The 144,179-nt window shown below is 35.6% G+C and overlaps 9 protein-coding genes and 1 non-coding gene across 18 annotated transcripts in view; 4 read left to right on the forward strand and 6 right to left on the reverse strand.

The window, feature by feature from the left end:
- The first annotated feature begins 2,945 nt into the window (after positions 1-2,945).
- On the forward strand, positions 2,946-3,017 carry trnat-cgu (transfer RNA threonine (anticodon CGU)). The gene has a single exon. It is a non-coding gene; the product is annotated as a tRNA-Thr (tRNA).
- Positions 3,018-36,873: 33,856 nt separating this feature from the next.
- pla2g10 (phospholipase A2 group X) lies at positions 36,874-42,631 on the reverse strand. Its single transcript, XM_067376000.1, has 4 exons — positions 42,478-42,631; positions 39,657-39,825; positions 39,009-39,115; positions 36,874-37,023 (listed from the first exon to the last, which is right to left on the reverse strand). Exons 1-4 carry the CDS (start codon positions 42,512-42,514, stop codon positions 36,875-36,877), a joined length of 462 nt encoding a protein of 153 aa, XP_067232101.1. The 5' UTR covers positions 42,515-42,631; the 3' UTR covers position 36,874.
- A 2,423-nt stretch (positions 42,632-45,054) lies between these two features.
- zc3h7a (zinc finger CCCH-type containing 7A) lies at positions 45,055-68,319 on the forward strand. 5 transcript variants are annotated; one of them, XR_010894646.1, is made up of 24 exons: positions 45,055-45,185; positions 45,762-45,877; positions 47,513-47,619; positions 47,951-47,990; positions 48,077-48,274; positions 50,245-50,403; positions 50,485-50,565; positions 50,756-50,809; positions 50,891-50,930; positions 51,781-52,088; positions 52,180-52,423; positions 54,566-54,597; positions 54,682-54,853; positions 54,955-55,113; positions 55,196-55,401; positions 55,722-55,822; positions 58,055-58,236; positions 58,323-58,393; positions 58,539-58,675; positions 60,212-60,317; positions 60,450-60,558; positions 61,614-61,656; positions 64,175-64,308; positions 66,819-66,957. XR_010894646.1 is itself a non-coding variant. In XM_067382470.1 (24 exons), the coding sequence occupies exons 1-24, from the start codon at positions 45,125-45,127 to the stop codon at positions 67,257-67,259; spliced, it is 3,171 nt and encodes a 1,056-aa protein (XP_067238571.1). In that variant the 5' UTR covers positions 45,055-45,124; the 3' UTR covers positions 67,260-68,319. The 5 variants fall into 5 exon arrangements, 4 of the variants coding, with proteins under 4 accessions (XP_067238571.1, XP_067238572.1, XP_067238573.1 ...); XM_067382470.1 differs by lacking the exon at positions 61,614-61,656 and adding an exon at positions 67,070-68,319 and having other exon boundaries at positions 66,819-66,982; XM_067382471.1 differs by lacking the exon at positions 61,614-61,656 and adding an exon at positions 67,070-68,319 and having other exon boundaries at positions 51,784-52,088; positions 66,819-66,982.
- A 476-nt stretch (positions 68,320-68,795) lies between these two features.
- snn (stannin) lies at positions 68,796-80,766 on the reverse strand. Of its 2 annotated transcripts, none has more exons than XM_067382479.1 (2): positions 80,353-80,766; positions 68,796-71,343 (listed from the first exon to the last, which is right to left on the reverse strand). In XM_067382479.1, exon 2 carries the CDS (start codon positions 71,243-71,245, stop codon positions 70,982-70,984), a length of 264 nt encoding a protein of 87 aa, XP_067238580.1. In that variant the 5' UTR covers positions 71,246-71,343; positions 80,353-80,766; the 3' UTR covers positions 68,796-70,981. The 2 variants fall into 2 exon arrangements, with proteins under 2 accessions (XP_067238580.1, XP_067238579.1); XM_067382478.1 differs by lacking the exon at positions 80,353-80,766 and adding an exon at positions 77,182-77,412 and having other exon boundaries at positions 68,797-71,343.
- litaf (lipopolysaccharide-induced TNF factor) lies at positions 79,478-85,385 on the forward strand. 2 transcript variants are annotated; one of them, XM_067382475.1, is made up of 4 exons: positions 79,478-79,759; positions 79,981-80,214; positions 84,704-84,860; positions 84,958-85,385. In XM_067382475.1, the coding sequence occupies exons 2-4, from the start codon at positions 79,992-79,994 to the stop codon at positions 85,064-85,066; spliced, it is 489 nt and encodes a 162-aa protein (XP_067238576.1). In that variant the 5' UTR covers positions 79,478-79,759; positions 79,981-79,991; the 3' UTR covers positions 85,067-85,385. The 2 variants fall into 2 exon arrangements, with proteins under 2 accessions (XP_067238576.1, XP_067238575.1); XM_067382474.1 differs by having other exon boundaries at positions 79,480-79,759; positions 79,978-80,214; positions 84,958-85,384.
- Positions 85,386-85,519: 134 nt separating this feature from the next.
- Positions 85,520-88,151, reverse strand: rmi2 (RecQ mediated genome instability 2). The gene is made up of 2 exons (XM_067382476.1): positions 87,831-88,151; positions 85,520-85,676 (listed from the first exon to the last, which is right to left on the reverse strand). The coding sequence occupies exons 1-2, from the start codon at positions 88,126-88,128 to the stop codon at positions 85,525-85,527; spliced, it is 450 nt and encodes a 149-aa protein (XP_067238577.1). The 5' UTR covers positions 88,129-88,151; the 3' UTR covers positions 85,520-85,524.
- A 1,289-nt stretch (positions 88,152-89,440) lies between these two features.
- On the reverse strand, positions 89,441-95,818 carry LOC137012648 (mesothelin-like protein). The gene is made up of 16 exons (XM_067376012.1): positions 95,689-95,818; positions 95,442-95,594; positions 95,299-95,348; positions 95,068-95,200; positions 94,887-94,969; positions 94,644-94,773; positions 94,019-94,209; positions 93,841-93,931; positions 93,497-93,620; positions 92,531-92,712; positions 92,289-92,444; positions 92,061-92,194; positions 90,939-91,084; positions 90,688-90,782; positions 90,342-90,567; positions 89,441-89,935 (listed from the first exon to the last, which is right to left on the reverse strand). Exons 2-16 carry the CDS (start codon positions 95,559-95,561, stop codon positions 89,856-89,858), a joined length of 1,941 nt encoding a protein of 646 aa, XP_067232113.1. The 5' UTR covers positions 95,562-95,594; positions 95,689-95,818; the 3' UTR covers positions 89,441-89,855.
- A 705-nt stretch (positions 95,819-96,523) lies between these two features.
- On the reverse strand, positions 96,524-113,910 carry LOC137004653 (uncharacterized). Its single transcript, XM_067365187.1, has 45 exons — positions 113,864-113,910; positions 113,729-113,754; positions 113,486-113,507; positions 113,349-113,383; positions 113,116-113,241; positions 112,811-113,017; positions 111,193-111,366; positions 111,010-111,084; positions 110,420-110,634; positions 109,921-109,990; positions 109,558-109,680; positions 109,269-109,471; positions 108,776-108,879; positions 106,971-107,089; positions 106,686-106,859; positions 104,591-104,622; positions 104,400-104,497; positions 104,263-104,285; positions 104,131-104,152; positions 104,018-104,042; positions 103,836-103,932; positions 103,613-103,753; positions 103,162-103,373; positions 102,971-103,074; positions 101,957-102,075; positions 101,672-101,845; positions 101,521-101,552; positions 101,330-101,427; positions 101,193-101,215; positions 101,059-101,080; positions 100,946-100,970; positions 100,762-100,858; positions 100,539-100,679; positions 100,076-100,287; positions 99,849-99,985; positions 99,469-99,587; positions 99,221-99,376; positions 98,915-99,120; positions 98,725-98,810; positions 98,347-98,477; positions 98,138-98,263; positions 97,813-98,003; positions 97,640-97,731; positions 96,779-96,909; positions 96,524-96,652 (listed from the first exon to the last, which is right to left on the reverse strand). Exons 1-45 carry the CDS (start codon positions 113,898-113,900, stop codon positions 96,524-96,526), a joined length of 4,911 nt encoding a protein of 1,636 aa, XP_067221288.1. The 5' UTR covers positions 113,901-113,910.
- Positions 113,911-126,372: 12,462 nt separating this feature from the next.
- Positions 126,373-132,909, reverse strand: ubfd1 (ubiquitin family domain containing 1). The gene is made up of 7 exons (XM_067376024.1): positions 132,821-132,909; positions 131,723-132,004; positions 130,809-131,017; positions 128,413-128,478; positions 127,993-128,098; positions 127,832-127,914; positions 126,373-126,700 (listed from the first exon to the last, which is right to left on the reverse strand). The coding sequence occupies exons 1-7, from the start codon at positions 132,834-132,836 to the stop codon at positions 126,590-126,592; spliced, it is 873 nt and encodes a 290-aa protein (XP_067232125.1). The 5' UTR covers positions 132,837-132,909; the 3' UTR covers positions 126,373-126,589.
- A 2,950-nt stretch (positions 132,910-135,859) lies between these two features.
- Positions 135,860-144,179, forward strand: part of LOC137017808 (UNC93-like protein MFSD11) — a 16,000-nt gene continuing 7,680 nt past the window's right edge. For 2 of the 3 annotated variants that reach the window (XM_067382480.1, XM_067382482.1), the window contains exons 1-6: positions 135,860-136,104; positions 136,588-136,729; positions 137,735-137,790; positions 139,787-139,894; positions 139,983-140,062; positions 142,748-142,844. In XM_067382480.1, coding sequence (XP_067238581.1) covers positions 136,640-136,729; positions 137,735-137,790; positions 139,787-139,894; positions 139,983-140,062; positions 142,748-142,844 — 431 coding nt within the window. In that variant the 5' untranslated portion in view covers positions 135,860-136,104; positions 136,588-136,639. Of the gene's footprint in view, positions 136,105-136,583; positions 136,730-137,734; positions 137,791-139,786; positions 139,895-139,982; positions 140,063-142,747; positions 142,845-144,179 lie in introns of all 3 variants that reach the window. The other variant, XM_067382481.1, reaches the window with a different exon arrangement.

Consider the following 144,179-nt stretch of genomic DNA (forward strand, 5'->3'; position numbering starts at 1 on the left):
TTATTTAATTATATTTAATTATTTAATTAATTATATTTAATTATATCCAGTTATAATATTTATCTATCTATCTATCTATCTATCTATCTATCTATCTATCTATCTATCTATCTATCTATCTATCTATCTATCTATCTATCTATATATATATATATATATATATCTATATATATATATATATATATATATATATAAATATATATATAATATATAACATTTGGGATCGGTAAGATTTTTAATGTTTTTAAAAGAAGTTTCGTCTGCTCACCAAGGGTGCATTTACTTAATTAAAAATGCAGTAAAAACAGTAATATTTTGAAATATTATTACAATTTAAAATAACTTTTGCTCTGATTTAAAATATTTTAAAATGTAAAAAATGTAAATGTAAATTGTAAAATATATTCAAATATATTCAAATAGAAAACAGTTATTAAATTGTAATAATTTTTCACAATATTACTGTTTTTACTGTATTTTTAATTAAATAAATTAAGCCTTGGTGAGACATTAAAAATCTTACCGATCCCAAACTTTTGAGTGGTAGTGTATATACACAAACCAAAAATTATTCAGACATTTTTTTATATTTTTGATATATTTTTACTAGTTGGTGCAGGACTCTGTAGGACAACAATCTTTTGTTCAAATGTTCAAATTTAGGTTTGACTGTGTGTGTGTGTGTGTGTGTGTGTGTGTGTGTGTGTGTGTGTGTACTTGTTTTTGTGAAATATCAGGACACAAATGTGTATAATGACATGGGTATGACATAGGTATTACAAAAAGAGGTGAAATATGAGGACATTCAGCATGTCCCCACTTTTCAAAAGGCTTATAAATCACACAGAATGAGTTTTTGTGAGAAAGTAAAAGTGTGCACAGTTTCCTGTGAGGGTTAGGTTTAGGGGTAGGGGTAGTGTAGGGGGATAGAAAATACGGTTTGTACAGTATAAAAACCATTACGCCTATGGAATGTCCCCACATTTCACAAAAACAAGTATGTGTGTGTGTGTGTGTGTGTGTGTGTGTGTGTGTGTGTGTGTGTGTGTGTGTGTGTGTGTGTGTACAGTACAGTCCAAAAGTTTGGGATCGGCAAGATTTTTAATGTTTTTAAAAGAAGTTTCATCTGCTCACCAAGGCTACATTTATTTAATTACAAATACAGTAAAAACAGTAATATTGTGAAATATTATTACAATTTAAAATGACTGTTTTCTATTTGAATATATTTCACAAAGTAATTTATTCCTGTGATGCAAAGCTGAATTTTCAGCATCATTACTCCAGTCTTCAGTGTCACATGATCCTTCAGAAATCATTCTAATATGATGATCTGCTGCTCAAGAAACATTTATTGTGTACAATTGTACAAAATATTTGTGTACAATATTTTTTTTCAGGATTATTTGATTAATAGAAAGTTAAAAAGAACAGTGTTTATCTGAAATCTAAACTTTTGTAACATTATAAATGTCTTTACTGCCACTTTTGATTGGATTGATTTAATGCATCCTTGCTGAATAAAAGTATTCATTTCTTTAATTTCTTTTCAAAAAAATAAAAATAAAAATTCTTACTGACCCCAAACATTAGAACGGTAGTGTATAATGCTACAGAAGCTTTGTATTTCAGATAAATGTTCTTTTGAACTTTCTATTCATCAAGGAATCCTGAAAAAAAAAAAGTACACAACTGTTTTCAACATTGCAAATAATCATAAATGTTTATTGAGCAGCAAATCAGCATATTAGAATGATTTCTGAAGGATCATGTGACACTGAAGACTGGAGTAATGATGCTGTAATGATTCAGCTTTGCATCACAGGAATAAATTACTTTGTCAAATATATTTAAATAGAAAACAGTTATTTTAAATTGTAATAATTTTTCACAATATTACTGTTTTTTACTGTATTTTTAATTAAATAAATGTAGCCTTGGTGAGCAGACGAAACTTCTTTTAAAAACATTAAAAATCTTAGTGGTTCCAAACTTTTGGACTGTATATATATATATATATATATATATATATATATATATATATATATATATATATATATATATATATATATATATATATATATATTTATATATTTATAATCTTTTCATGATCACGATCAGGTTTAGACAGGAGCTCCACGGTCTCAGTTTTATATCATGGGCATGGCGTTCATGCCAGTGCATCTTCAAACTCTTGATATTACAAGTAAGCCACGATTCAACAGCCTCCCCTGGTGGATGCACCGAATCAGATGTAACGAGAATGATTCCAAAAGCATCGTAAGCCTAAATTGATCGTTTACAATTGCCACCAATGGAGCTACGATCAATTTAGGCTTAGGATGCTTTTGGAAACACTATCCTGGATGAGCTTCTAGCTTTTGGAAGTCTGATTCATTTGTTCACTCGGTTCAAAACAGCGATTTACTGAAACACTCGACTCATCTATCAACAGTGTTCCCAAAAGTAAGTGTTAAATACTGCCTCTGTGCATACTTTGTATACTTACATGTGTCAAAAAAGTTTGTTGTATAACTATAATTTCAATGTCACAGAGCAGTTTTGTGTAAAGTTACTCTCAAACAAAGAGACGCTTTGCAAAATGATCGGAAATTACAATTTTATGTTAAACACGGACACATTAATAGACACAAAGTCACAAAGAAAGCGTTCAAATAGTCTAAAAAAGCATAACATTTAAATACATTTTTATCTGGATGCTCATACTCCAAATTTAAATGAGGAAGTAAAATCAAAGACCCATTGTTCTCATAAAATCTGAACAGCCATGTAAAGAGTTATGTGTTTTTACTGGAGAAAAAAAATAAAATACACAGACACTAAACGCTGTTTGCGATGCAGTATCTTCTGAGGAAACAATCTCAATCGGAACATGAGGTCCATATACGGACACGAAATATGGAAAACAATGGCTTTAGAGCGCAGGCGCGGTGGCCAAGTGGTAAGGCGTCGGTCTCGTAAACCGAAGATCGCGGGTTCGAACCCCGTCCGTGCCTTTTAAGTCCATTACAGTCCAACATAAACTCATAGTATATGGGCTTGGTGAACAAAACATATCAAAATGTTGTAAATCCCTGGTGGTTTACTCAAGATCTTGGGAACGAAACACTCAGAAAGTGGCATAAAGAGAAGCCTAATTGTCTATCAACTCTACTGTAGACCTATAGGCTACAGAGTTCAGCTCCAACCCTAATCAAACGCATCTAGCCTGGACTCCTAACCAAGGTCTTTTCGGGTAGATGGATGGAGCAGGTTCCTTCTCAATATTTGCTGACATCCTTAAAGATGAAGTTACGCAGTGTACAAACAAACAGCGCCACTTCTGGATTGTTTGCAGATCTTGTTTAGTTTTAGAGCTGAAAATAAAATGTGGTGGACTGAAAAAACTTTCCTAAATTCCAGAGGTTTATATTTCCAATTCCAACATTATCAGTGGATTGGAACAAACTAATATAACTAATACAAACTAATATATGATAATTAGCCAAGTCTGGTCATTAATGGCCTCAGGCAGCTATAGTAAGATCTGAGGGACCACACACAATGACCCAAAAATAAAAAGCACTGTTATGAAATCTGATCAATGCCTGCTCTTATAATGTGGTTTATTAAACAATGAAAGTACATCTTGTAGCTCTGTTATGTTCAATATTCTTTTATTTATTTATTTTTTACTTTTATGTTATTTATAGGTCTTAGGCATGTGTTATTCAACAACCTGTAACACATCAGACAAATTTAAATGCTAAATAAATAAAAATTGTTTAACCCTCTGGCCCTCTTTGTTTAGGAGACACACTTGCCTTCTTTATAATATATTTTTGTTCAATAATATTTTTTGATTATTATATAAAATTTTATGAGGGTTTTTTATGATACTATGCAATATGTATTATTTTTTTATTAGCTATTTTTCCCAATTGAAAATAATACTTTTTTTTCTATTTTTTTATTATTATTATTCAATTAAAGCAGAATTCCATGTTTAAATAGAGATATGGCATTTAAAGGAACACTCCACTTTTTTTGAAAATAGGCTCATTTTCCAACTCCCCTAGAGTTAAACAGTTGAGTTTTACCGTTTTCGAATCCATTCAGCCGATCTCCGGTTCTGGCGGTACCACTTTTAGCATAGCTTAGCATAGTTCATTGAATCTGATTAGACCGTTAGCATCGCGCTTAAAAATGACCAAAGAGTTTTGATATTTTTCCTATTTAAAACTTGACTCTTCTGTAGTTAAATCGTGTACTAAGACCGACGGAAAATAAAAAGTTGTGATTTTCTAGGCTGATATGGCTAAGAACTATACTCTCATTCCGGCGTAATAATCAAGGAACTTTGCTGCCGTTCCATGGCTGCAGCAGTGCAATGATATTACGCAGCACCCGTGAGCCCCTGCTTGCACAGGGAACGTGCCTTGCAACCATGGAGACGTTTGTGAGAGACACTGCGTAATATCATTGCACTGCTGCAGCCATGATACGGCAGCAAAGTTCCTTGATTATTACGCCTGAATGAGAGTATAGTTCCTAGCCATATCAGCCTAGAAAATCGCAACTTTTCATTTTCTGTCGGTCTTAGTACACGATTTAACTACAGAAGAGTCAAGTTTTAAATAGGAAAAATATCAAAACTCTTTGGTCATTTTTAAGCGCGATGCTAACGTTATAATCAGATTCAATGAACTATGTTATAAGCTATGCTAAAAGTGGTACCGCCAGAACCGGAGATCGGCTGAATGGATTCGAAAACGGTAAAACTCAACTGTTTAACTCTAGGGGAGTTGGAAAATTAGCCTATTTTCAAAAAAAGTGGAGTGTTCCTTTAAAATCCATTTTTTTGAAGGTAGATTAATGCCATCTGGTGGGGGTAAAAAAAGAAAAACTTATGTAATGCCATGGTGTAACCACTAGATTCCTATACTAACCACATATACTTATTTTTATTAAGTTGTGGATTTGGATTTATACTCAGACATTCTGAAAGACTACTTTTTGTCAAGGTTTAGATTTGTTTTGGTTTTCAAGTGTCAGTTTTTGCATTCATTTGAACTACAATCAAACCTGAACACAGAGGAAGACATTTTGTTACACATTACATTAAATTCAATAATAACATAACAAAAATGAACAGGTATGTTTTATTACAGATTAATAAATCTGGGTCTGATCTGATTTCAACCTTTTATTTGAGTCTTTTGTCTCAATTTTACCATATTGTTACCGCCACACTGGTTCAATTGAAACTTCGCCTGGAGTTTGATTGACAGGCGATCTAACCAATCATAACGCCAAATCCGCCATTTTGTCCGACAAAGCAGTCAGGGGAGTTAGTAGATTAATGTCGGTGGACTTGAACTTGAAAAATGGTGTGTATTTACGTCTTTGTTTGAAACAATATTCCTTCTCATGTTCATTCATGTTTATTTGATGCTATGAATTAACTAGTAGCAAGAGATGATCAGTTCACGAGCCGCTTCAGCTGAGGCAATCTGTGGCTGAATTATTGATTTTATTTCACACATTTGCTTAAACTTGCTCTGTCTTATAGTCGTTCTAGTTATATGTGGGGGGTTGGGGGTGTCTATTTTGCACTCTTGGCATTTTAGAGTGTCACCCCTTTATTGCTGCACAGTGGCTGAATTGTAGTTTGTACCAACAAAAGATTCTCTGAGTTTCTGTATTTTTTCATATTTCCCATTCATTTCCTATGTTGGTCATTTTTGACTGCAAAGAAGGTAAGTGTGACTATTTTTTTTACCCTCAAAGGGTTACTTCCCAAAAATAAAAATGTCATTAATTACTCACCCTCATGTCGTTCTACACCCGTAATACCTTCATTCATCTTCAGAACACAAATTAAGATATTGTTGATGAAATCTGATGGTTCATTGAGGCCTCTATTTAGAGCAAAGCCATTCAAACTCACAAGATCCATTAAGCTACTAAAAACATATATAAATCAGTTCATGTGAGTTCAGTGGTTCTATCTTAATATTATAAAGCGATAAAAATACTTTTTGTGCACCAAAAAAACTAAATAACGACTTTTCAACAGTATCCAGTGATGGGCGATTTCAAAACACTGCTTCAGAGCTTTACGAATCGAATCAGTGAATCGAAGCACCAAAGTCACGTAATTTCAGCAGTTTAGCCGTTTGATAAGAGATCCGAACCACTGATTCGAAACAAAAGATTCATAAAGTTCAGAAGTTCATGAAGCAGTGTTTTAAAATCGGCCCATATAGATATTGTTGAAAAGTCGTTATTTTGTTTGTTTTTTGGTGCACAAAAAGTATTCTCGTCGCTTTATAATATTAAGATAGAACCACTGAACTCACATGAACTGATTTAAATATGTTTTTATGGACCCCGAGAGTTTGAATGGCTCTCAATGCAGGCCTCACTGAGTCATCAGATTTCATCAACAATATCTTAATTTGTGTTCTGAAGATGAACAAAGGTCTTACGGGTGTAGAACGACATGAGTGTGTGTAAATAATGACATCATTTTCATTTTTTCTGGTGAACTAACCCTTTAACATGTCCTTGATTTTTGTGTGTGTGTGTGTTCATATTGCTAATGCGACAAAAGTCACCAAGTGTCATCTCCTTCCGATGAAGCTACTATTTTTAACATTTCAAAATATAAAATGTTTCGTTCAAAAAGAGGGCCAGAGGGTTAAAATATTATAAACAGCATAATTCTCGTTAATATGAACAAGAATGGTCATCACCGCAACTTGTCTGAGGAACCCGGAAGCGCGGTTGAGCTGTTGCGTGACGCCACTGAAATGTAATCACTGTCACAATCTCGGCAACAGAGGGCGGCAGAGAGCAACAAATCAGTGCTGCAATCCTACAGGTTTGATTGCAGATTAATAAATCATACATTTCCGTGTATTTAAAGACGCTCGTTTGACGTGACCTCGCGGTCAAAAAAGACACTTTAACGTTACATGGAAGGAAGCTCTGACGAATACTCAGCTGACAAAACAGTGAGAAGAAGTTAACTCGGTCAAAGCGACTCAGGGGTTTCTAAGAACGTCCCTTCCTTGTTTCTATATTTGGAAATGACTTCTAGGAAAATAGAAACTGCCATTTCCATATCCAGTTCCACGTGTTTGACTTCACTCCTTTTAAAGCAAAAGAAAAGCATCGGGCAGCATGAGACTCGCATGTGAGAGATTTTACATACTGCCACCCATTGATGATCATTAATAGACTCGAGCATGTCAGCGAGGAATTCAGCGCACAATTGGCGTGTGTTGCTGAAAATGGCATCTCCCCCTGCACGGCCCCTGCTTACCTAGTAGCGTGACCATGAAGCAATGCACGAGCAGAGAGATCTTAACATGCACAGAGTCAGTCTGCTCCTCGAGACGCTTGCTCATCTCACCAGCAGGAGCACGTATAGCGCACGCACTTAAAGAAACAATATCTGATTCAAATCAGCCAGATGTTTCTTTCAATCCCTCGGTGCTTTGTTCGTTCGAGGTAAGTTTCAAGCGATATTACATCGATATGCGTTTGCGCGCGTTTTCAGTGGCAGGTGTGTTCGGAATTGGGGCATCGCGCAGAATACTTATTAATTCCATTGATGATGTCATAATAGACATTCTGCTAACCGTTACAATGGGAATTCGCGTTTGAATTCGAAAGGGACAGATAGAGATTGTGTGCGTGATTATTATGTGTCTTTCAAAGCAACAGCGTGACATTATTGCTGCATATCGCTGCTTTTCGCGGATGTTGCTTCCCGACAGAGGCAGACAGATTGTGTCTGAGAGAGTACCTGAACTCTCTAGGGAGTCGAAAACACTGTCTGGGACTCAATTGACGCCCAGTTGTCTCCTAACAAAAAGCTCTTAATAGGTCGGAGAGGGGTTTTAAAAGCTTTTTAATGTCTTCCTCAAACCATATGCTTGAAAAGAACTGAAGTGCATGCGATAGCCCTTGTAGCCTCTGTAATTTTTGCATATGTGTAACATTTTCACTTGGAGACATGGCTGAAGAAGGTCACTTGCTTGTTATTTTTGATTATATGTCTTAGAAACAAGCCTGAAAATATCAAATTAATAACCATGTATGGCATTTGTCATATTCGATACATGTTAAGTGCTTCTCACAAAACATATTGTTTAAAAGCAGCTTCACTGGAAAAGCATGTTTCATTGTTACAATCAGGAAGTATTCTGCCATCAGTCAGATATGAGTAAGTAATGTCCATATGACAATAACTAATACAAGTTATGTGGTTTTTGTCATATCAACCTGCTCAGAAGCTAGTTGTAAATTATAGAGCAAATTAATGCTTTAGTCTTTGATTAATTGTGGTGTTTAAGTTATTAGCTGTTGATGTTTGTATATATATATATATATATATATATATATATATATATATATATATATATATATATATATATATATATATATATAGGCCAACATGTATATATGAAAATGCTTTGTGATTTCAGTGACGGGACTTTGGGGGCAAGATGAGTATTGATCTCAATCCAACTGGCCCGCAAAGTCCCGCTTCTGGGATGCACTCTCACAGCGTGGCAAGAGTAAATATGCTTGTTAAACCTAAAGTGGTTATTTCTCCTTCAACTGTATCAATCACAGGTTCCCTAAATATTGACATTACATCTTGTTGACATGTTTGTGGCTGATGATAGTGAGCAGTGCTGGGTAGATACTGATTCCAAATTACATGACAAGAACTGTAGTTCGTAACGTAATCCATTATATTACACATTAAGGTAATAATCATTCAATATATCACTTATCATATTGATTTAAATAGGATAATCTTGTACCATACTGATATAAAAAAGAGAAAGAAAATACCATTCTTTGATATCAATAACATGAAGTGCATTAAATATTACATTACATCACAGACTGGGGTTTGTGATGGAGGTGCAAGGGTTTGTGAGTTTAATGAAAAGCTATTAAGAAATTAAATCATAACGTTTTAAAATAAATCATACATTTTATTATTATTATTATTATTATTTACTTAATTGTATTATTGACCTACCTTTTTAACTTAAAATCTCACTGGGTACTTCAAGTAAATATCTTAGGTCAAATAATGACGTGATTTTGTTATTTTTAATGTGTTTGAAAGACAAAAGCCTTCCAAAGACAGTAATACATGGTTAAATGACTCACTGAGTGATAATGCAAATAATAATAAGGGCCAGATTTACTAACAGCTTGCACCAGCGCAAACCCTCTTATTGGCGTTAAAAAACTACTGGTGGGATTTACTAAAGACAAGCAATGCAAAATTAGCACTGAAAAGGTGTTGAGAGGGTTGTTTTTGAGGCTGACCTTATTGCATATGCATGTGTAGCAGTTTTCCTTTCAGACGCAAAATGTATGGGAGGAGAGTCTTTAAATGAATCACGTAACGCGATTTACTAATGTTTGCGCTCGTCAATTTACTGGTATTTACCCCATTAATTAACGCCCCAAAAAAGCATGTCTTAACCCACTTTGCAAGATCAAAAAGCATAAAAGATCCGCACATGAAAATTAGGCCAAAAAGCTCAAAATAATTTGTTGTCCAGAGGCCACAGAAAGTGCTAAACGTTTTCGGGATCAAACCTTCATCAGTGCCATTACTTTTTAACCCATTTTGCGACACCGCGGAGAACAGAAAGTGTGTGGTAGAAGAAAGAAAATATTTCCCGTATTCGTATTCATTTCTTTGGAATGCCAGAGTAAGACGTTATCTGTATATTACATGTAACAAGTTGCGCCTGTGTCGACCCGCACCAGAGGAGCATCAGCTCTGCTTATTTGCGACCCAACGCTTATTTGCGCTGCTCTTAGTAGATTGCGTTGGTCATTATGTAAATGATTTGACTGCGTCTGTGATCTTTAATTTGCGCGTTAGCAATAGATCACGCGCAAAACTTGCCACTCCTATTGGTGCATTTGTGGAATTCACTCTAATTTGCCCTGTTTAGTAAATCTGGCCCTTAATGTTCATCAGGAGCTGATTACATATGCAATGTTGAGAAAACACTTGATTTCTGTAAATCCAGTGATCAAATGCTGCGTGGGTCTCAGTTTTCAGTGATAGTCACATGACAAGTGGCTGGTCTGTGTGTGCGATTCCACAAACCTGGAAGAGCTTCTGAACATATATAAGCAGTAGACTTTTGTAGAAAGGAAAATATAAAAGAAGTAGAACGGAGAATCAATGAATTATGTATAATTTACTGCCACTGTGAGAATAAGGTAATCATGTAATCAATAAAAAGTAACTGTAGTCTTATTATGAGTACTTAAAAAGAAAGTTCTCCCAAAAATGAAAATTACTCCATGATTTATTCACCCTCAAGCCATCCTAGTATATGACTTTCTTCTTTCAGACAAATACAATCTGAGTTATATTAAATAATGTCCTGGCTCTCAAAGCTTTATAATGGCAGTGAATAGAGATTTTGAAGCCCAAAAAAGTGCATCCATCCTGCATAAAAGATATCCACACAGCTCCAGGGGATTAATAAAGGCCTTCTGAAGCGAAGCAATGTGTTTGTGTAAGAAAAATATCCATATTTAACACTTTATAAAGTAAAATAATTAGCTTTCGACAGATGGCCGTATGCATTGATTTACAGTGAAAGAGTGAAATCTGACCTGACACATGATGTACTGGTGAACATGGAAGCAGAGAGGATAGAGCAAAACAAAACACCGGTCACGAATTAAAAGTCTAAAATGAGAATTTTTAAGAGAAATTTTGATATAAGAAAAGAGGAGCTTGAGTTTGTTGCACAGTCCTATTTGTTTGAACCACGAGAGATGTCTAAGCTTACTCCTACATCCTGCGTCAGGGGTTACTCTTTTGGCAACGTGTACCTGCCGGAAGCCAGTTATTTAAGTTTTTAAAGTTTTAAAAATGGAAATATTTCTTAGACAAATGCATCTCTTCTCTTTAGAAGTTATTAACCCGCGTGGATATCTTTTATGATGGATGGATACACTTTTTTGGGTTTCATCTCTGTTCACTACCATTTTAAAGCTTGGAAGAGCAAGGACATTATTTAATATAACTCCGATTGTATTCGTCTCAAAGAAGAAGGTCATATACACCTAGGATGGCTTGAGGGTGAGTAAATTGTTTTGGAATCTGATTACGTAATCCAGATTACATGTAATCAGTTACTACCCAACACTGATAGTGAGGCAAATGGTTTTATTGCATAAAAGTTCTGTGTAAACGTGTGTTGCAAATGCATATGATTTGAAATTGCACTTAATGCCGCAGGGAGAATGAGGGGCTTTTGGGGGCACTTGTGTTTCAGTTTCACCATCATAATGCCCCTAAAAATCCTTATTGCTCTTGCACTGATCACCATTTATAAATGAGATGTTTACATGCATATGTTGTGAACGCATAGTCTGCTTTTGTTGCGGGTGAATTTTGATTTTGGCATAAAAAGAGTTGTGTATTCCAAACAACTGATGGCAACAGAACATGTCTGCCTACTCTTATGTATGATACATTAAATGGAAATGGCTAATGCCGCCTCTTCCATTCATTTGGGAATATCACATATTATGTTTGGTGCTCAATTATGTAGTGCTGCACCGAAGGCCTGCACTAAACGCCTTAAGCATCTGCTGCATCTACTCAAGCGTTCTGTCATTCAGCCGATGGTGGCAACAATCTGGTTTCAATCTCATTTCAGTCTCCAATTTATGTCATGCACAGTTTGATCTTCTTGCTGAAACATATAGAACGGGCCCGTCCCCTGAGGGTCGCTCAAACAGACAGAACAGACAAGAACCAAAGGAATTTCCAAAGTCTGCGTAAAGCTCTGTGGAAATCATTTGTCTGTCATTGCGAAGAATGCTGGTCATAAATGGCTAGGAGTTTGACACTCTGCAGCAGTCATTCTTGTCAATCATGATTTAATTAGGAGATGCTGCCCAGAGCTATTTCTGACAAAAATGAACGAACGATGGGAGTAAATGCTGCTATGTGCTTCATGTAAACAATATGGGCATTTATATGACAAGGAGCAACAACTCAGACATTTTCATGTCAAATCAAAAGAGTGATCGTCAAAAACAGTTGAAAAAAGCAAAAGCGGCTCCCTTTACTGATCTTTTAGTGCACTCCAAAACATATCATGCCATGTTATTATAAGAACAAGGGGTCTATTGCTAGTTGAGGGAACAGGATGTGATTCCAAGAATGTGAAGAGTCTAATGCCACATGTGAGTAGGGGATAGTTTTGTTACGCCTTGCCAAACTGCAATACTTGGGAATATTAAGTAGTAAACTTTCACATACTCTGTGTCTATTTTTAGACATCTTTATTACAATTAAATGCTCTATGGTCCATAATCACTATATAGTAACATTACATTTGCAGGCGATTTGCCTTGCGAGCCTTTAAAATCTCTGGGCACAAGTCCTGCTGGAATTAGCTGTGGTGCTTTCTCTGTTCTGTGGCTCTGTTACGGCTCAACTCGTGGTAATAGGAGAAAGGGAGAGTTTCAGATGGGAAAGTAATTATTGACACCCCACAGAGCCAACAGTTCATCCTTCCTCACTGAACTCACTTCACATGTTAAAGTTGCGGTGTCTGTCACCGTAATAGACTTCAGTGGCACACATTTCTGTATGTTAACGTCTATTGATGTAAGATAGAAAGCAAATAGTGAGATCAACAAATGACTTTCAGAGCATACTATAGAAATAAAAATTCCAAAAGTTTTTGTATGCTGAAATAGCAAAACCATTTTGGGTTCCCCAAAGAACCTTTTAGTGATAAAAACATATTTTTTTTTCTTTGTGGGATATTTTAATAATCTAAAGAATCTTTTTTTTATCTCATGGATGTTAAAGATTCTTCATGTCACCATAAATGCCAATAAAGAAATATATAGCTATATATATATATATACAGTGTTCAGTGTAAATGAGTACACCCCCTTTGAAAAGTAACATTTTAAACAATATCTCAATGAACACAAAAACAATTTCCAAAATGTTGATACGACTAAGTTTAATATAACATCTGTTTAACTAACATGTAAGTAAGGTTAATATAACTTAGAGAACAAAATTTTCATTTTTACTCAAATTAGGGTGATGCAAAAATGAGTACACCCCACTGAAAGTCTCTGGAGCAAAGCTAAATTTTAGACTACAAATGTCTAATTTAACAAGAATTCAACCTCAGGTGAGTCTAGTTATTCATTACACAGGTGTCCAGCAGACAGCTGACTATAAAAGGGTGTTAAAACCGCTTCCCATTTCATGCTGTCAGCAATGGCTCCACATGGAAGAGAAATGTCACAAGACCTGAGAAAGAAAATAATTTCTTTACACCAGAAAGGTGAAGGCTACAAGAAGATACTTATCAGTCAGAATACTGTAGCAAAAGTGGTATGAAAATGTAAAAAAGATGAGACTGCAATCATCTCACAGAGACGTCCAGGTCGCTTAAGGAAGTAAACACCTCAACAGGAGCGTCTTCTGATGAGAAGGGTTGAAGAAAATCGGCATGCAAGTTCACTGCAGTTATCTAAAGAAGTAGAAAGCCAAACTGGGGTGACTATTTCCCGTGACACAATACGACGTACACTGTAGAGGAATGGCATGCATGGGTGCTGTCCACGAAAGAAGCCTCTCCTAAAGCCCAGGCACAAAAAAGCCTGCCTAGAGTTTGCCAGGGCCCATGCTGACAAAGATGAAGACTGCTGGGACTCTATACTCTGGAGTGATGAGACCAAGATGAATGTTTTTGGAACTGATGGCTTCAAAACTGTATGGCATCGCAAAGGTGAGGAATACAAAGAAAAATGCATGGTGCCTACAGTGAAAAATGGTGGTGTCAGTGTCCTTATGTGGGGCTGCATGAGTGCTGCTGGTGTCGGGGAGCTGCATTTCATTGAGGGCATCATGAATTCACAGATGTACTGCTCTGTACTGAAAGAGAAGATGCTACCAGCACTTCATGCCCTTGGTCGTTGTGCACTTTTCCAACATGACAATGATCCTAAACACACATCTAAGGCCACTGTTGGATTTCTGAAGAAGAACAGGGTGAAATTGATTCAGTTTCTCCTGATCTGAACTCAATCGAACACCTATGAGGAATTCTGAAGAGACAAGTTGAGCATCACTCTCCATCCAGCATCCAGTCTCTAAAAGAGCTCATTCTTGAAGAATGGAAAAAGACAGATGTTGCAAAATGTCGCCAACTTGTTCATTCCATGCCTAGAAGACTTGGCGCTGTCATTAAAAATCACGAAGGCCATACAAAGTACTAGATGTAGTAGTTTTTGTTGTGGGGTGTACTCATTTTTGCATCACCCTAATTTGAGTAAAACTGAAAAATGTTAAGTTATATTATTAACCTTACTTTCATGTTATGAGTTAAACAGATGTTATATTAAACGTAGTCTTGTCAACATTTTGGAAACTGTTTTTGTGTTCATTGAGATATTGTTTAAAATGTTACTTTTCAAAGGGGGTGTACTCATTTACGCTGAACACTGTAAATAGTGTTAAACTAATCTGTCAAAGATCATAAAAACTTGAAACCTCTCTTAAACAGTGTTTCATTCCTTGCAGAGTCACTTGCTCATTGTTTCTTTTGACGTCATTAAAGCCTCTGAATCAGATTTAAAGAATGCACTGGAGAGCCATTTGTGCTGAGTTGGCAGTTCACATTAACAGTCTTGCATGAAATGGTTTGGATTGTCAAAAACCCCATGTAGAATCTTGCCCTGACAAAAAGAGCCTTCTTAAAATGGAGAATCTGTCAAAATTCCTGCAAATACAGTATGTGTTCCCCCCTCCCCCTCCATGTTTACACTTTTTACTGTACACAAATAGAAGTTTAGCTTGTTAGCAGTGAAGTCAGTGTTTCTGCATGGATCTGTCACCACTGCCAGCTTCAATTATTTGATAAAAGATGAAAAGCCCATTATATCTAATTATCAACTAAGCCATTATATTAGCTTAATTTTAAAAGACTGTAACTCATTAAAAGATCTTATCATTCGCTCAAACAAGTGAACCTCTTGAGAAGTGTTGGGTTGGAGAATAATGTGAGAACTCACAGCTTGTGCCTGTTATTCCATGATTTTTATTATGCTCATTACTTTGGAAACAGGCAGCATAAAGTGTTCCTCTCTTCTGTAATGCGTCTCTCACCCTTTTCTTTGGGGTAAAGCAGCAGGGTTACACCAAAAAAAGAGTTATGTTTTGTAAACATCACTAATTTCAGCACTATAGGGGGGTTTAATTTAATGGATTAATAATTATTGCATGTGATAGACTATACAGAACGGATGTAATTTTGAAATGTATGAAAATGATGTCATTCTAAACTAGGTTAACAGAATTTCAGACGTTGAGAGGTTTGAACAAAATGAACTGAATCCATTGGGAAATAAACTTTTCTAGAAACGATGCATTGAGAATGCAATTATTACAGTTTAAGAACAACCAAATCATCAGTATGGCTCACAATAGGACTGTAAAACATTTTTTTATACAGTTCATACAATGCATTGGATAGATCAGTAGCCATAATTAGAGAAGTAATTCATTCAAAAAATAATAAAATAAAATAAAAAACAGTAAGAAATGCAGATAGGTATATCTTAAACGTCAAGACATAACTATGCAATAATTCTTCAGCTGGTGCACCAACTGGTTTGTAGAAATACCATCCCTCGCAATGATTCTCACAGGTCTCAGCAGGGTAAGATATAGAAAAAGGACACGTGACAAGTTGCCCTTGCGCAACGCAAGAGGAATATGATTACCGTTTCTTGCCCCAGAGTTATATTTAGAAATCAACAGAAAGTTTGAACAGAAAACAGGGTGCATGTTATCAGAGAGAGTGAGATGTCCCCTTGGGGTATATCGAGCTATGAGAGTATATCTATGTCTTAGACTGATCAGTCCACAGATTAAGCCTTTCTATTTCACTTTGATGTTATTTCACTGATTATTCAGAATATTGCTAACTGGTATAATGTGTTATTTGTCTGTTTTCTCTTTTCTTAGACATCCTTCAACTAAAGGTAGTTTCTTATGATTGTTTAAAAATGTGCTATTTATATTACACAGAGGATATATATATATATATATATATATATATATATATATATATATATATATATATATATATATATATATATATATATATATATCCTCTGTGTAATATAAATAGCACATTTTTAAACAATCATAAAAAACTACCTTTTTTGTTTACTGATGGCATTATAAAAATGATCTTTTCACTGTAGGCTAGTCATGATTCATTTATTCTGTTATCAAAAGTGATTCAGCTGGTCATGTGATCTCAATCAAGTCCCCATGAGACAGTCTGCTCGACATAAAATAAAATTGCTTTTATTTGGCTACTGATAAGATTGATTGGCTACTGAACAGTTATCGGTTTTGAGGTATAACCTGGTTTGAAAAAGTCACGTTTTCAAAACCACTAGAATTTTCTGTTATACTGATACTTTCAAAGGCCAGTCATCAAAATCAGTGCCCATGCCCCTAAACTGAACTTTTAAATTATTAAATTGATTAAATTATTAAATTACTAAGAGTAAAATGGGTAATGATACCAACTTAACATTATTTTTTAAAGTCATTTTAACATTCAATATGCCTTAATTGCAACTATAATTAAGTTATATTTTTGTTTACACATGGTTAAAATATGTTAACTATAGTGGTAACCATGGAAATCTACAAATACTATAGTTGAACTACGGTCACTGTAGTAAAACCATGGTTCATTTTCATAAGGGACTGCCAGTGACAGGCTGTTGCACCCATAAAATGCAACCTTTTTATTCTGACAGTGTATGATTTATATTAACATTAGTTACAGAATAGAACATGATCAGTATAGACTTAAAAGGTTAGTTCACCCAAAATTGAAATCATGTCATTAATTACTCACCCTCATGTTGTTCCACACCCGTAAGACCTTAATTCATTTTCAGAACACAAATTAAGATATTTTTGATGAAATCCAAGATTTTTTTTATCATCAATAGAAAGCAACAGAAAAGTAGTAAAAATCATCATTAAAATAGTCGATGTGGCTTCAGTGGTTCATCCCTAATGTTATGAAGCGACGAGAATACTGTTTGCGCACAAAAACCAAACAAAAAAAATGATTTATTCAACAAATTCGTCTCTCCCCTGTCATTCCCCTACAGTATTTTCGTTGCAGCGCTTCCAGGTTCTGCGTCAGAATGCCGGCTCAGTATTGGCCACTCTGTTCACGTGAGCAGCACGACACATGCGTGTGATACTGACGCAGGAGCCGAACAATAATAAGCCAGCATTCAGACATAAACACGGAAGCACTGAACTGTGTTCACTGCATCAACTGCATGCGAGTCTGGCAGGGTAGAGAAGAAATTGTTAAATAAAGTTGTCATTTTTGTTTTGTTTTTGCACACAAAAAATATTCTCGTCTCGTCGAACCACTGTAGTCACATGAACTGTTTTAACAATGCCTTTAGTACTTTTCTGGACCTTGAATAATGGTAATTACGTTGCTTTTTATGGGGGATATAAAAACAAAACAAAACTTGGATTTCATCAAAAAAATATCTTAATTTGTGTTCCAAAGCTGAACGAAGGTCTTACAGGTGTGGAGCAACATGAGGGTGAGTAAATAATGACAGAAATGTCATTTTTGGGTGAACTAACCCTTTAACATTAAGTTTAAATAAATTAGGGTGACCATATGTGCCATTTTCCCAGGACACGTCCTGTCCAGTTGCATAAAATGTAGTTTTGGTTTTGTTTTCATATTTGTGGAAGGTAATGATTAAAAGAATATTTTACCAATAGCGTGCATTATACATAATCGACCAATCGTGGCTTGCGAGAAGGCTGGATCTACAGAGAACGGTCAAAGCATTGCAAATACGACAACATTTTAATGCATTGCATGAAGACTGTCAATAAGAACAGTGGCTTGCACAGACCTCCGTGTAGAAATCGCGTTCAGGGGGGCACATCGATATGACCACTTTAACGATTAAAGAGGCAAGGGCTCAAGCCATCTTAGGCAATTTAGAAATCCTGGATAGGGCTCGTCCTGGGAAAATGGCACATATGGTCACCCTAAAATAAATGTAATTGCACAAAATAGCTAGGCTACAATTTCAGTTTGTTTATTGTGAAAATACTCAAACACATGTTTTCCTGTCCTATGATAAGCATTGTTCTGGGCTGCGTTTCTTAAAAGCATCAATGGCTTCTTAAGATACTTTTGGGAAACGCATCCCAGTTTGAATGCAGTGTCAGCAGTGAGTGAACGCTTTTTGTGATTGATTGGTCGGCCTTGATGAGCAGGAAAATACCCCTATCCTAGACAATTATTCGCTAACATAGGTTGTTCGTCCAGTTCAACATATATTGTAGGCAATGCATTTGATTTCATGTTAAATGAACAAAATCACTGGTAAGTCGATACTTGAGTGTCGATAAGCCCAGCGTAACATGACCCCTTCCCCTCTGGTTAAGTGAGAGCAGTCAGTCACCTGTGTAGGATGGCCTAACCAGGTGAACCCCTGGAACTTTTTTCCCCTGTCGAAAAAAACAAAGTCCGCCGTATGGAAATTTTTCGGGTATCGACAACACTCAGACGGCCACGGCTTGGATGAGGAAGGACATTCAAATTGTAAATGTGTTTAAGAAAAGTGGCTGCTAAAGAGGCAATACGTCAAATTAGTGTTGCCAAAAATGTTGACATTTATCAATACTGAAATATCTCAAACTGTACCAGTATAACTTCTGCAGTATCGTAACACAGTTACCAGCTCTCTGATGGCGTACTGATGCAATGGATTCGAAAACGGTAAAACTCAACTGTTTAACTCTAGGGGAGTTGGAAAATGCAGCTTATTTTCAAAAAAAAGTGGAGTGTTCCTTTAAAATTAATCTAAAATGAAATTAAAATGTTCATTTATTAAACATATTAATAAATGTTAATTTTCAAGATAATTTTGGGTTCATCTTAAGTAAGCAATACTGTAATTTTTAAACAATAGTTGAGTTAAATAAAACTACCCAGCAGGTTGGGCAAACATTTAACCCAACAGTTGGGTTAAAACAACCCAATCACTGGGTTTGTCCATTTTCAACCCAACTTGGGTTGTTTTTAACCCAGCATTTTTAAGAGTGTAAATACAGTAAGTTTTGGACTGTAAAATGGTTCAGAGAAAAAAAAACATGTTGTGTAACATTATATTGTATCCGTCCATATTAAACTCTTAAACTGACAGCACACTTCTTTCTATCATGTTAATCAAAGAACAAAAGACAAAGAGAAAATCACTGTTCTTTTGTAACTTTAATTGTAAGTATTAATCTGTATTTAATTTTTACAATGAAAACGATCCAGTGTTATTTTACATTTCATTACATTAATTTCTGTATTTCTTACCTGGTTAGACCCACCTGAAAACTTAAAGCCATGTTTATTTCTTTTGTCTTTTTATTTTATTGTATTTATTTGTTCTATCATTTGTAATTTGTTTATTTTAGAATTCAGTTATTTTATTTACTATTCAGTTTTTTTATTAGTACTGTTCTAAATATTCTATATGGTGCTTAAAAATAAAATATATTGTGTTCGATAGAAAACAAAAGTTTTTGTTTTTTGTTTTTTACCCAGATGTTTAAAATAACTTTAAAAAAAATAAATAAATAAATTTAGAGCTGTAGAGAAACTGCACTAAATTTAATACCATAAATACAGGAAAATTTAGAAAAGTCTACATTTTAAACACGGAACACAATTTACGGATAAGCTAAAATTAATATCTTGAGGTGTTAAAACTTAAATAAGAAGAATATTGTAAGAATGTGCAAAACTTTCGATTCATTTGCTGTTTAAATAACTAGAAGAATAAAAAAGCGCAATAAATGGTAAAAATATTTGTGCTACAAACCCGTGTGTTTATGATTATGATAATGAATTAAAGCAATATAATAACAAGTATCAGTTTGTGATATAAAGCGGTATAATAGTTTTTGTACAGGTAAATTAACTGGAAGGGGATGAGACCGGAAGCCTTGATGTTACAAATGGCCGCGGCCGCTTTTATGTAAAAAATAAAGGTGGATTCAGAGAATTAGAATTAGAAAAATGTTTGGCCTGATAAAACTTTATAGTTAAGATTCGAAAGGGTCGTTCTCTGTTCTCAGCCCCCAGCGAATACCGAACACACGTCTTTATTGCTGAAATATTGTCAAGAAAAATTTGGCGTTCAATAGCCATTCATTACACTTCCACTACTTCATCAATAAAAGCTTTGCTACTGAAAAGCTTCATGATTTTGGAAATAGCGATGCTGCCATCTCAACACTGAGAAATGTAACAAAAGTAATAGCTTTGCTACTGTTAGCGACACTGCTGGCCATCACTGCATATTGACACATCTTTTCTGTTTTACTGTCTAGTTTGTTGGACAATGTTGTTAATGGCAAGCCCAAAAGCAGATAGTTTGCCACCACAACAGAGATAACATGACCATTAACAGTACGAAGAAAAGGGTTTACAAAATAATTATCTTTTACCAAACAAGCTATTAAAGTTGCCTTGCCATCTGATGAGCATTTAAAAGAGATTACAGACTTGACAATGCTGGTTTTGTTGTTTTTATTTGCCAGTGGGCTCAGTAATGGATCATGCTCTTTGGCTGCTTATACTGTCTGTGGTTATCACGAGCCCATCACACACTGGCTACATGCTCCTGTGATACAGCAAATTGTCTTCTCACTGCTGCTGCAAACATCTTATTTCTCTACAGTCAATGGCAGGAGTTTTTATTCACAATGGATCATTGTTGCAATGTAAATATTACAGGTTCAGGACAACGTACAGCATTTGTGGCATAATGTTGATTACCACAAAAATTCATTTCCACTTGTTCCTCCTTTTCTTTAAAATGTTTAAAATGTTTTTTGTTAGTTTCAGCAGTTATCATTTTCACATCCTGCACCATGTTGTTTAAAAAACAAATGCATTTGCGGCCATCTGTTCGCCTATGGGTGTGCTGTATGGGGTCAGATTCCCGCCAATTGTATTGCAGTCACGGATCAAAAAATAATAAACGTGAATCACAAAATTAAAAACACATGTAAAAATATATAGCACAAACTTAAAAAAAATAATGCAAAATGATCGGAATGGCAAAGAACATGGTCACGGATCAAAATATAATAATCGTAAATCGAAAAATCAAAAGCACATTTAAAAAAATAACAAGCATGAATCAAAACTTTAAACACATTAAAAATGATATTGCACAAATCTTAAACTTGTGTTTATGCGTTCTTAAAAGTTGTTTTCCTTGCTTTTATTACTCTTTTCTTTCTGCTCTCTTTACATTTTCTGCTTATATTTTGCTCTTTTGTGCGCTTGTGCAGTTTTTCTCTTTGCTCTTCTTTCTACGTTCTGCTCTTGCTTTTCCAAATGTTGCAGTTCGAGTTTCATGTAAATTAGGCTGGGCGTAAGCGCCACCATTGGTCTAGATTGACAGCTCCTCCTCTAGCCAATCAATCGAAGGGAGGGAGATGACATCACTTCAATGCGACTCATGGCTACTGATGCTCACACTCATACAGGAGAAGATAACCATCACAGCTGGCAATTTCCGAGCTGTGGTAAACTCTTTCTGTTGCAGGACACTGTTATAATGCATATATATACATTATAACATATGTACATATGTACCTTCATACATATGTACCTGCAACTCGACCTGTCACCGGTATATAGGCTACTTCTACCTGGACAATCTTTTATTGTTAAATTTACCATCCTAACGACAACCTGTCACAGTTGTGCCTGTCTGACGATCTATCATTGTTATATTAATCTTTAATGCACCTATCACTGGACTTGGCACCGTGAAACGCAGCGTCCACCATGCAGCAGCCTCACAACATCACTCTTATGTGTGCCTGGCTCGTCTATACCTGTTATGTTACTGTTAGATATTTTTAGTATTCATACAATAATATTAATAATAATATGCTTGCTTGTTGTCTCTCGGGCTTAAATATCAATTTAAGATTCAAACTCTTGATACAAAACATAGCCTACCTTTTGTGAGTTCTTGTTTTTAATGTTGATAATATTATATGAGCAAGAATGCAAATCCAAATATCCACACAACAGTTCAACAAACAAAGGGGTAATATTAAGTGTTATTCTTCACAGTATTGTCAGTATTTGCTCTATTTTGCAACGAAAACAACAGCAGGATTACAACACAGCAGTGCTTCGAGAACGAATCTGCAACTTTGAATGAATTGTTCGTGAAAGTCATGATTCATTCATAAATACAGCCACTTGCTTCTTTGAATGAATGACTCGATGACTCAGGCATTAAGACAGTGACTTACCGCCATCTACTGGCGGTTTTAGTATTTAAAATAATCACTTTTCACGTTTTTAGCATTGCATATTTCTCTATTGAACATTTTTTTTTTATTTAAAACATTATTATTGTTGTAAAGGTATTCATAAAGATCAAAAACTGCACTAGAAAGTCAATTTAGGGGGCAAATATTGTCCCTTAATGGAAAATTTACAATCTAAGTGGAAGAGAGGGGGTACGCAGAAGGATGGTAAGTGTCTCAGGGGGTACTCCACTCTGAAAAGTTTGGGAACCACTGGTTTAGATCATTGTATGTTGCTCGTAATAGTAAACTGTGCATATTTTGTCATGTATTGTTTTCCTGTAAACAGATTTATAGATTTTGTCTTCCATGTACAGTATGTCATTGACACGGGTGTTGGTTTATGAATTTGATCACATTTTAACACTGAGATTATAAAATTATAAAGTTAAGCAATAGCCTTCACATCAGTGTTTTCCCCAATATTAGAGCAATTGCAAATGTTTATTGAGCTGTTGTATAAATCAATATAGCTATTATATAAGTTAATTTTGAATGTGTTTTTGCACTATTTTAATGAAAGGAGTATCAAACAAAGTCACAGCAGAACAGCTTCGCTCGTCTCTGAGCAACACAGCAGTGTTTCATTAATGAATTCCTGATTTGAACGAGAAGTTTGAATGAACTCTCCGCCACCTACATATCTGTATCTGTAATTTTGTTTTTATTTAAAACATTAATCTTATAGTATTGTGCAATTATGTAGTTATGTAATTAAACACAATAAATGTGTGAATAAATCACTGCATATCAAATCCACCTGGTTTCTATCTTCTCTGTAACACTATCGTAGTCAATGCAGAGATGATACATTCAGTCTTAGAATTAATTTACCTATGATCGTTTAACAACAATTAAGAAATATATTAGATACAGTAGCCTTAGCATATTAGCACCATGAGTCAAGTAATATTTTAACACCAAATACCATATATTATGAACATAAAGATTAACAATCATAAGTAGACTGCACAATAAAAAGAGTATCTCAAAAAGAGGAATTATTTGTCCATAGTTCAGATAACTTTACAGATTGAAAGTCCGTGTAAAGTTTCAGATTAAACTGTTATCTTCTCCTGTATGAGTGTGAGCATCAGTAGCCATGAGTCGCATTGAAGTGATGTCATCTCCCTCCCTTCGATTGATTGGCTAGAGGAGGAGCTGTCAATCTAGAACTAGTGGACCAATGGTGGCGCTTAAGCCCAGCCTAATTTACATGAAACTCGAACTGCAACATTTGGAAAAGCAAGAGCAGAACGTAGAAAGAAGAGCAAAGAGAAAAACTGCACAAGCGCACAAAAGAGTAAAATATAAGCAGAAAATGTAAAGAGAGCAGAAAGAAAAGAGTAATAAAAGCAAGGAAAACAACTTTTAAGAACGCATAAACACAAGTTTAAGATTTGTGCAATATCATTTTTAATGTGTTTAAAGTTTTGATTCATGCTTGTTATTTTTTTAAATGTGCTTTTGATTTTTCGATTTACGCTTATTATATTTTGATCCGTGACCATGTTCTTTGCCATTCCGATCATTTTGCATTATTTTTTTTAAGTTTGTGCTATATATTTTTACATGTGTTATACATGTGGTATTATTTTTTGATCCGTGACCGCAATACTATTGGCGGGAATCTGATCCCATAGTGCTGGTCTGAAAACGAGGTGTGTTCAGGTGCATTGTTGGCATGTTGCTATTTTGAGGCAACTGACTGCGCCATTGACTTTAGACCAGGTTTCAGTTGGTCAATGGCGCAGTTGTTTTCAATGTTTGTTTTGTTATTTAAACACTGTAAAAAAATCCCGTTGTTTCTACGGAAAAATACCGGCAGCTGTGGTTACCAGAACAATACTGTAAAAATGACATCAAACCGTAAACATACTTACGGAGTTACATGTGAATTTTACATTTTAAATATGTATATTTAACATTGGATTTCAGTACACTGTAAAAAAAAAATCCCAGTAAAATTTACGGTAAAATAACATATTTCATTAACTGATATAATGTTAATTTACCAACCTAGTGAAGTACTAATATCTGTTTTGTATCTTTATAATACACTGACAGTCACCAAACACAGTGGTGATAAGAGTCACATGATGAATCAAAGTTCATCACAAGCAGATTTTCCACAAGCTGAGGAGGACAACACTAACATATAGAAGGAGCACACAGTGTCATTCACACACACACACACACACACACTAAACACCATCATGGTAACATGCATGAAATTTAAAAAAATGCAATAAACATTAATTTAACAACATTACATGTAACATAAAACCCTAATGTACATAACTGATTAGAAAAAAATGAGAAAAACTAAGAAGAAACAGAGTTATTTCAACAAAAATATATCAAATGTGAAGTGTCACCCAGGGAATTGTGGGAATGTCAATTTATGGTTTTTCACTGTAAATTTTACAATGAATTGTTATTTTTCACTTCCAAAAACTGGGAATTTAACGGTATTTTACCATAAAATTACATTAAATGTACCGTTAGATCTATTACAGTTATTCACCGTATATAGTACGGAAACTTTCTGTAAACCAATTAACAGTTTTTCACCGCAGCATTTTTACAGTCTTTTACTGTTAAAATCACGGTAATTTTTTTACAGCGTTAGTAATATGCGCCTATATGCCGGTGAACAATGCGCGTACACTCTGCTTGTAACACACAACAACATGCAGCAGCTCAAAACATGACAAATATTAAAAATAAAAGGATTAACAATGTAAAAGATTATTATTGTGTGCATAAAGATAAAAATGCTTTGGTGGAATCCAGTTTGTCCCGTAGATGGTCTGCTCACACACTTTAACCTTGCACACGAGCAGATCTGTTTCCTCGCTAGAGAAGCATTCAGTTTTCACTTGCAAATTCCGCCATGGTGCGAGCGCAGCTAGCTTTTAAAGGGAATGGGAGATGAGATTCTGATTGGTTTATTGCACGTTACGCCCAAAACACACCCATTACTCATTAAGAGAATAGGGACAACCCCTTTAGACCAAGCGTCAGGCACACTGACCATTTTTCCCATCGTTAAACTAGCAAAAGTGGATTCACAAGGAAAACTTGCAGCTTAAACTTGCTTATTTCTCTGGATTTAAACATTCTTGGAAACATTTGGGATAATGTAAGTACACAAGTCAACAAAATAGATAACATTGTTCTAGTGGTTTTGGGGTATTTTAATCAAAAAATCGTACATATTGTGCCTTTTAAGTTTAGGAATGGGGTAGGAGGATTAGTTCACTTTGAAATGAAAATTAGCCCAAACTTTACTCACCCTCAAGCCATAGGTGTGTATGACTTTCTTCTTTCTGATGAACATAATTGCAGAAATATTAATAAATATTATGACACATCTAAGCTTTATAATGGCAGTGGTAGGGTTCAATGAGTATGAGCTAAACAAATTGCTTCCATCCACATCCATCCATCATAAATATGTGCTCCACATGGCTCCGGAGTGTTAATAAAGGCCTTCTAAAGGGAAACAATTTGTTTGTGTAAAATAAATATCCATATTTAACAAGTTATGAAGTCAAATATTGAGCTTCCACCAGACCGCCTTCCGTATACAAGTAGAAAGAAAGTGTAAACTGGTGTTGTGGCAATTACACTTTTTCCATAAGTTTAATAGGGAAGGCACATGTAGCGTAAGCTTTGTGAACTGCAAGAGGTTTACACTTTCTTTGTACGTTGAATACGGAAGGCGGTCTGGCAGAAGCTCGATATTCGACTTCATAACTTGTTTAAATATAGATAATTTTTTACACAAATGCATCGCTTCACTTCAGAAGGCCTTTATTAGCCCCCCGGAGCCGTGGCATGTAGAGCACATATTTATGATGAATGGATGTGGATGGAAGCAATTTGTTTAGCTCATACTCATTGAACCCTATCACTGCCATTATAAAGCCTGGATGCATCAGGATATTTATTAATATTTCTCAGATTGTGTTCATCAGAAAGAAGAAAGCCATTTACACCTAGGATGGCTTGAGGGTGAGTAAAGGTTGGGCTAATTTTCATTTCAAAGTGAACTAATCCTTTAAGGGATGTGGAATATGGTCATGCAGAATAAAGCATTAATTTGTGCTTTATAAATACTTATAAACAGCCAATATGGAAGCTAATAAGAAACTAGTTAAAAGTGAGAATTGTTCCCCATACTAAAGTGTTGCCAAAAAATGTACAGTGGGTACGGAAAGTATTCAGACCCCCTTAAATTTTTCACTCTTTGTTATATTGCAGCCATTTGCTAAAATCATTTAAGTTCATTTTTTTTCCTCATTAATGTACACACAGCACCCCATATTGACAGAAAAACACAGAATTGTTGACATTTTTGCAGATTTATTAAAAAAGAAAAACTGAAATATCACATGGTCCTAAGTATTCAGACCCTTTGCTCAGTATTTAGTAGAAGCACCCTTTTGATCTAATACAGCCATGAGTCTTTTTGGGAAAGATGCAACAAGTTTTTCACACTTGGATTTGGGGATCCTCTGCCATTCCTCCTTGCAGATCCTCTCCAGTTCTCTAAGGTTGGATGGTAAATGTTGGTGGACGGCCATTTTTAGGTCTCTCCAGAGATGCTCAATTGGGTTTAAGTCAGGGCTCTGGCTGGGCCATTCAAGAATAGTCACGGAGTTGTTGTGAAGCCACTCCTTCCAAAAAGTTCTATCTTGGTCTCATCAGACCAGAGAATCTTATTTCTCACCATCTTGGCAACTCCATGCAGGCTTTCATGTGTCTTGCACTGAGGAGAGGCTTCCGTCGGGCCACTCTGCCATAAAGCCCCGACTGGTGGAGGGCTGCAGTGATGGTTGACTTTCTACAACTTTCTCCCATCTCCTGACTGCATCTCTGGAGCTCAGCCACAGTGATCTTTGGGTTCTTCTTTACCTCTCTCACCAAAGCTCTTCTCCCCCGATAGCTCAGTTTGGCCGGACGGCCAGCTCTAGGAAGGGTTCTGGTCATCCCAAACGTCTTCCATTTAAGGATTATGGAGGCCACTGTGCTCTTAGGAACCTTAAGTGCAGCAGAAATGTTTTTGTAACCTTGGCCAGATCTGTGCCTTGCCACAATTCTGTCTCTGAGCTCTTCAGGCAGTTCCTTTGACCTCATGATTCTCATTTGCTCTGACATGCACTGTGAGCTGTAAGGTCTTATATAGACAGGTGTGTGGCTTTCCTAATCAAGTCCATTCAGTATAATCAAACACAGCTGGACTCAAATGAAGGTGTAGAACCATCTCAAGGATGATCAGAAGAAATGGACAGCACCTGAATTAAATATATGAGTGTCACAGCAAAGGGTCTGAATACTTTCTTTTTTAATAAATCTGCAAAAATGTCAACAATTCTGTGTTTTTCTGTCAATATGGGGTGCTGTGTGTACATTAATGAGGAAAAAAATGAACTTAAATGATTTTAGCAAATGGCTGCAATATAACAAAGAGTGAAAAATTTAAAGGGGTCTGAATACTTTCCGTACCCACTGTATAGTGGAAGTGAATGGAGCCAATCCACAAACATTAAGATCCTGTTTTAATATAAAAGCCACAAGACATGAACAATAGAGTGGAAAAAATAGCTTATTAATTTAAAGTTTTATCAAATTTTATCAAATCTTTATTGAGCAGATTCTTAAAAGACAATATATGCATAACATGCATGGAAAACATCTCAACCTGCTGTTTTTTTTTTTTTTACAACCATTATCAATACACAGTTTTAATACATAGTTTTAACAGAAGAATTAAAGAAAGTGCTTTTATAAAAAGTATAACCTTAACATTTACTGGGTCATTTGCTGCTTTTAAATTCTCAAAAGATCGGCTTCCATTGTAAGTGCCTCCATTTAGTGCCTTTTTTTTTTTTAAAGAAAATGAGGTATGAGATGAAATTATCAAAAATGTTGTTGGTTGAGCTTAACTTGTATTATTCCTTTTAGAGACATTTCAAAATGCACCTCCAGATATTACATAAAGAGGCACATGTCAACTACAGTACAAGTGAAGTTATCTACGGAGAGGTGTTTTGATTCCCTTTATCTATTAAAGAGATCGGAGGGGGTGAGGAAAATGCTGACTGGCTCTATTGTCGACGATTGCCTTGCAAAGACTTAAATTTTATGATCCATGCATCCTGCAGGGGTATTACCGCGTGGCAAACCATTAGTCTGCATTCTTTGTATCTGTAATGCTCCTGTTGTGTGGGAGAGGAGCGTAGCCGTGCTGTCATGAGTCATGGGGTCAGAGAGAAGCAAGAGAGAGACACACACACATTAGACAAAGCTGTAGCGAGCGGTCCAAGCAGTTCAGCTCTTAACTACAACCACATGCCACCCCCTCACAGCCAAACCAAATGAATGAATGTCTATTTTGGAAAAAAAAAAGCTGAGCCCAGCTTCATACATTAAGGTGGCTGGCAGTCATCTGATATTCATTTGCTAGCATGTTTGTCTCTTCGCTGCCATTTTTCTTGTCTGCGTTCGCAGCGAGGAGCTGTTGGAAGTCTTTGGGTTTCAGGGGAATCTCGCTGCGATGATTCCCGAGTGGTAGTCCTTGAAGATTTACTTCCTGTGTGCTCTTGTGGCTGCTGCGTCTTGGGCCTTTTTCAAGGGGAAATGAGAAAGGAAGCCAGTGCACATGGCTTTTATTTCTGAGTCACATCCTCAGTGTTTCAGTCCACCAAATGGATTTATAGGTTCGAAGTGAAGGACAAGATGCGCATAAATTACATGACAGTGTGTGCAACATCTGTAAAGACAGAGGGCAGTTATGGATCAGTTGTAGCGCTTCCCTGTCTTTCATTTACATGTTTATATGACAAAGCCTTTTTAGACTGAAACAGATGAGACAGGTTAAGACTTGAGTCTCTGCTCCCAGAGAAACAGACAGTTATTTAAAAAAAAAAGATTTACTGTATGCTACAAGTCCAGACATTAGCCTCATCAGTCAAATCAAACTAAAGAATCAATCACAGATTCATGTCATTTTCACATATCTATCTATCTATCTATCTATCTATCTATCTATCTATCTATCTATCTATCTATCTATCTATCTATCTATCTGTCTGTCTGTCTGTCTGTCTGTCTGTCTGTCTGTCTGTCTGTCTGTCTGTCTGTCTGTCTGTCTGTCTGTCTGTCTGTCTGTCTGTCTGTCTGTCTGTCTGTCTGTCTCTGTCTGTCTGTCTATCTATCTAATCTTTTTAGTGTTTTTGTGGAGAATTTGTTTCCAAAAGCAGCAGCCAAGTCATTTCTGGCAAAGAGGCAACAATTAATTGAATTAAACAAAAATCTAGAATTGGCCTCTCTGAACTAGCAGTAGCATGTTGCCAACATGTACTCCAAGCAATACACCCAAATATGTTAGGTCGTTTGTCACTTCCCTGAAATACTAAAGTTTACTAAAGTTACGCCCCTATCGACAACAGGGCATTTTCATTTTAATCAGTTATCACTTTCAATTTATCAATTATCAATTGGTAGAGCATTGCAATATACAACAACATGTGATCATGCGATCGTGGGTTCAATCCCAGGGAACGCATGTGCTCTACAAATGTATATGCAGTATAAATCACTAAGGGTAGGTTTAGGGTTGGGGTAGGTGTAGTCTGATCAACAGAACCAACCATACTAACAGTTTTGCGATTTAAACAAAATGGATGGAAAACCCATGAAAAAAAATATATCATACTTGAAATGTTGACTTTACTGGCTACTTGCAAATAATCAAAGAAAAAGATTGGAAAATGATAACAAAAGTCATGAGAGGTCAGCTGATACACACACCATCTATACTCATAGGGTTGTTGCTGGGACCAAAAAAAGCTAAAGGTTCTTTCCTTGCGGCGGTTGCCAGGTGGGAAACAGTTAGAGGAGCTCCATATGCTAGCTGTAGCTGTGTTCTCCAGAGACTTCAATTAGAGCCATCCCTCAGGGTGTGAAAGCCACACCAATACGCTGCTGTTACACCAATTAAGCCCTGGTCAACCGTATCTTGTGATCATTATGCATTTTACACAGCCAAAAGTCAAGTTTAAAGCCATTTTCTGGAAGGATATGAGGAATTATGTTTTTTTTAAGAGTATACTAATGCCAAGCTCCAAATAAACCCACTGATACAACTAGAGACGTTCGAGTGCAGGTAATTAATCCTTGAGTGAAATTATATGGCTTGCTATTATGAAGGTGATCATCTAGGCTGGATTACATGAGAACTCAATTTTACAGTACTTTTTGAAGAGAAGCAATTACACCCCTGGTGAAACTGTAGTAATATTACAGCGTTTCTTTAACATTAAGTTGGTCACCACTCATGTTGTGTATACTGGATGTTTCTAAATGTTTCATTTATTTACTGTTGAAAGACTTTATTACTAACAAAATCTTTGTTTAATGTGATCTCTAGATTCCTTTAAATGTTCAGAAGAAGCCACCGGAGACCTTCCTGTTCTCCTTTCCCAGCAGCTACTTGCAGCTTAAAGGGTCCAATTGTGCTATTTCTTCCTAGTTTTCTAGTTAACCGTCAATTGAGTCCAGGTGAATGGGACAATTGCACAATTGTACTAAGAATTTATGATCATGTTTGCATATGTTGCCTTTCCCATGTGTTGTTCTGGGATGAATACTACTTTTTCGATACTTTCTTGACATTATTCAACATGTCCATAATGTTAATGTGTTTATTTTGTGTGAACTTTAGAGTAATTGCCTTCATTCACTACTCTTCAAAAGATTTTTTTTAAGAATTTAATACATTTATTTAGCAAGGATGCATTAAGGTTCAGTGAGGCCTCCATTGAGAGCAATGCCATTCAAACTCTCAAGGTCCATAAAAACATATTTGAAACAGTTCACGTGATTTCAGCAGTTTAGCCATTTGATAGGAGATCCCAATCGCTAATTCGAAACAAAAGATTCATAATGCTCAGAAGTTCATGAAGCAGTGTTTTGAAATTGGCCCATCACTAGATATTGTTGAAAAGTCGTTATTTTGGGTTTTTTTGGCGCACAAAAAGTATTCTTGTCGCTTTATAATATTAATATTGAACCACTGTAATCACATGAACTGATTTAAATATGTTTTTAGTACCTTTATGGACCTTGAGAGAGGAAATGTCATTGCTGGCTATGGAGGCGTCACAGAGCCATCGGATTTCATCAAAAATATCTTAATTTGTGTTCTGAAGATGAACGAAGGTCTTACGAGTGTGGAACGATATGAGGGTGAGTAATTAATGACATTATTTTCATTTTTTGGGTGAACTAACCCTTTAAATTGATCAAAGGTGACAGTAAAGAGATTTATTATACATCACAAAAGATTTCTATATCAAATAAATGCTGTTCTTTTGAACTTTGATACTTTGAAGTATCCTGGGGGAAAATGTATTATGGCTTACACTAAAATATTAAGCAGCACACCTATTTTTGACATTGGTAATAATAAGAAATGTTTCTTGAGCATCAAATCATCATATTAGAATGATTTCTGAAGGATCATGTGACACTGAAGACTGGAGACATTTATTTTAAACAAAATCTTACTGACCCCAAACTTTTGAATGGCACATTCACTATATACACCTTGGGACCAGTGCTGAAAAGAACAGCTGAGTGAAATTACTTTTTTATCAAACCTTGATATCTGCATTTAATACAATGACATTAAAGAGTATTTAAGTGTCCCAAGAATGCTCTCAAGTGTCTAAACACATTTTGAGGCCACTGTATTTGGAGATTTTTGTGTAAATATTGTGTCAGACTGCAACACTGATTGACAAATATGTGGAAAAGTAAAGGTATCATGGTTCAAGCATGTTTACCCCTTAGCTTTCTGTCATTATTATCTTCACCCAGCCTGTCCATATAGGGTGAATTCAGGTTGATTGGGAAACTTTTCCCAAATCATCTCAATGGCAAAACATGTCCCAATCACCCTGAATTCACCTTACAATACAAAAGTTGAAGTTACAATTATTTGTTTTTCAGCTTCCAGCAGCCAGAATGATGCACTTCATGGTGATAGATAAAAATCCCATGCTCAAGAACAAGTAAGAGCATTGTCTACAATTTCAAGATGCTCTCAGAGGAAGTAAACAAGCTGACATGTAGACGTGAAATTAAAACCCCTCTTCTTTCCCCCCTTCCATGTGACTGCAAGAGGCATATGACTTCCATAACTTCATCGCTCATTAACCACTGATGGCAGGACACAATTGAGTGAGTGTTTGTGGAACTTGCCCCACATATTCAGGTCTCAGTCCTCGGTCTCTGGCTGTTGGGCAGATCTTCTCCTGTTTCAGATAGCTTCGCCCTGCCTGACAACAGACCGTGAGGAACTTCACATGAGAGTCCTGTGTAAGGAACTATGGGATACAAAGGCAAGTTATGTCCATGTAAATCCCTTAACAAGCACCACAACAAACAAAAGACAGATTAGCATGATTTACCATGCTGCTATTATTAAATTACCTCATCTACACATGAGCCAACAATTGAGTTACTTTTATAGATGTGTACAGACAGTGGAATAGCTAGGAAAAAGCACTGGGTATTCTTTGTTCATTAATATGTTTTGTATAGAAGGCTTTGTTAGGTCATGAACGGATCGAGTAGCCTATTGTTTAGACCAAAATTCATAGCCTATGAGTCAGAGGTATCTTTAAAAACCAATATTACCTATTAGCATTAAGCGCATGCATGATAAACGACTTTAGGCTAGTCATAGTCCGGGCTTGACTGGAATCTCATTTAAAAAGCACTGCATTTTTTATATAATATAATTAAAATATTGATGGTGTATATTTTATAATGACGCTGATAACGATTAAACAATAAAGAGAAAACGACCAAAATCATATTGTTGTCTGTGGTTTGTGTGTAAATAAAAACTGATGCTATAATGCCACCTAGTGGTAAGCTTCATGCAACCAATGACCATCAGTCCGTTGTCGTATTAAGGCCTGTGATTCCCTCCACTGCTCTAGTTTCATTCAGCTCATACATTCACATAAAGGCAACAAGCTCTATTAATGAACTTGATGTCATTTCTGTGTAATGCTGAGAATGAGAGCGAGGATAAGCATTAGACCTAGAGAAAGGACACACACCATTTATGAAGAGACTTTTCAAGGACACAGGGTGGGGGAGCTAGATTTCCTTTTTGGCCTAGAAAAGAAAACACAAGCTTTGCCAGTTTCAGAATTCTCATCATTCCCTGGATATTAACACATTCATTTTAGGCTAAAAAAATTGCACACCAGACCAGCTATGGTCATATTCGAAGCTCCACCATGATCCATTCATCTTGTTCTGTATGTATGCTGGATCACTGCAATAACTCTTTAATGTTATATAGAAGTTCTCTTAGACGTAAACTGTGTATTAAAGCTAAATATGTTCCTTTTTCTAGGACTTACAATGTAATGAACATGTTCAGGACAAGTATATTAAGTTATATTTAAAAAATAAAGTCAGAGGTTCAGAACAACATTCAAAAGCCACATGACTTTTCCAGTTGTTCGTGATTCACTAAATAATAAGTCACAATTTGGACCTAATAAAGAGCTTGGCAAAACTAAAAATGTATATTCATTATGAAATGCACATAAAGATTTTATTAATTTACTATTAATTGACTTTTCCAGGTTTAGAAATCATACTTACCACTTCATTTATGCAGTTTTGTTTTTCAAGAAATCCAGGTTCTTCAAAGAAAAAACAAATGTTGTTGAGCAGGTGAATTAAAATAAGAAATATCCAGAAATATATATCGCTTTTTGTTTTGGCTAATGATTGTTTTGTCCATTTTAAATCATCTTAAGCCCCCTTTGGTAGTTTGCTGAGGCCCTCTAGTGGGCCCCAGTCTATTAAAAAAAAAAAAAAAACTGCACAAATAAAGGATTAGTTCACTTTCAGATTAAAATTTCCTGATAATTTACTCACCCCCATGTCATCCAAGATGTTCATGTCTTTCTTTCTTCAGTCGAAAAGAAATTAAGGTTTTTGATGAAAACATTCCAGGATTTTTCTCCATATAGTGGACTTCAATGGGCACCAAACAATTGAAGGTCAAAATTAGTTTACAGTGATCCCAGACGAGAAATAAGGGTCTTATCTAGAGAAACCAAAATTTTTTAAAATTTTATACGTTTTAATCATAAATGCTCATCTTGAACTAGCTCTCTTCTTCTTCTTCTTCTTCTTCTTCTTCTTCTTCTTCTTCTCTATTTGAATTCCAGCAGTGTAGACACTGCTAAGTGTATTACTGCCCTCCACAGGTCAAAGTTTGAACTAAATTATTATATACAATATACTAGTGCAAGTATATAACAATTAGTACAAACTTTTACCTGTGGAGGGCAGAAATACACTTAACAGTGTCTACACCGCTGGAATTCAAATAGAGAAGAAGGAGAGAGCTAGTTCAAGATGAGCATTTATGGTTAAAACATAAAAAAAAAAAAAAAATAAAAATATATATATATATATATATATATATATATATATATATATATATATATATATATATATATATATATATTTTTTTTTTTTTTTTTTTTTTTTTTTTTTTTGAAAATGAGTGATGGTTTCTCTAGATAAGACCCTTATTTCTCGTCTGGGATTGCTGTAAACTTTCATTTTGACCTTCAAACATTTGGGCTCCATTGAAGTCCACTATAAGGAGAAAAATCCTGGAATGTTTTCATCAGAAACCTTAATTTCTTTTCGACTGAAGAAAGAAAGACATGAACATCTTGGATGACATGGGGGTGAGTAAATTATCAGGAAATTTTAATTTGAAAGTGAACTAATCCTTTAATATAACATGTTAAATACAGTATCGACAAGGTCTAGTTGCAACATGTTGATATTTTAATAATTTAATATAATTTTTTTTTTGCATGTTACATTTCCTTTTTTTGATGTGTCATGAGTTTTGTTTTATAGTTGTTTTGATGTTGAATTTTGCTTTTAAAAAAAAAAAAGAAAAAAAAAAGCCATATGTAAGAATTTCCATGTATTAATCGCTTTTGTTATTGCCGATGTGTGAACAGCTTGTAACAAAACTTAAATATGAGACCTTCCTCGACTTCCTAGGTTGTCTATGAAAGCATGTAGACTGATTTTTATGTGGACTCGGAATGTTTTTGCCGGGAAAATCGCATGTGTGCACGAGTGCGAGCACTGGGGGGCAGACCGAGCATTCAGTCACCATTTTAATCAAATTTTAGCTTTTCTATAGTAGGCTAGTAGCCTAAACCTTCATACTCACACTCCGTCTAACTCCATAGGCCTATATTGTAATATTTAAGTGATTTTTACTATGACTGCTACGGAGAGTAACGTGCACGTAACCAGATACTGCGATGCTGAGTTTCTTTTTCTGCGCTCACAGTCTGTTTTAAGACTTATGCGGTCATCCACCAAAAAAAAAAAGTTTTAAAAAAAGAAAAGAAAATTCATCATGTAACAACTTCTTACTCAAATGAGATTGGAGAGATACTGGGTTTATTAATTTATGTACAAAATAATTCAAAATGAATAGCCTGCATTATAAGCATATTTACTTTCGAGTTGCAAATATCATTTATTTGTAGCATCTTTCAGTCGCTGGTAGCTACTATATAGTAGCCTCCGCAGGCTACGACCATAAACACACAAACACACCTCTTCTCTAGCTTGCTTCCCAATCCAGTTGTCAAATAAACCTGGCATTGTGGATTGCAAATATTGTTGGCTCCTTGACGTCTTGTTCCTTAAAGTCGCTTTGAATAAAAGTGTCTACAAAATGCATGTAAAAGTGAATGTCAAATTCAATTGCATTGCCCCAGATGCAATCAACTGCTTCCGTCTGTAAAGGTGTGAACCAAAGGGTCCATAAAATCAGAACATCAAAGGGACAGTGTTTCCCAGGAAGTGCTAAACCTGTATGTCTTGTGTATTGAACCTGTTTTGTGTATTGTGGCATCTGTATGAGGAAGTCCTACAGTGCGGTAACTATTGTCTGTGACACATTTGTCTAAACTGACTTTAACAAACATATCCTGAGAAATAACTAGCTTGACAAGCCCCGTCACCTATACAGACCAAAATGGTGAAGTGCCATTCAGAAAACACTCTGTAATTTGGCTATATCGAAAGGATGAGCAAAATTGTGATTATTTTGCAAATATTTTAATTCATTCACTTATGAAAGTCAACTATGTAAATATAAAATACATAATAAAGTGGAAATCCTTTAAACAATATAAATTCAAACTAAACATACAATACAAGCTCTACAAGATTTGATTACCAAATTTTGTCCTGACGTTAGTAAATGTTGCAGGTAGGATGAACACATCCACAGAGGAAATCCGGCCACAGAGCGTACTTTTGGATGAACGGCGCCTTTCTGAGGCATCTGGCTGCTTCCCTGTCACATCGGCAGAGGATTTTCGCACATCTGTCATTAAGCGCGTCTGCGTTGAAGACACATAAATGTAAATTGTTGGCTGTGTAAAATGAGTAGTATGCATATAGAGTGAAGGAAACCATATTTTAACCATATATTAAAACCATCACTTTATGGCTCTTAAACAATATACTATAAATCTCATGAGTATTGCACATTATGGTGTTTACTACAAGGACAAGATCTTAAAATATCCCGTGGTTTGGTTAAGAACAGCCTGTCTGTTATAATACACACCCTGTATTACTACTACTTCCTCAAGCTGAAGGAAAATATCAAACAAAAAACATTTTTTCCACCCAGTTTCCTCTTTACTGACTTGTTCTGTTTCTCATTTAGATCTCAGGCTGTTATAATGTAAATAGTGATCTAAAAGAGTGTAAATACACTCTAAAAATAATGCTGGCTCAAAAAAAATTAACGCAACACTTTGCATCATTTTGAGTTATGACAACTTTGAGCGAATTTATGTTCCACCAACAAGCTACATTGAGTTAGAGGAACTTAAAAATTTGTGTTTACACTACAAATCATTAAGTTGATTATTCAAAAAAATTAAGTCACTCCAACTACCTGATTTGTAGCCCTGGAACCAATTATCTTATCTATTTCAAATAAACAGCTATCATAGCACATGCCAACACAACTTATTTAGCATGTATATTTAATTAAACAAGTAAGATATTACTTGTCACTGGCATTAGTGAAGTCACTGCTTATAATGGTGAGCACAAAACCACAAAAACATTACAGAAACTCCATTACAGAAACACTAACAGGTCTTTGCCTTCACTAAAAAAACATAAAATAACACTTAATTTAAATATTTATTCACCTTATCCAGTCCAATGCAAAGCATGTTGGGAACTAGAAATCCACTGCCTAATATACAAAGTTATCAAGACAATATAATTACGTTACTACAACTTAAAGGATTAGTTTACTTCAGAATTCAGTTTTCCTGATAATTTACTCATCCCCATGTCATCCAAGATGTTCATGTCTTTCTTCAGTTGAAAAGAAATGAAGGTTTTTGATGAAAACATTCCAGGATTTTTCTCCTTATAGTGGACTTCAATGGAGCCCAAACGATTGAAGGTCAAAATTACAGTTTCAGTGCAGCTTCAAAGGGCTTTAAATGATACCAGACGAGGAATATGGGTCTTGACTAGTGAAACAATTGATCATTTTCTAAAAAAAATAAAATTTATACACTTTTTAACCACAAATGCTCATCTTGCACTAGTTCTGTGATGTGTCACACATTATGTAATTATGTTGGAAAGGTGACGAAGGTTTCCCCTCCAACTTCAAAATCGTCCGACATTGTTGTTTTACCTTTTTTTGTAAAGCCCATTTGACTTAGTCTTTACACGTTCGCTTTGTAAACACCTGCTCAGTACTTCTACGTCACGTGTGACCTTTCCAACGTGATTATGTAATGTGTGGAGCATCGCAGAGCTAGTGCAAGACGAGCATTTGTGGTTAAAAAATATATCATTTTTTATTTTTTTATAGAAAATGACCAATCAATGTGCTAGATAAGACACTTATTCCTCATCTGGGATTGTGTAGAGCCCTCTCAAGCTGCGTTTAAATTGCAATTTGGACCTTCAATCCATTGGTAGCCGTTGAAGTCCACCATATGGAGAAAAATCCTGCAATGTTTAATTCCTTTTCGACTGAAGAAAGAAACACATTAACATCTTGAATGACATGGGGGTGAGTAAATTATCAGGAAATTTTAAATTTTAAAAGTGAACTAATCCTTTAATTTTCAAAAAGATTTGAGTTTAAATTACAAACGATGTTAAGTTGATGTAATGTTCAACATTATTATGTCAACATAACTCAACAAAATAATGTTTGCAACTTAAAAGGTGTAATTAAAACAATCATTTTTTAACTTACAACCATGCATTTAAGCTGTGGTAGCAGGTCCCCTGAATGACTTTTTAGAGTGTATGCTGTTTAAGAAAAGTCACATCATACCACAGTCAGCCTGATTGTCGTCGCATGTCCACTGATATCCGTCCGTTTTTGTTTGACAGCCCGCGAATTCTGCATCCCCATAACAGCAGTCATGCTTGTGACAACACCTAGAGAGGAACACATGCCCTTGAGATCATCTTTAATGAAACGGCACAGAGGACCGAGCCCAGTTCTGTCTGGTTTTGAATTGTTTCTTCATTATGTAACATATAATTCATGTAGACTTGCAGAAATACAATATGATCTCATACACGAAGGGCCGCTGCGTATGTCGGCCAGAAAAGCTGCTGACTCTGTAAGATTAGAATGAGCAATTCAACTGTGGAATGTGGTGCAATAATATCAGCAGGTTTGTTTATTCTTTTTCATCTCACTGTCTGCTTCCGAAGAGCTCTTTCACACAGGACCAGCGGTCTCTGAATCCTAAACTGAGGTTAAGGGAAACAGTTATTTTGTGTGTGGGAGAACTGGGAGTATTCCTTTTCCAGATGCCTGAGGGAATGCAACAGAAATGGACACACTGTGACCAAGATGCATGGAAAAGAATGGGCAAATCGAACCACTGAAAAGAGAAGTGCTTGCAATCACAGCTTGTTTGTTGCTGGCGTTACACAGAACAGCGATGATATTTGTAGCAAGGTGTCTTACCAGTCCGCTCTGTCTCTGGGCCACCCTTGACCCCCAAGACCGCAGTAACATCCGTACATCACATAAGATAAAGCTGTTCGTCCCGTGCTACACTTGATAACCCCAGCTAGTTCCAGCAGACCCCTTTTACTCCTTGAAGACCTCTGTGGCTGCAGGGAGGCCATACTGACTAAAAAGAGTAAGATGGTGAATTTAGCCTGGCAGGTATTCATTATAATGTAACCAATTTTAGATCCCCTCATGTGTTTTACATTTATTCATTTAGCAACTTTCCACATATAGTAATTTATAGTAAATACTATAGTGTTTTTGAACCATACTATAGTAAAGTACTTGAATTAATTTGTTGTGGTTTCATAGTTATTGTGTTTATATAACACCTATAGTAATATAAACAAATTACTTTACCCAGAACTGTACTTAGTTTTCTACAACTATAGGGTATATTACACTACAATGAATACACTACAGTTTACTGTAGTAAAAACTATAGTATACTACAGTATTTATTAGTTTATCAGTTCACTACCGTTAATACTACAGTATGCTGTAGCACTCATTAACAAAGTGTTGTAAATACTACAATATACAGTATGCTACAATTTACCATAGTATGGTTCAGAAACACTAGTATTTACTTTAAATTACTATAGTATTTGTATTATGCTGTATCCTTATAACATATATTGCCATATTCTCACATACAATGCTATGTTGTTGTTATCAATGTTGGGTAAGTTACTAATTAAGTAATTAATTACATGTTGCTAATTACATCTTCAATAGTGTAATTAGATTGTACAAATTACTCTTTCCAAAAAGTATTATTACTAATTGCTTTCTATAAACCTTGACAAGTTAATAAATAATAAAACGATAGACATGAAATGGCTCTTTTAATTCTTTCAAATGAGTAATATAAAACTACAAATTATTCTGGTCACACTTTAGATTAGTGTCCAATTCTCACTATAAACTACAACTTTTGCCTCAATAAATTCATAATTTGCTGCTTATTAATATTTAGTAAAGTTGTTGTTAAATTTAAGTAGTGTGTATTAAGGATGTATAATATGGTAATGTAGAAAAAGGCATTAATATGTGCTTTATAAGAACTGAACAGCCAATATCCCATTTATGCTATTCATGCTAATAGTTAATAGTGAGAATTGGATACTAAAGTGTTACCATTATTATTATTAAATCAGTATTTAAAGTGAGAAGGATACATAAAAACATGCATTTTAACATTAGACTTTAAATTTTAATGTTAAATCTACTATTGTATTTTATGTAATTGTTTTACAATCTATATACAGTATTTAGTTCAGTTATATCAGAATTATGTACTTTACTTTTTCAAGGGAAAAGTAGTTAAATTACAGTAACTAATTACCGTAACGGATTACATGCAATCTGGATTATGTAATCAGATTCCAAAAATCAAGTACTTGTAATTAGAGTAAACTACTTTTTAAAATACTCGTAATCAGACTACTGTTACTTTTTTATGAATTACATGATTACATATTATTGACACAATGACAGTAAGTTGTTCTTAATTCATTCATTCTCCCAATTTTTCATTTTTTAACGTTTATATTTTGCAGTTTATATATGTTTGTGATTCTTTGAGTTTTTCCAGCGGTGAGGGGGAGGGGTGAGGAATTACCAGATTATTTGTTTTTGTAATGTTGCTGTTTTCTAAATGTACTTAATTTTAAGTAAATATGTTTTAAAATCATAAGATGTGATTTTGTTTTTGTTTTCAGTGTTACTTTCAGCAAACACTGTTGTTAGTATTTTGAACTGTCCATACATTGCACTTTATAAATAATCTGTTGAGGCTCTTGTTGGTGAATAGAATATATTTTTTGGAATATATTTTTTCTTTGTATCTGTCAAAATAGTACAAGTTTATCCTACAATATATGTGACATCAAATAAGGGTTAGCAATAATCTAAATGTAATCCAAAAGTAGTCAGATTACATTACCAAAAATTTGTAATCTAAGAGATTATATTACCGATTAAAAATTTTGTCATGTAATTTGTAATCAGTAACAGTTACAATTCATAAATAATCTACCCAGCTCTGCTAATTACTTACTAACTAGTTACACCCAGCACTGGTTGTTATGATACCATATCCAAAATATTTTAAACTGATTGTAATTTATTGTAAACAAACTACTGTAAGTCTCACTGTAAAACTTTAAATGCATGTACTTCTATTGTCCAAAGTTTCCCAAGGAAAGAATAGGGCCATTTTTCACCAACGTAGTGTCAGATTCCACCGATTAAGTGTTAGATTCCAGTTGTGTGGGATTTCTTAAGAGTCAAAATGACCAGTGTTTCGTTCTTTGTCAAAAGAATATTTTTTTATAAGATCTGCTTAAACAACTTTGGTAGTTTAATTAACATTCAGTTTTTTATTTTACTTAGTTTTGCGCACTCTGCATAAATAAGTAAATATTAAACTTATTCATACTTTGCATCTTCAAAGACATTTTACAGTTTTTTTCCCCTAATTTCAAAATCTACTTTGAGCAGCTAAATGCATTTTAAAAATAATAAAAATTATTTCTTTTAATAAATGCATTTGCTCAGTCATATTATTTTTAATAATATGTAAAAAAATAAAAAGTATCTAGGCTATATATATATATATATATATATATATATATTATATATACACAGAAACACACTACAGGTGTCCAGTCCAGTGCCGCCCTAATCCCACTTCTTTAATTAGCTAAGTGACTAAATGTAGCTTATATAAGAAGAAAGCAGAGTGAGAATGAGATGTGAGCAGCCTCACCTGTAAAGAGCAGGAATGTGTGATACAGCGCAGTCATTGTGCTCACTCACAGGTAATAGTGCAGTCTCTGTTCAGCTTCGGATAAACAGACTTCCTCAGTGTTGCTGGGCTTATTTTAGATGCCGAGTAATCTCAGGACATCACTCCTACTGTAGTAATCCTCGCACTCTCTCACTGCTGGAGGCTGCTGTTCCCTCCCTCAGGGTTAAAATTAAGTCGAAAGTTGAAGTCTGAGAATGCTGAATAATGTGCCCCCTCTGATAACTGTTTGGGTGTTCAGCTCGGGACCGCCCTATGATGGCTGCTGGTTGGGTTTTCCATACAAACAGCTTGAGCTGGATGACCTGCCAACTGGGAAGTAGTCAAGATCGAACACGCCAGCAGCTATTTCTCTCCTCCTGCATCTGTAAATGATCTATTCATAAGCTCGAAGTAGAACTGAAAATCTGAAAACTGCAAACCTGAACTGAAATGGGACATTCTGATTGGTCAGTGACAGTTACACTACATAATAACAGACTTGAGGCTATTTCCCTACATAAACTGTGCTTGTGTTCTGTCCTTTCAGTCGCCATGCCCTCTTTCTGATCACAAAATCATTTAAATCCAATTAAATAATTTAAGCTCAATTCAAACTGCATGTCCTTGCATTTTTTTTTTTAAGTAGACAAATATATTAGCGCTTGTCAAAGGCAATTGAATCTCTTTATTATTAGATTCTGGGCTTGTTTTCTTTCTTTCGTTGTAAATATTATTCCTATTTCCTACTTGGCGCTGCTCATTTTAACATATTGAGAATTTATTTGGTATTTTTTATTTGTTAACTTTGTGCAAAGACAGATTCAAACCCACTTTATTTTTCAAGTTAGTAAGTAAGTTGTCAGTAAGTAAGTACTGTAAGTTGTCAGCGATAAATGTGGTCCGGTAAATAACTGGGCAAAAATACATCAAAATGTATTTTAAAATAAAGTACCAAATATAAAAATCCAGATTCTTTTCCACCGGCTGTAGATGTGAAAACAACACATCCCATGATTCCACAAAAACAAGGATAAGCGACCTCTAGTGGCGAAAATGTACATATTGTAGCTTTAACAGATCAAATATTCACATATCCCTGTGATCTCCCAGATGAAGGTTATTTTTAAAGTAACCCACAGTTTAATGTTTAACAGTTTGCAAATGAATCATAATTGTATCGTAATTTCGTTATTTGGTGTTTGGTAATGAAGGGCCTACTTTGCATCAGCAACACTGACTCAATGACAAACAAGTAATTCATAAGAAAACAACTGATGGCGCCTGTATTCATAACACTAATTAATAATTTGATTGTTAATCATAAATATAGGGGGCTGCTGCTCGGTATAATAGTTTTCAAGAACATTGTGTAAGTTGGTAAACTATTTAGCCTAGGCTACCAAAACGAACACCAAAAGTTAAAATCTGTTCTGAACTCAACAAGTATGGGCAAACTACTGAGTAGTTTTTATCTCGGAAAGTAGATAATAAGCATGTGAAGGCGGCATTGAAGGATTAGTTCACTTTCAAATTAACATTTCCTGATAAATTACTCACCCCCGTGTCATCCAAGATGTTCATGTTCTTCTTTCTTCAGTCAAAAAGAAATGAAGGTTTTTGATGAAAACATTCCAGGATTATTCTCCTTATAGTGGACTTCAATGGGCACCAAACGGTTGAAGGTCAAAATTAGTTTCACTGCAGCTTCAAAATCTTCTACACGATCCCAGACGAGGAATAAAGGTCTTATCTAGAGAAACGATCACTTATTTTCTAATATATATACATTTTAACAATAAATGCTCATCTTGAACTAGCTCTCTTCTTCTTCTTCTTCTTCTTCTTCTCTATTTGAATTCCAGAAGTGTAGACGCTGTTAAGTGTATTACTGCCCTCCACAGGTCAAAGTTTGAACTAAATTGTCATATACAATATACTAGTGCAAGTATATAACAATTAGTTAAACTTTGACCTGTGGAGGGCAGTAATACACTTAACAGTGTCTACACTGCTGGAATTCAAATAGAAGAAGAAGAAGAAGAAGAAGAAGAAGAAGAAGAAGAAGAAGAGAGCTAGTTCAAGATGAGCATTTATGGTTAAAACTTATACGTTTTTTATTTATTTTTTTTTAGAAAATGTGTGATGGTTTCTCTAGATAAGACCCTTATTCCTCGTCTGGTATCATTTAAAGCCCTTTGAAGCTGCAATGAAACTATAATTTTGAGGCCATTAAAACCATTTGGGCTCCATTGAAATCCACTATAAGGAGAAAAATCCTGGAATGTTTTCATCAAAAACCTTAATTTCTTTTTGACTGAAGAGAGAAAGACATGAACATCTTGGATGACATGGGGGTGAGTAAATTATCAGGAAATTTTAATTTGAAAGTGAACTAATCCTTTAATTGCAGATTAAATATTATTTTGCTAGTCTGCATGTCATCAGTTCAGTAGGCTATAGCTAGCTAGATGTTTGGAAGTGAACGCTTGAGGAGATCATTCACGCCGGCTGTTTTCGAGTGTGTCCAAAAGGGGGCGCTGTAACCATCTTCAACTACTAACTGAAAAAGTGAACAAGACGTCACTAAGATCACGTTGCCCAAAGAAGAGGCAGGATTGACGAACACATGAAAACATTAGTGGCCGTATGGATCAGTCTCTTTCCTGCTGATAATTTGTCTGCTCAAGGTGAGTGTTTTTTCAGCAGTAATAACTAGATGTTTCCGCCCACATTCATAAGCCCGGGCGGCCTCTGATAGTCGAGTGAGTGGGCAGAGGTGCGCGGTAAAATGCTATCATGCTAGTTTTACCTAGCGACTGTTCACACAAGAGTTTGCATGACCAGCCGTTTGGCTAAGCACACAAGATCTACGTGTTCCTGACTTCACGGAAAAACAGGTCAGAGCTTCCGGTGCCAGATTTACAGCAAAAATACCCAGTGGAGTTTTCAGTTTGTGAAAATATTTGGTCATACGATGGGTGTGTTTCAATAACGAGTGAGCTGCCTACCTAGACAGTTACTGTCGGACGTCGAAGCGCGCTCGAGAAGCGTTATGGACCCTGGTGTAGTTAGGCAGCTCACTTGGCTTCGAGACTTTGTAAATGCGCCTTTTTATGAACCATGTGAGAAGTTTAGATTTGATTAAATCAAGCAATATCAGACGCCGCTTTTCTGTGAATTTCCCTGGTCCGCCTCCAAGTGGCCTAAGGTTGAAGAAGTATTATGTTTTATAGCGAATTCCTTACTGTTTTTTTCTCGGACAGGCGTGTCCAAATGTGGTCCTGGAGGTCCACTGTCCTGCAGAGTTTGGCTCAAACTTGCCTCATCACACCTGGTGGAAGTTTCTAGTAGGGGCTGCACGATATATCGATATACCGCGGTATGCATATCGCAACGGCTTTCTGAACGATTTTTTTTTCTTGCTTAATGTTACATTAAAGTTAAAATGACTGTCAGATTTGTGACATTACTTTTTATGTAAGGCTAAAACACTGCTGTTCGCTTTCAGAAGTTGTGGTGATGCTTTGTTTCCCCAGAAAGAATGTAAAAAACATGTCATATAATTTTAAAATATATTTAAATTGATTTTACACACTTTACCTGCATTATTGCATCGCATATCGAATTAAAGTTATTGAATTTTTCTTCAATATTGTGCAGTCCTAGTTTCTAGTATGCCTAGTAAGATCTTGATTAGCTGGTTCAGGTGTGTTTAATTGGGGTTGGAGCTTGTGCCGCATTCCAGGCAACCCGTAACCTGTGTTTTTCCAACCCTCTAGACCAGGGATGGACAACTCCGGTCCTGAAAGCCAGTGTCCTGCAGAGTTTATCTCCATCCCTGATTAAAAACTCACTTGCCTATAACTTTCTACTAATCCTAAAGACCTTAATTAGCTGGTTCAGGTGTGTTTGATTAGGGTTGGAGCTAAACTCTGCTGGACACTGGCCCTCCAGGACCGGAGTTGTCCATCCCTGCTCTAGACCAACTTGTACTAGATCGATGTACTCCCAGTTCCGCGCTTTGACGGTGCATAGCCTGCAAAACAACAATGGCAGCTAGTTTTCAGTCCATTGAGTGCAAGAATAAATTAATACCAAATACATTTCCAAATATACAAATAACACAAAATAAAAGGTATAACAGCTTGCGCTGTTTTTTTTCCTCCTCCGTTTCCCTCAAATAAGCAAGGAGTAAGCACCTTTGGCGATAGAAATGATGGTAAATGAGCATAAGCCCCATACAGTCCGTCATGCTGGTTTGTTTACATTTAGCTACCACAATTCTTTGCACTCAGGCAGTTTGGTGTGACTTGCCTGGAACGCTACAAAGTCGTGAGTCGTGATTTGAAGTCGTGACTCAAAAAGCTGCCTGGTACGCAGCATAACTTTGCAGGACAGTGGCCTTCGACGAGCAGGATTGGAGTAGAGTGTTTTGAATGAATTCGTTTGCAAAACCGCACTGAACGATTCATTTCCAAACCCGACCGAGTTGCTTTCGAGTCAACTGTCGCCAAATCTTTAAACTGTTAATTATATCTGTCTTGTAGGCCAAGGACTGATGAATGAGCTGATAATGAGAACATTTTAGTAATAGTCATGATATATAAATTATTTTTAGAATTTGTATTGTAAATGCATTATAATTGTTTCTAAATTGACTTTTTTTTTTTTTTTAAGAGCTTAAATACTGTTTAACTTACAATCGAAAAAAAAAAAAAACATTAACCGGCAACGTGTTGTGAATATCTATTGGAAAATACACATTAATACTTCTAAAATACCTTTTTAGAGCTTGTTGTATGTAGTTGTTTGAAACGAACCATTCTAAAGAATCACTTTGCACAAAAAGTCAGGCATCGCTAATGTGCTGGATGAGAAAGCATTGTTGGCTCTTAACAGAGAGCAGAACAGAAATACTTTTCCATTAATGTACTTCATGTAAAGCCAATGCATGATGCTAATAAAAATCTGCCTTAAATCAACGTATCTGTCTTGCCTCTGTATATAAATGTAGGTGTTGACCCATAGTCAAGTCCTACACACATATGGGAAGATGTCAGGCACATGCCAGGACCGAAGTAGCCGGTGGCAGGACATTCAGAAAGGCCTACAATTCATTCAGTAAGTGTTCTGCTTTTAACTATTAGTATAAACCTGTGAACATCAGTGAGTTTGATCACAACGAAGAAGACTTCAGTTTGTGTTATAGAGGAAAAGCAAGAGAAATAGTTTGAGACTGACTTCATCCTCTGATGTTTATTTCTGTCCTATGAAAAGAATTTGGTTGCAGTTCAAACACTTGATGGAATGCAAATTACACACAACTTTGTCACCTAACCTTCACTGATTCACAATGACATGTTTTTTTCTCAGCAAATCTGTCATTGCTCATGTTCATTGCACCTGTGTTTTAATAGTCTCAATGTTTTCTTTACCTTCCACTTAATTGTAGATCTACCCTGCCTTTTCCTGGCTCTCAGGAGCAGTATGAGGTATGCGTGTCTCACTCTCAATCAGTCCAGCACAGATTGCAGTTGTGGCTTTGATGGTAATATTATGCATCGATTAATTCCTCTAGGTCTTCATTCAGAGTTTGGTGAGGAATCTGTTTGGCGAAGGAAATGATGTGTTCCTTGAAGGCGAATGGGCACGATCTGTTGAGTTATACACAGAGGCCTTAAACATAGCAGAGTATGCCGAATCCGAGGACATCATCATCCCTCAAGAAATAAGGGAGAAGCTTCATGCGAACCGTGCTGCGTCCTACTTGAACATTGTAAGAATACACGTTCACTTGCATGTATACAGATATGCAACTTTTATTATGAAAGGATGCATTAAATTGTTCAAAAGTGACAGTAGCCATTTATGAAGTTACTAAATATTTTAACGTTTAATTATAATTATTAAAATAAATTATTTAATAATAATTTAACTTTTTTAAACTTTCTATTCATGAAAGGATCATGGGGAAAAAGCAGCACAACTGTTTTCAAAATTGATAATAATAAGAAATGTTTCTTGAGCATCAAATCATCATATTAGAATGATTTCTGAAGGATCATGTGACACTGAAGACTGGAATAATGATGCTAAAAATTCAGTTTTTTAACACATTGATAAATTCCATTTTAAAATATATTCAAATAGAACACAATATTTCACAATATTAGTTGTTTTGCTCTATTTTTGATCAAATGAATGCATTATTGCTGAGCATGAGAGACTTCAAAAATATTAAAAATTATATACTTCATTATAGTTACAATTTCTTTTTGTTTAAATTAGTAATCATGATTCTCCCATGATTCTGAATAGACAACTAAACAAAATATCATGTAATTTACTAGAGATTCTGACAAAATGTTAATTGGTCTATTTAAAAATTATTAATTTGAATGAATTATTTAGAAAACAGTATGTTTGAATGAATAATTCAATGACTTGCTGATTAAGACTTGACTTGTTTCATTACTTGATGAATCAGCGTTTTTGAATGAATGATGCAATGACATACTAGGGTTGGGTACCGTTCACATTTTAACCATTACTGGTACCAGTATCGATACCTGAAATTTGGTGCCGGTACCAATTGTACCTTTTTTCGGTACTTTACTCTTTGTGTAATAACAAAAACATTTATTTCAGTGAAAAAATAAGTCAACATCTATTTCAACATTTTTTTATTTATTTAGAAATTTTACACACTAGACGACAATAAATGGTCATGTGTGCGCTGAAGTGTGCATGAGAACGCGTTACAGCGGAGAATTCAAATAAATTTGTTTCTTGTGCTGTTCTACACCTCTGCTGTTCAGCGTTCGGACACGTGCCGTTAGTGTATTTTTCCTCAGCACATAAGTGTTTCATTTTCCCCACAATGCTGTCAGAGCTGGAGTTTGACTTACAACACATGGAAACGCTCGCATCGCAGATCATGGATCATATACAGCTTGTTTTGTTAAATGTAACCACACTTCAGAACGTTTAGCCATTGCCCCGAGTGTTGTGTTTGAACAAGTTGCAGGGGTGACGTCGCATGGTCTCCCTCTTTCTCTAATGTACCTCTCGCACCCAGACGAGTTCTCAGTTAATGAAATTTGGCATCGTAATGGCACCGTTCAATGTAATGTGAATCGTTACTCGATAGTATTGGCGTAATTCCCTTAAAAGTGTCGTGTTCAGTACCAAACCCTATGACATACCTTTTTTTTGCGGTCAGTTGTGTGTAATGACATAATTGTAACAATGTAATTGATACATTCTTTATTTAATGCATCAATTTACTCTATTTTGTTCACTACCTAAGACATCAGTGTTTATATCCGAACTATAAACTTTTATTCTAGTACTTTTGTGATAATTTGAATGTTTATAACAAATAATGATACTGTGTGTTTGTTAACACTGTTTGTGAAGCTAATCATGACACCTGCTCTCTCTGGCTCAGCAGCAGCACCAACACAGATTGGAATGTCCACTGTGTTCGTACTTGTCACAGGTCTAATAGAAATGGCCGAATTTTCATTTAGGAATAAGATCGCATGGCTGTTTGAATCGAGATTGTGATCTTTTAATGATTTTATAACGCAGCTCTATTTCATTAGTATATAATAGCAAAATGTTTTGAACGGTAGTATACAAAGTGTATTTCCATTAGTGTTCGACATCTGTGTATGTTGCATAGGTAATTGTCCCAGATGGGTTTTTTAATTCACTGTAATGTGTTTGTGGTTATTGATGCAGGGACTGCACGATCAAGCCCTAGAGGACTCTGAAAAAGCTCTTCAACTCAATGAAAGCAACTACAAAGCACTTTACCGGAAAGCTCGGTGTCTGAAAGAGATGGGAAGACATCAAGAGGCGTACGAGGCGGTTGCTAAATGCTCCTTGGCAGTGCCTCAGGTCAGAGCACTTTACATTGAGGTTTTAATTATCAAGTAGTTTTTGCATTACTTGGTTCTTCATGTTTCATTTGTTTTGCAGGACACTCGTGTGATTGAAATGACCCAGGAGCTTGCCAAAATGTTGGGATTGAAAATCCGTAAGGCTTATGTGAGAAACAAGGTAAAAAAAGATTTTGATTGCGGGAAGGAAAAAAAAAACATACCAAAAAAATCTGAGGTGTGTCTACTTTCTAGATAAAGAATTTAATTGGTTAGAATTGTGGCAGAAAAATTAAAGCGCATAATCTGTAATTATTTGGTCCTGACCAGTTTTTTTTTTTGTTTGTTTGTTTCTTTTGTTTTGAAATCAGCCTGCCTTAAATGTTTTGCCTGGTGCAAGTTTATCAGGTGCGGTTAATGATAAGGTAAGATGCTATATGAGTATGTGTGTGTGCTTAAAATTATCAATTTCAGCAACCATACTGAGCTACTTTATTTCCTAACAGCATTCTCAAAGCTCTGCATCTGTGGAGGATATTGAAATGGGTAAGTCTGTGTATTTCATATTACCGTTAAAAAGACTGGGGTCAGTAAGATGATTTTAACATGTACATTTAATTAGTTGTGGAAAAATAACAAGATTAAAATTATTTAACAGAATCTTACATTTCATAAAGTTAATTGGTGAGAAACATGACTTTCAAAATTGATTGGATAAACAAATATAATAAAATATATAATAAAAAAGGCCTCCTACTTCCTTTTATCACACATGCACATTTTCCAGTTCATCGACATCCCATAATTATCACCAACATCCCATAATAGTTGTGCCCACCTGACGTGTGTAAATATTTTTATTTGTAAATATCTTATTTAACTCCCTAAACTGACCTTTACTGCAGAAAGAGTCATTATTCCCAAGTTGCTTCTCACAGAAACAAATTTTCTCATAATTAAAAAGTTGTGTAAGTATTATGTAAAGAAATATATGTAACTCATTTAAGATAAACAAAATTGATCGTCAAAGCAACAACATTGATAGAATACACAAAATAAAATAATATTTCTCTTGCACAATACAGTAGATGTGTTTGACTTAAAGTGGCTTAAGCTTCTTTTGTAAAGCTACTTTTTGTAATACCCTTTTGATGCTTTTCTCATTTAACACAACAATGACTTGTCTTTTGGGGGTAATTTCTCAAACAAATTTGATGTGTGATTAATTTGCGATTATATTACAAATGAATTGCGGTACACCCCTTGATAAGCTTAAGAGACTTACTTCAAAAACCCAGAACAGAAGTGTAAATAATTAATTTATGCATTTTAAGTTTATTCAATAAATGTATGAATCTGTTGCAGTCAGCTCATTATGGCTTCCTTGTCTCCATAGAAGTGGGCCAGTCTATGCAGGGTATGGATAGCCCAGTACCAGTCAGCATGCCAGTATGTTCTACTGTAAGTGAGATGGAAGAAGTAGAGTCTAAGCCTCTCGTCAGTGTCATCTCACCTCCGGCAGCCCCTGTTGAGACCCATCACCCAGAGCCTGTTCCCATGCCATTACATATGCCTCTGGTTAATGGAACCAGGCCCAATGACTCTTACGTAGTACAAGACAACCACTTGGACTATGATACAGATATTATTGGGGATGATCTGGATGAGCTGTTGGACAGAGCAAGTCCTTCTAATTCTTCTTTGGTAAGCTAGAGGACTGCATTTTTTTGCTCGAACCACAAGTTTTGAGTGCAAGCGAGTAGTCATGTTGATGATTCTGTTTCTCCCCACCCAGGATATTCCTACAGTGGACGGACCTATTCCTTTACCGACCAGTATTGCCGTCAGTAGTTCGATACAGAGTCCTTTGCTCATGCCTTCTCACCTGAGCCATCCGTTTTTCAGTATGGCTCCACAGTGCACAATAAATTTGCCCGCACCGTACCACAAGCCAATTTCATCGTATCCTCTTGGTCTGGATACATTTTCCTCAGCACTGGATTCATTGGATAGTTTGTCGATTTCAGATTCTCAGACAGGTGTGTTGCTCTGTTATTTCAAAATTGTGGGGTGGCGGGGGGTGAAGGGTCCAAAATTGCACTCGCCTGCAAATGCTGAGTGAATTAAGATAATTTACCAGCTTTAATTATTTATTACTAGCAATTAAACCGTAAACTCACTTTAGAGTGCTGCAGGAATGAGTCCTAAAACCAAGGAATGAGTTAGCATTTTTGCACTTCTGGATCCATTGTCAAAATATTGTCATGGCTTATTCTACAACATAAAGTACATTAGTAATACCTCATTTGTAATTTTAGTAAGCTTTTACTTGATAATGGCAGTTGCTAGCAAGTGTATAAACTAGGGATGCTCATTTCGGTTAACTTTCTCGACCGACAACCGACGCTCGTTATCCGATTATTAACCGTTAACTGATAAGATTAAAATGTTGTATAGCGTATATGATGATAATATGACATATATATGACATTAAATAAAAAAATACAATTGACGAGTGTCTGTGTCTTCCACGGGTTTATTTTAACATGCAAACAGCAGCATAGAACAGATAAACAACAGAACCTGGATTCACATTATCAAATTCGCACCTGCATAATTTAAATAAAAAGGCATAAAATAAATAGGCCTACACTAAATATTTTTCACTTAAATGTTTAACAAATTAAGATGACAAAAAAAAAAAAAAAAAACACGGTGAATCGATTGAAGCTTTGAACAACCGGTATTTTAGACATTTTTTCCGTCAAATAAAAATAGCAGGCCTACCTCAAGGATTGTTATTTGTTATGACCACGGACGGTGTACGGTGTCCATTAACTACAAATCCTCACGAAAACTTCAGTCAAGCCAGCTCGCGCGTCAATCTGAGAGACCAGCCTCTTACCTTAAAGTGTCAAATTTCTTGGTTTCTGAATGGACGGTTTTGCTTGATTGACAAACGCTAACGTTCGGCCACGATTTATATACCATCGACCTGTCCTAAAACGTTAGCACGCTGTGATCGATTGCTTGGAGATCGCGTGTTTCTCTGTTCGAGAGCGCATTTCCTCTTCTTCACATCTGCGACAAAACAGTTGATTATTTATGAAGGAAAGCTCACAGAAACGTGAAAATGGTCTCATTTGAAAGAAAATATCCTAAGCTAAAAGATGATATATTGTGACTGATTGAAGCAGCCCTTATCAAAAGTGCGGGGGGGTCGATTTCTGTCTTTTCAAAAGTGCGGGGTCGTCTTGACCCCCCTGTCCCCCGTGCCTATCGAAATGGTCAGTACTTCTTTTCGCTCGCTTCATTTTGCTTGTTGCTTAGCGAAATATGTCTGGCACGTGTGAAACGCCCCGCGAGTTAACAAATAAGCATATATGTAACTATATATAGCATATTTTTCTTTAACCATGCAGCAAAAAAACAAAAAAAAAAACAAACAAACAAACAAACAAAACAAAAAAAACGTTTAACTGATAGTATTAATCGGTTAAAATTCTTACTTTCGGTTAACGGTTAAACGGTCAATGTGAGCATCCCTAGTATAAACAAGTGGGACTGCAGAGGTTGTCGGACAGTAAACATCATTATGCTGAGCTGATGAACTCATCTACTCGCTAGTCTGCTTTTACAGCCTTGTTGTGGTTATGATCACGCTCAAACAATTCCCACTCAAACTTTCAAATTATTGACTTGAGATTGAAAGAGTTTCGGTCATGTGACCGTGGTGTAGTTCATTTATACTGTGAAGTTGTTAATTTGTGACGATTATCATGATGCAACAAACGTGCAAGAATCAAGCTTTTGTTTGGTCACAGACCTTATTTTCTGTAATGATCAAAAAGCCAGTGGAAAAATTCAATTGACGGTCACATCTGGGTTGACCTACAAAAATACGTCATCACTGCAGCACTCCATGACAGTGCATTGAGCACATTTCCTGGTTTATTTGTGATAAACACTGTGGGTTATTGTGTCGCAATGTATTTATTGCAGATCCTAGCAGTAAAGTGCCTAAAGTTAACCCCTATTTTGGGGTCCTGACAAGTGTTAATTTTGGACCCTGCTGTCAGTGTCTGTTGAAAAACTAGAGTTGGTTTTGTTTTGTTTTTGTTTACTTATAATTTCTGATTTCCATTTCCTTTTTGTTTTGTTTTTTTATCATTATGGACCAGATAAAGCCTTTAGCCAGCAACATTTTATGTCGGTAAGAGTTAATTTACTTCTGTATTCTCCTGAATATTCAGCTCTTTGGTTCTCTTTGGTTAATCTCCGTTATTTGCTCTTTCAGCTGGGCAATAGCAACATGACAGTGCCAACCATTCCACCCATTGGGATGGGTTTCAGTACATCCGATGGGGCATTTGTGCAGGATTATCCGCAGCAGCTAGACCTTGCCAAGAACCCACTTGCTGATACACATGATTTTAAACAGGCCTGTTCCTCATGCTACATTAAAACTGGTAAGCATCAGTCATGCAGGAAGTGTTACTAGGCAGTGTTTGCAGTGCACAAACCTTTAAATATGCAAACAGTGACGTTTTGCATTTACGATTATTCACAGGACCTGGAGTGCTGGATTACACTTACCATCCAGAGGACCACAAATGCAAAAAAGATTTGCTTTTGGGTCGAACCAAACATGCAGAACTTCCAACATGGAAGCTTATTCGCCCGAGACCCACTAAAAACCAGTACATGGGGCCTTATTATATTTGCAAAGGTGCTTGCATTGTTCTCCTTTATGGCCTATTCTTGACATTTTGCGTATTATATACTAAAAATCCTCAAATTGTGCTTTTTAGATGTGGCTTTGGGACAAGAATGTCGGTATCTTGGCCACTGTACCTTTGCTTATTGCCAAGAAGAAATTGATGTGTGGACGCTAGAACGCAAAGGCTTCATCTGCAGGGACAATCTGTGTGATCCTTACGGATATAGACCTAAGATCAATTTGACCGTGGCCAAAATCCTACAGGAGCACCATGGGATATTTATGTTCCTCTGTGAGGTAAAGTATGTTTGCATAGCTTGCTTGTTGTAGCTGGAATTAGTGAATAATCCATGATACACTTGAAAGTCAGCTGACCAAATGTAATTATTTTTTATGTTTATAGGTTTGACCTTTTTTCTTGTTGGAGATATTTTTTTTTAAGCAGCTGACTGTCTTTTAACACGCCCTCTCATTTCATCATTGAACTGGAATGACTGTTTTTTTAAAAAAAAAACGTTTTCAGTTTGTGTTTGTTGTTTCGTCATTGCTGAAATTTGCATTGGTTTAATGTTTGAAGGAGCTGTACAAATGCCTAACATGTGTGACTTGGTCTGTAGGTGTGCTTTGATCACAAACCCAGAATAATCAGCAAAACCAATAAGGACAACCCTGGTCTATGCTCTCACCCAGTGACAAAGCATGCGTTTGAGGAAAAGAAGTAAGCTTCTCTTCTTGTGAAGACATGTTCAGAATCTAAAAGTGCAGATTCATGCTTTGCTGTGAATGCAGTTGGTCTGAATTAATGAATGCATCTGAATATTTTTTTTGATGAAAATTTAAGCAACATTCTGTTGCTTAACATCTTTTTTTTTTATTTAAGTTTCTTAAACTGTGACTGCAGGTCAGCTTCACACCCACACCTTGCCATGAGTGTGTTATGACAAATATATCTTAATCGTCTATGATTTAAACATCAATAGAGTTGTGAAGTTTCATTAATTTTTGCAATCTTTCTCAGTGAATCAGCTTGAATCACAGATTTATCATAACTCAGAAAACCTAGTGTTGTTTCACATGCTTTAACTGTAAAATTGGGTCTTTAACTGTAAAATTCCCCTACAAAATAAATTGATATATTTATTTTGTAGGGGAATTTTACAAAATAAATTGTACTCTTAACAGAGTCCACTAACTACATCATTACATCAGGTTAACGGATTCTGATTGGCTAAGAAAAATAGACAAAATCAGTAATTTTCCACACATGGACTGATAGACAGAAATGTATCTCCATCCATCATGTTTCTGATGCTCGGACCCTGGAAAGGTCCCAAGTAGAATGCCAGTTGTCCATCAGTACCAATACAGGACCTGCACACACAACACTAGTGCTCATTCACAGATACACAGGATTCAAAGCTTCTTCAAGGTTGAAGTTGGCCTGAGCTTTAACTATAAACAGGAAAGATTCCCAAAACATACTGATAAGTTGTACTTTTCCCTCAGTGAGAGGCACAGACAATATTCGTCATATTCTCTAGTATTTGAAGATGAAAAGGAAGAAGTCATTGAAGAAGTCATTAATCAAGTAATTTAATATTTATAAGGATAAATGTTGATTTAATAATTTGATAGATCACTCAAAAGAGATAAATATACACTAAAATATCAACTATTAAAATAATTATAGTAGAAATAACAAATACTTAATTGTTTTTTTTTCTTTATCAATAGTTTTTTTAAATATTTATTTAGCATTTACAAACCTACTTTGATTATTAAGTAGATGGTGGCTTTTCACTGATTTAAAGGGAAATTTAATCCAAAAATGCAAATTATCCCATGATTTACTCACCCTCAAGCCTTCCTAGGTGTATATGACTATCTTCTTTCAGATGAACACAATCCGAGATTTAAAATATATCCTGGCTCTTCCAAGCTTTATAATGGTAGTGAACAGGGGGAGGGGGGAGGGGGGGGGGTGTGATTTTGAAGCCCAAAGAAATTAATCCATCCATCATAAAAATAATCCACATGGCTCCAGGGGTTTAATAAAGGCCTTCTGAAACAAAGCTATGGGTTTTTTGTAAGAAAAATATCTGCATTTAAAACTTTATTAACTATAATAACTAGCTTCCAGCAGACTGCCTACGGATTTGTGGTGGAAGCCTTGACCTGACGCAAGACGTAATGATGAATGAGGAAGTGAAGAGGATAGTGCAAAACAAAACACCGGTCATGAATTAGAAGTCTAAAATGAGAAATTTTGATATAAGAGAATAGGAGCTTGAATTTGTTGCCCAGCCCTGTTTGTTTGAACCAGGAGAGTCATCTAAGCTTATGATACTCCTACATCCTGTGTCATGGATTGCTTCAGGGGGTTACTCATTTGCTGCAAGTCGGCTTGCGCAGTATGCATACTGTTGTGTGGTGGAAGCTAGTTATATTAGTTTATAAAGTTTTAAAAATACATATTTTTATTTTGTTAACTCCCTGGAAATGTATGGATTATATTTATGATGGATGGATGCATTATTTTTTACTTAACGCCCCCCTTTCACAACCATTATAAACCTTGGAGGACTAAGGATATTTTTAAATGTATCTCAGATTGTTTGTCTGAAAGAAGATAGTCAAATACACATAGGATGGCTTGAGGGTGAGTAAATCATGGGATAATTTACATTTTTGGGTGAACTAACTCTTCAAGACATTTCTGAGCAAATACATAATTATCAAGACAAATACAGTTTAGTGGTCATTATACAAATCATATGACCCAAAGATGCTGCAGTTGACCAATCAAAATGAAGCATTCCAGAGAGCCATGATGTGAATGCGTTTTCATTTTTGTAGTCTATATTTCCCAGCCCTAGGTGAGATCTTTTATTACTTGTATAATATTGACACTCATAACACGTGTTTTTTTTTTTTTTTTTTTTGTCGTCAGGTGCCTTGTACACTATTTAAGGGACAAAACCGTCAGGTACTCCAAAATCCGTCCATACATCCCTCTTTGCCAGATGGATCTGTGCAGGCATGAGGTGCGATATGGCTGCCAGCGTGAGGATTCCTGCTTTTACGCCCACAGCCTCATCGAGCTCAAAGTGTGGATGATGCAGAGTAAACAAGGTGAGCTGCTGTTCAGGTCTCGTGAATTATCAGATATCAAAGATGATGGGAAACGCTAACTGTTGTATTGTTCTGATCTATTTCAGGTATCACACATGAAGGTATTGTTCAGGAGTCACAGAAATATTGGAATATGGATGCTGCAGTTCAAGCCCAGGTAGAATTTATACATGCGTTCTAATAGAACAGCCTTTGCCAAATCACGTGTGGTTTAAAGGGGTCATATTATGCTTTTTTACTTTCTTTAGTGTGTAATGTTTCTGTGAGAGATTTCTCATGTCTGTCTTGTGGCAATTCCATAGGAGCTCCCACCAGCCTTGCGTAGATTTGGGCCAGTTAACCTGAAGATGCAGTTTGTATGTGCTCAGTGTTGGAGGAATGGCCAAGTCAGCGAGCCGGACAAAAACAAGAAGTACTGCAGTGCCAAGGCCAGGCATCCGTGAGTCCTCCTCATACATTCATCCAAAAATGGAAATTCTGTCATCACGCACAACTTTCTTTTGTGGAACACAAAAAAAGAAATGTTTAATGTACTACTCTTTTCCATATAATGAAAGTGAACAGAACAACGTGAATCCCCATACACTTTCATTTCATGTGAAAAAATAGATTGTACATTCTTTAACACATTTCCTGTTTCAATGAAGAAATAGTCATACAAGTTCACCCAAAAATGAAAATTCACCCTCAAGTTATTCCAAACCTGTATGAATTTCTTTCTTCTGCTAAACACAAAAGAAGATATTTTGAAGAATATGGGGTAACCAAACAGTTGATGGACCCCACTGACTTCCATAGTATGGAGAAAAAAAAAATACTATGAAAGTCATTTTTGCATGAATAACTTTCTTTAAGTGCAGGTAAATTGACCAGATTTTGAGTGAACTACCTTTAACCTTCCCTCTAACTGCAGTTTTAAGTTTAAAGCAGTCCTATTATGTTTTTTTTACATTTTCAGCTTTTAGTGTGTAATGTTGCTGTTTGAGTATGAAAAAGGTCTGCAAAATTACAAAGCTCAAAGTCAATCGATTCGGTAGTAAATGCTGCTCCATCTGAAAGCACTGCAAGTTTGAATCGCTTATAACGTGCATTTGAAAAATCAACATGCATCAGGCATCTTTCCAAACTTGAGAAAGGTTTATGAACCTCTTGTCCAACAAAAGAAAAAATTTAATAACATGTTTTTACTCTAAACTCACTTCATAAAATCATTTGAGTGTTTGATAACTTCCTTCTGTGAGATGAAGTGCACAAAATAAGACATACAACGTATTTCATATTGTTCTATACAGTGAATAAAGGCAATGTTGATTAGCATTGAATTATAAATATAATTTATCATGAAAATACCTGAGAAGGCGTGAAGAACTCTGATAAACCATAAGTTTATTAGTCATATTTAAACAAAGCGTTTCCATCTTTTATTCAGCTACAGCAATAGTATGATGACCATAGGGGTTTCCTGGACTGACGTGTATTAACGTGTCTACAGGGCGTATTTGGCGTTTCTGCGCGAGAGCGCCCTCTGGCTTTCAGATGGAGCAGCATTTACTACTGATCACAGAGCTGTGTTTCACTGAGTAGCTGCGCTTAAAAAAGCCTTTGCCAAATCTCGTGTGGTTTAATTTCGATTAATTGTGCAGCTGTACACCAAAGGGAGTTAATCTTTCTATCAGTAAGCACTGTTTCTGAACTTCCTCAAACACCTCGATCAAAAAAAGTTTTGAGTTCCAACTAATCACAACACACTGGAGGGGCTTCTTAGAGACAGGAACTAAAAAGAGAGTTTCTGACTGGGAAGAGAGGTGATGCAAAAATGTAAAATGAGAAATGTGTTTTTTAAACATTCAAGCATGAAAACATATTCTAGTAGAGCCTAAAAACAAAATCAAGACTGAAAAGGGGCATAAGTTCATCCTTAATATTCTGCCTGAGTCTGATAATAAATCCTGTCTTGTCACTTTCTGTTGACTAGTTGGTCTAAAGAGAGACGAGTGGTTCTGGTTAGTTCTATTGAACGGAAAAAGTGGACTACAGTTCGACCTCTCCCAACAAAAAAGCCTGTTCCTGCTCAGTTTGAAGTAAGTGTTGCATTGTTTGTTTGTTTTTTCATGCTGAAAATATGTTCTACAATTTTTCTACAATATGAACAGAAATTGATGGTTCATTAATTCTGTCACTGTCTCTTGAATAATTGTTATTCCTGCATTTAGATTTGCTTGCATGTGGCAGCAGGCAAAAAGTGTCAGTACATTGGAAACTGCACATTTGCTCACAGCACAGAAGAAAGAGATCTATGGACCTTCATGAAAGATAACAATAGTAAGTTTTGTTGTGTGTTTGAGTGGTAAAGTTGCATGATAATCATTTAGGGACACATATATAGAAATTATTTTTATTTTAGTTTGGCTTCGTTGGTCATTTACTTTCGGATGATGACAACCAATACAGTGAGTGGTAGTGTTGCACAATATACCGGTACTAGAATGGTATCATGATACCCTTCTATTAAAAATGGTATGATTCCACATTTTATTAGAACAGGTACTTTAAGAATGACAGCATTCTAAAAAGGCCCATATTCCTTAATTTGCGTCTAAAGCCACATTTCCACGGCATGAACATTCCCCAGGAACTAGGGACTTTATGGTGGTACTCGGTGTGTTTCAACTGCAGGGAACAGGTTTTGAATGTTAAAGTTCCAGGTAAAATTTTCCCACCTTAGAAAGTCCCTGCTCGTGAGGTAGTACTAGTTCAAAGTTCAGGAACTTTTGGGGGTGGGACTTGAGCACTGAACAAGTTGATTGGTTGAGTTCACATAGCATTTTGATTGGTTGACTCCACACCGCATTTTATTTCAACCACCATTTTTAGAAGTCATTCTAAGTCATAGAAGTCATCAACAAAAGAAAATAGAAAATCACCCACTTCTTGATATACTATATTTAATACATTTACACATTTATCACATTAAGAATCAGTGTATAGAGTGGAGTGCTTTTTACATTTATTTCTTGATTTTTATATAGACCTACTGAAAAATGTAAAGCACTATTTAATTTTGTATCTTTCTTATTGTATTTTGTTCCTGTTATTTGTAATTTGAATCTTTGCTTATTTTTAATAACAAAGATAAAATAAAATTAAATAACTGTAGTGTGATATAAAATTATATATTTATATAATATATATATAAAATATTTATATATTACTCATGACCAAAATTTAATTTCCCACTACCCACCCTTATTCCAACCTGTTCAGAATTGTGAAAGGTTAGTGAGTGTGATTGATAACATGATTGATAATGTGATAATTGCAAATATCACTGTAAGGACGTTCACACTGTGGCATGTAATTATTTTTTTTAAATAAAGGAGAGGGAATGGTCAAAAAGCAGGGCAGGAACATGCTGGTCAAGTGAGTTTTTATTTTCTTAAGAATTTTAAGTTGTGTCATATTATTCAGTTACTTTTTCTGTGTTTTAGTTTTTTGCAGTGGTGCCGATTCAGTATTGGTATCGAGATATTTTAGACGGGTATCAAATCGAAGTCATAATGTGACAACGCTAGGGACTGGTATTATGTACCATTTGTTTGTCTTAAAGCGGGGGTTCTCAACTCTGGCCCTCGAGATCCACTTTCATGCAAATTATTTGTTCCAACAAAACGTGAGTTTGATCCAGGTTGGAGCAAAACTCTGCATGAGTTGAGAACACCTGTTTTAAAGGTACACTATGTAACTTTTGGCCCTATATCGGTTAAAAAAATGAAACTGCTTGTATTTTGTGTAAGAACATTAATTTGGGTGTGTTTCGGCTCTGCATGACTCTGCAGATTAATATACGATTATCCTGCTGCTAATACACCACTCACTAAGCAGACTAAGCTTAAGAGATATAACCAGTTTGGATGGAAAGGATTTCAAGCTGACGAGCTGAAGACATAACTGTAGCTTTAGCATTATGTGGCAGGTAGAAGTGCCAATATTCGATAATACGATATATCACGCTAATGAATATGCACGATATTGTTATTGTGGCCACTTCAAAATACCGCAAATTATTATTTATTGCGAATTATTCACATTTTTATTATACATTTTAAGAATACTTTGCCCATCAACCGTATAAAATGCACAACACCACTGTATGCTGCATCAAAGGGACACGCGCTCAGATGTAAACAAGCATGGGAAGCACATGGTGGAACTAGTGAAGACTTGTTGAATGAAGGCAAAGTGCACGTTCACTCTCTGACAGCAGCTGATGGGACAGCAGAAATGCAGCGGTTACCCCGGAAACCCAGTAACAAAGCAGCTGCGCTACTGAACAGTATTTAAAATGCTTCAAACAGCCATTCAGTTTTTTGTATTCAGTGTTGTTCATCACAGCACCAAAGACTTAAAGACTTCATTTTAATTTTGGAAATAAATAGCCTATTTTTTAATAAATGTTTAAGGTTTGAAAATAAATGGCCTACTAATGTTAAATGAGACCTTATTGTAAAGTGTTAAACCTGTTGTTCTTTAGAATTCTTTTGCAACATTTTGTTTGAAACATTTACTTTTATAATTTGTGTATTGCGTTATTGTATTTAAATGTTCAGAGTTCTTTTTATTATAAGAAAGTTCTTAAACGTGTTATTCTGACAACACTTTTTTTTGCAATTTATTTCAATATCAATTTGTATACCATGATAAAAGCTTCAGCAATTATCGCAACATGAACATTTGATATCGTCACATGCCTAGTGACAAGTAGCCGTGTAATAAGCGTGATTTATTCTGTGAAAACAACCAGCTGGATCTACATTATCCCTTACTTATTCACCTGTTTAGTAATAAAAAAAAAAAATCTCCATCGCTTTTACAACAATTCAAATTTCTCAGTTACACCATCTCCAAAAAACCAAGCTGATGTTGATTCACACCTTCTCTTGGACTCTTCTGTTCTGCATGTTTATTGTTTTTTGAGTGATTCTCCAGAGGTTTCATGATTTTAGCAGCTCCAAGTCAATCTTTCTCACTCGTTGTGACAACTGACAGCATACATGCGTCAAAGTACCCGGAGCAACTTTTCTCTATTTACAGATATGATAAGACACACACGGACAAGTGACATATGTACACAATTTCTTGTGAAAACTAAAATATAAACACTTATAATAGGCTTACCATAGTGAATCAAACATATATTTTGGAAGAAGGATTGATGATGTATTGGCTCATTATATATTGACAAGTTCTGTTAATTTTGAACAAAAAAAGGTTACATAGTCAACATTTAAAGTAATATCTAATCAAAATAACTTCCTCTCAAATAACTTACCTCTTCTGCAGATGTCAGCCAGGCCAAACAATATTAGTAATTAGCCAGTTAGTTATATAATTAAACATAGGTTTGCATACAGTCTTCATTAATTTGATCAAAAGTACTGTAAAACAGTAATATTAATACAAATATTACAATTTAAAATAAGTTTTCTATTTGAATATATTTATAAGATGTAATTTATTCCTGTGACGTCAAAGCTGAATTTTCAGCATCATTACTGAAGTCTTCAGAGTCACATGATCCTTCAGAAATCATTCTATGATATGATGATTTGATGCACAAGAAACTTTTCTAATTATCAATGTTGCAAACCGTTGTGCTTAATATTTGTATGAAATGACATTTACATAAAATAGAAATGTCTTGTAACATACAAATTATTTTTTTCAAACTTTAACCCTTGAATGCATCCTTGCTGAATATAAGTATTAATTTCTTTCAGAAAAGAAAAAAAAAACAGACATCCTACTGACCCCTAACTTTTGAATTGTGCTCTTAATATGATTGTAAAGTGAATAGATTGACTTGTATTATCACCCAGTTTGACAGATACTGTTGTGACAGATTTATCATGCGTCACTTATAATGATGGTGTGTATGCAGTTGCAGACATGGAGCAGCTGTATGAAATGTGGCTGCAGTCTCAGAAGCCGGGCTGGAGCGAGGAGAGCACCAACATTGCAACTCGAGAGAATGGCAAACAGATTCACATGCCCACAGACTACGCTGAGGAAGTGGTAGGGAAACTTGAACAGCCTTCATATTTCCAAACATTATCACACAACTGTTTGACACAACCTTGATCTCTCTTAGTGTCCTTGATTTTGTAAAGAAAAGCAAGGGAAATGACAAAACACTGACTGTCAAGGATGCTGCATACACTCAGGGCTCTATTATACTCATGTTTGCACATCTTTCTCTGCCCTCTCTCTCTCTCTCTCTGTTTTCACCTTCTTGGACAACAGTTTGCCATGTCAGGTCAAAAATAGTTTTTTTAAAAGTTTTTGAAATGCATCTCGACCTCTGCAATCTCTTCCAGTCTATTGTGCTCCTCTAGCTGTTTTTTGAGCACTAAACACGTCATGTATCATTTATTAGGTAAGGTATAGTGAATGAATATTAATTGCGTTCTATTGCTTGGTAACCTTATAAGAGCCTTGTAACTTAATAAATATTCATGAATCAACTGATTAGCACACACACACACACAAACTTGATAGCATCTGTATTGCAGTTTACTGGCCAAATGTCACAACGCAATTAATATTCATGAGCAAATCCTTTACCAAAGTAGCACTGCTGTATGTTACAGCATACAGACTTTAAGGGATAGTTCACCCAAAAATGTAAATTATCCCATGATTTACTCACCCTCAAGCCATCCTACGTGTTTATGACTATCTTCTTTCAGACAAACACAATCAGAGATATATTTAAAAATATCCTTAACGTTAGTCCTCCAAGGTTTATAATGGCTGTGAATGAGGGGCCTCATTTTGAATTAAAAAATAATGCATCCATCCATTAAAAAAAAAAGTAATCCATACGACTCCAGTGGGTTAATAAAGGCCTTTTGAAACGAAGCGATGTTGTTGTTTTTTTTTTGTTTTTTTTTTTTTTTGTAAGAAAAATATCCGTATTTAAAACTTTATAAATTCAAATGACTAGTTCCCGGCGGATGACCGTATGCAGAATGCGCAACGCGAAATGAGTAAACGGTGGACGCGATGTATGACGCAGGATGTAGGAGTATCGTAAGCTTTGACGACGACTCGCGGTTCAAACAAATAGCTTCTCTTATATCGGAATTTCTCTTTAAAAAATTATCATTTTAGACTTATAATCTGTGACCGGTGTTTTGTTTTGCTCTCTCCTCCAAGCCTCCGTGTTCGTCATTACATTGTGTGTCAGGTCAAAAGATACTCTTCCGCTGCAATCGACTTGCGCATTCTGCATACGGTCGTCCACCAGAAGCTAGTTATTTAAATGTATAAAGTTTCAATTAAAGTTCTGAAGTAAACGCATCACTTCAGAAGGCCTTTATTATCCCCCTGGAGTCCTATGGATTACTTTTTTTTTTTTTTTTTTTTTTTTTTTTTTTAAATGGATGGATGCATTTTTGATTTTATTTTAGACTCCAAAATGCTAAATAAACTTCATAAAGGGAGGACTAAGGATAGTTTTAAATATCTGATTGTGTTCGTCTGAAGGAAGATAGTCATATACACCTATAAGATGGCTTGAGGGTGAGTAAATCATGGGACAATTTACATTTTTGGGTGAACTACCCCTTTTAAAAAAAAAAAAGAAAAAAAAGAAGAAAAAGTGGTTTATGGGTGTTCTATTTAAGTTATATTATTACTTTATAACTTTTATTAATACACTATAAAACATTTGCTACATATAATACATATTTTATTTTGTTATAAATGTCATGAATGTGTAAAGTCAGAGTGAAACGGAAGTTGTAGATAGTGCTTTCTTCCCTATTGTGACGTACATCCGAGTGAAACTGCTTCTGAAATGAGGGAGAAAAAAAACTTTTTTCCATCGGGAATTGATTAAATTACATTGGATGTTGTTAACTGAATGGAGGCAGATCTGTATGCCAGTTTAGTTACAGATATTTAGGGGTCGTTTACACGACACCGTGTTCAGCTTAAAATCTGAAAACTTTTAATGCAGTTTGGCCGTTTGTTTCCATGACGACTACATTTTGGGGGCCTGAAAATGCAAACTTTTGAAAACAGGTTTTAAAGTGCAAGTTTTTGAAAACTATACCTTCATAGTCTCTGAAAACTACAAAAAAGCAAATTTGTGAAAACGGTGACATCTGTAGTAAGTCACTGCACATTCATACACATTTCCTTTCATGAAAAAGAGAGTTCACCCAAAAATGACAATTCTGTCATCATTTGCTCACCCTCAAACTGTTCCACTCCTGTATGAATTTCTTTTTTCTGCTAAACACAAAAGAAGATATTTTGAAGAATGTTGGTAACCAAACAGTTGATGGACCCCAATGACTGCCATAGTATTTTTTTTTTTTTTTTTCCATACTTTGGAAGTCAATGGCTACAGTTAACTTTTTGGTTCTTCAAAATTTCTTCTTCTGTGTTCAGCAGAAGAAAGAAATTCTTACTGGTGTGGAAAAACTTTTGAGAATTGTTATTTTTGGGTGAACTATCCCTTTAAGTAATTTCTTCATGAATGCAATCCTCATAACCTTGAAATGGTGTTTCATCAGGCTGGCAACCATTGTTGGTTGTGTGGGAAGAACTGCAACAGTGATAAGCAGTGGCAGCAGCACATCACCTCCGAGAAGCACAAAGAGCGAGTGTTCAACTCTGAGGACGATCAGAACTGCTGGCAGTATCGCTTCCCCACGGGCACCTTCAAAGTTTGCGAGCGGTGAGCTTAACGCCAATGTGTAACGCCACTCGTATCACGGTAGCGGTTAACTGTTGTCCATAACAATCTGGTTTTTGACCCCTCCAGGTTCCTCAAGGGCACCTGCACGGAGGAAGAGCTTTGTAAGCTGGCGCATGGAGATGAGGAGCTGAAGGAATGGATGGACAGAAGAGAATTCCTTTTGATGAAGCTCGCCAAAGCCAGAAAAGATCACTTGATAGCACCAAATGATAATGACTTTGGCAAATATAGTTTTCTGCTTAAAGATATTAAGTAATGTTTTAATTAATCTGAATCTTTTGATGCAGGGTGTTCTGGAACTATGATGTCTTGAGTTCAGTATTGAATCAGGCGTGTCCGTGGAGTGGGAGGACATCCTCCTTCTGGGTTTTCACGGAAAGCACAGAGCTGGCCTTGTGTTCTGAGTAATCACGGCTTTGTTGCTTTGATCACCGGTTAAAAGTAAACGCCTTTTATGTTTCTCTTATTAAATAGCACACAGCAGATCACCTTTCAAGAACAGGATTTTGTTAATGAAACCCAAAGCAGAAGTGCAGTATAGGCATGGCAAGAAATGACGCACATAGTGAGATGAGCCCTCTGAGAATCCCTTTGAATGTTTCTGTGACAAATTCCCGCCTTTTTTATTTGTTTTGGAATGTTCGGTCCTGCATCTCTCGGTTATTCTACATCTGCACCAAATTACTATGTTGTCTGCTTGCTGTGTTAATGCCTGTTGGTATTATATGGACCGACATAAACAATAAAGTCTTCATCTTTTTGGCGTGCCTAGTTCCTGAAAGCAAAACGGTGAGGGAACCACAACAGTGTATTATTAAAAAGCGAAAAGGGGAACGACTGTACGTGAATTAGGGTATTGTCAAGATATTTTAGCCACTAGGGGGAGATCATGAATAGGCGATAATCTCCCAGCTGCATCTGATGGGTTGTGAGTTGGACCTGCTGTGCATTTCTGTAATTATTTCATTTCACTTGAATTTAACTGCTTGTTTTTTTTTTTTTGTTTTGTTTTTTTTTTTGTTTTTTTCCTAATGAATATGCTATATGCTAGTGACCTTTTTTAAAATAAATTAATACTTCTATTCAACAAGGATGCATTAAGTTGTTCAAAAGTGACTGTAAAGACATTTATAATGTTACAAGAGATGTTTCTTTTTCAAATTCTGTTCTTTTGGACTTTCTATTCATCAAAGAATTGTGAAAAATATATAAATATATTCAGGTTTCCATATGATTAGGCATCACAACTAATTAGAAATGTTTCTTGAGCTTCAAATAATTTCTGTAGGATCATGTGACACTGGCTGAAGACTGGAGTAATGATGCTTTGAGCACAGAAATAAATTACATTTGAAAATATATCAAAATAGAACAGTTATTTTGTAATAATTTCACGACTGTATTTTAGATTAAATAAATGCAGCCCTGGTGAGCAATAAGATACATTTTTAAAAAAAAGTAATACCTCTTATAAGATTGAAATAACATTTTAAAACCATTTCAAAATTAAGTACAGTAAAAAGAATGGGATCAAATATTTTGTTTAATTTTTCATTTAGATAAAATACTTTTTCAACTTCAAATAATGAATAGAGCAGTGTTGAGATGGAAAAGTCACTTTTAAAAGTAATGCATTACAATATTGTGTTACTGCCTAAAAAGTAACTAATTGTGTCAGTTACTTTTTATGGAAAGTAATGCGTTGAGTTACCTTTACTCATCTAGGCTGGGCTGTTTGTTTTTATAACAACAAAAAAGTTTTATTTTTGGCAGTTGTAAAGGCACTTTCACGCCAAAAGTCAAGTGAACAAGCCTCAGGCTGAAGGAAATGCAAACTCATGCCTGTACAGTAGAGGGCGCAGTTCAAATAAACAAGCCTTTCAGCTGTGCTGCCATTCTGGAATACAGAAGAACTGGACGCAGGAGAAGTAAACGAGTAAATGTATGTTCACAATCACATTTTGTGTAGAACTAGTCTAGAATAACCATCATGTTCACACAACGTCTCTGTACTTCTGATTTCTCTCAACATGGAGACAGGAGAGCTGTCAATGAATGGGAAAACAAAATAACACGTTATTTGAAAAAGTTACTCAGACAAGGGTGTAGATTTGGTTTCAACTTTGGGGGGGTTGAACGCTGGTATGGTTGTATTGTATTGTTACCTCCCCCCACCACAAACTACGCCCCTGTACTCAAATATTTAAAATTAACGTTTAAATACGTTACTTTAGATTACTTTTTTCAAGTAACTAGTAAAGTTACATGTAACGCGTTACCCCCAAAGCTGGAAAATAGTATAAACTCTACGCTGTTGTCGAAATGTATGCCTTTCCATCCAGTTCTGCACATGCTGCGGTCTGCCTTCAACTGACCTTGTTAGATGTGAAGGTCCATCTGTCTTGTATTGTTATCCTAGCAGAAAGTGATTTCAGTAAATTACTGTGGTGGTCATCATCGTTGAACATGCTTATTATACCATATATCTTTCTGCAGTGACTGATCTTTGTGGTAAATCTAATAATTGTGAAGTGTATCCAGTTTGATGAACTTAGCATTAGTTCTAAATGGATGCATTAAGCAGGTCATCATCAGACATTTTTTGTTGGTTTTACACCATAAACAGGAACTGTTCACAACACAAACCAGAATGACTAATATATTCCATGCCCTAAAACTAAGTTCACTTATGATGTTAAAAGAAACTGTCCATAAATGCGTATCACTCAAACACAGTATTACAAGAGAACAGAATTGGAGTTACATTTAAAACAAATACACACGAAACTCGTGAGTAAACATTTCCCTAGTAACAGAGGAGGTTTTATTGTTCAGTACAGTCAAACACTGGACAGACACACTGGCTGGAGTGACATAAGCAATAAACCGAGCGCTTAACTGATAAAAAGTAGCTTTTTTTCCTTAAATATGCAGATTAAATTAGCATGCATGTACTGTCCTCCTCGGAACAGAACCCTAAAGATTTGGTATTAGTAACATATCATATTAGCTGCTTTATCAGGCTTCATCTTTCCCTCTAAATGCCTGACTGACATTTGCATGAATATTGTATAAAAATAAATCATTTCTCTCACTTTCGTCGCGCATGTACAAACAGCAAACGTCATGTTATCACAAACATATGTGGAATTAAATAATACTGTGAAGAAACAGGTTAAAAACTTAAGACAATGACTTTTCAGTATCCAGCCATCTATAAAAATGATTTCAAATGACTTCTCGCTATGTAAAAATGTGCTCAACCACAAAAAAACGAACGCCTCTGAGGCCACAACAGTATTCAACAAGAATAAAAAGACCGCAGTCATTGGCTTTCGTTGTTTTAGTGGTTTCCTAGCAGTTTTAGACCGGAACCAGCTGATATAAAATCACCACAGGAAAGATAAAAAGTGCTAATGAAATCATGATCTCATGAACATAATGTAAGAGCTTATAAAAGCCAGTTTACATAATTTGGCAAGTTATGGTATCCTGAAGTGCTTATTTGTAATGAAAATGTTCCTTTTTGTATTGCAATTCAATAAAGCATTTGTATGGGAATATTTTCCTGAAAAAAAAAAGGAATGAATTGGATAAAAAGCCTCAAAAGCTTTGACATCAGTCCATTGAAATGTGTGTAGATTTTCTTATTACCAGAGCCAGCTCTGGATGAAATGGTAAAGTAAAAATACAACCAAATAAACAGAGTCTTGATTTAGCTTCAGAACTCAGCTACAGCTTTACAAACAAACAGCATTGCACAAAACGCTTACAGTCGTCGATTTCACATTATAACAGGGCTCTACCACCACGAAAAAAAAAATCAACAGTCAAAGCAACTAGACAACTGCATGCACTAGGTTTGCCTTCGTTTATCACCTTGTTTAAAATGCAGAGTGGATTCATTTCAGTGTTGAGTGATATTGTAAGGGAGACTGACGGACGCCCCACTACACTGTATGCGTTGCAAAGGCAGAATTAGGTGTGGCTCTCGGTGCCGTTAGGAGTGAGCTTGGTCTTGTGCTCCACCCGCGGGCCTCTGGCCGAATACTGGACCAGCAAGAAGGGCTCCTTGGTTTCACCTTCTCCGACAATGCTTTCCTCATCTTCAGACTGACCGATGCGCTGCAGCCGCAAATAGCACCAACAACCAAGAATTAAAGCCCCCAGTGCGGCAACGGCAATGAGTATTACAATAATGGTGACGACCCCGGTGGTGGGGCTATGATCCATGATGGACATCCTGACAGTAGAGGGAAATTCAGCTGCTGGCCTTCACAAGTCCACCAGAGGCAGTTCTGCAGAGTTCGTGTAGGTTTGGCTGACCGCTCCTCCTACATCTGAAAGACAAAAGACGGACAAACTCAGGATGATTCAACACATTAAAAATAAAATAAATATTGTAAAAAATGCTACAGTAAAAACCTGGTTAACGGTAGGCTCTCTTACTACATATGGGGTGACACTAATAGATCTAACCTTACATTTTATGTCATTTTACATTAAAGTACTGTTTTTTTGTAAAAAAAAGAACAAATCATCTTATAATTTGCAGTGAAAGACCATTACATTTATTGGGTGTTGTGTTGTGCAGCTTTACCTGTATTGCCCAAGACAATTTTCCCTTAACAGGGACAAATAAAGTATAAAGTAAGTAAACTGACATTCCCTGTGTGAACTTCACATTTGATGGTTTTTTTTTATATTGTTTAATCATTTTAATGTTTCTTCTTAGATTTTTTTTTATCATTTGAGTGTACATTAATGTTTTGTTACCTCTAATGATGCTAAATGAATATTTATTGCATTATTTTAGTGTAATTTGTGTTATGACAATACAACTTATGTAATAAGTGTTTATCTCAGCTTGTGTACGCAGCTATTAAAGGTTAACGATTTTAGTACATTGTTAAAGGTGCAATATGTAAGATTTCTGTCCACTAGAGGTCTATTCAAAACAAAGGCGTAGCTTTATGATGGCAAGTTTGAGTGTGGAATCTTGGGACATGTGGTCTCCACCTCACAGCCAGTGGAAAATAATCAGGATAGGACTCGGGAAGAAATCATGTTCATGGATGAGATTATTAACGTTATTGTAGTATGAAGCAGAGCAGGAGCGAGTGTTGTGGAGCTGAACGAGGCCGCTGCACTCAAAAAAATAACTTGTTGGTGTAACTTAATTCAATTATGACACCTATTTCCACACAGTTGAACTGATTTATTTGAACTTAAAGGGGTGGTTGCATGCGATTTCACTTTTTTAACTTTAGTTAGTGTGTAATGTTGCTGCTTGAGCATAAACAGTATCTGCAAAGTTACAGCGCTGAAAGTTCAATGCACACGGAGATATTGTCTTTTAAAGTTATGGCATTTTATTGCCTACAAAAACGGGTGGTTTGGACTACAACGAGCTTCTACCCGGGTTGGTGACATCATAAACCCTTGCTATTAACATAAACACTGCCCCCGGGAACACGCAACAAAGTGGGCGAGGCCATGTGGCGCAGCATAATGAAAGCGGAAGAGTTGTTTACACCGAACGCGAGCTGTGCGACGCGACGCGTCAAAAGATATAGAACCCATTATAATCTGTGATATTTTCTACACTGGATGCGGTGCTGAAGACAGATTCCTGAATCTACACGAGTTTAATGCTGGATTTACACAAAGGCTTTTACTGAAAGATGAAGCAGTTCCCACTTTAAAAGCAGAAGCTGCTGTTTATCAGCCCCAAACTGTAAGTACGTTTTATTGTTTGTCTTTTAAACGTAATGTTATAGTTCTGTTGCTATTTTTAATGCATCTAGGACATATACAAAGAGCAACTCATTTTTGCTAGTCAGTTAGCTAAATTCTAGTGCAACAAACACCAACAATTTTCTATGTTCATAGACAAACAGTTGTTCATGCTATAAAATAAACTTTGCCTTTACAAAAATGCGACTACTCAGGCATGTATTTACTACAGGAAAGCTTTAATCAGGATAAAACTGTATATTGAAAGCTAACAAACAGCAGTGACAGCTTATCTAAACACTTTGACACAAATACTAAATGAAATACCATTCATAAACATCCTTCAAAAGCCGCGATTGGAGAGGTTCTGCCTGACCCTCTTCATCTGGGTCTGATTCGGCTCAATTTGATACAGCAATATAGGCGCTATTATTTACTTTCCACTTAAGCGCGTAACTACGAATGGTAAGGGGAGTGGCGTTTCCGGACGCTTCAGCGAATCACGACAGACTGGGCCAGTTACCAACCTGCTGACCAATCTGAACTCATTGCGTATGTCGGAGGGAGTGGCTTCATAGAAGCAGGAAGTCAAACGAGCCGTTCATATGACAGTGGAAACAGAGGTGTAGAATTAAGATAAAATATATGAAAAATACAGCATTTTAAAAAAAACGAAGCATTAAGACATGTTAAACTGTGCTCCCAAAACACAATCAAGCCTAGAAAAAAAACATGTAACCCCCCCTTTAAGCTAGGTTAATTGTACTGGGGCCAGTTGCACCAGCTGTGCGCAAGTTACAACGTAGACTAGTTTTGACGTAAATGGGCACTAAGTTACAACTTACGCACTACTAAATATTTTTGTGTTGCACCATTAAACTTAGTTGAAGCGTAACTCTACGTACACACTAAATATTTACGGAAGCCTCCTATCAGGAGTAACGGTTGGAATAAAATAGCAGACTGACTGAACTGCATCAATAAGCTCTTGTTTTACCTGACAGACTTCATTCTTTACACATATATGATGCTGCTGACATTTACGCTCTCTTAAATTTTAAGAGAGAGAACATCATGTGAAAAGATTACTTTGTTAGACACTCTTCAACACGAACCCGTTAAACAGCGCACCGCTGTGTGCATCGGTCCTATCACTCCGTGTTGTGCATGTCAAATAAAATCAGTCATAATCAATAAATGTAATTTCTTATGTTTTTGTTGTTGTTTCAGTATTTATTTATTGATCCTTATTAATTTCGTTTCAAATACAGTTTCTGAATGTTATTTACATATAAAAACATTTATGATTAAGTAGTAGGCTATTATATTTAATGGAAACTTATTTTTACTGTTAGCTACGTGAGGCAAAATAAGTCAGAATGAAGGATAAACTGAAATTCACGGAATTTCAACAACTTCTGCTCCTGTATTTGAAGGATAACTGAAGGTAAACGTCATATTATGCGACTACGCATTACTTTACGGAGACCTTACGAGCTACTAGCTACGTTCTGCCTTAAGAACAAATGGTGCAACCGAATAAAGTACAGAGTTAGTTACAAACTAGCTAGTAGTTACTAAGCCACTAGTGAGGACTTTACGTTCCAATTTAAGAAAGAACTTACGAACGGCTGGTGCAACCCTACCCTGATGAGTAAAATTCATCCTAATTGAATGAGATCACACCAGTTTCATTTGACATATTCTGTGAATGTTTCCTGAACATAATTCATTCTTTTAAATGTCAAATATAAAAAATATCATCAAACTTTAAAAGGTATTTCCCTTTACTAAAAAACACATTAAACAGCACTTAAGTTCAACATTTACTGTCCTGATCTTTCCCTACGCAAAGCATGCTGGGAACTAGAAATCCACTGCCCAGTTTCAATCAATGCAACAAATGATTCATGTCGTCCCAACACAAATGGTTTAGGTTAACCTAACATTTTGCAAATTTAATTTCATTTAACATAATACAATTGAGTGCAAATGCCAATTAAGTAAAAAACTGAAGATTTGTGTTGGTTCAGCTTATTTTATTTAAATAAACTGAACAAGCAGCTAGAATCATTTTTTTTGAGTGTGGAGCGATTGAGCAACACACGCCTCACGAGCAGCGGGACTTTTATTATGAAAGCTGCTTCCGCTTTTCCAGTGTGAGTATGAGATAACGCAGCTCTGTTTATCATATTAGTTACATTTGAGTGTGTTGAAAATGATGTTATAACGTTACTCTGTGTGTTCGCTCGGCGGCTGCTGTGAGACACTTGTTTGAGACACACTGCAGTAAGATTTTAGATTTTAAGATCAATTTTAGAAGATCATATTAATAAATGCTGGATGATTTGTGTTGATAAATGGCATGTAATTAATTTTAAAACGTATTGTATTATGAAGAAAATTCTGTATTACTGTTACTAAAAATAAAGCTGCATCTGATTATGCTATGTTAGCTACTTCACAAAATAATGTTTTTCTCTGAGGCATGGTAAAGCATGAAAATCATTGCAAAAAAAAAAAATCAAGAACATTAGATTTAAACAATAAGACAAAACGTGTTGAGCTGTATAACAACAATTTGTTTTCTGTCTATAAATATATCAAAACAGTTGTTCCCTTGTCTATTAAAAGATGTAATATATTAAAGCGTCTTTGGTGTTTCCATGGTTTCTACAAAATAAAACCGGAAACCGAGGATAACGCGGGTATGACGCAATTGACAGGCGACTCCTCACACGTCCTGGGGCCAGTTGCACCAGCTGTGCGCAAGTTACAACGTAGACTAGTTTTGACGTAAATGGGCACTAAGTTACAACTTACGCACTACTAAATATTTTTGTGTTGCACCATTAAACTTAGTTGAAGCGTAACTCTACGTATACACTAAATATTTACGGAAGCCTCCTATCAGGAGTAACGGTTGGAATAAAATAGCAGACTGACTGAAATGCATCAATAAGCTCTTGTTTTACCTGACAGACTTCATTCTTTACACATATATGATGCTGCTGACATTTACACTCTCTTAAATTTTAAGAGAGAGAACATCATGTGAAAAGATTACTTTGTTAGACACTCTTCAACACGAACCTGTTAAACAGCGCGCCGTTGTGTGCATCGGTCCTATCACTCCGTGTTGTGCATGTCAAATAAAATCAGTCATAATCAATAAATGTAATTTCTTATGTTTTTGTTGTTGTTTCAGTATTTATTTATTGATCCTTATTAATTTCGTTTCAAATACAGTTTCTGAATGTTATTTACATATAAAAACATTTATGATTAAGTAGTAGGCTATTATATTTAATGGGAACTTATTTTTACTGTTAGCTACGTGAGGCAAAATAAGTCAGAATGAAGGATAAACTGAAATTCACGGAATTTCAACAACTTCTGCTCCTGTATTTGAAGGATAACTGAAGGTAAACGTCATATTATGCGACTACGCATTACTTTACGGAGACCTTACGAGCTACTAGCTACGTTCTGCCTTAAGAACAAATGGTGCAACCGAATAAAGTACAGAGTTAGTTACAAACTAGCTAGTAGTTACTAAGCCACTAGTGTGGACTTTACGTTCCAATTTAAGAAAGAACTTACGAACGGCTGGTGCAACCCTACCCTGGAGGCTTAGTTAAAACTGCAATTTTCTCACGATTTACAAATAGTTAGAAACATTTGGGATATTATAAGTACTCAGGTGAACAAAATATATAACACTGGCCTAGTGGTTTTTGGATATTTTACTGCACAAATTCTAACATATTGCATCTTTAATTAATCAGAAAAGGGCTGTTGGATTTACCAGTTTAAAATGTAATCTTTTATAAACTACAGTTTTAAACTGTAACATGTAAATGTTTACATGTTCTGTAAATGTTTACATTTGCATTGTATTTTTACAGAAACACGACAGCTGCCAGTTTTTTTTCTTTAAAACATTTTTTACAGTGTACAATAATCACATTCCAAGAAACTTCCTAAAAATGTTCTGATTCTCTCGAGAAATGCGAGAAACTTTTAATTTCAACTTTTTACCAGCGTCACGGGTTATAAAAGTCATGGTTCCTTCTTGAAGCCACAGGTTATGCAACGCATTTGTTGTGAGCATTTTGAGCATCAAGACTTTCCATTTCGCCCACGCGCCACAGTGTTAAATGCGCTCGTGCTTGAACTCACCCGAGTGGCACGAGGCCTTTCCGGTGCCACTAACTGAAACATGTAACATTCATGCAGCACAGAGCCTACTATCTACATAAAAGACAGCAGCAAGTATGGCTGAAGCCGTTTTTTCCCCCCAAACAGTGCTTTTGAACGGAAAAATAGATGTGTGCCACAAAACAGCATTTTTTATGCGATCTAAACGGAATACACAGCTCTTTCTAGTACAATTAATGATATAAATAGAAGAAAAGAAGGTAATTTAAAGTCAAGCTTACCAAAACTAGGCCGATTTTGTATCAAAGAATAACGCTTATGTGCGTTTTGCGAACCATTGCGCGCATTCACGACAGTTCACGCTCGTGCGCGCTGACATCTGCATAAACAATCGCTCCGCGTCCACTGATCCAGCTGTTATGTTACATACATCTAAAACCAGTCACTTACATTTCCAGCCCGAGCAGATATATAAATAAATAAATACATGCAGCTTGTCACTGTACAGGAAATGATATCACGGCAGCAAAAAGGCTACTATCCAATCAAATAAGAGGAATGGCTCAGACAGGCAGATGTAATTCAGAAGGTCTTCATATGGGGGTGATATTCGTTTTGCATTCACATATAAATGGAAAGAGACTATGTATTTCATTTATTTGTGAATAGGAAACATTTCTATACCTTCCCACCTACAGACATGCACATGAATGTTTTGCACTTCTCTCTTCAGCTGGAATAATTTAGAATAATAATTATGTACTTTCTGTCTAAGTTCTTTTGTTTGTTTGTTTGTTTGTTTGTTTGTTTAGCACATTTAAAAGCAACACGAGTTGACCAAAGTGCTTTCCAGTAAAACATCACATAAAATAAATAACCAAAACTAAAGCAAAAAGAAAATAAGAACAAACATGACATTTACACAAAACCATCAGATATGCACCAACTAGTTACAACAATTGCCTGGGCAAAGTGTGTTTTAAAATGACCTAATGATGTACAACATCTAATTTACAGTGTCAGGAAACTGGAAATTAGATGTAATTAGTATCTCTCATTGGGTGAGAAAGATAAAAAATAGTATGTGTGAATATATGTGGTATCAAATGTTCAGACATGTTCAAATTTTTTACACTCTTAATTTGTTTAAGTTGAGTTATAATGTTTGATAGTGTTATAATATTTGATTTTCTTATTTTATATTGATTTTTTTATTATTGTTTTATATACACTACCGCTCAAAAGTTTGGGATCGGTAAGATTTTTAATGTTTTTAAAAGAAGTTTCGTCTGCTCACCAAGGGTGCATTTATTTAATTAAAAATACAGTAAAAACAGTAATATTGTGAAATATTATTACAATTTAAAATAACTGTTTTCTATTTAAATATATTTGACAAAGTAATTTATTCTTGTGATGCAAAGCTGAATTTTCAGCATCATTACTCCAGTCTTCAGTGTCACATGATCCTTCAGAAATCATTCTAATATGCTGATTCGCTGCTCAAGAAACATTTATGATTATTATCAATGTTGAAAACAGTTGTGTACTTTTTTTTTTCAGGATTTCTTAATGAATAGAAAGTTCAAAAGAACATTTATCTGAAATACAAAGCTTCTGTAGCATTATACACTACCGTTCAAAAGTTTGGGGTCAGTAAGAATTTTTATTTTTATTTTTTTGAAAAGAAATTAAAGAAAAGCATACTTTTATTCAGCAAGGATGCATTAAATCAATCAAAAGTGGCAGTAAAGACATTTATAATGTTACAAAAGATTAGATTTCAGATAAACACTGTTCTTTTGAACTTTCCATTCATCAAATAATCCTGAAAAAAAATATTGTACACAAATATTTTGTACAATTGTACACATTAAATGTTTCTTGAGCAGCAGATCAGCATATTAGAATGATTTCTGAAGGATCATGTGACACTGAAGACTGGAGTAATGATGCTGAAAATTCAGCTTTGCATCACAGGAATAAATTACTTTGTCAAATATATTCAAATAGAAAACAGTCATTTTAAATTGTAATAATATTTCACAATATTTCTGTTTTTACTGCATTTTTAATTAAGTAAATGCACCCTTGGTGAGCAGACGAAACTTCTTTTAAAAACATTAAATATCTTCCGATCCCAAACTTTTGAGCGGTAGTGTATCATTTACAGTCATGCCAATAAAGCAATTTTGAATTGAATTGAATTGATAATAATAGAAAAAGCAAAACACACCATATATACTTACATTATCTACAAATATAATTATATGCTAAATGTTTTACTTTTTATTTCACGTCTTTCAAAGGAGGTAAATGTACTTTTATCTTTTAATATTTTTTTATCATTATTTACTACTGATACTTTATACATTGATATATTCATGCAAATACAATTAAATATGTAAATGGATAAATAATAGAAAGAATTAATATTAAGTTATATCATTCTTATCAAAGGCGTTACACCAAGAGTAGGTGAAATATTTCCCCGCAAGCTACCGATATATATAAAATGAAGTAGTGATTGCTGAACATTGAGAGTCTCACGAGGGACACTCTGCCTGTAACTCATGTGACCAAACACGGAACTTGAGGAGACGTCGAAACATCTGTTTTGTTTTTGTAAAAATCTTCCACTGCTGCTCGTCTTTACCTATACTATATGCATTATGCACACATATTGACTTCGTAGAGCACACATGATCGACACTTTCCAGTGTTCGTCTGATCATATTTGAACACAGTTCAGCCCACCCATCGGTTTGCGGAAATACAGTAAGTGCGTAACAGAACTAAGAAACAGGAAACGCGTTGCTTATCGCTCGCGAGTCTGTTCACAAGAAAACGAAACAAACAGTAAGTGTTTATACCTTTTTGTTCTTTCAAACGATCGTCGCTTTATCTTTCTGAGGTTACAACTCTGAGAAGTTTTATCATACATGTATTTTAGTTTTGTAGATTACGCGTTTTCTCAGAAAAGTGAAGTGCGGATCCTTCGGGAATTACGCACTGAATAACATCACGTTACAATAACCACTGTTACTAAAAAGCTTTTGTTGTCATGAATTTTGAAGCAGCAGTCAAGGCGATGGCAAGTGCACCCCCAATGGAGACAGCAACACTTGTGGGACACCCGCCTCCTCCATCATATGAGGAGGCGTTGGGATCAAACCCAATGTACCCACCAGGACCCTATCCTCCTCCAGCTGATATGAAGGGACCCGTGCCTCCATATTCAACACAAGCCTACGGCCAGGCGTATCAACCACCACCACCACCCCAACAAGGTCAACCTGTCACCAGTCCTGTTGGTAATGGCCTTTACAAATGTTTTCATAGTGACTTTATCTGACCACACAATTCTAAACTCAGAGAAAACAAGTATTTACAAGAAAAAGGTTGTATTCATCACTCATAAGGTAAGAATAATGTCTTAAGACAGATCTAACCTGGTTGACTTCTGCCCCCACTGACCCGTAGTTCTGTTGATGAACCACATAAGCCAACTCGGACCAGCTAAAAACAGAAGTTGGTTGTATCTGGATTTTCCAGTTAAACACGGTCTTATTTAGTTGTTTTTTTTTTACAATCTGCAACTAGTTCAGGGGGGTATTCCAGAAAACTTCCAGGTTGTGTGACTTGGCTGGGTAAGATTACTCAGAGTAGGCTGATAACCTCAACTTTCCATTCCAAAACCTGAGGTAACTTTCAGGTAGCCATAGCAACTTACTCTCTTAAATTATTGCGTAGTTGCCCCGTAGCTGGCGATATGTATTAAAAATGTAAATCAAATAAAATTTTCCTGATAATTTACTCACCCCCATGTCATCCAAGATGTTCATGTCTTTCAAAGAAATGAAGGTTTTTGATGAAAACATTCCAGGATTTTTCTCCTTATAGTGGACTTAAATGGAGCCCAAATGGTTGAAAGTCAAAATGACAGTTTCATTGCAGCTTCAAAGGGCTTTAAACGATACCAGACGAGGAATAAGGGTCTTATCTAGAAAAACCGATCGGTAATTTTTACGAAAAAAATACAACTGTATTTGCTTTATAAACACAAATGATCGGCTTGCACGTCCTTCTGCCAAAACCGCATTTCCTTATTCTTCAAAAGCTTACGCTGTATGTCCTACGTCTTCCCTATTCAACTTATGGAAAGAACACAGCACCAGTTACATTTTTTCCGTAAGTTGAATAGTAGGACATACAGCGTAAGCTTTTTGAAGAATACGAAAATGCAGTTTTGGCGGAAGCACTTGGAAGGCGATCATTTGTGTTTATAAAGCATATAGATTTATATATTTTTTTCCGAAAATGAGCGATGGTTTCTCTAGATAAGACCCTTATTCCTCATCTGGTATTGTTTAAAGCCCTTTGAAGCTGCACTGAAACTGTAATTTTGACCTTCAACCGTTTGGGCTCCATTGAAGTCCACTATAAGGAGAAAAATCCTGGAATGTTTTCATCAAAAACCTCAATTTCTTTTCGACTGAAGAAAGAAAGACATGAACATCTTGGATGTCATGGGGGTGAGTAAATTATATGGGAATTTTATTTGAAAGTGAACTAATCCTTTAAGCAAAAGAAGGAAGAAAGAAGTAGTATTGCACACTTCAGCTGTGTTCAAAATCGCCTCCTATACCCTTATTCACTATTCCCTACATTAGTAAGTACTAATATAGTCCACTTGAGGGAGTGATTGTGCCGCTTTTGCATAGTTTGTGCTTGTTTAATAATTATTTGAAATATGGAAACTATGTACAAACACTAATTAAACAATGTAATAATCAATTAAAAAGGAATTTATAATGGTTTGGAAAATGGATGGATGATTCATCTGCAGGCGCCATCTTATGGCAAGACACTCAAGGGCTGTGTTCCAGTTTGTTTGTTTTATGCCCTTGCCTCAAATGGGATATATCGCCCTCTGAAGGGCTCTTTGGAGTGAAAACAATCATGGCCGCCATATTGAAGGGTCGTTCCAAACCGAAATGCTCAAAACAGGCCACTTCAAAGGGCCCTTCAGAATGAAGGATTTCAAAGGGTACAACTGATGGATACTTTGGGCCCCCATGATCCTTTGCACAGGGAAGTTGTTTGTCGTCACAGAATGGGTACAGGTTCGATTTTACCTATAAATATATGTACAGTATTTTTCTATACTACTGTAATATTTGTACGAGTAAGATTTGGCACATTATTATGGTCAAAACGACACTGTACTTCAACGAAAATACTTTACAGCTCCCTTTATCAGTCCATTCAAAGGTTTAAAAATACATCTACACAATATACGATATGGTGTGATAAACCAAAAAATAAACTAACGTTAATCAAAGGGCGCAGCTTTCACAATCTACTCCTCCTTGATTGTCTTATTAAGATGACCCCTACACCCTTCATCCCTTCGAAGCTCTCACCCCAGGAGGGTAAACCCTTTGAAGGGATTAGGGCATAGGGATGAGCCCTTCCGAATGGAACACAGTATGTCATTGAATCCACTAGTTGATTTATTATTCATTTTTTTCCCCTTATAAAATTGGTTAATGCAGCATACTATATGTATACAGGTGTGTTTGGGGAGTTTTAAATATTCAAAAAAATAATATTTCATAGAGTGGGGTAAATTAAACGCGAAATGCGGTGACGTCACAATTGTGTTGCATTGTGGTATATAGAGCTGCCTGAAAGGGTTAGTTCACCCAAAAATGAAAATAATGTCTTGTATTACTCACCCTCATGCAGTTCTACACCGTAAGACCTTCATTAATCTTCTGAACACAAATTAAGATATTTTAGTTGAAATCCGATGGCTCAGTGAGGCCTCCACAAGGAGCAATGACATTTGGGCATCGGAGCATAATGAATCAGTGTGTCGAATCAGCTGTTCGGAGCGCTAAAGTCACGTGATTTCAATCGTTTGGCAGTTTGACACGCGATCCGAATCATGATTTGACACTCTGATTCATCTGTGCTCCAAAGCTTCCTGAATCAGTGTTTTGAAATCGGCCATCACTAAAAAAGTCGTTATTTTGTTTTTGGCGCACCAAAAATATTCTCGTCGCTTTATAATATTAATATTGAACCACTGTACTCACATGAACCGATTTAAACATGTTTTTAGTACCTTTATGGATCTTGAGAGAGGAAATGTCATTGCTCCCTATGGAGGCCTCACGGAGCCATCGGATTTCATCAAAAATATCTTAATTTGTGTTCTGAAGATGAACGAAGGTCTTACAGGTGTGGAACGACATGAGGGTGAGTAATACATGACATTATTTTCATTTTTGGGTGAACTAACCCTTGAAGTGTACATATGTAGTAGACTCTGTCCCTTATTCAAAATCGAGGGAGTGAGGGTCTGTCCATATAAACGTCCCCCCATCCACTTCACGAAGTGGAGCACACTTCAAAATGGTGGCAGGGATTCCCGAGGGCAAGTGCTTAGGGAAGTTTGCGTGTCTAAAACTGGAGTGGAACGCAGCCATGATTCAGCCAGATTCATTCAGCATGACCCTCACAGTGCATTATGGGTATTCTTTAGCCATTGAGCATAACACTTTTTGCGATGCATTGTGGGATTAAATGAGTGCACTCAATAACGTCCACTGGTGGTTTCGGACACCACTACAAATGGCTTTTCCCTTCAAATAGTGCCCAATTTAAGGGTATAGGGGGCGATTTCAGACACAGCCTTCCGTTTTCATGGTGACTGATTCGGCGCTCAGTTGAGAATGTCTTTGTGTGGTCACCCTTAACTCTGAGTTTCATACTCCGGGTTGACTGAACTTACTCCAGACCTCTGTTCTGGAACCTGAATAGCTTTGAGTAAGCAAGGTTTGGATTAATCAACCGAGAGTTCAGGGTATATCCGTGACGGTAAGTTAACCATGCTTTCTGGAATACCAACTGAGATTTCATTTTTATTTATAATTTCAATTTGCATAAGAAATTAAATTTAATATAAAATCTTTTAATAAAAACAATTTTAATTAAAAATATATTTTCTTTTATATAATTATATTTAAATAAAGCTTCTTTTTTTTTCATTAAGACAAATATGTTTCATTAAATATTTTCCTAAGAGTTAAAACCAATAAAAACACACAGACATGGGCTGCATCTGAAAGCTTCGTCAGCTGACTTGTTGCCTCGCTGCCCTATCAGGCAGTGACCTTGCAGGCAGTGTTTGTGCACTAAGGCACCTCACGAAAATGATTTCGGACAGACTTCTGAGGCAGCCAAACAGTTTAATGATCTACAGCAAAAAAATAGAGAGAGCTTTGGTGAGAACTAAGCAAATATTTACACTACAATAGTAGTTTCTTGCTAGAAATGACAGTTGGTCAAAAATGTACATTTACACACAAACTGACCAATTTTAGACGCCTTATTTTTAGCTCAGCTGTCACATGATGAAAAGCACAGGAAAAATCTATGCTGCCTTCAAAAATCGATCAGATGAAGGCATCTCAGGAGACAGGAAGTGAGGCTAACGTTTGATCCGGATGTGCCTTGATGGCTTCCTACCTTGGAATGCGTCCTCCGAAGGCAGCGTTTTCAGCTTTCGGATGGAGCCATGATCAGTAAATGTCAGGCATTTTCACTAGCCTTACATTTACTGACCGTGTTAATGTGTTTTTCTTTTCTTTTATTCTCTCATACTGTGCCAGTAGTTTTTTTTAATTAAGGCTCTGATATTTGAAGAGTTAATGTATAAGAAATCTTTTACTTTGAATAATACTAAACATACCCAGCACAGTGTTTCTAAGCATTCCCATTACTGTCCTCTAGTATCGGTTCAGACCGTGTACGTTCAGCCTGGTCTGGTGTTCGGGACTGTTCCAGTGCAGGCACACTGTCCAGTATGCGTACAGAACGTGATAACCCGTCTGGAGTATACATCAGGAGCATTAGTCTGGCTCTCTTGTGCAGGCCTGGCCATTTTTGGGTAAGATGCATTGCAAAATATCCAGTTTTACAGTCGTTTTTTTCTTTAGCACCAGGACACTCCCCTGATTGTTCTGCTCGTGTTTCTTGTGTTATAGATGTATCTACGGCTGCTGCCTGATTCCTTTCTGTGTTGACAACCTGAAGGATGTGATACACCACTGTCCGAACTGCAGCAGCGTTTTAGGATTCTACAGGAGAATCTGAAGTTGTTCCATAACATATGAAGGAGTTGTGAAACACACCTATTGTGTATTTATACAGGGAAACAAGTTACACCTCTTGCTAAGGAAGGAATTCAGTTTATCTGGGCCACTGACACATTTGTATTCATACATATACACACACCTTAACATACTCATCTTTTCATTATAAACTGATTTAATTGAAAAATAAATTTTATATAATTGTATTAACATACATCACCATTGTAAAGAAACCTCTGTAATGTGATTTGTATATAATTACTGTGAAATTACTATATACTCAGTTCTATCTCTAATCAAACTGACCTAGAAAAATATTATATATATATATATAAATAAATATATATAAATATATAAAACTCTTGTTGTGTGCATGTCTTGTAAATTCTGTTTCCTCCCTCAGTTTGCTTCGCAAATGTCGTGAGAGCACAAAGAAAACACATAAGTGAAACAACAGATTTAGGGCAAAATCTGCTGGAGATCTTCTACTTCATAGATCCAGTTTTTCCGGTGAATCAATGCATTTTCAGAAAGATCTGCCATCTTCACAGCACGCAACACTGGCTCTGGACTATGAGACTGGATGACACCCATAACCATGACATATTTACCTGTAAGAAAAAAAAAATGTTTTCATTGCAAGGACAGTCTGAAAACTCAACTACGCAAATGCAAAAATGAAAAATCCCTCAATAGTGAAAAGATTTTCTTTGTGGCGTGTTCGCTGATGTAAACTAATTAATATTCATGAGTCAAACTGGACAGTAAATTCACACAAAGGAACACTAACAGTATTGTGTTCCAAATGACTTAATATACACTATGCACTATACACCCATCTGTCTAGTGTATTAATTTTATACAGTTATTTTACTCACACTATTTAAACTATAAAATTACACAGAATAGTGCATGAGTACATATCTAAAAGTCTAAAAGTATATATCCTCCTGACAACCAGCTATGGAGTTTATATTTTAGTGCATTGTCCCACATTCAGGGCTTTTCAGAGATACCAAATGTTCGGAGGTTTCACCATGAACACTCACTCTCCTTGGTCTTTAAATATGGCTGACATTAGTTTAGTGATCAAATTTAACAACCTTATGGAAAATATCATAATATTTATCATTTACATATGACTAGTTTTCATATTGTTTGTCATAAATCAACATCTCAGGAAAATGTTATGGGGTTTTAAATCAACATATGACTTTCTGTTACAAAACAGGGCATTGATTTCATACATGTCCACTGTAGAGGACACCAGGACTTTTAAAGCATGTTTATCAGGCATTTTGGGAGACACAAGTGAATATAGGGAAAGATATTATATATATAATGTTCTTATGAAATATTAGATGATATTATAAAAATCTTGCCAATTATTACTCCCCATTATTACATTTCTTTTCATTACATTAATATGTTCCTCCAAGAACATATAAATATGCAAATTACACACAGCATGTAGATTGTATGTAATGTAGGGAAAAAAACAACATCTATGGCCATTTTACACACATATGCATAAAGCAAAATGGTCTATCAAATCATTGTCATATCTTTCATAACATAGTTGAGAATGCAAAGTTTGGTATAAAAAAAATCCTGAAACCTAAAAATTTTTGCCTTTTCAAGTCTATTCATGTCTTATTTTTTTTGGTGTCCACTACAGGGGTCATAGCATAACATATGAATAAAATATAATTTTCAAAAATGTTTCCCCTTATGCTCTGAACAATGTAATGACATAAAAAAAGCTAAATTCACACAACTTTATTTTTCCTGGTAGTCAGGAGGATATACATCATTAAGAAACAAAGATTGTCCTCAGAAAGTCTAACTAAATCTGATGAGAACCTGCCTTAAAAACATTTGAAAAAACCTAAAAGTTGATTGGTGATTAAAAAATCCCATTGTTTTTGCCTTTTCATGTCTAATTTGTCCACTACAGAGAACATGGCATAACATATGAATAAAACAATTTTTTTTCAAAAAACAAAAAAACAAAATCCATTTTTTCTTATGCTTTAAACAGTGTAATGACATAAAAAAAATACGGAAGAGGATTAGGTCCAAGCAATAATAATAATAAAAAAAACATCTCGAGATTAAAGTTGTTAAATTACGAGAAAAAAATCGTTAAATTTCGAGAAAAAAAAAGTCAAAATAAAATGTTGAGAATAAAGTCATTAAATTACGAGAACAAATTCGTTAAATTATGAGAAAAATTTAACTCATTAAATTAAGAAAAAAAGTCGTTGAATTTGTTCTCGTAATTTAATCATTTTATTCTCAACATTTTATCTCGACTTTTTTCTTGAAATTTAGTGACATTTTTTTCTCAGAATTTAACAAATTTGTTCTCGTAATTTAACGACTTTTTTTCTCGTAATTTAACGACTTTATTCTCATAATTTAATGAGTTCATTCTCAACATTTTATCTCGACTTTTTTCTCGTAATTTAACGAGTCTATTCTCAACATTTTATCTCAACTAAGTCGAGATAAAATGTTGAGAATAAACTCATTAAATTATGAGAATAAACTCATTATTAAAAAAATACTAAATTCACAACACTTTTTTTGGTAGTCAAGAAGGCTAAGTTATCTATCTTCTCTTCCGTGAGTAACGTAATAAGAAGGACCAGTGAGATGTTGTGTGTGAGCATCATTCAAAAACAAAGATTGTCCTCAGAAAGTCTTACTAAGTTAAAAATGATAAGAATCTGCCTTAAAGCTTCTGAAGAGCGAGTCCTAACCTGGACTCAGGCAGGGTTTTCCTTTGGGCACGCTGTCGATGCCGCTGACGAGAAAGTTCCCGGTCTCGTCCAGGATGAGCACCGTGTTGTGGTCGGACTGCACCTCCAGCACTGTGCCCTGCATCCACACCACTGACACCTGGAGCGGGCTCCGCTCGCCCCGTCCCAGTCGCTCAATAACATACTCTGGTCTCCCGGTGGATGTCTGGCACGCTTTCCCTTCACGCAGCTGGCTGGACAACACTTTCACTGGAGGACTGCGAGTTTTTTCTGAAGACAGAAAGCTTGCGCCCATCATCTTCTTCTCTGCTGCTGCAAATAATATCGCGCTAGTTTTTCATTTGTGAAATGAACGAACCGGACGTGACGACTTTGTTTCAAAATAAAGGCTTAATGTTTTTTTGTTTTTTTTTTACGTTGCCCATTACATTACACATTGAAAGAAATATAAAATCGGACTACTTTTTGATTACTCTGACCTAATTCGTTTATTATATTGATTTGAACATGATAATCTTGTACCAGATTGATATAAAAATACAAAGAGAAAGAAAATTTATTCCATTCTTTGTTACCAACAACATGAAGTGTATTAAATATTAGGGTTTGGGAACTGTAGGGGGTTCATGAGTTTAATGAAAAGGTATTAATTAAATCCTAACCATTAATTTTAATAATCAAACTAAAACACTTACTAAAAAAGATGACATATTTTATGTTCACTTGCATCTGACCATTAACTGACATCAGAGAACTGTGAACTTTATTATTATTATTATTATTGGACTTAATTTTATTATTGACCTAACCTATTAACTTAAAATCTAAGTGTTTACTTCAAGTAAAAATATTAGGTCAAAGAATTTCAGCTGGCATAAAAATTGGGAAATTCCTGCATTGCATGTAAATATGAAATGACGTGAATTTGTACATTTCAATGTACAGAGACAGTAATACATGGTTAAATGACTCACTGATAATTCAAATAATAATTAATGTGTTCATCAGGAGCTGATTACATAAGCAATGTTGAGAAAACACTTGTTAAAAGTGAAATGATTTCTGTAAATCCAGTGATCAAATGCTGTGTGGGTCTCAGTTTTCAGTGATAGTCACATGACAAGTGGCTGGTCTGCGTGTGTGCGATTCCACAAACCTGGAAGAGCTTCTGAACATATATAAGCAGTAGACTTTTGTAGAAAGGAAAATATAAAAGAAGTAGAACGGAGAATCAATGAATTATGTATAATTTACTGCCATTGTGAGAATAACATCAACAGAAAAGTAACTGTAGTCTTATTAGGAGTATTTTAACATAATATAATCTTAAAAGTACTTAATTTTTGGAATCTGATTGTGTAATCCTGTCTGATTACATGTTATCGGTTCCCAGCACTCCATCTATATTCAATATTTAAACTACTGAATCAAATATTTTAATGTCATCTTGTTAGAAATGAAGATAACTATAGATTCTAACTAAGAGGTTCAATACAATCTTCTGTAAAAACTTGCAAAGGAAGAATAAAACCAAATAGCTGTAATTCTGTTCATCATAGAGTACCGTTTATTAATTTCTATACGATTACATTTCACATATTCAGGTTTGATCATTATCATCAATAAACAGGTACCAGTCATAGAACATTTAGAACATGTTTTTTTCTCATATTAAAACAAAGAAAAGCTCAAGGCATTCATTTAATGATTCTAAAGATTTGAAACACTTAAATGTAGAAGCTTTATTGTGTTAGACAGTTGTACAAGTATATCAATCAAAATACTGTACATCCCTACAAAATTACTCTTTCCATATGTCAAGTATATATATATATATATATATATATGATAATTGTGAATATGATGAATGATAGAAATAGACAAATATCAAACGAAGAAAATGTGTGATTACAGACAGATTAATTAGATTGTAATAATTCTATATATTATATTTTGTGCACTGGAGAGTCTCACAGATACATTCTTTGGTCAAATTACTGAGTGGCTGATTTGGGGTCAGTCCCGCTATATAATATCCACTTTGATGATGGTAAAAATGAGTACAAGTATGCTGAGTGAAACTGACCATCCATTGCGTCCAACTCCTTGAAAAACAACAACAAAAAGTTAGGATTTCTAATAAACTTAAAGGGACAGATCACCCAAAAATGAAAACTGTGTCACCAATTACTCACCCTCATGTCATTCCAAAAAAAAAACAAGGCTTTTGTTCATCTTTGGAACATAAATGAAGATATTTAAATGAAATCTGAAAGATTTCTGTCCCTCCGACACTTCAAAACATTCATAAAGTCATTGCTTTATATGATGGACAGATTTAATTTAGGCTTTTATTCACATATTTCCATCTAGGGGGACAGAAATCTCTCAGATTTCATTAAAAATACCTTTGTGTTCCGAAGATGAACGGAAGTGTAGGTTTGGAACGACATGAGGGTGAGTAAATTGTTCTTTTTTCCACATAGCTATACAGTGTGCAGGACACCTCACCTGGAGTGGCTGCAGTGGAAGCAACCGTAGTCTTCACAGTTGTGATAGTTGTCGGGACAGTTGTTGTTGGATCTGCTTTTCCTCCAGTCAGACCGAGACCCAGTTTATCCAGTTCCGATTGAAACTGCGTTGAGATCCAGTTCCGCACGGCCGGTTCATTTTCAAATGTTTTCAGATCCTGCAAATTGCTACCAAGAAGACTCATAACATCCTGCACAGTGAGGTTCTGTAACATAAAACAAATGGATGTTGTGATGTCAAGGTAAACAAGAAAATTAAACAGTGTATACATTAAAAAAACATAGCGGACGAAATAACAAAATATAAAATGCTTTTCTTTGCTCACCGTGATCACGCTTGGATCCAGATTTATGAAAGTGGCCATGCTCATGCTGACATTATATGATGACAGATTCCTGAGGTAAATTAGATCTGCACCTCCTACAAAAAACAATAAACAATAAATGTGAACTAATTATTTGTCAGTCTGTGTGCAAACCAGAGCTGGTGTTGTTAAAAGTGTCATCATTTTGAATTATACGTCAAGGTGAATGTGCATTCGGTGGGCTTGAATTGATGACTGAAGTGCTTTCGTACCAAGATAGGGTTCAATGAGCTGGTAAACTGACAGAACGCTACTCGAGGCTCTGACAGATGGCATGGGAAATGCTTTGTTAGCGATGGTGAAGAGTGCCTTCTTGTTGGCAGATGAACATTTTGTCACATTCAAAGCATCGGCATCCCTGTTATCGAGGATGATACAGAGAAATCTTGTGATTAAGCATTTAAATGCAGTGCAGATATTTGTGATATTTTTGATATATATTTTTACTAGTGGGTGCAGGACACTGTAGTTCATTTATGTGAGTGAGGATAGCAAAATAAAGTAAACTGTGACATATCATACCCAAAAAATTTTCACACAGTAGACTACCAGTAAAACTGAGAAAAAATTTGGGATCAAACATTATTCAGACACTTTGACCTGACCATGTTTTGCGTAATTATGTCAGTGTTATTACGATTAATTTTTTCTGAGAGCTTGTCATATTATATTACCATTTTTTTAAACTATAGTGAATTAACTATAATAATGAATAAAATGTTCAAGGTGTCTGAATACATTTTTGGTTTGACTGTATAATTTTTGATTGACTACACTATAATTTTCAAAAGTTTGGGGTCAGTAAGATTTTTTTTTTTTTTTTTTTTTTTTTAAAGAAAATAAATAAGAATACTTTTATTCTGCAAGGATGCTTTAAATTAATCAAAAGTGACAGCAAAGACTTTTTTAATAGCTTTCTATTTTGAAGACGAAATTCTGGTTTTCATCTATTCAACAAACAATCCTGAAAACAATCAGCTGTTATCAACATAATTTTTTCAATAATAATAATAAATGTTTCTTGAGCACCAAATCAGCATATTAGAGTGATTTCTGAAGGATCATGTGACACTGATGAAAATTCAGCTTTGCATCACAGGAATAAATTACATTTTAACATATATTCAAAAATAGCAAACATTTATTTTAAATTGTAATAATATTTCACAATAATACTGTTTATACTATATTTTTGATCAAATAAATGCAGCCTTTGTGAGACTTCTTTCAAAAACCTGAAAAAATCTTACCAACCCCCAAACCTTAGAACAACTGTGTTTGTGTAAAACACTAATACTAAACATTTCAGAGTGCTACATCTCTACAGTCTTTACCGTATGCTTTCAGTCAATATTGTTGACAATGTGCTGATATCCAGAGAGCAGAGATTTGGTCCTTTCACCATACTCAGATCAGTGGCGGTCAGAGTATTGTTAGCGCTTAGGTATTTGGTAATGATTTGTTTGCTCTGAAAGATAAATTAAAATATCAACACAAAACCAAATAGCTGGCATCTGTAAAATAAGTAAGATTCACCATAATATTCACGTCAAAATCTGCACCTGTGCAGAGGACCATTCGCCATCGTTGGCATTCATCAGTGCAGCCAGTGTGTCGGCTTTAGTGATGTTCCATTTGCTTATTTCATCTATTGTTGCGTTCCTGGACACTGACTTCAGCACCTGGACCTGATCCTCTGAAAGGCCATTTGGCGATATCTGATGAACAAGAGCAACACATCTACATCAAAACTGTCCTGGTTATCCTGGAAGATTTGATCAGATCGTAATACATGTCATATTACCTCATTGAGTTTGTCCAGAATGATTCTCTGGAAGGCGCTATCCTCAATTTTTTCACACAGGCTAGCGAGGTTGTCTCTCACTACGTCAGCATTCAGACAGTTCCTGAACTGATCCTCATTGTATCCAAAAGGGAAGGCGTCATCGCTGATGATAACATCAGTGATCGTCTCCTTGGAACAGGCTTGAAAGACAAGTGAATATATGATTTAGGAATTTTTTGGTTAAAAGTTACTCTATTATGAAAGCTTGTTTCCGTCATCAGAATTCAAAAATAGAAAAGATAATTGTGACTTTTTATCTCACAATTTAGTTTAGTTTAAATCTCGCAATTCTGAGAAAAAAAAGAAGTCAGAATTGTGAGGTATAAACTCGCAGCTGCGAGGAAAAATTCACAATTACCTTTTCTATTTTTATTCTGTATAGTAAACAAGCTTCCATACTCTATCCACCTTATTTTTAACATAAGAGCGGGCACATTTTGTAACTTGAATGTGCGAGTCTTCCAGCTGTTTTAGCCAATCAAAAACTCTGTTTGTTATGATAACGTAAACTGGTGTTTGTTGTCTAATTTCATTTTATCTTATTATTGTAATCATAAACTGGTTTCAATCACATAATTGATTACACTGGTTTGTGGAGTAAATGGTTTTAACGTTTACTGCACTTTCTTATTTTTCTAGTTATTTATCTATAGCAGCTAATAAATCTGAAGTCTCGCACATTCAAAGAAAATAGATGACTTTCACATTGAAAAATATTTATTATTTGTTTATCGAGCAATTTCAGACTCGCAAGCATCCTGTAGTGCTGAATATCATTTTCTGAAGCTGAATCGCAGCCATCTGACGCAGTATTCAGGACAACATCGTGAATGGGAGTGTGGTATTGCTTAATTGTAAAAAGATGAGAATATATATATATATATATATATATATATATAAAAAATTGAGATAAAGATGGCATACTTGCTCTCTTGGCTACTGCTGCTGGAAGAATGATTGCTTTAAACAGCTTTTTCAGTTGTGGTTTTGGTGTGTTTCGTTCACGCATCGATTTCAAGAAGGTTTTCAAGAACTGGCGTAAATCATTCTGTTTAAAACAAGAAATTTAAAATAATACAAGGTTAGTCTGTCATTACTGAAAACTGGTGTAGGATTTACTTTCACAAATAATTATAAGGAAATGGCAAGTATCACATTAAAATAAATGTAAAATTTTGATTAAATGTGCTCCAAGTTTTATTTACAGTTTCAACCAATCTTATTTTACAGTGTAGCTCAACTGTGTATGATGTTCATCTGTAGTGTACCTCTTTGAATATATTCCAAAATGCTTGTGAGAAGTACAAAGGCAGAATTCCCAGATCACCAAGAGTTTTCTGATTCCAGGTGCTTGTTGGTCTAAATAATGCAATCATAATCTTTTATTACCAGACAATCATAACCAGTGCAGTTGACTCTAAATCCTTTAATATCAGGATAACTTGCCCATATTTTGAAGCTCCCTTCATAACAACAGCTTCCATGGCTGATATTTGCCCATCTGAGAGATCATTGCATTTCTTCAAGTTCTCAAGGATTTCTGGGTCCGAGTTTGTAATGAAGGTACTGTTTGCGGCACACGCCAAGTTGCCCAGCACTGTCAAATTCTGTTTCGGGATGCTTGTTCCAGAAATGCCCTGAATGGAATAATATGTACATTTTGAATAAAATATTAAGTCATAATATCTACAGGCCGTGACACACCAAGCCGACAATGTCGAGCCATCGTTGAGCTAATTTTTGCAGTGTGGCACAAGGCAAAACATCTTTGGTGGCTTTTCGGCCAATTGAGCATTTTGAATCTGCGATAGATCACTCTGATTGGCTGTTCAAACCAGTGCACAAGAAGAAAAAATGAAAGTGATGGTTTCACTTCTTGGAATGACAAATACAGACCACTGCCATCTACTGGTCTGGAGAGTTATTTCCTCTCAAGCAAGTGCGTTGGCTATAATCTTGGCAGTGTTTTCAAGCACAATATTTTTGCTTAGATGCAAGCGAGTTTCATCATTGCTAGTTCTCTGTTGTCAGTTTGGTGTGTCAATGATTGATATCATTGGACGATACTTACAAAGCAATCTATATATTTGCTCCACAAGAGGTCCCTTCTTCCTCTCAGCGTGCTAGAAAAGATTGAGAGATCTGCTGCTCCGACCTGAGTAAAATATGCCTGGCAGGTGGTTTTGTTGATAGCTTCGTAACTGAGGTGGACATCAAAGTATTTTACAACTTTTGCAAGCAATGTATTTTTTAACAGAATAGTTGAAAAAAAAATTGTGTGCGTGGTTTAAAAGAAATTACAGTTAGAACTTACTTGTAGTACAGCAACATATCTGGATGATAGCTTTCGAAATCCACAGGTGATTCCTTTTTAACCAGGTTGTACATGCAAGTCAGCTAGGAGAACATTTAGAAACAAAGCATGTTCATTGTTCACATTTTGCTTTAAGCTCAAACGAATACATTTTTTAATATCGTTTTTCGTCAGCTCTCACCTGAGTCTCGCTCAGTACCACCTTAGGTCTCCCTGCTCTCCGTCTGCAGGCTTTGATCAGGCCTCTGATTTTAGTTTGGGTGAATGTCTGTACACGCGAGCATGTAAAACCTTGCAAAATTTCCACTGACAGGCTGTAGAAAAATCATGCATTTACCATTGTAACTTTCAATGCATATTCATAATGTATTTTTGCATAAACAAGTTAAAAAAAGTTAGCAAAAATACTTACTCATCAGGTTGATCAAAAGCATTCGCAACAGTATCAAAGAACAGAACTGCCTATAAAGAAATTGAAATAAAAATATGCCATTAGCAGGAAAATAATCTACATGGGAAAACTATGTATGTTTTGATATTTGTAAGTTATAGTACCTGTTCACTTTTCCATTTTTTATTGTTAAACTGTTTCACAACATTTAAATTCAAATCGGTGGGAATGCTCAGAAAGTTTCTTGGAATTTGAACAGCCATTTCATTGGGAACGTTTGTCATTAGGTCAACTGGTGACGAACTCAATTTGATTATCTAGATATAAAAAAGACATTTAAAATCCCAACTTTATATGGTTTGCACTCGAAACATCTCTATATCTGAATATGCGTGAATGCTGTTCACATACCTGGGTCACAAAGGTCTTCTGAATAATATCTGGGGCAACCAGTATGTTTTGTACAAATACTGTATTGTTTAATGTGTTCTTAATGTCTTCGAGCTTAATGGTCGTCAGTATTGTTGAAGGGATCCCTCCAATCAGGGATCCAATACTCAGCAAACTGCTGGAAGTAGTGAACTGCAGAAAGTACAAAAAGTCATTTATTTTGTAGGATTTCGAGGTTCTGAGGAAGAGGTTATTTTGAAAAACAATGCTTAAATGTAACTTAAAAATATCTTGTTACATCAAATTAATTTCAACTACTTTTAAGGGAAATTTCTTCAATTGGAGACTGAAATTTTACCGTATATTCCCTGAGAAGCACATTTATGACAGCCTTGGCTTTTCCGAAGGTCCATCCAGACGCAGTGCTCAGTGTTGAGAGCCCACTGATCAGAACCGATGGAGGTACTAAGTTTATTTGTGTAAATTTTAAGCCAACAACTTTATTTCCCAAGTTGATGATAGCATCAGCAGTTATGATTTTGATGTTTCCTGCAAGGGCTGTAGATATCTGACGACGAATATAAGGAATATCAGTCAATAACAACACAGTAACATGAACAAAATACTTGACATAAGGTTTTAATGGAATACTTACTGCAGGATCCACATTGGAGCAAGATGAATTGAAGTTTACAAGAATAACATTAGTTTGAGTCTCGTTTAGTTTTGTGAAAGTTGACACTGGGGCGTCACACTGCAAAACTGACGGCAGTCTAGTGCACAGAGAACATGGTTAATGCTTTGACAATCGAATTCAGAAAACGATATGAGAATCTGATCTGGTTTCTGTTCAAACTTACTCAAACAGATTAAAGTTGATGTTTTGTCGAAAGAGGAGTTCAGTGTAGCGGTTTAGCACGTTCCTCTGAATTGTCTTTTGACCGAACAGTCTTATGTTTTCAGGGTTCACGGTGAAGAGTTGTATCTGCAAACAACAAAATAGGAGTTGTATTAATTTGCTTTCACCAGTATAATGTCACAAAAAACACAGTATGATGATAAATCAAGTATTGATGGTCTATCTATGTGAACAAGTGGATATAGTTCATACCGTGGTTTCAGATCCGAAAGAGTAGAGATCGTCCAGACTCATAAAAGTTATAAACATGCCAATGTTGTTAACGAACCACGCAGTTGAGTTAAGTGATGGGTCAGACGAGCTGTAGCATTTTGGAACAGTGTCTGTAATGTAATAAATGTAAGAAAATTTAACATTCGTTTTATATATATATAAATATATATATATAATTTATATATTACAGTATAAATGTGAGTATAAATTATGAAATACTCTGTAATATTCCAGAAATCATTCTAATATGCTGATTTGCTGCTCAAGAAACATTTATTATTATTATCAATGTTGAAAACTGTTGTGCTGTTTAATATTTTTGTGAAAACCATCATACATTTGTTTAGGATTCTTTAATGAAAAGAAAGTTCAAAAGAACAAACCTCTTTCAGAAACTCAAACGTGCCGCGTAACCAATGAGGTTCATTCTCGTGTGTTACTTACGCTGCACATTTGAGCTTCCGGAAGAGGTTTGTTCTAGTGGGTCATTCACGTTCGGGTGAGCTTTTGCTTATGTTCACTGATCAATGATTATATGTGAGTAGAAGCCTAAATTAAATCTGTTCAACACAAAAAGCAATTGAGTCGCTTCAAAAAATTTGGAGTAAACGGCTCGATTCGTATGGATTAGTTTTACGACCTCTTTATGAACTTTATGAAGCATCAAAGTAGTCGTTGCAAAGATCTCTCTCAAATTTCATCAAAAATATCTTAATTTGTGTTCCAAAGATAAACAGAAGTCTTACTGGTTTAGATCGACATGAGGGTGAGTAAAAACAGACAGAATTTTGATTTTGGGGTGAACAAACCCTTTAAGAAACCCTTCAAAGAATAATTCACCTGCTTTCAGATATGTCTTGATGGTGGTGTACACATCCCCACTGGAAATCTGAGAACCATTAAAGGTGAAATTGTTGCCTAAAACATTGACCCTAGAAGAACAGAGAAAGCACTTTAAAAGTTGCATTCAAACATCTGAATAGATCAATTTCACCATAGCCATTTGCGCTCACATTTTCCTGTATGACAGGCAGGATGCACTCAGTGTTTCTTTCGACCCTATTAGATCTTTGTTCAGGAACTTCAAGTAAAGCCTCAATCTACGGTCAAACCACAAATCAACCTCCGTCTGATTGTCTGTTTTCAGTGCCAGAGGCCAGACGCAGGGAAGGATGGTGCTTTTAACATCGTCTGGAACCTCTACCTGCAAAACAAAAGAAGAACAATAAAACAAAGCAAATAAAACGATGAACTGAAATATTATTACATGTAAGTTTCCCTACATAAATGTGTTTTGAACATTGTATTGTGTGCAATACGAATACAAGCAAAACTCACGTTTTCCAAGAAGTCAGGGGTTCTGTTAAAGTTGTTAAAGATGACACAGATTTGTGAATCATTGTTCACCACTTTCGGCTCTGTGAAATAGCTTCCCAGCTCAGCAGGTGATATAGAGTTTACAAGCTGAAATACGTGAATAAAACATCAGTTAGGTTTACAGCATCTACATTGAGCATCAGAGCTGTAGAGTTGATATTTGAGCGTACCTCAGATCTCCGAGGTTGTGGCATCAGAGAGAGGAAGATGGTCAGATTTGGAAGCGGCCCAAAACCGGACAGGCTTTCGTTTAGGAATGTGATGAAGCTGTTGTTTCTGTAGCACCTCAGAGGCTGTGGCACTACAAGTAAAAAAAATAAAAAACCCTTAAATGTTGTATATTATCCGATGAATAAATCAAGATACTGATAAAATATATAACAAAATTATATACATATATATATATATATATATATATATATATATATATATATATATTATATATATAATTTTTGAGATTATTATTTGATTTTATCATCACACAGGGACGATGGAATTTATTTCAATGACTTTTATGTGATGTTTATGTCAAAGACATGAAGAAATACCTCTGAAGGACTGAAGAATGCCATTGTAGATCGCATTTTTGGTATTTGTTGATATTGAAGATCGAACAGGGTCTAACAGCCGCAGTCTGTAAATTGAAATTAAACAGTGTATAATGTCTTCTCTGAACATGCTTTGATGTACATTCACATAAAAGCAATGTACAGATCCAAAAATGTCTTTGGTTCTTACGCAATTTGAGTGATATTGCAGTTCCTTGTGCTGAGGATGCTGAACAATGGAGACACAAGGCTTTCTGAAAGGTTGGCTAACAGAGGATTTATTCTACTGTTGAGCCAGACTACAACTTCCTGATCAGGGATAGTTAGATTAGACAGGTTGACTCTGTCAATTATCTGCTTTATCAGTGCTGCTTTTACATCTTGTGTGAGGTTAACCTGGACAGGACAAAATTATATCATTGCAGAATTAGCATAGTTTTTCTTTACTTTTATTTTTATAAAAAAATAAATATTATCATGAATATCCAGTTTGCACCTGCAGTCTCTGGGAAAAGAGGTCAAAGAAAGCAGGAAGCTGGCAATCCTTAACAAACTGCATGACATTGCTGACATTTCCTGGATCTGTTAGTGCACCAGGAGAGGCTGAAAACTCGACCAGTTGTTTTAGACCCAAAAGAGGTAGAACATCCACCTAAATTGACAAACAAATTGACTGTCACAATGTTTTGTTGTGTTTTTTTTACAATGAGGAAATGTGCATAGACTGTGCAGTTTAACACTCACCGCTGTGAAGTTTTTGTTCAGCGCCACAAGATCTGTTAGCGGAGCTGACTGAACGAACGGCCCAAAGTTTCTGTTCATCCACTGCGTGCTGTTGGTTGTATTTCTAAGGCACCTGGGATCTGGAAGAGCCACAAGAACATTTTTATTGTGATTCATTATATTAGTTTAATGTGAACTCAAATTATTTATGTCGTCTCGCTCTCAGATTATGACTCTTTCAGGTGTTTTTCTTACCGAGACAGAGAGAGTAGTAAATAACACTTGATTTTTCAAATGGAGCATGACACATTATTTGTGCAAATGATTTCGTATAGTGAACATTTGCATACTGCTATGGTGAATTTAAAGCAAAAACGAGGATCAAAATATTCCAAACCAACCCTCAGTGTCATTGCGAGAGAGGAAAGCTTTCATGAATTCTGTGTAGATCAGATCCTGTCTTTGAGTGGCATTGGGTTGCAGTGGAAGGCAAACGTCTTGTCCATCTCGTAAAGGTGCATTCACAAAAGCCTCAGTGCTGAAAGATAAACACCGTTTTTTTTTTTTAGTTTTTTTTTTATTTTAGTGGCTGCAAAATTACATTTTCACTTCATACAATGTAACTTACATTACGCGGTAACTTTCACAAGTGAGGTTTTTCTGGCTGAGACAGGACAGGACTCTTTGAGATACTGATGGTAAGAAGGGCTTTAGTCGCCCCTGAAACCATGAGCGAATGAAGGCAGGATCTTTCAGTCTCTGGGGACTAAAGCGATCGACCCGGACGTCAACAAGCACATCCAGAACATCAGACCAAGACACATTAGTGGGACTGGGAGTCTGGAAGATAAAGACATTTTATACATGATTTCGTACATGATTTTGTTCTCCTTTTGACTCACAGTTCTTTATTTTTAAATGTTTTATGCGATATTCCAAATTTGCGCACAGGTTATATTCACAACTTTGGATGGAAACATAAAGACTGGAGAAATGATGGTGAGCATGAGAGACTTCTTTCCAAAACATTATAAAATCTTACTGGACCCAAGGATTTGAACAGTAGTGATATTAAAAAACAGGCTTCATACCATGTTGGAAAATTTTAGCAGTGCATCATCAAGGATTGTGCTGGTTTTGCTGAAGAAAAGCTTCCAGGTCTCTTTTCCCACGTTGCTGGGCTGTTTGCAAGCCAACACGTCGGCCAGTTGTTGAGAGGTTAACTGTGACACCTGAGGACACAAAAGAGCTTTTATTAAAACTAAAACAACGCCACAAACACGGACTAAACTGTTTTCTTCTGTGTAACGTTACCGTTGGTACACAGGCAAACTCCAACATGGTGAAGCTACAAAGATTCAGTGGGCCTGTTGCATTTGCAGATGCTCTCAAGAGCTGATCTAAAGCCGAGCTGCAAACCAGAAGAACATGAAACTTATTACAGACTGTTGTGTCATCAGTGTGTTGAACTCATCTGAGTGCTGACAGAACAGCTCACCTGTTGACACTTGCACAGAGGGACTCTGAAAAAGGACAAGACAACAAAGACTTTGAGTTACAGGAACATCACTGACATCTCCAATCAGGTCAGACATAACCAGTGACACTTACCATTCACAGGAGTTGTTGTGCACTGCAAAGTGAGAACAAATGTTGTATTACAACTTTTTTTTTTTTTTTTTCCGTTCATTTAACAATAAAATCAGACATACAATCTATTGAACATGAAATTGATCTTTACTTACTTGACTTGCTCTCTCAATGCACTCTGGAGGGAAATAAAACACAATTCACACTTTAATTCTGGCAGAATTTAGCATTCAAATATTTTGATGTGATCAACGTATTTAGGAGCAAGTATTATTGCTGGATTGTGCCTCACCATCGGGAGGAATCGTCATCACAAAGTCTCTGATCGTCAGCAGGGCTTCAGACTGGTTAGAAGGGACTGATGACAATACCTGATCCACCTTGTCAAAGCTGATTCACAGAGGAAAGACAAAACAAACGTGATCTTATTCAACACTGATACATCCAGATCACTGTTAGTTTCGGCTTTAAAAAGCCACTTACATAGTTCTGTAGTTTGCACAAGTGAAGTTTGTCTGCAAGAGAGACAAAAAGAGACATTGTTGGACAGGAACAAAACATGAACAACAAAATAAAAATACTATTATTATTATATTACAATATTGTAATTTCTGTAATGTAAGGCACTAGACACCTTTCTGGCCTGTGTCTGAAGAGAGCGGAGGAAGCTGTTTACTGTGTCTTTGGGAGCGGTTTTAAGAAGGAAGTCAAAGACACTTGTGAGGATGTTCGTTCGATTTGCTGCAAAAGCAGGACTGAACACCAGTTCATCCAGTTGCACCAATGTGAGAAGAGGAAGCACGTCCACCTGCAAATGACATGAGACACGAACTTCACTGACACATTTACAAAGCTTTTATACATGTGTTCAGTCAGTCTTTACTCGAATCATCACTGACATTAAAAATGTTTTACTCACAGCTGAAAAACTGCGGCTCAAGTTGGAAATAACTTGAAGCTGTGCAAGAGGAAAGTAATTGCCAAAGTTTTGCAGGACGAAGTCTGAACTGTTGATAAATGGCAACGTGCAATCGACACCTGAAATGACAAGATGAAATACGGTGTTCATCACTGGACATTTATATGGGGTCCTGTAAATGATCACGTGTCAAATAAAATTACGAATAATTTTGTCTAATGTTACTCTTAAAGGGTTAGTTCACCCAAAAATGTAATTTCTGTCATTAATTACTCACCATCATGTTGTTTCAGACCCGTAAGACCTTCTTTAATCTTCAGAACACAATTTAAGATATTTTTGATGAAATCTGATGGCTCCGTGAGAGGCCTCCACTGACAGCAATGCCTCCAAACTTCTCAAAATCCAGAAAGGCACTAAAAACAGTTCATGTGACTACAGTAGTTCAACCTTAATATTATAAAGTGAGGAGAATACTTTTTGTGCACCAAAAAAAAAACAAAATAATGACTTTATTCAACAATATCTAGTGATGTGGCATTTCTGCTTCATGAAGCTTTGAAGCTTTACGAATCTTTTGTTTTGAATCAGTGATTCAGAACGTGCATCAAACTGCTGAAACCACATGACTTTGGCGCTCCGAACCACTGATTCAAATCAAATGATTCGTAAAGATTCATGAAGCAGTGCTTTGAAACCGCCCATCACTAGATATTTTTGAAAATTCGTTATTTTGTTTTTGGTGCACGAAAAGTATTCTCGTCGCTTTATAATATTAAGGTTGAACCACTGTAGTCATATGAACTGTTTTAAATATTTTTTGAGTACCTTTATGGATTTTGATAAGTTCAGTGGCATTGCTGGACCTCACTGAGCCATCAGATTTCATCAAAAATATCTTAATTTGCGTTATGAAGATGAATTAAGGTCTTACAGGTGTGGAACGACATGAGGGTGAGTAATTAATGACATTATTTTCATTTATGGGTGAACTGAGTGATAAATAACTTCTACCTGTGCTTTGACGCTGTGACAAGAAAGGAACAATGAAGTCATTGAGGATCCATCTCTGTCTCGCACCGTCCATCAGTCCAGAATTATTATTCAGCTCCACAAAACTGCAGAAATAAAACAGTTAGAGATGTACGGAGATACAATGATCGTGATTCAATTTGATTAATTCAACAGTTCACTCATTTGCATACATTACGCGGTAACTTTCACAGGTGAGGTTTTTCTGGCTGAGACAGGACAGGACTCTTTGAGATACTGATGGTAAGAAGGGCTTTAGTCGCCCCTGAAACCATGAGCGAATGAAGGCAGGATCTTTCAGTCTCTGGGGACTAAAGCGATCGACCCGGACGTCAACAAGCACATCCAGAACATCAGACCAAGACACATTACTGGGACTGGGAGTCTGGAAGATAAAGACATTTTATACATGATTTTGTTCTCCTTTTGACTCACAGTTCTTTATTTTTAAATGTTTTATGCGATATTCCAAATTTGCGCACAGGTTATATTCACAACTTTGGATGGAAACATAAAGACTGGAGAAATGATGGTGAGCATGAGAGACTTCTTTCCAAAACATTATAAAATCTTACTGGACCCAAGGATTTGAACAGTAGTGATATTAAAAAACAGGCTTCATACCATGTTGGAAAATTTTAGCAGTGCATCATCAAGGATTGTGCTGGTTTTGCTGAAGAAAAGCTTCCAGGTCTCTTTTCCCACGTTGCTGGGCTGTTTGCAAGCCAACACGTCGGCCAGTTGTTGAGAGGTTAACTGTGACACCTGAGGACACAAAAGAGCTTTTATTAAAACTAAAACAACGCCACAAACACGGACTAAACTGTTTTCTTCTGTGTAACGTTACCGTTGGTACACAGGCAAACTCCAACATGGTGAAGCTACAAAGATTCAGTGGGCCTGTTGCATTTGCAGATGCTCTCAAGAGCTGATCTAAAGCCGAGCTGCAAACCAGAAGAACACGAAACTTATTACAGACTGTTGTGTCGTCAGTGTTGAACTCATCTGAGTGCTGACAGAACAGCTCACCTGTTGACACTTGCACAGAGGGACTCTGAAAAAGGACAAGACAACAAAGACTTTGAGTTACAGGAACATCACTGACATCTCCAATCAGGTCAGACATAACCAGTGACACTTACCATTCACAGGAGTTGTTGTGCACTGCAAAGTGAGAACAAATGTTGTATTACAACTTTTTTTTTTTTTTTCCGTTCATTTAACAATAAAATCAGACATACAATCTATTGAACATGAAATTGATCTTTACTTACTTGACTTGCTCTCTCAATGCACTCTGGAGGGAAATAAAACACAATTCACACTTTAATTCTGGCAGAATTTAGCGTTCAAATATTTTGATGTGATCAACGTATTTAGGAGCAAGTATTATTGCTGGATTGTGCCTCACCATCGGGAGGAATCGTCATCACAAAGTCTCTGATCGTCAGCAGGGCTTCAGACTGGTTAGAAGGGACTGATGACAATACCTGATCCACCTTGTCAAAGCTGATTCACAGAGGAAAGACAAAACAAACGTGATCTTATTCAACACTGATACATCCAGATCACTGTTAGTTTCGGCTTTAAAAAGCCACTTACATAGTTCTGTAGTTTGCACAAGTGAAGTTTGTCTGCAAGAGAGACAAAAAGAGACATTGTTGGACAGGAACAAAACACGAACAACAAAATAAAAATACTTTTATTATTATTAGGGCTGTCAAAATACGCGTTAATTTCGATTAATTAATCTGAGAAAAAAAAACGCATATTAATCCATTCCGTATCGACCATTTGAACCTGGAGCCGTTCTAGCCACCATTCGACTGTAAAATGAAGGAGGGAGATGACTGCTGCGCTGACTGACAGAAAGAGCAGAGCTCCTTCCTCGTGCGCGCGAGCTCTTTCAAAGTAAGCACCGTCTTTGCACTCTCTCTACCTCACACATAATAATCTAAATCAACTGACACAATGCTAAAAGTTCTTAAGACCGAATCCATGTTTCACGAGGCGCATTTGGAGAATGTTTTTCCTGAATAACCGCTGGTGAATAGTGCTCAAAAGAACGTCACCTCATCTTCTTTGACAGGCGCCCTGCACGTGCAGCTGACATAACCACACTTTCAGTAAACAAAAAGAAAATCCTATCCAGTGGTGAAGTGTTTTCTGTGTTGACAAATCTTTTGCGATGTCCTAATAACAGTCGCGATTCGCACACAACGCGTCAACTTCTGCTAATGTCCTATTCGCGACCTAATGACTCATTTGAACAGATTCATTTTAATGAATCATGAAAACAACTGATCTGTCCACACGGTCTATAATGAATCATTTAACAACTCTGAAATGAGAACATAAGTGTGCTTACCCCATTTAGCAAGAGTGGTTAGTAAAATTAGCCTTAAAGGTCCCGTTTTTCGGTGTTTTTTGAAGCTTTGATTGTGTTTATAGTGTGCAATAACGCGTGTTCATGTTTCGCATGTAAAAAAACACCGTATTTTTCAGATAATTTACTTATCTGTATACCGCTGTTTCCACTGTCATAAAAACGGGCTGATGACTTCCTTGTTCAATGAAGTCCCTCCTTCAGAAATACGTAACGAGTTCTGATTGTGCCAGCGGTTCCTGTGTTGTGATTCGACAGCAGCTTAGCGCTCCTTGCCCGGAAAAGTCACGCCTCTTACCATAACGTGGAGATGCATGCGCTCAGTGTTACTGTAAACATGTCTTTAATTTTACCCTATCAATTTGAGCCGGAATCAGACCCGGTGATTGGACTGCGGGATGAAAATAACAGCGTTTCAACGACATGGCGACAAACACACTCTACAAACGCAACTCTTGTGTATTCCTGTGGGCGGAGGTTAGTCAAAAAACTGTTTTAGTGAGGTCATTAAAGGAGGAAGTAGAGGGATGTAGTCCAAACTGGCCGTTCGATGTAGGTGACTTCTGTTAAATAAAATATCTCGCTTGGCATTGAACTTTGAGCTTTAAAATTTTACAGATTTTATTTATACTCTAACAACAATATTACACACTAACTAAAGTTTGAAACATGGGATCACGAAGAACGGAACCTTTAATAATCCACAATATTTTCAGGTTATTTAAATGACAATGTGTAGTAAATTAGGCCTACCTATAAAAGCAGTTAGTTTAGACTGGAGTGAGGTGATACCAGAACAAAGCAAGTTGTTGTTAGCTAGGTGCATTCAATTGTATATGGTAGAAAATTATATTATTAGTTAATATAACTTCTAAATGCTACTTTTTAATACTTTTCAGGTTTAGCAAAAAAGCATCTTCTCTTACAAAGCTATAAAATCACTTCTTTTTTTTGCAAAGAGGGCAAGAAAGAATTACAGTGAGAGTGACGGGTACTTTATTGTCAGTATCGGGCTCGCAGATCACGTGGGTAGGGCACTTTTTACTGTTTGTGTAGATGACCATGTCTGTCACCACCGAAGACCATATTTGACCCAGGAAAAACCCTGCATTGATTCATTTGAATCGAAATATTTAATACTTTCACAGCAAAAATTATGTATGCGATTAATTTAGATTAATTAATCACAGAGTATGTAATTAATTAGATTATTAGATTAAAAATTAATTAAAATTTTTAATCGATTGACAGCCCTAATTATTATTATTATATTACAATATTGTAATTTCTGTAATGTAAGGCACTAGACACCTTTCTGGCCTGTGTCTGAAGAGAGCGGAGGAAGCTGTTTACTGTGTCTTTGGGAGCGGTTTTAAGAAGGAAGTCAAAGACACTTGTGAGGATGTTCGTTCGATTTGCTGCAAAAGCAGGACTGAACACCAGTTCATCCAGTTGCGCCAATGAGAGAAAAGGAAGCACGTCCACCTGCAAATGACATGAGACACGAACTTCACTGACACATTTACAAAGCTTTTATACATGTGTTCAGTCAGTCTTTACTCGAATCATCACTGACATTAAAAATGTTTTACTCACAGCTGAAAAACTGCGGCTCAAGTTGGAAATAACTTGAAGCTGTGCAAGAGGAAAGTAATTGCCAAAGTTTTGCAGGACGAAGTCTGAACTGTTGATAAATGGCAACGTGCAATCGACACCTGAAATGACAAGATGAAATACGGTGTTCATCACTGGACATTTATATGGGGTCCTGTAAATGATCACGTGTCAAATAAAATTACGAATAATTTTGTCTAATGTTACTCTTAAAGGGTTAGTTCACCCAAAAATGTAATTTCTGTCATTAATTACTCACCATCATGTCGTTTCACACCCGTAAGACCTTCTTTAGAACACAAATTAAGATATTTTTGATGAAATCTGATGGCTCCGTGAGAGGCCTCCACTGACAGCAATGCCTCCAAACTTCTCAAAATCCAGAAAGGCACCAAAAACAGTTCATGTGACTACAGTAGTTCAACCTTAATATTATAAAGTGAGGAGAATACTTTTTGTGCACCAAAAAAACAAAATAATGTCCAAATAATTCAACAATATCTAGTGATGTTGGATTTCTGCTTCATGAAGCTTCGAAGCTTTACGAATCTATTGTTTCAAATCAGTGATTCAGAATGTGCATCAAACTGCTGAAATCACATGACTTTGGCGCTCCGAACCACTGATTCAAATCAAATGATTCGTAAAGCTTCATGAAGCAGTGCTTTGAAATCGCCCATCACTAGATATTGTTGAAAATCGATATTTTGTTTTTGGTGCACAAAAAGTATTCTTGTTGCTTTGTAATATTAGCGTAGGACCATTGAACTCACATGAACTGTTTTAAATATGTCTTTAGTAGCTTTCTGAGATTTGATAAGTTCAGTGGCATTGCTCTCAATAGAGGCCTCACTGAGCCATCAGATTTCATCTATAATATCTTAATTTGTGTTCTGAAGATGAACGAAGGGTGTAGAACGACATGAGGGTAATTAATGACAGAATTATTTTTGGGCGAACTAACCCTTTAATATGTCTGTTTAAGTGTTAGTTCACCCAAAAATGAAAATAATGTCATTAATTACTCACCCTCGTGCCATTTTACACCCGTAAGACCTTCGTTAATCTTCAGAACACAAATTAAGATATTTTAGTTGAAATACGATGGCTCCGTGAGGCCTCCATAAGGAGCAATGGACACTTCCTTTGTAAAGATCCATAAAGGTACTAAAAACATATTTAAATCAGTTCATGTGAGTACAGTGGTTCAATATTAATATTATAAAGTGATGAAAATACTTTTGATGCGCCAAAAAAACAAAATAACGATTTATAAAGTGATGGCCGATTTTAAAACACTGCTTCAGGAAGCATCGGAGCACAAATGAATCAGCGTGTCAAATCATGATTCGGATCGCCTGTCAAACTGTCAACGGCTGAAATCATGTGACTTTGGCAGATTCGACACACTGATTAATTTGTGCTCCGATGCTTCCTGAAGCAGTGTTTTGAAATCGGCCATCACTAAATAAGTCGTTATTTTGTTTTTTTTTGGAGCTCCAAAAATATGCTCGTCGCTTTATAATATTAATATTGAACCACTGTACTCACATGAACTGATTTAAATATGTTTTTAGTACATTAATGGATCTTGAGAGAGGAAGTGTCATTGCTCCCTATGCAGGCCTCACAGAGCTATCGGATTTCAACTAAAATATCCTAATTTGTGTTCTGAAGATTAGCGGAGGTCTTACGGTTGTGAAACGGCATGAGGGTGAGTAATACATGACAGAATTTTCATTTTTGGGTGAACTAACCCTTTAAACTGAATGATAAATAACTTCTACCTGTGCTTTGACGTTGTGACAAGAAAGGAACAATGAAGTCATTGAGGATCCATCTCTGTCTCACACCGTCCATCAGTCCAGAATTATTATTCAGCTCCACAAAACTGCAGAAATAAATCAGTTAGAGATGAAGATACAATGATTGTGATTTGATTAATTCGGACCGTTCACTCATTTGCATCATTTTCTCACACTGAAATAGAATCAAGATATTTTCTAAGACAGAAAACAAACAATAGCTTGTTTGTAATAGGTTAATTTAATAATAATTTCTATTGTTGCTAAAGTTTTTTGCATTTTTGTTCATTCATTATTTTTCATTAATTTTTGTTTAATTAATCTTTTGGTTTCTGGGGCCTCATACAACCGGGAAGTAAACTGAACCTCAAGCAGGATGTGAGTGTTAAATTATCAAGCGCAAACCAGCGGGTTTGTGATAACCAGAAAAGGAACAGTTTTCAGATATCAGCTGAGGGGAATGTGAGGAACGTACAGAGCCTTGTAGGCCTGACAGCTGAAGTTGCGTGTGCGGAGGCAAGACAGGAATTCTTTGGAAACGCTGGGCAGCAGAGGCTTCATCTTGATTTGGAACCAGAATCTCATGAACTCCACATCCTCAAGATTTCCAGACGTGAAGCTTTCAGCGGGCAGTTCTGCAAACAAGGCTGTGAGGTTGCTTTGAGATGAGTTTTTTACCTACAGCAAAAAGAAACATATTTTTCAAAAAAAGGCAGTCCTTTGAATATATATATGTTTTTTATTTTTTTTATTTGTATCCTTACGGATTGCTCTATCTGTGTCTGCAGTGCAGCAGTCAAAAGTCGCAGGTTTTCCTCAGTGAAGCTCAGATTTGATTGAGCAACACAATTAATCGCTTTCGCCAGACTCTCTCCACTCTGTGATATCTGCAAACAAACAGAAAGTAGCTTTATACCAAAACTGCAGTCAGCTGATATCTGGGCTGTAAATCAGTTTGAGATATTTGCATCTTGTACTAGATGTTCCAGTGAACAAAACCCCATTGTGCAGTAGTTTTATTTTACACATTCTTTAGATGTGTGACATGCTGAATGGCTTGTTGGACCTGATCAAGGTGTGGTTAACTACGCATTAGATCGAAAACTTGTGATTTGTGAAACACTCACAAGACAGGAACTGTTATTACTGGTGACTTTGCAAACTTCGACAGGATCTGGAGTTTGAGGTTCTGGAGCACTAAAAAATGTGTTAAAACAAATTAAGTTGAAAAAAATCAGATATGCTGTGAGGAACATATGTTTCTAATTTCTAAAGGGATAGTTCTCCCAAAAATGAAAGTTTTCATTCACTCATCCTCATGTTGTTCCAAACCTGTATGAGTTTCTTTCTTCTGTTGAACACAAAAGAATTGAAGAATGTCCGTTATCAGACAGTTGACGGCACACATTGACTTTTTAAACAATGGAAGTCAACGGCTGCCGTCAACTATTTGATTAGCAACATTCTTTAAAATATCTTCTTTGTGTTCACCAGAAGAAAGAAACTCACATAAGTTTGGAACAACTTTTAAAATAAAAAAAACTTTTTGCACAATCACTTTTCATTTTTATCTCTTGTTTCTTCTTAGTGCTCTAATTTTATAATGCAGACAGAAGTGTTACTCACAAAATAAAGCCGAGCATTGCTGTGATATTGTCAGGTAAATTCTGGTCAGGCTGCAGATATGTCTTCGTCAGAGGAATAACCACAGTCTGGAGCCAATCACTGACATTGCCGATGTTAATAGTACTTATTGGGGATTGGCTGAGGCTGAGGGCAATGCGGTTGGTCCAGTTCACCAGAAGACTTATGGTTGTGTTTCTGAAATTTATACTATTTGTCTGAAAGAGAACAAACCCAGAAAAGACATGTATGTCAAACAGGTTCATGCATCTTAAGGGCAAGTAATTTAAAGGCATCTTAAAAAATGTGATGCTCATGGCACCAGAAAAACAAAGAAAGGCAATTAATAGGATAATGTACAATGGTATGGGAATAAAATAAACAGTACATTGACTCTAAAGCCACCCTTTTTAATGTCTATTCCTTGTTTTCATCTGCCACAATAATGTAATGTCTTTGAATTATTCATTTGAGAGTATTTAATAGCAAATTTGTATATATACAAATAATTTGATTCATCATTCTGCATTTCAAGCTATTCTGACATCATTAAATAGGCTTTATTATACCCTTTTTATTACACAAACACTTACTGTCTGAACAATGATCGCAGATGCATTGATGAATCTTACAAGTGGTCTCAATAAGGGAAGGAAATCTGTGAGACTCTGCACACAGATGTGAAAAGAATTAGGATCAACTTCTTCATTCATGCTTCATCACTGGACAGTTCAGCTACATTATAATCATCGTCGTATATAAAACTCTTGTCTAACCTTGTCAGAATCAGTTGAAGTGACACGGGTCATGTTAAGTTTTATGTTCGTGAGCGGCTTCAGGAAACTCATGAAGATCTGATCGACGCCATCATTATTTAGACTAGAAGATGCTTCCAACTGAAAGAAGAGCTCCGCTTTTTGCTCTGGAGTGAGTTTATCTAGGGCAGTCTGCTGCAAAGAAACACAAAGATTCAAATGAATCACCTCAACAGTGAAGGCCCCTTCACACAAAGAACAATAACTATTACGACAACTATATTAGCATCCACACACCAGACGATTCTGTTTATTGTAATGTCGTCTGCCTCTTTAAATGCTTGAGATAGTACATGCAGGATGGATTCTGATTGGCTGTTAAAGGATTAGTTCACTTTCAAATTAAATTTTCCTGATAATTTACTCACCCCCATGTCATCCGAGATGTTCATGTCTTTCTTTCTTCAGTCGAAAAGAAATGAAGGTTTTTGATGAAAACATTCCAGGATTTTTCTCCTTATAGTGGACTTCAATGGAGCCCAAATGGTTGAAGGTCAAAATTACAGTTTCAGTGCAGCTTCAAAGGGCTTTAAATAAGGGTCTTATCTAGAGAAACCATCACTAATTTTCTAAAAAAAAATTAAATTTTATACGTTTTAACCATAAATGCTCATCTTGAACTAGCTCTCTTCTTCTTCTTCTCTATTTGAATTCCAGCAGTGTAGACACTGCTAAGAGTATTACTGCCCTCCACAGGTCAAAGTTTGAACTAAATTATCATATACAATATACTAGTGCAAGAATTATTTCAAACTTTGACCTGTGGAGGGCAGTAATACTCTTAGCAGTGTCTACATTGCTGGAATTCAAATAGAGAAGAAGAGAGCAAGTTCAAGGTGAGCATTTATTGTTAAAATGTATAAAATGTTTTTTTTTTTTTTTTTTTAGAAAATGGCCGATCGTTTCTCTAGATAAGACCCTTATTTCTCGTCTGGTATCGTGTAGAACGCTTTGAAGCTGCACTGAAACTGTAATTTTGACCTTCAACCGTTTAGGCTCCATTGAAGTCCACTATAAGGAGAAAAATCCTGGAATGTTTTCATTGAAAGCCTTAATTTCTTTTCGACTGAAGGAAGAAAGACATGAACATCACGGATGACATGGGGCTGAGTAAATTATCAGGAAAATTTAATTTGAAAGTGATCTAATCCTTTAATGTTTTTACCTTCATCAGTTGGAAAACAAAACAAACAACAACAAAAAAATCGTTGTGAAAGTGATTCCAACAATATCGTCTATATCTTTATAAACTATATTTTCCGTTATAGTTATCGTCATTGGTGTGGACGGGCATAAACGTTATGATTTGATTTATAACATAAAACATTAAAAACTAGGATACTCGTTTTTATCTACTTACCCATCTAAAGTCAGATGTACAAAATACAGTACCATTAGCTGTATTTCTCGCCAGAAAAGGTTTTATGAAGTTCTGATACACCATCTTTTGTCTTTCAGTGCCAATTTGCGAGCTTAGATCGTCTAGCCTGTAAAATGTGAAGCAAGCTGATTTCCTCTGACAACACATCGCTAAAGTATTTGAGAATAACAGCATGATTTATGTAGCCTAAGGATATACCCACAGTGCTTGGAAGCTCTGGCAGGTGAGGTTGCTTTGACTCAGGCAGGAGAGCGTGTCTCTGGACAGTGATGACAGGTATGGACTGAGCTTCACTTGGAACCAGAGCCTTGCAAAACCCGCATCACTCAGCGTTGCCACTATTGAGCCATTTGACCTGAGGCTGTTGATGGAGCTCGCGACAAGACCTACGTCAAGTTTGGATCTCTGTTTGGATGATTAAAGAGGCACTGAATGGGTGACTTCGTTTAAAAAAACTAGCAGGTTTAATATGTTCGAAATATGTTCATATAGGCCTACTGTACCAGCAATGTGTACAAATCAAAGGCAGAGTCGGTAAACGCTTTGAGATTATTGACATTCCCCTGCGACCAGTCTGAAAGTTGTATCGCTGAACAGTTGAGGATGTTGTTGAGCGTTGAAGGTGAGAACTGAAATAGGTATGGGGAAACAAACGAGGAATGATATTATCATCATTCTTCACGTGAAAGTGAATAATATTAGCCATATCATATTGCTTCAAATGATAAAAACTCACTGAAGAGCATGCAGAACCGTTATTGGAAACTGTGCCTGTAAAATAAATAGATAAATATGAAGGGGAAAATGTAAATATAAAAAGAGTTGACTGGAATATTCAGTTTTGTGGCAAAAAGTATTGAATTCATAACGCACCATTTTGAAAGTTCACCACACACTGAAGAAACAGAAGGGAAATCAAAATTTATGTTCATTCATCATTACAGTCACAGTCAAGTAAGTTTTTCTTTTTCTTTTTTTTTTTTTTTCTATCTACGTGATTATAAGACATTTATAAATTCAATCAAGGAAAACCAGGAAAATAATTGAATAAATATTCATAAAGGATCAAATTTGAATTGATCCATAAAATAATGTTGTGCAGAAAGTGCTAAATACCTGTCCATTTATCAGTGTGATTAATCCTATAAAAGAGAAAGTGTAACTCATGAACAGTGTCTCTTTAAAGATCTATTTCTCACACCGGGCAATTAACTAGAACAGTAAAGTAAAAAAAAAAACCTCCCTTCTTACCTAAACCAAACAGCACAAAAAGCTGAAAGTGTGCCATTTTCACACGAAACCCCTGATCAAACAGATACAGTGCAACAATGTTATTATTTCAAACAAACTCGCATGGGGAAAATTGCATTAATGATCAATTATGAATAATAATTTTAAGTATATTAATCTGAATAATTATTGTCTTCTTTATTCTAAATATTATTTATTTTTTCTTTTCAAAGGTCATACCCGGGCATGCCAGGAGGACACAAACACTTACCTGTAACAGGAGGATCTGTGTGTGTGTGTGTCAGTCAACAGCGCAGCAGGTCCGCTATTAACTGAGGTATCAAAAGGGTGTGGGCCAACTTTGTTTACCCACGTCAGCAAATCCAAAACAAGACTAACAGCTACTTCTCGAAATGCCCAAAACAGGATGGTAGGAATGCATTATATTACAAAATGTCTGTTAACTTAAAACAACAAGAAAACAAGTCTCCTTTCCATTTTAACTGAGGTTCATCAATTATATATTTACAGTTGTGCTCAGAATTATTGGCACCCTTGGTAAATATGATCAAAGATGACTGTGAAAATAAATTTGCATTGTTTATCCTTTTGAACTTTAATTCATAGGATTAGCAAAAATCGAATCTTTCATTGAAGGAAAAGAATTGAAAGTGGGGGGAGAATCACCTTATGAAATAATGTTTTTCTCCAAAACATGTTGGCCACAATTATTCAATATTTATTCAATACTTTTTGCAACCTCCTTTTGCCAAGGTAACAGCTCTGAGTCTTCTTCTATAATGTCTGATGAGTTTGGAGAACACCTGAGGAGAGATCAGAGATCATTTCTTCATACAGAATCTCTCCAGATCCTTCAGATTCCCAGCTCCATGTTGGTGCTTCTTCTCTTCAGTTCACTCCACTCATTTTCTTTAGGGTTCAGGTCAGGGGACCATGGCAGAAGCTTCATTTTGTGCTCATTGACACATTTTTGTGCTGGTTTTGATGTTTGTTTTGGATCATTGTCCTGATGGAAGCTCCAACCATGACCCATTATTGGATTTCTAGCAGAAGCAGGTTTTTTTTTTTTTTTTATCTGTTGGTATTTGATAGAATCCATGATACCATGTATCTGAACAAGATTTCCAGGACCTCCAGCAGAAAAATAGGCCCACAACATTAAAGATCCAGCAGTATATTTAACCGTGGGCATGGGGCACTTTTTATCCATGTGTGCACCAAACCCATCTGGTGGGTTTGCTGCCAAAACGCTCATTTTTTTGTTTCATCTGACCATAGAAGCCATACTTAATCGTACTTAAAAGAATTCATACTTAATATATATATATTATATAATATATATATAAATATATTTAGATACCACTTATAGTAAACTTGAACCCATAGTGTACTACAAGTGGTAACTAAATATTTTTTTTAAATACAGAGATAGTATATTAAAAGCACATTTTAGTTCATATTTCATGCTGTCTCAAAATAGCACAGTTGTTCTTAATATTATCTTGAGAAATACTAAAGAAGAATTTGTAGTATATTAAGTACGAAATTTATGTGTGAAAATAGAGCACTTTAAGTACATTATAGTATTATAGTGTACACTGTAAAAAAATCCCAGTAAAATTTCTGATTAAAAAAACGGCAGCTGTGGTTGCCAGAACTTTACCGTAAAAAATACAGTAGAGACGTAAAAAAAATCTGTTAAAACGTATTTCATTACCTGATTTAATGTTAATTTACCAACCTAATGAAGTAGTAATATCTGTTTTGTATCTTTATAATACACTGACAGTCACCAAACACAGTGGTGATAAGAGTCACATGATGAATCAAAGTTCATCACAAGCAGCTTTTCCACAAGCTGAGGAGGACAATACTAATATATAGAAGGTGCACACAGTGTCATTCACACACACACTAAACACCATCATGGTAACATGCATGAAATTTAAAAAAATGCAATAAACATTAATTTAACAACATTAGATGTAACATAAAACCCTAATGTACATAACTGATTAGAAAAAAATGAAAAAAACTAAGAAGAAACAGAGTTATTTCAACGAAAATATATCAAATGTGAAGTGTCACGCAGGGAATTGTGGGAATGTCAATTTACGTTTTTTCACTGTAAATTTTTACAATGAATTGTTATTTTTCACTTCCAAAAAATGGTATTTTACCATAAAATTACATTAAATGTACCGTTAGATCTATTACAGTTATTCACCGTATATAGTACGGAAACTTTCTGTAAACCAATTGACAGTTTTTCACTGCAGCATTTTTTACAGTCTTTTACTGTTAAAATCACGGTCATTTTTTACAGTGTACTTTTTTCACCTGGGGAATGATTCGGGGAATTTGGCCTATGTGTTTCCTCATGTTTATACTCCAGGAAGTCATGGCTGGACAATTTCATGTTCATATTCACCCTGGAGCGCTAAAAAATGTAAATATCAATGGGAATATACTTCAGAGATATTTTACTCAAAAAATTCTAGGGATGCCAATAATTGTGGCCAGCGTGTTTTGGAATGTGATTGTCCCCCCCACTTTCAATTATTTTCTTTCAATGAAAGGTTAGATTTTCGCTAATTTTATTAATTAAAGATCAAAAGGATAAATAATACAGATTTATTTTTACAGTCATCTTTGATCATATTTACCAAGGGTGCCAGTAATTCTGAGCACTTCTGAGCTGTTTCATAAAACAAGATTAGAAAACAAGCCAGGCTTATTTTACTTAGTCAGACTTGTTGTCAGTGAATTCTGTTTCATAAAACAAACTTAAATTAGTTCAAACTCAGTTACTCTGGCAACTTATGCTGGGAAACTAGCCTGGTCTGGAGCAGGCTAACTGTCAAGCTAAGCTGAGCTCCTCTAACACTGACCAATAGGAACGCAATGATATTACAGCTGACTCTCTCACATACAATTATTTGACTTTATTAACACATATACATATATATATATATATATATATATATATATATATATATATATATATATATATATATATATATATATATATATATATATATATATACACACATTTACTAAATAGTGCTAAATAAAAGAAAAAATATTGGTGTAAGTTTAAGGCTTATTTTTTTATTAAAAGGTAAGTATGATGAGAAACAAAACATTTAAAGAAGTAATTTCTTAAAAATTAAGTGTTATATAGCCCACTGAATCATTCTCAGACTTAATACTGACAACAATGGAAACACTTGGGAGAGAACTGTCAGAGACTTATTTCTTAGCAAGGAAGAGTACAAGAGGATTACCAAATCATTGTTTTAAGTGTGAAAATAGAGCAAAAGTAACACAGCAATTTAAAATCAATAAACCTGTGACAAGGTACCTGAAACAATCAGGCCTTCATTTGTAAGCTTTCATTAAGTGATGAGTGTTTTTTTTTTTTTTGCTAGACAAAGAGCAGGAGAAATACCAAGGGAGTGTTTCAGAGCCAGCAAAAGCTATGAAAAGAGTGACAGAGTAAGATGCAGCCTGCTGAAGTGACATGTATGAATGTTGTCCACACTGGAACTACCCACTGTAGTCAAAGCACAATAAAGTCAGCTAGCCTTTTCCAAGGCCCATATTTAATCTATACTCTGGTCTATATATACAGTATATATGGAATTCAGGTTGATTGGGACACTTTTTGCTATTGAAATGACTGGGAAAAAAAGTGTCCCAATCAGGTTTTCCTTTCTTACTGGCTAAATGTTTTGTGCCCAATATTTAATTAGATTGTTTGTTTTTTTTTACATTTCCCTCAGGCTTTGTTTGGCAGTAGTACTCTTTATGGTTATTAGAAGAGCAGAAATTAAGATCACAAAATTAAAAATTAAAATAAATATGCACAGAATACATTTTAATTGGTAAGATGAATCTAAACTCAGTAATTGTCCCAAAGTATATTGATTTACCGCATTACAATAGTCCATTTACAGTTGCTATCATAAAAACATACACATACTTGTAGGTTTAAACTTGTACATAAGGCACATTTAATGTCCAACATCAAATATTTTAGCGAAATGTATATTTTAGAATTATTGCTTCTATTGCGTCCCGTCTGTTTAGCGCGCATGCGCACAGCAGTGCTCATTCACTGTGAAGTTTAGCCGCAAAATGGAAATATTTGCATGACTTTCTAACATTTACAGATGGAGAATAAACTTGTGAAAAGTAAGTTATGCACTGAGGAAAACACCATGTCTCAAATGCATAAAATAGCACAAAATGTATGCCCTTTCCTGTGGTGGATCGATTTGATCCATGATCGACCTCTAGGGCTGCTTAAAAAAACTGTGCACACGAAATTATCTTGACTAGGTGAACCTGGATCGAATTAGCGGGACTGCATGAACTTTTATGAAACCGTTTTAGCCCAAACTCACTTGTTAGGTTAATTCAAGTCAGGTTTTGGAGTTTAATCCTCGCTTTTCTTAGCATCTTTTATGAAACAGCCCTCTGTAGTATAGCCATTGACACATAATATAAAGTGGGAATCGTATGAATTCAAGTCCAAAGTTGGGTCTGCAGATGAAAAGTAACCTGAGGCACATTTTCATGATTGATACAGTGCTCATGTCAATTAATTTGCAGTGTCCTTTTAATTGTTATGAAATTGTAACACCTTACAATAAGGTCCCATTATTTGATGCATTAATTAACATTAACTAACAATAAGCAATACATTTCTTGCAGTATTTATACATTTTTGCTAATGTTAATTAATAAAAATGACAATGTTGCTTGTTAGTTCAAGTTAGATTAGGACCAATAAATAATATTAACAGATTCAACTATTGATTTTAATAATGTACGAGTAAATGTTGAAATTAGCATGAACTTAGATAAAGTATTTTTCATTGTTAGTTCGTTAACTAATGGAACCTTGTTGTAAGTTGTTACCAAAAAAAAATTAACATAAACATAAAGAATAGTGAGGTGAGACCCTTCAGTTTAAGTGAGAGAAAGCAAACGCACACCTGTAGAGGTGCATGTTGAAGGAAAAAACTGTAGCCTAATTGAAGAGAGAACAACTGCACACTCACTTAAGCATAGGTTGTTTATTAACCAATGTTTCGGCTAGTATCATACCTTAACAAAGGCTACTAGCCGAAACGTTGGTCAATAAACAGCCTATGCTTAATGTAATGGCTCTTAAGGTCATACTTCAACATTGATATCCTAAACAGGTCAATCCAGACATTTACATAAGCTAATAAAACAACTGACACCTGTTTTGCATCAGTAGTACTCTATAAACCCTACATAATTCAATTAACTGCTCTGTTGTATGTGTTTAAGTAGTTCAATTTTTAGATTTTACTTCACACTTAAGATACAATGGCATCTGGATGTTGTCCAATGAGGCAAGCCCCATTTACTGAACAAAAGCCATCAATTAAACAGACTAAACCTGTTTAGATTGTCTAACCCGCTTTCAGTTGCAACCCACTTAAAATGATACAGCAGTAAAACTGTCGCTTTTAGAAACCAGTGGAGGAGAAGAGTTGATGTCTGAAAAGTCTGGCACAGGTGTTTTTACAAAACATCCTCTTGCACAAGATTATAACTGAGAACATTGCTTAACCAAGCATGGAGTACATAAGCAACAGCAGTGTAACAAGGTGGAAATAATTAAAAACTAGTGTGAAAATATCAGTGAAACTGTTAAACAAGGAAGAAAACATTCACACAATCTGTGATGGAATCTGTTAAGAAACAAAAATAAATAACCTTACACCTGGTTTCACAGACAGGGCTTAGATTAAGTCAGGATTAGGCCTTAGTGTAATTAGGACATTTAAGTAGCTTTTATAAATGTGCCTTAGAAAAGAAAAACATTACTGGAGTGCATCTTGAGACAAAACAATGGCTCTGACATATTTTAGAATATGCCAGTGCAAGCTGCTTTCAGTTAAAACGGCTCAAACGTGCATTTTAGTCTGGGACTGCTTGTGACTTAAAAAGTGTGGACTTTCCAGATTCTTTCCACACAATACATGTGCACTTGTGCAGAAAGACTTCTCGTTTAGAGTGACAAACAAAATCAGCGATTATAGGTAACATCAAACCATTTAATCATCTTAGAAATGTAAGGCATCATTGCTGCATTGACTGCCAGTGGCCCAGAACAAAGAAAACAATGAACTCTTAAGACCTTGAGAAAACGAAACTGAATACTTTTAATTGACAAACCTGCTTCTCATTCGAACTATGACAGAAACTTTGTCTTAATGTGTCTTATATAATAATCATTCAGTGGAGAATTCACTTTTCTAAATTCTTATGTATTTATGTAGTGAATCACACAAACATTAAAAAAGTGAAGTGAATTGTTCTGGGGATTCAGTTTCATTTGAGAAGTGCAAGTTTGCATGAATAATGACTTTTTTAGGCAATCAAAATCTGTTAAACATCTGAAAATTTTGGATTCTTGTGACAAAAAATTATTTCTTAGGAATGCAATGATATAAATGTTGTAGTTTCAATACAAATGATACCAAAGTATATATTAGTTTACCATAAATTCTTGTCAGTACATTCAACAGTACACTTTAACCATATTTCAGAAACAATAGAATTATGAAATTACATATAAAGATGCACTTCAGCGCTGAAGCAGTATAAGTGTTATTGTGACCCAGTCTGAAATGCGTCATGTGTACTACTTAGGAAACAGTTTGGTGTCAGAAAAAACATGAGACACTAAATTTATTTACTTCAAAATAAAATATTCTGCTAACATAAACTTGTTTGGATATGGGAGATATCTTGTGTAATTGTTTGTACCCATTTCATGTTTTCTTTGAATCAAATGACTAGTGAAAAAAAAAAAAAAAATCTTTAGGTATCTTTTGTTTTACCAATATTAATTTACCAGATATCTTTTCATGCTCCCCTGTAGTAATTTAATACTTTGTGCTGTTCCCTTTTCCTTATTGTTCTTTGTAAAAAGCTAAAGCTGTTTCAATACAATGAGTTTAACATGTAACATGTCGTTCCAAACCTGCAAGACGTTCATTTACCTTTGGAATGCAAATCAAGATCTTTCTGATGAAATCTGAGAGATGTTTATCTCTCCTAGACAGCTACACGACTAAGACTTTGAAGCTTCAAAAAGTTCATAAAGAGATCGTAAAACTAATATGAATTAAGCGGTTTAATCCAAATTTTCTTGAGACTTGATCGCTTTTTATGATGAACACATTTAATTTAGGCTTTTATTCACATATAAACATTCATCAACGCACATATCAGTTGTGGTAAACATGTTTGCTTGACGTGTGAGAACAAATAAGGTTCATTATCATGTTACGCAGCACGTTTGAGCTTCCGCAAGAAGTTTGTTCTCAAGCAGGTTCGGGTGAGCTTCCGTTTACGTTCGATATTCAATGTTCATATACGAATAAAAGCCTAAATTGAATCTGTTCATCATATAAAGTGATAGTGTCTATTCAGAGTAAACCTCTCAATTCATATGGATTACTTTTACGATCTCTTTATTAACTTTTTGAAGCATAAAAGTTTGAATTGCATAGGCTGTCTATGGAAGGACAGAAAGCTCTCAGATTTCATCAAAAATATCTTAATTGGTGTTCTGAAGATGAACGGAAGTCTTACGGGTGTGGAACGACATGAGGGTGAGTAATTAAAGACAGAATTTTCATTTTGGGGTGAACTAACCCTTTAAGGGGCCGTTTACACAACACCGTTTTCAGCTAAAAACAGGAAACTCTTTGTGTTTTGGCCATTCGATTACAAAACAGCAGGCCTGAAAACACAAACTTTTGAAAAAAGTTTCAATGTGCAAGTTTTTGAAAATGATACCATTATCGACTCTGTGTAAACTACAAAAATGTGAATTTGTGAAAACGGTGACGTCATGCGCATGCGTATTATTACGTTTTCAGCCGATAGGCGTGAAGTGTTTCTTTACAAAGTGAATTTGCCAACTACTGGCATGAATAATAGAGTATTTTTAGTAATTTTCACAGATCTGTGTGAACAGGATTGTTTTGTCAATGTTGTTGTCTACGAAAAAAAAAAATCCATTTTAAGTACATCATTGTCGTGTAAACGAATGAAAACATGACAAAAACTAACCCTGTAATTATGGTTAGACACACATTACTGTCAAACAAGAATTTTTCAGGCATTTATTTTTCAGACACATTAAAAACACAGATTACCATCTCTCTTTTTTTTTCCATCAGCTGTCCTGCTACAGTAAGTGATAAACAGGTGCGTCTTGTTATGCATGTTTAAGGTATTCTAGAACTGGGGGGTGACGCATGGTTATGGTTCATTTTGATCTATGAAGATAAATGTGTACTACCACATTCCTTAAACATTCCTTACATTACAGCAACAGTGTTTATCAGACTGCTCAACTAACACCTAGAAACTGTAATTAAACAATAGGTGGTGGTTATAGGATGACAACTTGAGCTGTTTGCAGATGACAGTGATGATTTTTCAGCTGACAAGTGTGAATGGGTCAAACAAAAAAGTTAAATAAATGACAAAATGATTATGATGATCTTCCTTTGCAAGTCACTTTACAAAATGATTTGCATATCAAATAACATAAAATGAATATATGTAAATTTTATGTAAATATAAAATTGTATTCTGTTTAAAACAAATTGATTGTTTAGATTTTCTGATGAATACAGCGTTCGAGCTGTGCTAAAGTCTATGTTGTAGCAACAGCTAGCAGCAAAAGGCTCCACTGTATTGCTTAACTGAAGTACTGTACCCAACACATTTAAAATACAAAATACTGTAGTAAAAAAAAAAAAAAAAAACTATATTCAACCAGCTTCAACCACTCACCTGTGGGTATTTTTTATTTTTTTTGCACATTTAGGGTTTGAAGATAATGTTTATGCTTTTTTTTAAAGCTAGTGCAGTGCATTTATATCTTGGAAAAAAAAAAAGAATTGTCAATTTTGATTTCATGGTGACTAACTTTATGGTGCCCTCTTTTGTATTTATATTGTACTGCCTTTTCACTTTGTCCATTTCATATTTGGTCCAGCCTGTAGCATTCTGCGATTTTAAAACTTTATATTCCATCAGTTCTCATGGTAATGACTCTAATGAAGTCTGCTTAAAATTACTCACTTATGCTGTTGTTGTACTCATTTGTACACACAACGCCTCAGCACTTACTCCCGATTTCTCCCAACATGGGGACAAGAGAGCTTTCAGTTATTTCATAGGAAAACAACGTAACTTTAGTTATTTACGGAAGAAGATTAGGGCCAAGCAATAATAAAAAATTAAAACCATCTCGAGATTAAAGTTGTTAAATTTCGAGAAAAAAGTCGAGATACAATGTTGAGAATAAACTCGTTAAATTCTGAGAAAAAAGTCGAGATAAAATGTTGTAATTTAACGAGTTTATTCTCAACATTTTATCTCGACTTTTTTCTTGAAATTTAACGAGTTTATTCTCAACATTTTATCTCGACTTTTTTCTTGAAATTTAACGAGTTTATTCTCGAGAAAAAAGTCGAGATACAATATTGAGAATAAAGTCATTAAATTACGAGAAAAAAGTTGCTCAATTACGAGAAAAATTTGTTAAATTATGAGAAAATGTGTTAAATTTCAAGAAAAAAGTCGAGATAAAATGTTGAGAATAAAGTCATTATGACTTTATTCTCAACAAAGTCATTATGACTTTATTCTCAACATTTTATCTCGACTTTCTCGAAATTTAATGAGTTTTTTCTCATAATTTAACGAATTTGTTCTCGTAATTGAACAACTTTTTTCTCTAAATTTAATGAAATTTCTCATAATTTAATGAGTTTATTCTCAACATTTTATTTCGACTTTTTCGACTTTTTAAATTTTGTTAGAAATTTAACGAGTTTTTTCTCTAAATTTAACACCTTTAATCTAGAGATGGTTTTAATTTTTTTTATTATTGCTTGGCCCTAATCCTCTTCCGTAGTTATTTGAAAAAGTAACTCAGACATTTTTTATTATACGTTGTAAACTTAAAAGTAATTGTACTCGTTACTTGAAATGCGTAAGCCCCAACACTGATCATCATTATCATGCTTGTTTGCAGCTCAGGTCTTAGGTTAATACATTAAGTAAGGTTAAATAAGTAATAATTCAGTTGTGTTAGACCACTGCTACATACCAAAAGCATATTTAAGGCTGTTTCTTTTTCTACTTAACTGAAGATCTACACCTGGGATGCATGAAAGCAGATTTTTTTTAAAAGCAATACAACTTCTAAAACCAATACAAAACTAATACATCTGAGATGAGTTTAGGACCTTTCAATAAAATGAGAGCTTTTAAGATTTGAGGCAAAACAAAAATTGCCACAACAGTGAGCTGTGAAGGAGAAATGACGTATTGAAGTAAAACTGATAGGCCTAATTATATTTCTAGATGTCTGTTGTTGTAAACTGACATTAGAAGGCTTGTTTATAATATGGGGCCAAAGAAATATGACTTGGGGTAGTGGGGTGGAGAACATGACACATGACATTTTTACATTTCAAATAGATATATGATCATCAAAGAGACAGAGGTACTTAACAGGTTGGTTCACCCAAAAATGAAAATCATGTCATTAATTACTCACCCTCATGCCATTCTACACCCGTAAGACCTTCGTTCATCTTCAGAATACAAATTACGATATTTTTGATGAAATCCAGTGAGGCCTCCACTGCCATCAAGATAATTATCACTTTCAATGCCCAGAAAGCTACTAAAGACATATTTAAATCAGTTCATGTGACTACATTGGTTCAACATTAATGTTATGAAGTGATGAGAACACTTTTTGTGCACCAAAAAAACTAAATATCGACTTTATTCAACAATATCTAGAGATGGATGATTTCAAAATGCTGCTTCATGAAGCTTTACGAATCTTGTTTTGAATGAGTGGTTCAGAGCGCCAAAATCACATGATTTCAGTAAACGAGGCTTTGTTACGTCATCAATGTTTTGAAACTACAGTAGTTCATGTGACTTTGGTAGTTTGATACACGCTCCGAACCACTGATTTGAAACAAAAGATTCGTAAAGCTTCGAAGCTTCATGAAGCAGTGCTTTGAAATCGGCCGTCACTAGATATTGTTGAATAAAGTCATTATTTTGTTTGTTTGGAGCACAAAAAGTATTCTCATCACTTCATAACATTAAGGTTGAACCACTGTAGTCACATGAACTGTTATAAATACATCTTATAGCTTTCTGGGCATTAACAAGGGAATGTTATTGCTGGCAATGCAGGCCTCACTGAGCCATCAGATTTTAATCAAAAATATCTTAATTTGTGTTCTGAAGATTAACGAAGGTCTTGACATAATTTTCATTTTTGGGTGAACTAACCCTTTAAGCAGAATCCCTCTTTTGCTGCATATATTTGCTAACCAGACATGTAATGGTATAATATTCAAATAATTTGAATGCAGTGAAACTATTTTTCACATTTTGTAATAGCAGTCAAATTCCCATTCATCCCTATTAATTGAGACTGGCACACTTTACCCCTCAGTTACCCATTCACATAACAAAATGCTCAACTACAGGCAGCTATATTCTTTCTAAATATTAAAAATAATCAGTTACTTTAAATTATGTAGCTTACTAGCTTGAACTAAATATGTATTTGCTCAAATGTGTGATTTAGCAGGAATGCAAATTGTGAGCTGATTCATAAAGATTTCATTTAGATTTGTTTAAATGAAATGTCAGTATACAGGCAAATTTATTACAGAAAGGTCACTGTAATTCTTCCTTCCTTTGGGCTTTATTGAAATAAAAATGTTTGTATTTGGTTAGCACCATTTGAGAAAAAAAAAACAAAAAAAAACAACAACATGCATGATCAAAATAGTCACTCATCAGCAACTTAGTTATATGATTGTGTATTAAGGGCACATCAACACTGTTCTCCCTAATATTACATCTGATTTGAGAGGAACTTGGGCTAGGGACGTTGGTGCATTTAACAATAAAATATTAAAGAAGATATTGCCTTTTTCAAATTATCACTGTGTCGAAAGCATAGACACATTTAGAGGAAATGTACTCAGGGTTGTAATTTTGCAACGAGCCTCCTGCTTTCAATATTAAATGAGATGAGCTCTCCATGTGCTATCACAAGTCTGGAGGAAAATGAAGAATTTTTGGAACCACATGAAATGCAACAATGTTCTTTTAACCTGGATGAATTCCATATTTGAGCGTTACACCATTGCTGTTTTACATGTAAACCATAATCTGTGCAATAATAGAAGCTGACTGTAAAATCAACAACTGTGTGAACTGTCGACTTTGGCAAGTTTGCTCGAGTTGTACGGTAAACCGAGGAATATGCTAGATAAAATCTTTCTACTGCATTGATCGTTTTCCTTAAATAATTTTTATTTCTTTCAGAATAACTACGAGAAATGTATATGCAAGTTCTGTACAATTTTCTGTTTATGCTTGGGATTGCTTTAAAAAAAAAAAAAAAAAAAGAAAAAAAAGAAGTGGTGAAACAGTTTGAAAAATGGGATGCTGACACTTAGTGCACTTAAAACCCCCAAAATATTTTGTCCAACAGCAATCCTTCGGTTTGCTCTGGATTTACTTCAGAAAAATCAGTTCTTCAGATTATTGTGTTGGCTCCAGTTAATGTTTGCTCTGAATCCCAATTCTTCAGTGTCTATAGGCACATTAAAAATACTGCCATTTTCCAAGAACTGTGTCTTTGATTGCATCAACAAACTGTGCAGGCACCCAGTAGACCCAATATTGTGAGGCTTCTGTCGGACCCAGCTGAAATGCCTATGGTAAAAAATAAACAAACAACAAAAAGGTTTATATATAGTGCCTTACGAAAGTCTTCGTACCCAATTTTTTCTCGCATTTTGTTATGTCGCTGCCTTATGTTAAACAACTTTTAATCAACTTTTTTTTTTTTTTTCACATCAATCTGTACTCCATACACCACAATGACAAAGCAAAAACAGATTTGTGACAACTTTGCAAATACTGTATTTGTACAAGTATTTGTACCCTTATCTCAGTACTTGGTTGAAGCACCTTTACAGCCTCAAGTCTTTTCGAGTAAGCTTTGCAGATCTGCGTTTGCTGATTTTCTGCCTTTCTTCTCCTCAGATCCACTCAAGCTCTGTCAGGTTGGATGGGGACCATCAGTGGACAGACAGTCATTTTCAGGTTTCTCCAGAGATGTTCCGATTTAGTTCAAGCCAAGGCTATGGCTGGGCCACTCAAGGACATTCATAGAGTTGCCCATAAGCCACTCTTGCATTCTCTTAGCTGTGTGCTTATGGTCAATGTCCTGTTGGAAGGTGAACCTTCTGCCCAGTCCATTGTGTACGTAGTACAACAATGTCATGTCATAGTGTTGAACATCATGTCATTGTTGTAGTACATCAAGGAAGTTAACGCTTTTTGGACATACGTTGAATGTGTATGGCTGTCATGCCGGAAGCTCGTTATTTTACTTTGTAAATTTTTAAATAAGGACATTTGTCTTACACAAACGTATCGATTCGCTTCAGAGGGCCTTTATTAACCCCTGGAGTCGTATGGATTCTTTTTATACATTTAAGTTTTTTATTTTTAATACATTTGCAAAGTTGTCACAAATCTGTTTTTTGCTTTGTCATTATGGTGCATGCAGTGTAGACTGATGTGGAGAAGAAAAAAAAAGGTAATTTAACGTAGTTTAACACAAGATGGCAACATAAAATGTGAAAAAATGAAGGGGTATGAATGCTTTCACAAGCCACTGTATATAATAGTACTAGTAATAATTGTATGTATTTTACATATATTTATATAAATATATATGTAAAATATATACAATTACCACTAGTACTATTAAGTTACAAAATCCTGGTTGAGAATGACAGATATAACGAAGCTGAAAATGTTGTGATAAACACATACCATCATGTGATAGTCCTCGTGACCCTCTATTGGCTCAGTCACAACATTTTTGATGGAACCCATCGGGATTTTTTCTGTTCTTTCTGCCAGCCAGAAAACATCAAGATAAGCATAAAGGAAGTAGCACAAATACATTTTTTTTAATCTAAAGATGAAATCACCTTTCGTTCCGATCCACAACTGATCCTGTTCCAGTTTGAAAGTGAGTCGTACTTTTCCGCCAGATTTGTTGTACATTCCTGATAAAGGCACTGTTGGCAGACGCTCCTGTTTGACAAATCGGAGATCACTCGGATGTCATTAGCATGCACAACAAACTTATTTCTGTGTCTTTAAAAGGAGCTTTACAGCTGCAGACATGATTACAAATATGATATACTTTACATTAAGACACATTTATACAAATATCACCTATAGTGAGAAACAGAAGTGAAAATTCTGTTTGTGAGAACATACAGCAGTTTAAAACGTATTACATTACAATATTCTTGAGGCTTAGAAACATAATTAATTTTGTATGGCGGATGTGTAGTAATCTGGTACAGTCTAATCATGTCACATGCTTCACAGGTTCTGTTTACCTTAGCTCCTTTTATTGATGGCATGACATCGTCTGGTTTTCCTTTGTCCAAAACTTTTCTATGTTGCTAAGAAAAAAGTATGCACAAGAACATTTATGAACTATAAGTGCATCAGTATAATTCTAAGCATTTTAAGTACAACCCGGATTCCGGAAAAGTTGGGATGCTTTTTTTTTTTTTTTTTTTAAATTTGAATAAAATGAAAAATTAAAAGACTTTCAAATCACATGAGCCAATATTTTATTCACAACAGAACATAGATAACATAAATGTTTAAACTGAGATATTTTACACTTTTATCCACTAAATGAGCTAATTTCAAATTTGATGCCTGCTACAGGTCTCAAAAAAGTTGGCACGGGGGTAACAAATGGCTGAAAAAGCAAGACATTTTGAACAGATTCAGCTGGAAGAACATCTAGCAACTAAAAAAGTTAATTGATATCAGGTCTGTAACATGATTAGCTACAAAAGGGATGTCTTAGAGAGACAGAGTCTCTCAGAATTAAAGATGGGCAGAGCTGTGAAAGAGGGCGTAAAAAGATAGAATACTTTAACCCTTTGAGCGGTACGGTCCCACATATGGGATTTAAAACATTCAGCGACTTCACATAACTGCCAGATTCAAACTGTGATTTCGCGCTTTGGCTGCGAGACGGACGCGTGCAGCTCTTGTCATATTATATAACAGCTATGCAGTGTTTTCAGCCACATAATGTTTTTTTTAAAGGTTTCAGACATTTAAATATGCAAAAGCACCAGTAAAATAATAAATTTAGAGTTAATAAAATACACACTGATGTCAGACATCGGTGGAAGCAGCAATAACAATCCATTCAAATGTAATTTGCCAACATTTATTCATATCAGACACACAATGGGCCTAAGTAACTATAAAGTTTACTCTATTATTCTCCCAATTCACCAGCCACTTACTTGCATATATTTCGGGAGAAACTGATGAATTCACCTGCTGTAAATCCGACTGACAGGACTGCGGGGCAAACTAAGATGGCGGCGCCCATCTCGCATTATAGATCCAGATAAAGATCCTTTATAAAGGTTTTTAAAGGACAAAACACACTCACTTTCACATATTTGAGAATCGGAATCTCATACAGTTGATGACATGGTAAGCAAGTTTGTGAATATTTTAAATAAACAAGGAAAAACTAAATAATAGCGATCCATCTGTCATACAGTGTTATTGTGGCTGCGTTCAGTATACGTGACACGCATGACGCGTCCCCATGGAAACAATAAGGGCAAACGTTCTAAAATAGCAGTTGCTTAAAAAAAAAAAAAAACTCACTCTGGGGGTCAGCTAGAATATTTTAAACTCACGCTTGAAAGGGTTAAAAACAACGTTCCTCAACGTCAAATTGCAAAGGCTTTGCAAATCTCATCATGTACAGTGCATAACATCATCAAAAGATTCAGAGAAACTGGAGAAATCTCTGTGCGTAAGGGACAAGGCCGAAGACCTTTATTGGATGCTCGTGGTCTTCGGGCCCTCAAACGACACTGCATCACTCATCGGCATGATTGTGTAAATGACATTACTAAATGGGCCCAGGAATACTTTCAGAAACCACTGTCAGTAAACACAATCCGCCGTGCCATCTGCAGATGCCAACTAAAGCTCTATAATGCAAAAAGGAAGCCATATGTGAACATGGTCCAGAAGCCCCGTTGTGTCCTGTGGGCCAAGGCTCATTAAAAACAGACAAAGTGGAAAAGTATTCTATGGTCAGACGAGTCCAAATTTGACATTCTTGTTGGAAATCACGGACAACGTGTCCTCCGGGCTAAAGAGGAGGGAGACCTTCCAGTGTGTTATCAGCGTTCAGTTCAAAAGCCAGCATCTCTGACGGTATGGGGGTGCATAAGTGTATACAGTATGGGCAGCTTGCATGTTTTGGAAGGCACTATGAATGCTGAAAGGTATAGAAAGGTTTTAGCGCAACATTAAATGAAAAATACGTCAAAGACGCCGACGAACTCTTCAGCAGCTGGAAACCTATATCAATCAAGAATGGGACCAAATTCAAACACCAAAACTCCAGAAACTCATGACCTCGATGCCCAGATGTCTTCAAAACGGTTTTGAAAAGAAGAGAAGATGCTACACCATGATAAACATGCCCCCGTCCCAACTCTTTTGAGACCTGTAGGAGGCATCAAATTTTAAATGAGCTCATTTTGTGCATAAAATCGTAAAATTTCTCAGTTTAAACATTTGTTATGTTATCTATGTTCTATTGTGAATAAAATATTGGCTCATGTGATTTGAAAGTCTTTTAGTTTTCATTTTATTCAAATTTAAAGAACGTCCCAACTTTTCCAGAATTCGGGTTGTATGTACCATCATAATTTAACTGTTAAGTTCACCCCACCTTTTGCCTGCACAATGGCTCCTTTTTGTTCTCCTCAGCTTTAACCTCTTGCTGAATAACTTCTTTCGGTGTATTTACAGCTAGTACATCATTTATTGTAGATCCAACCACCATAATCTTTGCACCATTTGTAACTTTGATTTCTCGAAGCGTCTTGTCCTCTGGTAGCAATCCTTTGTACATCACTTTCTGCATAGCGGGTGGAAGACCTAATGATAATACGAAAGGAAAAAAAAAAAAGAGAGAGAGAGAGAGAGAGAGAGAAATAAGTTGTATTAGGCATTTAATTTAATAATCTGGTCCTGATATAATATGGTGGTTCCACATAATATAACATTATAAAGTAAGTTCCTCACCATGACATTTCTTTCTTTCCTTTTTAAATCTATTTTCCACATTTAGGGGGAAAAAAGTTTCTGGGATGCTTTATAAACTGTATTTAAAACGTTGCACATGTATGCTGTAAACTCGGCTGCTCTTCTATATTAGAAGAAATTCATACTGTTACAATTTATAATTGTAACAGATTTCAGGCATTTGATCTATTCTTTATATCAAATTGTTTCATTATAAATTCAGTCAAGGGTGTCCAAATGTTTCATTAGTAGTTATATACATCGCAGTATTAATTATAAATGATTTATCCATGCATTCTCATGTGCCCTCATAATCTTAAATCAAAACTTCTCCCTCTTGCATCTCCTCGGGACGACCTGTCACTCACATGACGTCACAGCAATAGCAAACCACTACCATCCAATCAATTCAATTCAATTTTTTCCCCATTCGAGAAGCCGTTTCACTCCGATATACATCACAAAAGGGAAGAAAAGACTGAGCAACGTCTGTTTCATTCTGACTTTAAAGTATACATGCCGTTAAACCCACAACTTTCATGATGAGAGTTACATTACCAGTGAGAGTGTGAATCTTCTCTTTCAGCTTAGCACCGGTGCTGTCTAAAGGAATTTTAAGGTCATATTTGTTTTTGTTCCAAATGATTTTCACTTCCACCATCTCTTTCCCCTCGTCACTTTCCTCTCCGTTGCTGACAGCAGCGGTCTGAGCTGATGTGCTTTCACCGTCGGCAAGAGATGCTTGTTCAGTCCCTGCTGCATCTCCTTGTCCAGCAGCTTCACACAGCACTTCTGGTACCTTCTGCGTGACCTCAGCCTCCATTCCTACCACCTCACTTCCTGTGGGAACAGAGGGGAGTATATTTCAATCAAAAGTAGCTGCTTTTTTAAAATCACATTGATCAAGAAATGAGTACTGGTATGTGCATGACAATTCAAAAATGATAAAAACAAAACATGGCTGGATTCATTTATGCTAGATTCCCATACACCACCACAGATGGCAGTTTAGATGTAATACTTATTAAAAATCCTAACTAGATTATCTCCAGTGTAGATAGTTTTAAAGCTATCTCCTGTCCAAAGGCATAGAAACATCTAGTAAATTCCCCCATCGTTATCTGAACCCAACTGTTGAACTAAGACCAATAACTGTCACCATGACGGACCCAATAAAGGCTGTGTTTTGTAATCGCACACAACTGAGTCATCGGTAACTTAGCCAGGCGCTGTGCTAATATTCGCAAGCTCACATCAAGATTGTGTCTCAAAAGTCAGTGAGCTGCCTATGTAGACATCATCTTTTGGACACTGTGGGCTCGATTGAAACCTTCGTTAAATCGTCGCAAACGCTCTCGCGATTCCCGCCATCGAACATTCTAGAAACGTTTGAACGTTCCAAGCGCGCTCACGATTCCTCCCCGGGATGCCGTCTAGGTAGACAGTTCACTAGATTTTGTGACACAGCCGAAGTTTTCGAGATGGCTGTTTGGGCTAATCACAGAATATCTAGCTATTATTTAACCCTGACAAGTTAAAGGAACATCCATTCAGTGTTATACAAGTTCCAAATGACTGCAACTGATGTTATACGTTTATAAATAACACCGCAAAGAAAGTGGAAATGGCATTTAAGTACATTTTCATGCTACCTACCATCCTGCGCCGCCATGATGATTGTGTACAATATGAGGAAAGGCTTCTGGGAAAGAGCGTGCTGTCAGTGAATGAGCTCTGCAGCTTCCCGTAGTGACTTTGCGATTTTAAAATCTGTGGCCGGTTGCATAAACTGCACTAGTCTTAAAAGTTAGTCATCTAACTGATCAAACTAATTCTTAAGACACAGTCTTCTTTCTAAATTTAAGTTGGACATTTCTTCACAATGCACATTCTGTAATTCTAATCTTGAAACAATACCACATTTATTTTCTGAAAATGATTTTTGGAAAGAATTAAGTAGCCTGGCTTATTTTCTCTGCTTATAGCAAACTTTTTATTTTTGAAATAATTAAAGTTCTGTTTTTGATGTGGGAAACAGGGTTAAAGGAGATGGACAATGTGTTAAAATTGCTAACTATCTGTGGCCTGTTTCATCTTCATAAATGTAAATGTAATCGCTCAAGAAAGCTGCTAAAACTGCACTACTGCTAAAAAAAAACATGATTTCATTACCTCCTTTGTATTTCCTGAAAATGATTTTTTTTATTATTATTATTATATAATTTTTACATTTTTTTATCTTTGTTAAATAATTTTTGGTTGCTTGTTCATACATCTTTTTTTGTATTTTGTTTCAAAATCTATTTCATATATCCCCTGTATGTTGTTTAATAATACTTCAATATATATATATATATATATATATATATATTTATATATTTATATATAAATAAATATATATATATATATTTTTTTTTTTTTTTTTTTGTCGTAGATATTTGTTAAATAATAATAATTATTTAGTTGCTTGTTTATATATCTTTTTTTTTGTATTTTATTTCAAAATCTATTTCATGTATCCCCTGTATGTTGTTTAATAATAATAATAAAAAAAAATTATGATTTAAAAAAATCAGATTAGAAAAAGAATCCTTAGGTTCCCATAGGCCTACACCAGGCGCCATTTGCATAAACTTAGCCACTATGTTAAACGATCCCAGATGATGTATTACTGCCCTCCACAGGTCAAAGTTTGAACTAATTGTTATATACTTGCACTAGTATATTGTATATAATAATTTAGTTCAAACTTTGACCTGTGGAGGGCAGTAATACACTTAACAGCGTCTACACTGCTGGAATTCAAATAGAGAAGAAGAAGAAGAAGAAGAAGAAGAAGAAGAAGAAGAAAAAGAAGAGAGCTAGTTCAAGATGGTCAAAAAAAAAAAATATATATATATATATATATATATATATATATATATATCAGGGTTGTTTCCTCCGAGTAGGCAAGGGAGGCAGTGCCTCCTCAAAAAAATGAGATGAGAAAATAATCCATATTACATATAAAACAACACAAATATTACAAATTATGACATTAAAAAGAGCGCAAGTCACGCGTATTTCTTAAGGAACACTGCCCAACAGCGACACCCGCAGGTAAAGTTACACAGAGGAGTCATGCCTCCCTTTCCTCGCATAGGAATCTATAGAAAATCATCAGGACCCCGGCGTGCGGTGGGTTTTGTGGGGGGTAATTGAGAATGAATGGGGGAAAGTCACGTGAGAGGAGGCAACGTCTCCATCGCGCTATGATTGGATGTAATTGGTTATGATTGGATATGATTGGTTTGTGCGATAAATCCCGCCTCTTGTTGACGTGCGCGTAGGTTTGACTGAACAAATGATGGCGTCAATCGGAAGACTAACTGAAAAGTAAGTAAACAGATCACCCAGTTAGATATCCCCGCTTTATATGTCATGTCAAAATCAAACTTGAAATGGACTGAAAGCATGATGACTGCAGGGTTTTTTAGTGCAATCAGCTTGGTGAAATTAAAAATGCAATTCATGTGTGTGACAGACGATGTTTACGGAGCATGACTCCTGATGATCCAAAATAGCCTAAGTTGACAATTAAAGAAAAACCGCAATAAACAAATAAAATATATTGTTTAAATTATTATTGCCTTTAGTTATTATTTTGGAATGAATGTAGAAATGCTTAAAACACTCGATGCTTGATGAAATTGACTTGGTTTTGATAAATAGAACATTACATTGTTAATGTAAAATTACAAAATAGAGTTGTGTTTGGTTTCTTTTTTTTTTGATGTAAAGTAATGTTCATTTAACAAGGAAGATGTGTCAACTTTAAGAGTAATGCACATTAATTTACATTGATTCATAAAAAAAGGTGCCTCCTCATTTCAGAGCACCACTGCACGCCACTGATATATATATATATATATATATATATATATATATATATATATATATATATATATATTTAGAAAATGAGTGATGGTTTCTCTAGATAAGATCCTTATTTATCATCTGGGATCGCTGTAAACTGTAATTTTGACCTTCAACAGTTTGGGCTCCATTGAAGTCCACTATAGGAGAAAAATCCTGGAATGTTTTCATCAAAAACCTTAATTTCTTTTCGACTGAAGAAAGAAAGACATGAACATCTTTGATGTCATGGGGGTGAGTAAATGATCAGGAAATTTTCATTTGAAAGTGAACTAATCCTTTAATGCACTTCATGTTGGTGATAACATAGAATGGAATATATTGTCAAAAGTAATCAAAAACTAGTCTGAATACATTACCTAAAACGAGTAGCCTAATTACTAACTACAATTTTTGTTATGTAATCTGGAATCAGTAACTGAATACAGTTTGTAAGTAATTAATATTTTAGCATATTTTTATTTTTAAAGATTGAGGTTAATTTATATTTGAATTTATATTTGAGGTTAATTTATATTTTAATTTATATGTGAATTCTTCGAAGAACTCTTATATTTAGATGCTTGTATGACTCTTGTAATACTATAATTTTATAATTTCATGTATTTTAACCCTCTTAGAATATAATTGTATTTTGTCAATAAATGTTGTACGCTATTCTTTCTTTGTCGCGATAAAAAATAAAAATTTAATAAAATGTTACGACTATTCCAGATGTGACGTAGCCAGTTAACGATAGTTGATTTCCAAATGCTCGTGATTGACACGCGCTCTGTGGAGACTGATGAGTGTTTACAGATCTACTGATGATCTACACGTCCACTTACCCTACCTTACCTTCAGGGGTCGGCGATCTTTCAGCACTTACACTATCTAGGAAAGAAACATGTCAACAAATAAACGGAACAGATAAAATTCACAAGGCATACAGTCAATCGCTGCTGGTTTCAAAGATCGCGCGTGACCTGTGCAGCAGCAACGACAACAACAGCGACTACGCGATAAAGTTTGTCTTTGTGAATCGGGTAAGTTACTGCAGTAATACAGTGTCATTGGCAGACGGAGTAACTAGCACACTGCTGTAGCTAAACTGGAATAACTGGGTATTAACTGATATTATGTGGTCGTGGCTAACGTTACATTAAACTGAAAATGTTTCAAGTTAGCACAACGATGCAAAATATGTATCAGGTCATTTTGAAGCAACAGTTATAGGATATACTGAAATATAAACAAGCAAATCATAACGTTTCGCCATTATGGGCCACGGCTTCTCCTTGTGAAGTAGTTGCCACGGAAACCATCACATGGATTTTGCATTCCAGCAACTTTTCCATCTCATTCTTGAGGGTCACGAGGCGCGTGCACTTCGTGACCACGAACTTGTATTCTTCACTTGTATATAGATATAATGCAATAATACTGTGCCATGCATTAGATTACTAATTAATAAGACAAATTCTAACAGTTTATTTTCCTCGATGTTGTTTTTATTTACATGGAGCAAGGCTCACTGACTGAAACTCTGGCATCTTGCACGAGGACTTCCATGAGCTGAGGATGGCGGACATTAGGACATATAATGTTGTTGTTTTGGGAATAGGATTTTTGTTCATTTTTACAGCCTTCACCACTTGTGGTAACATCGAAGTAAGTTCTCTTGCATTCATATATAAACTACTATAGTCTAAGAAGTATGGATACAATGACATTAAATGACATTTCAATATTCAATATACAGCAAATTCTAGTTATTTTACCACTTTAAAATGTCCTTCAGACATAGTTTTTCTATCATTTCCATCACACAATAGCATAGTTCATTTTTGTAAGGCAAGTTTTCAGCTTTATTTCAGTATTTTATGTTGTGAAATATGACATTCAATACAACTGAAATCTGTATCAGTCTATTGTTGGGTTAAATCCGGGTCAGGCGCATCTCGTGTTTTTGATTCCCCCCATCAGTCAATGAATTATCCTGCTTGACTAATGGGAGGAACAAATTCAAATGTCAAGGTGGACTCATGTTAACCTCACAGTCACTCCACACAGAAAAACCCACAAACTCAATTTAATCATGAAAGGATGCCTTCATAACATTCAACGAAATGTTAAAAGTTTTAGCGCAAAATTAATCATCCTCACAATAAGGGTATAGCTGACATGCTTCATGTAGCCTTCAAATAATTATTTTATTATTTTACATTTACATTTACATTTATTCATTTGGCAGACGCTTTTATCCAAAGCGACTTACAAGTGAGGAATACAACAAGCGAGTCGTTATGACGAGGCAAATAGACAAGAATTTTAATACATGCAGTTTTTATGACTTCAAATTGATTGACAGACTATATATATTTTAAAAAAAGTTTAAACTTGTCTACTTTACAGTGCTATTTAGGTGAACAGCAAAACATTGTTTGGTTACATTTTATTACAGTGCTGTAGTTACATTGTAATTACTCAAATAAGTGCTGAGAACTATTAATTAACTACATGCATGTACTATAGACTTAGGGTTTGGTTTAGGGTTAGTTACTTGTAATTATGCATAATTTACTGTTATTACTATAGTAAGTACATATAGTATAAAGTGTAACTACGGCACTGTAAAATAAAGTGTTACCTAATTATTTGTTTATTTCCTTTTAGCAAACAGTGGTGAAAAGCTTAAATAGCACTAACTTCACTGGGAGTGGGTATCACAGGTAAGTCCTTCACTTTTTTACTACATATATGATATATATTATTTATGTTATTTTTTTTAGATGACACTACACTGTAATCATCTTTGTTTCAGTCTAATTTAACAATTGTCACTGCACCAAAATTTTAGTCAGTACCAGTAACAGCCTCTTTTCAAAGTTATCGGTAGCAGAGCAAAAAAACCTGTTAAATCAAGTACTTTAAAAAATGTTGTCCTGATTTGTCTCTCTGTTGGTTATCACTGTCAATCATGCAGTTTCAGATTCAATCATGCATTTAAAGGTACAATATGTAAAATTTTTGCAGTAAAATATCCAAAAACCACTAGGCTAGTGTTATATATTTTGTCCAGCTGATGACTAACAATTTCTCTAATGTTTTCAACTATTTGTAAATCATGAGAAAATCCCCATTCTAAACAGTGACACGGGGCAGTGCAGTCGCCTGTCAATGACGTCACTTACCTCGTAGAAACCACATGACAACAGTGCCGTGGACAAATGCGGAAGTAGTGTCTAGCGTCCAGCAAACCACTAGCTTGCTTCAAGCAGTTCCTTATTTACTTCTTGCACGTTTTATGGTGGATTTTGTTACTTATTTATGGAACATAATTACTGTTTACCATCTGCCGCTGGTTCTGTCGACAAGGACAGCTCCCGTAAACTCATGACCGGAAAAGCGGAAGTGGCGCCTATGACTGTGTCATAATAAAAGTCCCGCTTCCCGTGAGGGGTGTGTTGATCAATCGCTCCAGCTCCTCGTTCAGCTCCCGCAACACTCGGTCCTGCTCTGCTTCATACTACAGTAACGTTAATAATCGCATCCACGAACATGAGTTCTTCCAGACTCCAATCCCTATTCTTTTGCACCGTCCTTTGAGATGGAGACCACATGTCCCAAGTTTCAGCTCTAAAACGTCATCAAACTACGCCTTTGTTTTGAATAGGCTTCTAGTGACCTCTAGCGGGAAAAAATATCACAAATTGTACCTTTAAATACGGTTGTCAGTCCAGAAACTTTGCAGTGCACTTATCAGCGTGAAAAACTAAACTTGTATTATTCAGATTGTGAATGGGTAGTGAGAAGAGCCTCCCTTTATAATCACTGATGCCAGGTTCACACATACTCCGTTTACAGTACGTATTGCAGTGCGTATGCGGGCATTAGCAGCACGGGCTCATTGTGCTTTCACATATGAAGCGTTTGCAGTGCGCAACTGATCCGCGGCTGTATACCACAAACACAACATTTATTCATTATTTTTATTTCAGATCCGAAATTTGTTCCTGAAAATGCTTTTTCAGAATTGTGATTACTTCTAGAGTTATATATTATGTAGCTCAAGCAAATAGCAAAACATATTATTTATTATTATTATTATTTAATAACTTCTTATTAAAATCACAAACATTTTAAATTAAAACAAACAATTGACAAAACGGCCATCTCTCATACCTTTTCTTTTGGATTTAAATCTTCATACAAGAAATGGGGGTCATAAAGAACTTTTTTTTTTGCGTTTTCAGCGGTGTTAAGCGCATTGTGAGTAACTTTCTCTGAGTAGCATCTCTGATTGGCCATCGTGTCCACATGCTCAACAGATATGATTTTGATTGTCTACAATGCTCGACACTTGTAAAAACACTGTAAACAGAAACATTTGACGTTCAAACAAACACGAACAAGAGCATTTGAAAGCAGTGTCTATCAGCAGGTACTGAATGTACTCGATACTCGAAATGCTGGTCAACCTTTTTTGGTACCAGTAATCACTCGGGTTTCTCAATGAATTCAGAGTGGTCACCAGTTTGACTTAAAAATTATCATAAAAAATTTCCAATATTAGAAACAGAAGGTGCTGGCAAGCACAATATATTAACAACTTAAATTAAGAGAAAAATAAACTCTAGGTATATATATATATATATATATATATATATATATATATATATATATATATATATATAATTGTATTTTTTTTTTTTTTTTTTTTCACAGCCTTGGAATAATATATGGAGTTTTTTCATTCTGTAACGTGTTAGCTCCCACTATCGTTGCAATAATTGGACCACGGTTTACAATGTTCTTGAGTGGAATTCTTTATAGGCAAGTATTACAGATCTTTTTCTGACTGTTCATTATGTAGTCAGTAAGCAAATGTTGTCTGTATTGTTTACTTCTGTGTGTTTTTCAGTGGTTATATAGCTGTATTCATCATTCCATCCACATGGTCCTTTTATTTTACATCAGTGGTAATTGGCATTGGAGCGGCCAGTAAGTAGATATTTAAAACACACATTCATTGTGTATTTCATTTGTTCAAAGATTTCATTCACCACCTGCCTTTATGTGTGTGTGTATATATATATATATATACATATATATATATATATATATATATATATATATATATATATATTAGGGCTGTCAATAGATAAAACATTTTTTTAATCGCTTTTAATTCACTTCATGAAATTAAGCATACACCATTTATCTTGTTTAACACGTCCATTTTGCCATCAGTGCCTATATCCAGCAAAGTAAACCATCAGACTGAAGTGTGATTCTCACAAATTTTTCAGCTTTTTTCAAGGTAAATTTAGATGTCTTTTCAGAAAAGGACACCAAATAACCAAATATTTTTTCATTTAATTCATACATTTATGTACACCAAAGCACCCATAAAAAAAAAATCACAGCAAAAAAAAAAAAAACATTTTAAGAATTCACAGTGTATAGTATGTGCAACAGTAAAGAGCTTGTTTACATTTTAAACAAGACAAGTTGCAATACAGAACAGGACCACATGGAGACGCCAAAAAACCAACTAAACCAACTGCCTTGACCTGCATTTATACTAAAGTACACAAGCAACATACACAGGAAAGATCCAAACATTATCCTGAATGTGTGTGAAAACAACGTGAATGTAATGAAATGTGTCTGTGCATAAATACAGTGTGCGATCAGTGAGTTGAGAGCGCATCAAAATAACGGGCTCACATGTGCTTCTGTGCGTCACCGCAATCATCTCTACTTTGATTGCAGTCCTCATCCATCAAAACTTTCATAGCAAGAAGGTGATCATCTGGCCATACAGCAGTGGGATATTTCGACGTTCCGTTCAGACAGGAAGACCACGAGGCGGGAGGGCTTGCGCTCTTCAGATACAATGACACAATATGACAGAGAGCTCGTGTTTTAAAGCAAAACAGACACTGGAATGAATAATTCTCTCTGCCATCTCTGACATAATCAGCATGGACTTTAAGATCATCTAACTGCGTGACTTAAATTACCTTATGATACAATTTCAAATTATTTTAACGTGTTAAGGATTTTGAATTAATCGCATGCATAACAGCCCTAATATATATATATATATATATATATATATATATATATATATATATATATATATATATATATATATATATATATATATATATATATATATGTACAGACGTGGACAAAATTGTTGGTACCCTTGATAAAAATGAACAAAAAAAAACTGTGAAAAAAAATCTGCATCGTTAATCCTGTAGATTTTTTTTTATTTTTTATTTTTTATTCACAATGTTTGTTTTTGGATAATTGTCCTGTTGGAAGATCCAACCAGCAGCCATGGCCCATTTTAAGATTTCTAGAAGTAGTAGTCAGGTTTTGGTTTTTGTATCTGTTAGTATTTGCTAAAATATGTATCTGAACAAGATGTCCAGGACCTCCAGCAGAAAAATAGGCCCACAACATTAAAGATCCAACAGTTTATTTAACCGTGGGCATGGGGCACTTTTTATCCATGTGTGCACCAAATCCATCTGGTGGGTTTGCTGCCAAAAAGCTCTTTTTTTAGTTTCATCTGACCATAGTAGCCAGTCCCGTTTGAAGTTTCAGTCTTGCCTAACAACTGAATATGCTGGAGATTGTTTCTGGATGAGAGCAGAGGATTTTTCTTGAAACCCTCCTGAACAACTTGTGGTGATGTAGGTGCTGTTTGATCATTTTTTCCAGGCTTTCTGAGACTCGAGACTCAACTAATCTCTGCAATTCTCCAGCTGTGATCCTTGGAGAGTCTTTGGCCACTCAAACTTTCCTCCTCATTTCACATTAGGATGATTTAGAAACATGTCCTCTTCCAGGCAGATTTGTAACATCTTTAGTTGATTGGAACTTCTTAATTATTGCCCTGATAGTGGAAATGGGGATTTTCAATGCTTTTGCTATTTTCTTACAGCCACATTTTATTTCATGAAACTCAACAATCTTTTGCTGCACATCAGGGAAATTTGGCTTTTGTGTTTCCTCATGTTTATACTCCTGTGAAACAGGAAGTCATGGCTGGACAATTTCATGTTCATGATCATCCTGGTGTGCTAAAATCAGCCCAGAACAATACGGGAGGAGCTTGTAAATTATCTCAAGGCAGTTGGGACCACATTCAGCAAAAAAAACAATGGTGTAACACTGCGCCGCAATGGATTGAAATCCTGCAGTGCCCGCAAGGTCACCCTGCTCAAAAATGCACATGTACAGGCCCTTCTGAAGTTTGCCAGTGAACATCTAAATGATTCAGAGAAGGCTTGGGAGAAAGTGCTGTGGTCAGATGAAACCAAAATTGAGCTCTTAGAGAGGATTTAGAATTAGAGAGCGGATCTGTAAAGAGGAATGGACCAAAATCCCTCCTGACCCCTCATTTCTTTATAAGTGGGCAAACTAACAAAATCAGCAGGGGATCAAATAATTATTTCCTCCACTGTCTGTATGTATATATATATATATATATATATATATATATATATATATATATAGTAGGTGATGGATTAAATGACAGTTAAAGGTTTTAATCATTCATTTGTTAAGAGGTATTCATAATTAAGTAGTGCAACATGGCTCATATTAGCTCTCAATTCATTTTGATATAATCTTTGTTGGTGCAACCTGCCCTTTTTCTATCCACAGTGCTTTGGACAGCCCAAGGGCACTTTCTAGTGGAGAACTCTGATGCTTCCACCATCAACAGGAACACAGGATTATTTTGGGCTTTACTACAGTGCAGGTACTTGGAGAGATAGCAGCAAACGTTTACAGCGAGCTCAGCCAGTTGTCACACTAACATATTACCCTTAATCATCTGTGATTATCAACTGTAAACTAATATGGAATATTAAGGGCCAGATTCACTAAACAGGGCAAATTTGCATAAAACAGCAATCACATTCAAGTGCTGATGGGAGTGTAAAGTTCTGCAGGTGATTTACTGAAAATGCACAAATTAAAGAACATGTGGGATTGAAACGGTGGCTAGCAAACAAAAACCTCATCATGGCTTTACTTTAAAACTGGGGGAAAAAAATGAAGACGTGTGTACTGAGCAAATAGTAGTTTGCTGTTTTTTCCCCCCACTAATTGTGTCATCAAGTTCTGTACTTCTATTGGTTTTTGATTTGATGGTTGTAAGAAAAGCCACACTACAGGACTGCACCTCAAAACTTCTGACACTGGCAGAATTTCATCTGAGGTAAAATTTGATCACAATGGTCATTAATTGGACATGTCAAACTAGCTATCAAAGACTTCAGATTTTGGCCTAAGATCAGAGTAATCTTTTAGGATTCACAATTTTTTTTTTACTAATTTGTTCCAATTAGTTTGTTTTTCATAGTTGATCTTTTCGCACAAAATAATAAATTGTTCCCTCAATTTACTAAATCGTGGCCACATTGTACTAATTCGGGAACGAATCTATGGGAACGAATGTGTATATATATATATATATATATATATATATATATATATATATATATATATATATATATATATATATATACTGTACATGTCATATTCAGTGCTGTTTAGTTTCAGTTTGATTGGACTTTCTGTTTGTTTGTATCTGTCACATGTTCCTTTGTTCTGTTTCCCGCCACTCGTCTGTGTCCCCAGTTACCATCATTATTAGTTCATAGGTGTCAGCTGTGTGTTAGTCATTATCCTCATTATGTTCACTAATTAAGTTGTGTTCATCCTGCCTGTCTACTTGTTGCAGTGTTGCCAATTTGTGGATTTTGTCACTAGATTTAGTGTCCACATGTCATGTGTGGGGTTGGAGTGGAGAAAATTCTCTCAGCCTTAGTAAATCACGTTGCAGGATTTATACTCTCCTCCTATAAATTTTGCATCTGAAAGGGTGTCAGGTGCTATGTAGGCTGTAGTAAGCGCACAATCACAAAGGATAACAAAAGGAGTCTTAAGTAGTACTTTCCACTAGGAACACGTAGGAGAATCATGTGGATGAAGCTCAGGAAATAACCACCCTTAACATAAACAATACCAGACAATGAAGCAAAAGAAACTGAGGGTTTAAACACAAGGAAGATTAATGAACTGAACAGAC

Source organism: Chanodichthys erythropterus, chromosome 3 (assembly GCF_024489055.1).
Source record: "Chanodichthys erythropterus isolate Z2021 chromosome 3, ASM2448905v1, whole genome shotgun sequence".
In the NCBI taxonomy this organism is placed as follows: domain Eukaryota; kingdom Metazoa; phylum Chordata; class Actinopteri; order Cypriniformes; family Xenocyprididae; genus Chanodichthys; species Chanodichthys erythropterus.

Excerpts from the sequence above, each read along its gene's own strand:
- LOC137004653 (XM_067365187.1), bottom strand. The coding sequence starts at position 113,900 with ATGGCACACTTTCAGCTTTTTGTGCTGTTTGGTTTAG. Across the intron at positions 111,367-112,810 it reads AGAGCTTCCAAGCACTGTGG|CAGACTGCCCTAGATAAACT; the intron begins GTATATCCTTAG and ends GTTTCTTTGCAG. Across the intron at positions 101,428-101,520 it reads TGTGCAAACTACAGAACTAT|CTTTGACAAGGTGGATCAGG; the intron begins GTAAGTGGCTTT and ends TCTGTGAATCAG.
- litaf (XM_067382475.1), top strand. The coding sequence starts at position 79,992 with ATGGCAAGTGCACCCCCAATGGAGACAGCAACACTTGTGGGACACCCG. Across the intron at positions 80,215-84,703 it reads ACCTGTCACCAGTCCTGTTG|TATCGGTTCAGACCGTGTAC; the intron begins GTAATGGCCTTT and ends ACTGTCCTCTAG. Across the intron at positions 84,861-84,957 it reads GCAGGCCTGGCCATTTTTGG|ATGTATCTACGGCTGCTGCC; the intron begins GTAAGATGCATT and ends CTTGTGTTATAG.
- LOC137012648 (XM_067376012.1), bottom strand. The coding sequence starts at position 95,561 with ATGACAAACGTTCCCAATGAAATGGCTGTTCAAATTCCAAGAAACTTT. Across the intron at positions 94,774-94,886 it reads GATATGTTGCTGTACTACAA|TTACGAAGCTATCAACAAAA; the intron begins GTAAGTTCTAAC and ends TGTCCACCTCAG. Across the intron at positions 90,568-90,687 it reads TGGATCCAAGCGTGATCACG|AACCTCACTGTGCAGGATGT; the intron begins GTGAGCAAAGAA and ends TTTATGTTACAG.
- rmi2 (XM_067382476.1), bottom strand. The coding sequence starts at position 88,128 with ATGATGGGCGCAAGCTTTCTGTCTTCAGAAAAAACTCGCAGTCCTCCA. Across the intron at positions 85,677-87,830 it reads AAAACCCTGCCTGAGTCCAG|GTAAATATGTCATGGTTATG; the intron begins GTTAGGACTCGC and ends TTTTTCTTACAG.
- zc3h7a (XM_067382470.1), top strand. The coding sequence starts at position 45,125 with ATGAAAACATTAGTGGCCGTATGGATCAGTCTCTTTCCTGCTGATAAT. Across the intron at positions 47,620-47,950 it reads AAAGGCCTACAATTCATTCA|ATCTACCCTGCCTTTTCCTG; the intron begins GTAAGTGTTCTG and ends ACTTAATTGTAG. Across the intron at positions 52,089-52,179 it reads GTCCTTCTAATTCTTCTTTG|GATATTCCTACAGTGGACGG; the intron begins GTAAGCTAGAGG and ends CTCCCCACCCAG.
- ubfd1 (XM_067376024.1), bottom strand. Across the intron at positions 128,099-128,412 it reads CATCAATAAAAGGAGCTAAG|GAGCGTCTGCCAACAGTGCC; the intron begins GTAAACAGAACC and ends TTTGTCAAACAG. Across the intron at positions 126,701-127,831 it reads ACGAGGACTATCACATGATG|GCATTTCAGCTGGGTCCGAC; the intron begins GTATGTGTTTAT and ends TTTTTACCATAG.
- snn (XM_067382479.1), bottom strand. The coding sequence starts at position 71,245 with ATGTCCATCATGGATCATAGCCCCACCACCGGGGTCGTCACCATTATT.
- pla2g10 (XM_067376000.1), bottom strand. The coding sequence starts at position 42,514 with ATGACTGCGCTGTATCACACATTCCTGCTCTTTACAG. Across the intron at positions 39,826-42,477 it reads CACATTCCTGCTCTTTACAG|TCAGTATGGCCTCCCTGCAG; the intron begins GTGAGGCTGCTC and ends TACTCTTTTTAG. Across the intron at positions 37,024-39,008 it reads CGACAATCAGGCTGACTGTG|ACGCGCTTAATGACAGATGT; the intron begins GTATGATGTGAC and ends TCTTCAACGCAG.